Raw genomic sequence first — 122,476 nt, forward strand, 5'->3', positions numbered from 1 at the left:
CTCATCCGGATGATAAACATGATTGTGAAAGGTGCGATGAAAATTTTAATTAAAACAAGTGTAAATTTATAATTGGATAGGAAAAATTAATTGAGAATATCATTACAAAAATCTAAAATAAATCTTCCTAGTGAATCTGATCCGACTTGTAGACACCAATGTCATGAGCATTACAAATTATCTCTATTGTCAGTGTTAGTAGTAGGATGGATTGTAAATTATACGACTAATTATATAAATTTACCATTTTTAAAGATTTTTGGACTTTTTAAAAAGAAACGACATAGATAACTAGTGGAATACAAATATTGGAGGGAAAGGCACACCAAAGCTTAGTGGTGTTCGAGTAATGGAATTACTTAAGTTGTTTAAGTGAAATTACAAAATAATTTCATTGGAAAATTTATTAAAATAGAAATGGCATTGAAAATAGTTGTATTACTTCTTCTTTTTTCTGACCCATCATCGTTAGTAAAATATATTTTTTTAAAGGAACATGTAAGTATATCCATATCAGTATAGTGGTGTACCACATAAATGAATAGGAGTTCGTGTCTATTTAGGGTTAAGGGGGTAAAAAAGAAAAAAATAATAAAGTTAAAGAGGTATTATTGAAAAATACAAATAAGAGAAAAGACATCAAAGTTAGAGAGGTATTATAAATAAAGTGAGAAGAGGAAATGAAATATATAAATTAGGAGGGGTATTCTTGAAAATATGGTAAAAGAAAAACGATAACAAAATTAAAAGGGTATTCTTAGAAAGAAGAAAAGATGAAAAAGATAATAACGTTAATAGTTGTTCTCGATATTTGTAGCAAAATTAAATCCCAACTCTTTTTTATGGGGAATAAAGGGAATAGAGTCCACCATTGTGTTTTATTATAATGCAATGAATTTTTAACGTCTCCTCTGACACACGCCCCATCACAATACCATAGATCATTTGTGTCGGGGTATATATATATATAATCATAAATATTTTTCTTGTGTATCCCAAGGCAAATGATCTACAATTATGTTATAGGGCCGTAGGAGGGCATGTGTCAAAGGGGGGCGTCATATTATCATGACTTTTATCATATGGATTAGAGGTGTAGCAACTTAGGTGGATGGGTGACTAATTCGAGCCCAACCTGAATTTCAAAAGTAGTTAACTTATGCCCCAGCCCAATCGGTGTTCTTGTATCAATCCAAACTTGACTTAGATTAGTGGGGTTAAGTAGGGTCTTTTGACATTTCAATAATTATATATAAAACTTTGATTTTTTAATCATTATTTTTATATCATAGAAATGTTTTAAGGTTATTTTAGTTATAAAATAAAATAAAAAATAAAAGCATCGTTAAATGAAAAAATTCATAACTTTAAATTCACGTAAATTTTGTCGAACGCTGGAAGCGAGAAGCTGGTCCATGCAGCTTCTCGTTTCTGTTCATTTCAGCTTAGTTTTTATAGTAAACACTTCTTAGACTTATTACTGAATAGTATTTTGAAACCAATAAAGAGTTTTGGACCATCAAAAGCACTTCTCAAAAGGGTTCTCGAACACAACCTTAGCATTTTTTATAGTAGGTAATTAACATAAATTATTGTTTCGATAAAATTGTATTCCTCATTTCATTTATTCTCCTTTATCCCCCCTCCACCCCTCAACTTCGTCAAAACGGGGCATGCTCCATCAAGCATTAATTCCTATTTCTCTTAGGAAACAATGACTCTCATCCCTCCATCATATGCTGTTGATCATAAATAGATAAAGACTTAAACTTTTCATACGATTGACTCTTAAGAATATCTGGTGTATTATTTAGGTTCCTATCAAGTGGTATTAGAACGAGTACAACGCCTCAAGTTCAAACCTCAAAATGGGACAACAATGGTATCATGGTAAAAACCATCACAGAACGAGCCACTGAAGACACCAAATGTAGAGTTTGATGGTGTATTACAACCCAAAGAGACACCTAGGTGCTCTTGGTTTATTGGTTAGATTTCTCTCACAATATTGCTATCTTTTTGTAAATTGAAACTTAAATTCTTAAAAAATAAAAAATAAAAATTGAGAAATTTCCCAAAACGTGATCAACTTTTGACGAAATTTTGATCTGACTCACTATTCGTTATAATTTTTGGAACGTGAATAACGATATCTTAGAATTTTCTAACTGATAATTTTACAGGTTTCAAGTGACTATCCTGTAGGTTCACTTCTTTTAGGGAGATCATCACTATACAAACGCAACGAAATTGTCACTTTAAACATGTGAGGTCTTCACTTGAAAACCCTACATCTCCTTGTTCACATCTTGGGAATTATCATAATTTTGTCATATTCACCTCATGAAATGGTAACCCCCACTCCCCAATAAAAAATAAAAAATAAAAAACAAAAAATAAAAAAATGTGTTCTTTGATTTTTATTACATTAATTCATTTTTATAAATCATAAAGGGAAAAAAAGTCAAAGATACTTTTGATGCAACAAGAAGCTTATAGTTGCACTTAGAGAGATTTGTTGTTCTCTAAACGGTTTACACATCTACTAAAGAAACCTGTGTAGTGTTCTTCTCATTCTAAACGGTACTAGAATCAAGGAACAATGCCTGCGAAGGACCCCTTATTGGGAATATTTACCAAAAAGTCCCCTAGAAGAATATGGACCACACAAGTTCCACTCAATAAAATATTAATCTATTAAAAACATTTTGAAGATTATTTTTAAAAAAAACTTGAAATACCCTTATAACAACTTTACAAAGTGATTTGATCTAAAAATATACGAGTCAAGTTAAAACCTTGACCAATTTATTTGATTATAAATACTTCAATGAAAACTTAAAAAAAAAATAAAAAAAAATTATAAAAACATATTCATTTAATTCAATATAATTTTATTTGACTGTTTGAGTTGAATCAATTCGATAAAAATTCAAATCGAATTTTAAATTTATGCTTTAATAATTTAAAATTATTTGTATATTTTAATGAATCTAAAATATATTGACCGAATCAATTTGATGATGATCATACTCATCTCCATCATCATCATTATTTATTTGAGTTAAATATAACTGGTTTTGAAAAGAGAAAATAAAGATTTTTTTCATTGATCTATAAGAGATGACTATAGTCAAGGGGCAAGTCATTAATTTTAAAACATAGGAGTACCTCAGATATCTTAAAATAAACACGTTTATTTAAATCTCAAAAGTCATTGAAAGGGTAATTTCGGCATTTTTGCTTCAAAATTCTCTTTTAGACCAATATTTAATAAAATGAGTATTATAAAGTCCATATTTTTTTTAGAAGGGACTTTTTGACATTTTCAAAAGATAGGTCTTTGCGGCTAGAATCAACCCATCACATTGTGACGACATAACGCAATAACGTGCATAGGTGGAGCCAAACTCGATTGGTTTCTCCCCCATTACCGAACTATACATATTGAATGGAAATGTGAATCTTGCCTCACATTTGTTTACTAGTTTTGGGTAAAAAAACAAAGAGAGTTGTCCACTAATTAGGGGTGGATTTCCTTTTAATGGTGGTCTCCCACCATTAACGAACTATAAAGATTGAATGGAAATGTGAATTATGCCTCACATATCTTTTATTAGTTTTGAAAAAAAGAGAGGTTGTTCACTAAATTGGGGTTGGCTTTCCTTTTAAATCTAAGAATGATCATTTTCCCTTCTAAACAAAGGTTAATATGGCAATAAAAAAGGCTAAACCTATAGAAACCAATTACAAAACTCCCCTTTATGAGAGGTTAGGTTTCTTTGGTTGCACGATAAACCGATGGCCTCAACACGAGCCCAACCCAATTTTTAGTTGGTCGTAGGCATCTCAACCCAGGCCCAATTAAGCTTCAAATATATTAGCCTAAGCTTAAAAAATATTAGTTCATGAGGGGTGGTTCAGCAGTAAAACTAGCGACAGATGTTTGTTCCCTTTGATTGTGTGTTCGAAGTTGCTGAGAGACCTTCTAACTTATTATGTTGCATGTTGGGAAACTTTCGTATGGTCTCAGCACGCAACCGTAGAAACTAGTCCCATCCCAATAAAAGGTTGTGGGAAAACCCTATGTACACACAATCATTAATGAAGTGTTTAGTCAAAACTAAGATGATGTTCAAAACTTTCCATTGAACTGCCATTTTTGTGAATGGGTTTAAAAATACAATATTTTGAAGTGTTTCTCTTTCAAGAAAATAATGTCTATTATTTAAATGTCATATAATAAACTAAACTTTAGTAATTAATACCTATTTAATATTAAAATTTTAAAAATAAAATGGATTTAGAAAGACATTTACATTATTTGTTTTACTAAATGAATCAAGCTCATAGTCTAACCAATTTTGTTGACATTTTTCAAATTTGTTATGAGATGATCGTCCAATTTATAAAAAAAAAATTATATTTATGATAATTTAATAAAACCCCCTGAGAAATTGGCAAGATTAAGTTTACCCCCAAGCAAAATGCAAGATTAGGTTTAGCACTCTTACCAAAAGTAAACATCCCTTAATTATGAGTTAATAGTGAAAATTTAATTTGTCTTTTTCAAAATACCCTTCAAAACTTAAATTATTAAATCAAAATTTGAATTAAACCAAGTTTCAATCATTAATTCATATATAAAAAATGGACGTTGATTTTTGAAATTACCATTTCGTGAGTTGAATATGACAAAATACCGATTTCAGCTCATTGTTCATTTTAATTCCCGAAAAATGAAGTGCGAGATCGTAGGTTTTTCAAAGTGACGATCTCATTGATATAATGTAGTGAGATATTGATATTTATTTTTTCCAAAGTGACAATCTCGATGGTTTATATAGTGACGATCTTGTTGCTTTATATCTGCAAGATTGTCACTTTGAAAAACTTACACTCTTGTACTTCATGTATTGGGAATTAAAAGGAAAAATTAGTTGGAATAGGAATTTCGTAAAAAGTTGATAATGTTTAGGGAAATTGCTCTATTTTTGTATCCACATCAATGAAAAGAACAATGCATGGGGTGACCAATGATGTAAAGAGCCTTAAGTGTAACAAGAGTATTAATTAAGGGAAGATAGATAAAGAGAGAGGGGGGAGGGAGGATCATGTGTATGCACGCGTGCATCACTCCGTCAAATGCTTTTATAGTTGTTCGAGTATCGAGACATGTCTGGCATGGTGGGGCATCGTCCCTGAGGACATTGCCTAGCTATGACAAAACATCGCACATAACGACGATCAATGTATTTAGAATGTATAGAACCACCTTAGACATGAGGGACCCAAAGAGGTTAAGCAAGCAACTGGCATTATTCTTTCCCTACCAAAAAAGCAAAGACAAAAGGAAAAGAAGATGGGAACCCTCCACCACCCTTAAGAAACATAAAATAAGAAAGAAAGGAAAAGAGGAGGAGACAAAGTGGAAGAATGTTGATCCATCACTCAAGAAAAGAAAAGAAAGTGTGAACCTCCTCCCTTTACCCTTTACCACCATCCCTAGTCATTGTCCCACGACATATATGGATCAGATATGAACCCGATCCATTCTTATCTAATTACCCCATCAGAATAAGAATCCAATTTGATAACTTATCGGATTGATTTTGACTCAACTATGTCCTGGTTTGATAATGCGTATGAAAATATATAAAGAACGGATACATAATCTATATTACATTATAGATGTAGCCACAAAAAAATAAAAATAAAATAAAATTACGTATTGATGTTTTTGGATCGGAATGGATAAGACCCAAAACAACACAATATATCAAATTGAGTCCAAAGCATATAATCATAGACCGGATCGGGTTTGGATTGGATCCTTGTCTTGTAAAATTTTATTGGATTAGTAACAATCGGATCCGGGTTTGAACCAAGGGACCATGACCTAAAGAAAAATGCTCCCATTGACTTGGTTAAAGTTCATTATGAACCATTAATTGAATCAGTAAAAAGTAGATAGTGAAGAGAATCCTAGAAGATCATGTCCGAGGTGGTTGTACATAATGATACCGACAACACCATCTGTATGTTTGGAAAGTCAATTACATCTCCTTTATTTTTCAAGATTTTTTGGTCTGTTTTTATTTGATTGAGATGTTGAATTGGAGTAGATCCAAAGTAAGTTGAAAGTAGATTGATGAAATTTTCAATTTTTTTTTTTTCCTTTTTTGAAATTCAGGTTAAATTCTAGTAGGGACGGATCGTATTGTCTTTTATATATTTTAGCCAAATTTTGACTTGACAAAATAAAAATTGGACACGTTTTATGGTTGGTCGACATGTTTACATGTATTCAGGTAGTATATAACGTGTCTCACACTTCATTTCCGAGGTCACGTCTTTCACATTTAGCAATATTTGATAAAAGAAAATGAATTTAAATTTTCACGGAATTTAGCGATTATGATTTAAAAGTTGAAAAGACATTTTTGTATCGTTCGTAAACGATATCGAGATGTTAATTCAGGTGAGATAACAGTGTTTTTACATACTTCTGAACCAAAAAGAAGAAGGGATAACTAGATCTTTCCATCTTGTGTTGTTCTTAAATGATATCAAGATAACTCAAGTGAGACATTGGGATCTCAAATGGACTTATTAAAATAAGAATAATGATTTTCTAATTCCCCCGACAAACTCTTTTGACGTGGCATGTGCATAAACCATAGATTTTCCTTGGAATACACAACTACAAATATTTATGGGGATATGCAATGATGTATCCCGATGAAAGAAAAATCTATGATTCATAAATATGTCACGTCAGGAAAGATTAGGGAGAGTTTGTCAGAGGGGGGAATCAGAAAATCACGACTCTTAAACCAATTAATGATAATTATATTCAACATTTATTTAAATGTTAATTTTTAATTTTGATTGGATAAGTTGGACTTTAATAATTTTTTTCTTACCTCCATGTTTAATCATGCTTGATGGATCCACTCAACCACCTCCTTAAAAAAGAATATTTATCTTAATAATTTGACTTTAACTCTTAATGGAAGAGTTTAGATCCTGTACACTTGGTGCTAGGTAGTTACTTTACTCATACTCTTTTTATAGGGCACATTTGACACCATTTTGGACCCACTAACCCATGAATGTAGGCTAATGATTTTCTAACTCGTTTTTTTTTTTTTCTCATTCGGTTTGTACTCGGATGATGTGGCAAGGGCACAAAAGCGTTGATATTTGTTCTTGTGTATCCTGAAGAAAATGATCTATGATTTCGTGCCTTTGCCATGTCAACCGAGTATAGATCGAGTGAAAAAAATTGAGTACAAAAATCACGCCTCATGGATGTATGGCCCCCTAAGTGGACTATTAAAATATATCAACTTAATCCATTATTTTTTTTAGCTTTCAAATTAATTTGAGTATTTTTCATTGTGGGTTATGTGAGCAAATCTATGATGGATCATAAACCGATGAAAAAGAAATGATGTTAGGCAGAAGATTCATGGGTATACAAAATGATAGGTAGTGAAGTAGCCCTCTAGATCGTGATTTTAAAACTCATCCACCGCGTTAAATCTTCTGAGAGATCCGTATTGACTTGTACAATATGTTGTATTGCTCTTAGGCAATTTTATCGAATAATATGTGCACATTTTTTCTTTTTTTACACAAATCCTTAAAGAATACAACTTCATTGGAAAAAAAAATCACCTCGAAATCGCCTAGGACTTCAATCGAACTTCAATAAAAAAGTCTCAAATCAATAGAGATTGTTTGAGAGAGAGATGGTTGATGAGCTTTGAAAGTTCAGAGAAAAGAGAGGGTCTAGGAGACAAGAAAGAAAGAAGAGGAACAAAGCACACAAAAAGGGTTTTTGTTCTTTTTAATAAAAAAAATTGAGGGTATTTTATTGTATGAACCTCATTTTTTGACCTACGGATAAAAGCTCACGATATTTATTGTTGAGTTTGACAATTGTTAAAAATTGTCGAGTTCAACAATAAAAAATGTCAAACTTGACAATAAAAAGTGGTGATCTCAACCATAAATAAAAAGCGATAGTTCGATAATAAATAATAAGTAGTGAGTTATACAATAAAAATATTGACCTTCACAATAATAATGGACTCTTAAGAAATAGGAAATTTACTGGATAGACTATTTAGTCTGAATCATATGCACCCAGGGTGGAGGATTGAAACCCTCTTCCCACACCTCTACGCTGCCACTTATGACAAAATCCAAGGAATTAATGCCTAAAATTATCTTTTTCAAAATTTCCTTGGATTGTGGCTTATGTGGCATGTGTTGAGGTGTGGGAAGAGGTAGGGCTATCAATAGATACTTATCAGTTCGGATTCAGCTATATTCAAATTTGAATCCGAAAATTTTATCTGATATCCAAATTCGACAGATATCCTTAAAACACTATTTAAATTTGATTTTCTTATCAGATATCCGAAAACATCCAATTTGAATTCGAATAACCTGTGAAAAGAAATAATATCGATTTTTTTCTAAACCCATCTGATTTTTCATAATAATAATATAAAAAATCCTCATCTTCATTTGTATCAAAATCAAAAGAAAAAAAATCCCTTTATATTCAATATTATATATAATATATGAATCCGTATACGATAAGGATTTAAGTAGATTAAAATATTCGAATCCGAATCCGATATTTGAAATTTTCAAATAATATCTAATTTTTTCGAATTCGAATCAAATTCAAATTTTCAACTATCCATTGACACCCTAGGAGGAGGGTTTCAATCAAGTCCGACTTTGAAGTGGTCATCCCCTTCAAATTTCGAAGCAACCCTTTTCATTATAAGACACGTGGCAATACGTCTTTTGAAATGCCACGTGGAATTCAATAGAGAGGGTTTCTTCAAAATTTTGAAGCTTTTTTCGTTTAAATCCTCCTACTGACTGCATATCATCTGTACTCATGGACTATTAAGCTACCGCCCAAAATTTAAGGACTATTTTAAAAATAATTCCATCCATCAGGGTCTTCCAAGTAATTTTTCCTTTTCAAAGCGTATAACGTATAGGGATGTGTACGTAAACTCCGCCAATATAACTAAGTTATATACTTCTCTTTCATTGTAGTTTAGTCGAGAGCAGAGCTGGACGAGCTTCTCAGTTTGTCTTCCTCAAAACCCCATAACTCCTTCGTGTTTTCTCTCTCAAATGGTTGATTCTCTCTTCATAGTTGTCTAGGGTTTCGGTTTCTCTACATTTACCTTCTCTCTTCATCTCCAGATCTTCTATAGTTCTCTAGTACGGGAGGAAAGAAGCTTTATTCGTCCAGAGATCCATCGATTGGAGGGAAAAACTACACTTTTTTTTTTTCGATCGATTTTATTTTATTTTAAATGAAATTTGAATCCATTTCAATTGTTGAGTTATGTTAGTTTCAAAACGATTCTATCTGGAGTTTCTTCTGTGAAATCGAAGCTCAAAACGTGAAGATTTGAGACTGGAATCAAAGCTTGTTTTCTGCTAATTGGAGGTCGAATTGTTTGAATTTGAGCTGAATTTGGGGGAAAAACAGAATCTTTTGTTTATGCAGCTCGTTTGAGCCAATTTTCTCTAATTAATTGCTCTGCAATTTTCGTTCTATAGTTTGTTTTGGTGTTTTTTGCGAGTGATAAAGGATTATTCGAGGATTTTATGTAGATCGGAAGGTGAAATTGATCTAGTTTGACGAAGGATCTTGCGTTTAAGAAGCTTGTTTGAGCATTTCTTCTTGCATTCTACTCTCCGAATGTGGAGATTTAAGTCGAGAACAAGATCGATGAGTGAGTTTCATCTTTAGATTGAAATCTCAGATATTGGTAGAAACTTTTTCTGCTTAAACGCAGTATTAAACGAATTTGGGAGATCTGCTTATGTGTTCTAGAAGTTCAAGATGAGAATGAGATGGTTTTAGTTCGACAGGATTATAAAATATTTTTGGAGAAAAAAGCTGAAATTTTGGCATTTAAAAGAGCTCTTCCAAGCAGTTATTTTCTGCAACTTCATCAAACAAGGACAAATGAGAAATGTTTCTCCCTGTATGTCAAAAAGCTTGTTTGAGCTTTTTGGCTGAAACTTGGAAGTTTTTTTTTCAAGTTGGGACCTTTTAAAGGGTATTTTGTCTGAGTCTCTCAGCCTTCACAATGACGGAACTTCTGAGCGAAAATTAGGGCAAAACAGCCGTCTGAGTCTCTTTAATCTCTATTCTCCAGAGCAAATTTGGGATTCGTGGGGGCAGAAATGGCTATGGCCGTTGCTCCACATAGGGAGAGCGGTAGCGGCAACGCTAATAAGCTCCTCGACACTGGGAAGTATGTCAGGTACACTGTCGAGCAGGTTGAGACTCTCGAACGAATCTATGCAGAATGTCCGAAGCCTGGTTCGGTGCGTCGACAGCAACTCATCCGCGAATACCCGATCCTCTCCAACATCGAACCCAGGCAGATAAAAGTCTGGTTTCAGAATCGCAGGCAAGTTTACATTTTGTAGAAAAGGATTAATCTCTTTTACCGCCCAAGTTTTGTTTTTTAATTTAGTCATGAGTAATGTATGTGTATGAAGTCAGAGCTTTCTTATCTGAAGAGCTCTGAATTTCTCTCCACTTTTAGGGAGAATTGGAAATGACGTTGGTGTTCCTGGATTTAGTTTCTTCTTCTTCCATCAAAGCTAAAGTAGGAGGCAAAAATACTTTGAAGGAGATTCGTTTATTATTGTTTTTTTCTCTCCTTATTTTGAATTTTCTTGCAGGTGCCGTGAGAAGCAGAGGAAAGAGGCTTCTCGACTTCAGACCGTGAACAAGAAGTTGTCTGCAATGAACAAGCTGTTGATGGAGGAGAACGATCGCCTTCAGAAACAGGTGTCTCAGCTGGTATATGATAATGGGTACATGCGTCAACAACTGCAAAATGTTTGTTCTCTCCCTTACTAGCCTTACGGGTCTTTATTTCTGTCCTATTTTGGTGGATCTTCCTTATATTCTCCTAAAAAATATGGGAATTTATGGGTTGATCCCAGTGGGATTTGTTGTATCACCCCCCTATAGAAGACTGGGTTCTTCTCGATCCAAAACTTTAATGTTCGCCTCCTATTATGGAAAGGTCATCGGTCTTAGATAGGATGTCTATCTTATACTTAATAGTCTTATACATGTAGAGAAATCGATCCAAGAACGATAAATAAAGAAAAATAAATCAGATTCTATCACACAAAAACTCAGATTTTACGTGGTTCCCTCAAGATTGAGGAACGTCCACGGATCACATTGATTCCACTATGAAGAGATAATTCGCAGTTACAGATTACACCCTTCCAATGCGTGCGCGCGCGCGCACACACACACACACATATAACCCCAGGAAAACCTAGCTAGGATTTTACATAATACCAGTGAAATTATGAAAAAATCCTGGCAAGACGTGTGACTTAATTAACAGTACTCTTTCTGACCAATACCGTCAGGCTCCACAAATCATAACAAAACACTTCTTCATGCTTACCATATTTGTAGTCAAATATATATTGTACCTGAAAATATTTCCCCATTGGTATTCACAACCCATGAAGCTTTTCCATTTTGGGTAAATTAAATGTTCATTTCTACCTACAATGTAGAATAAGAAACTGGTTTGCCAAAAAGTGGAAACCTTTTGGTTTTTTCATCATGCTGGATTTTCTAATCTCTAGTTAATTGTGCTGCAGGCATCTGTGACCACTACGGATGCGAGTTGTGAGTCTGTTGTTACCACTCCTCAGCATTCTCTAAGGGATGCTAATAACCCTGCAGGGTAATTTTAAATACTATTGTCCCATAAATCCTAAAAATCTCTCCCAATTTTCTAGATTTTATATCATACCACATTTCCTATTGCTGCTTTCGATATATCTCGATTTCAATTATGTTTTTTTTAACAGACTCCTCTCAATTGCGGAGGAGACCTTGGCAGAGTTCCTTTCAAAGGCCACAGGAACTGCTGTCAATTGGCTCCAGATGCCTGGGATGAAGGTTTGTGATTATCACTCACTTCTATATCAATGATAATTTTACTTTTTCTGTCCTCACAGATCAATTTACATGGCCATGCTTTCTATTGAATTTTGATTTTTCTGACCAACTATGTAAATTTTCTTTGCTTTCTAATTTAATGTTCTCATCGTTCATTTTTTCCAGCCTGGTCCGGATTCGGTTGGGATTGTTGCTATTTCACAAAGTTGTAGTGGAGTGGCAGCAAGAGCGTGTGGTCTAGTAAGTTTGGAATCTACGAAGGTAAGCCCTGACATTTGTAAAGCTGTTGTACCTTTTATTTCTGTTGGAATTGAAAATGATCATTTTTATTTATTTTTGATAACTGCAATGCATCTTCAAAGGGATTACTTCCAATTTGCTAGAGTTAGTGTAAATTTTTGAAAGATTGGCTGCAAGCAACTTTAAAAAATTTGTCAATTTTAAAATGTCAAGGTGATCTCCATCATTCATTGTAGTTTGTTTCGTTTCCCCCTGCAGCTGTTAAGGAGTTACTCAACAACTAATATTTCTATTCCCATACCCTTGACAGATTGCAGAAATCCTCAAAGATCGCCCATCTTGGTTCCGTGATTGCCGGAGCCTTGAAGTCTATACCACATTTCCTGCTAGAAATGGGGGTATGATTGAACTGATATACATGCAGGTGAGCAACAATAGTTGAAATCTTATCTCTTGTTTGTGAATTTTGGGACTACCTACCTTTTGGAATCTCCAGTTATTTTTCTGTTCACATGTATCACTTAACCCACAGTTGCTTTCAGATGTATGCTCCAACTACACTGGCTCCTGCACGAGACTTTTGGACTTTGAGATATACAATAACTTTAGAAGATGGCAGTCTTGTGGTATGTAATTATGCTTATTCCTATTTCATTGTCTTATACATTGCCTTCTTCCTCATCATTCATTTTTGAGTCCGACTAGCCTTACTTAGTAAGATTTCAACTCTTACTAAGGGTCATTGACCCCATCTTATGGTATCCAAAAACATGATCCGATCCCAGAGTATGAACTTAAAAAAAAATTAAAAAAAAAAAAAATTCACTGATATTTTAATTTTAAATTTGGGTGTTCCGTGGAAGTTCGGTAGCAGTCCATTTTCAAAACCTTAGATGGCTCAATTTTTTTTAATCTGAGTTTTCCCATGAAATCTAGAGGGCTGTGGTTGGATTGCCAATGTGGTATTCCATTTGAGCAAAATAACCCTTAGGGCTGTGGTGTTACTGATTCACAGACTTTACCAACTTACCAATTTGGCAACTTGAAGGGGCCTTGTTAATTATTAACCGAGGGTTTCATTAAATTTATTTGGAGGGGACCATTTTGTAGCATTTAAACTATGCATGTATAGTTGTTGTTTGCTAGCTAATGCAAACCAGAAATCTTGAATAATCAAAGAGAAAACCGATGTCATATAGTGGACGGGGGCACACATGCATGGGGAGTGTAACAAATTATTTGGTGGCCTTCCTTGGATGTCCTGTATACCCAAATCAATCCAATCAGTCTCTATCTTTTTTAATTGTGTGGACTGCTAGCCATATTGGTTCTGCCGTCCAAGGAAGTGTTATAGACAGGGTAGTTATGATCATCTGAACTGTTTGCATTTAGCATAGTAGATCTTTTTAAACGCCCTTCTCAGGATTGGTCCCATCCTAAGCTACTGAATTTACAACTCCTATGTCGAACCACAGACCAGTATGAAGTGAACCAGTTCACTGAGCGATTAAATTCCATGTTCTGGTCTCAACTGCGAGATGTACACGGAAATCCGGCTCGAGATACCACCAGTTGTAAATAATTCCAATAAAGCCTTGGGTGATGTTGTTGAAAGCAGTTTGCTGGTTACCTCCCCTTTTGAATGACTGCATTGATTCAGGTGGTCATGAGGCTGATGATAATCTTGATTTTGTCAACATTCTTGTTGTTGATACACCACGGATATATGAAAGAACCATCAAAGCCACTAAAAGGCATGTCAAGTAGTGGTTACATTCTTGGAATTTTGATACGAAAAATATCTCTTTGCTCAATTTTGTTTTTCACAAAGTGCATGGCAAGCATACAACACTGAGTATGTCTTCCAAGAATTGTATGCTATGCTATGAGAAAGTTTTCCCTTATGAGAATGTTTTTCCACCTTCTCCGAGTTGGCTACCTTCTCCAGCGGGTGCATTCATGTCATGGACTCCTATCCAACCACGAGTCACATAAGCCCCCACAGTATTTCTTTCAGAAGAAGATAATGGTATTAATAATCTTAATACTGATGCCTAAAGGCTTGAGCCTTGACAAAGATCTTCTGATTTACCAAAGAGATCGGACTACTAATCCTGGCATACAACTTAGTGCTTTGATGGATGTGGGTCATTCTAGACATGGAAAAGGTCCATCTCAAGGACAAGAAGGGAGGGAGGGAGAGAGAGAGAGCATGAATCCAAATTTGATCCAAGAACTAGGTAACTTAGGTCCCATCCTCTTGTGTGTTGCATGTGTGCTTCATGGACCAGTGTGCATTGGCGTATTGTCCATGCTGTCTAATTGTTACCTTATTTCCTCATAATTGGAAGTTTGGTTTTTTTTGGATTTCTGGCTGGTTTTGTAATGGAGATTGGTTTAACTCATCATGAACCTGATCATTGGTTTAACTCCTTATTAGGGCTTCCAAAAAGTTAATTATCAAGGAATAACTAGGGCAATTCCTAATCTGATATGCTTTTGTTGTCTGTTTTGTTTTAATACCCCAAGGTTTGTGAGAGATCGCTGTCTGGTACTGTTGCTGGCCCAAACACATCAGCTGATTCCCATTTTGTAAGAGCTGAGATGCTGTCCAGTGGTTATTTAATTCGTCCATGTGAGGGGGGAGGGTCTATCATCCACATTGTAGATCACTTGGATCTTGAGGTTTGATTTCTATTTGTTAGCTTTTCTGTATCTGTTTTCCTTGACAACAACTTATTTTCTCCCATTGCTTATTTAGGCATGGAGTGTTCCTGAGGTTTTGCGACCACTTTATGAGTCATCCAAAGTTGTAGCTCAAAAGATGACGATTGCGGTGAGCAACAAAATGATTGTTTTTTTTTTTTTTTTTCTTTCTAACCTGGATAATGTAATAGATTATGCTTTTGAAATTTGGCTGCTTATCTTAAGCCTAGCATGTATGATGGATGTGAGGCCCATTGTCATTAAACCAAATTGTACCCTACTCGTGGCCACTAGCTAATCATACATACTGATCAATATGTGGGCGACTTCTTGTGTGTGTGGGCATTACTCTAAACAATGCCAACTAGGGGTGAACTTCGACAGCTTAAGTTACGATCTACGTTCTTAATGATGATGGACCTCAGGTCCAAACTGGTTTTGTTGATCCAGAAAATCTCTCTCTATAACTTTTATTTAGATATTTCTTCAAATTTGTTTTTGTTATGTTATTTGTTACTTTAAAATCTTGAGGGAAGAATGAGGTTGTTCTTTTTACGCAAACATAAAAACAAAAAGGAATTAATTAACCTTTTCTGTGAAGGCACTGCGCCACATCAGGCAAATAGCGCAAGAGACAAGTGGAGAAGTGGTATATGGTTTGGGTAGGCAGCCTGCTGTTCTGCGAAATTTTAGTCAAAGATTGAGCAGGTGATTTCCATGATTCTTTTTCGTCTTCGTGCTCACCCATTCACACTTAAATACACATTCTTATACATGCGGACACATGAATGTGCACGCACACACACACATGTATGTATGTATGTATGCATATTTGTATGCTTGTACTATGGGCTTGGACCAATAGGCCATAACTAAGGAGGTTGACATTTTGCAATGCAACTTTGAGATCATGGGTTTAAGTCCAACTTACACACACCCCAAGAAAAAATATATGTTTATCCAGTGCAATTTATCTTCTTATATTTTCTATTATTTTTTTTATAGGGGATTCAATGATGCCGTAAATGGATTCAATGATGATGGTTGGTCATTAATGAACTGTGATGGTAATGAAGATGTAATGATTGCCATTAACTGTAGCAAGAACATGGGCACTGTTGCCAATACTGCCAATTCCCTCCCATTGCCCGGTGGTGTCCTCTGTGTGAAGGCATCCATGCTACTTCAAGTGAGTTTACCCATCGTTATTTTGGTTGAAATGTTCAAAGGGATTACAAAATCGTATTGTCTTTCTGAGAACAACTTGAGACTGAAAGAGGAAATATAATGACATATTAAGAATGAAGAAAAAACATTTTTTTAAGTAATTTTACTATGGTTTTGGAACCCAGCTGAGTAACTGAAGTTGGATTCTGAGTAATCAGTTTAATCTCAGATTCCATTAAAAAATAAACTGACATGTAACTTGACACGTTGATTATTAAAGTTCGTATCTCGTTGATGCATTCATGGTGAACTCAACATGAGATCAGAATGTTGATTCTCTTCCAGGGTTGTGTTTTCAGACAATGGTAGAACATCTGTTCTTCCCTATGTAACAAGCACGCTGCACTTTTAGGATTTTTACCGTGTCAAGCATGTTTTTCCACATGGATACTCCCGACACACATCCTAGCATGTAAGGTAGTGAATTACCATTTTTAATGATTTACTATAAAAAAAACTTCTGAAAGAGGACGTAATCCATCCTTGATATACCAATTTATTAAGTATTTAAAAACAATCATGTTGAATTATTTTTCTTTTTGTGATAAGTAACCATGGGTTGATATAGTACAAATATATTTTTATTACGTTATGACCTATAGATTTTTTTTCCCCTTCTGCAAATATTTTATCCTTTAAGTGCTCATATATTTAAAAAATTGATTTATTTTTATATTATGAGTAATGTGTACGGATGTGTTAGAATCTTGGGCTTCTCAAAGTCGCTGCATCCGACACCTCATACGCATTATCTGTCTTTATCACACAGCTTCCAATAAATCAAAAGAAAAGGAGAGGAAAAGATAATAAACATAATCTCTTCTTATTTGTTACTCTCCCAACTAGGGGTTTGGACAATGTTATGGAGACAAGGATAGTGATTTTGTCATAAATTTTAAACTTGCCAACCTCCATGAAACTCAGACCAGGTCTACTTAATTTGGCTTGGTTCATGTTATCAACTTCAAATTCCAATCTTTTTTAGAAAGCTGGTGAAGTTTTGTTGATTTGTCCGAGTTAAACTTAAAAAAGTACAGTAAGCCATTCATCCAGAGTTTTGGATGTTATTAATTACAAAATTTTCTTATTAAATTGATGTCTGGGAGACAATTACGGCTCCTCACAGATCTGCCCTTTTTAGATGCAATATTAACAATTGTCCTGATCAATGTAGTATGGCACAATATTTCATTCGTTAAGGACATTAATTTTTTTTCAAGATTCCCCATTTTTTGATGTAGCATCATTTCCTAACTTTATAAAGCACAATCTTTTGGCTTAAAAACTGATGAGATATTTTCTATTCCTGTGGTTAGAATGTTCACCCTGCATTACTGATTCGGTTCCTGAGGGAGCACCGATCCGAGTGGGCTGATTACAACGTTGATGCCTATTCTGCTGCATCATTGAAGGCCGGTTCTTACAACTTTGGGGGATTTAGGTCCACCAGGTTCTCTGGAGCCCAAATCATCATGCCACTTGGTCATACCGTGGAACGTGAAGAGGTCTGCTAAATCTCCATTTCGTTCTACAAATTCTCTCTAGAAATTTTTATGCACTAACTCTTATATATTGGTGAGAATATTTCAGTTGCTTGAAATAATTCGACTTGAAGGCCATGCCCTTACTCAAGAAGAAGCTATTCTGTCCAGGGATATTCATCTCTTACAGGTTTCTCTTCAATATCTTGAGATATTCTCTGCTACCTTGTAGTTTAGTTTCAATATTTATTCATTTTGCTTATGTGAAAGCACAAAAAAGGGATTTAATTTGTTCACAGCTTTGATATTGATTTGTTATGCTTTCGATTTTCTCTGAGTTGCAGACTTGTAGTGGAGTGGATGAGAATGCAGTGGGAGCCTGCTCTGAGCTTGTTTTCGCACCAATTGATGAAATGTTTCCTGATGACGCTCCATTGCTACCCTCAGGATTTCGGATCATACCACTGGATTCAAAATCAGTGAGTTCAAACCTATTCAACCTCCTTTTTTCCTTTTTATGACTTATTTTATAAGTACAATATGATTCTTTAGTAACTCATAAGCTGTTGGTTTAGCAAAAAAATTCATGGTCTTGGGTTTAACTTGGGCAGGCCTGCGATTTCTCTACTCATTGAAACTTGTGGCTTAGTTGATCTCTGATCAGTTACGGTGCTGATAATTCATAGAAGGGCCGTTCTATTTGCACCCACTATTTATGCTCAGTGCACCCACTCACCTCTATAGACTCCACACAAAAATATGTTTAAGTGGGTGCAAATGGCCTGGCCCTTCATAAAATGGCATGATCAGTTACTTTTTGACATTTTCCTTTGTTTACTGGTATTATCATTCTGTATGTTGTAACAATTTACAAACTTATTACAGAAACCTGCCTGTTTAACTAACAATAATTGTATTTTATATTTGCTCATCTTACTTGTCAAAACCTGTAAAAAATCTTATCTGTGAGTGCATAGCCCTAGATCTGGCAATGTATGTGATGAACACTCAAGAAACACAAGATTTAAATTTGTTTGGCTAAGCCTACTCCACAGATGAGAGAGAATTTCACTATTTGAGAATGATTACAACCTTGACTCATGAAAATGTGTGTACATTGAGTTGAGTTTTAAAAATAGGGTTAAAGGCGTCACATGTTAAATTACAACTTGGTTTAAGGAATATTTCTTATCTTGGTTTCTGAGCTCAAACTCCGACATTGTAAAATTGAAAAGCTTCCTACTGTTCCCACTTAGTTGAAGATGCAAACTGAATGACTTGATTCCAAGTCCTAGTCCATATCTTCGAACACTTCAGATAATGAAAAATTATCTCTTGCTAATCTGTTATTTCTTCTCAGAAATTCCAGAACTTTGTGAAATAGATAATGCTAATTTCTTGCCTCCAAAACTGATCTTTACTACTATACATTGTGAACACAGGCTACATTGAATGCACATCGGACATTGGATCTAGCATCTAGCCTTGAAGTAGGTCCAGACACAAACCGGGCCATTGGAGATGCACCTTCAAATGGTTATAATATGCGCTCGGTGTTGACCATTGCCTTCCAATTCCCTTTCGAGACCCATCTCCAGGAAAGTGTTGCAACCATGGCTCAACAATATATTCGCAGTGTGATTTCCTCTGTGCAGAGGGTTGCCATGGCCATAGCTCCATCTGGACTAGGTTCTCACGTTGGGCCAAAGCTATCTCCAGGTTCTCCAGAAGCTCTTACGCTCGCTCACTGGATCTGTCAGAGCTATAGGCAAGTTCTGCTAAACTTGAACTACCTGAATTCATGTTTAAAAGCTCTGACACTAAATGGAAACCAGTCTTTAGTTCCGTGTTTGATTTGTCCAAACTTAAGCTGTCTTGTCATTTAGACAAAGACAGGGTCATTCTGAACTTTTCAAAAAATTTGTTGCCACTGTTTGCTTTACTTTGTCCTACTTTATAAAAAGTTTGGATATCGATAGAATTTGGGATGGGAGAAATTCTATTATAATTCGGGTTCATCATTTGAAATTCATAAAGAAAATTGGTAAATTAAAAACATTGATAATTGTAATGTTACCAGAAAAAAAAAGAATTCTTTTTTTCTTTTCAATAATAATTGAATTATTCACTCAGATTAAAATATCTCTAAATTGTTTTTGAATCTTTGAATTGGATGGTTGTATTATATGTTTTCTTAAAATTGAAAAAAATAACAAATTCATCAACAAAGATTCCTACTAACTTACTTGCATTTCTTTTTTTATTATTCTCAGCTACCATTTAGGGATGGAACTGTTGAGGTCTAATAGTGAGGGAGGAGACTCAGTGTTGAAACTACTTTGGCAACATCCAGATGCAATATTATGCTGCTCCTTGAAGGTATTATTACAAGCGCATTGGTGAAAGGGAAAATTCCTTCCACATTAGGGATATATTTCGAAAGGAAATTGCAGAACTGACTTCCTTTGACACTGCGCCGAGAGGACCATATGTTTTTTTTCCTTGTATCTTGAGAAAATAAATCAATGGTTCTCTGCACGCTGTCACGTCAGCGATGTGTCGAGGGAAGAGTCAGTTAAGAACAACTCATTTCAAAATTTTCCCATGTCAGTGGCACAGTTGACATTTGGCTTGTGCTACCATATCAGATGTACGTCGTCGATCTGCAAACTTAACAAGGTGCTTTTGGTTTAATTGCAGTCGCTACCAGTCTTCACTTTTGCCAACCAGGCGGGATTTGACATGCTGGAGACCACGTTGTTAGCTCTGCAGGACATCACGTTGGATAGGATATTCGATGAGTCCGGTCGGAAGGCATTGTTCTCTGATTTCGCTAAGATAATGCAACAGGTAATGTACAAGAAAATATCGATCGTACCTTTTTCTTAGATTAGCTTCTATTGGCACCCCGACATTTACTTATCACACCTCAATTTCTTAAATTATTTATCACATCCAATTACAAATTAAAACACACACTTCAAACATTACAAATGTTTGGCTCAAATGGTAAAATCTCAACATTACAAAACTTCATAACACTCTTTTAGTAGTTGTTACAATTATATGATTAGGCTCGTATAAAATTCTAAACCCAAAAATAGAAATCTAACAAAAAAGAGGGAATTTTTTTTTGTTTTGAAAAGAGCTTCTATTGGCATCCCAACTTTTACTAATTCTCGACACTTTCTTTATTCTTTTAATTGGGGTGTAATAAGTAAAAGTTGGGGTGCCAATAGCAGCTCTCTTTTCTTATCATAGTAGGTATAAAAGGTCCTTCAGTTTTCTCTGGCTCGTTAGTGTTCATATGTTTTCTCCTTTGCAGGGTTTTGCTTATCTGCCAGCTGGACTATGCGTGTCAACCATGGGACGCCATGTGTCATATGAACAAGCCATCGCCTGGAAAGTCCTCGGCAAAGAGAACGCCGTCCACTGCATTGCCTTTGCATTCATCAACTGGTCTTTTGTGTAAACTCTACACTAAAAAAGAGAAGAAAAGAAATGAAAGTGAAGTTTGGTATTAAAATGTCAAATGATTGCATTTATTTATTTAATTTAAAAAAAAAAATTTATTGGAACGATCTCAATGCTTAGAAGGTGGAAAAAACTTTGAAGCGGCCAGCCCGAAGTAGAAATAGGAACCCTATTTAATTTCTTGGGGGGAGAGTTTAGAAGACTGCACTGGTTTTCTTCTCGGCCATCTTTCGTTGAAAATCTGGGAGTAACATTAAAATTGACATCGATTCTCACATTGCTGATGTGGATGTATGTAAAGAACCATAGATGCTTATCATTGAGATACAGGTGAAAAGCATCTATGGCTATCTTTGCACTTCCACATCAATGGTTATGTATTTACAAGATTATTTTCAAAAGAGGTCATTGAGGGTACTACTAATATAATTAATGATTAAAGTTAATTATTTGTATAAAAAAAATGTATAAAATCAAAATGACTCGATTGAGTCATAACCGATTTTAGCAAAATACAAGGGTTGAAGGTTTTTTATTACAACTCTTGGATTGAATTTTTAGATAAACCAAACATGAGAATTTATTTGAGAACTTATAACTAATTCCACCGATGCCAACTCCAACTCCGATTAACTCCCACTTCCAAACACATGGAGGGGTGTATTTTGAAGATAACTTTCTTGGACAAACATGTACCAAGAAAAATCACGATTAGAATTAAGGGGTGCGCCCGTGCGCCCCTTGTTTCCAACGAGTTTACTAAAGGGAAGATTTATGCTAAAAAAGATGAGATTTGCAAGTAAGCCCAAGCAGAAGAATAGGTCTAGCAAAACGGGGTTTTTTGCACACACTCACGTGTGAAGCCAAATGATTGAGATTTGCACCTCTTGCGTGTGGCATCGTATGCTTGCACACACCTAAAGGTTTTTGGATCACGACTTCCAATTCCTTCTTGAGCCAATGGGCCCTTGTGCACGCGTGGATTTATCGATGTCTCTCACTCATATCCACTTAAGTGATAAGAGATGTTCTATATAAGAATTAGATTTCTTTCTTCTATTTTTTTAATGTGAGACTAAACATAATTCACCACATTATATACAAATTTTCATACACGGGTGGTGATATTCTAGAGCCGATTTTTCATTCACTTATCAATGGTTTAAGGTAATCAAATATACATCATTATTCTTCTCAATGAGAAAAATAGATTCCCAAAACCATAGAGGTTGAAGAACTTGAAGATGACAGATTTAAAGATAAAAAAAACATTTTTTTTTTACTGGAGATTGAAGATGAAGGCATTTAGAATTAATCTATATATATATATTAAAAAGAGTTTATATTGGCACCCCAATTTTTACTTATTACATTTCAATTAAAAATAAAGAAAAATATGTGCATGGTTGAGAATAAGTAAAAGTTGGGTGCCAATAGAAGCTCTCTTGATTTTTCTCCCCCAAGATTTCTAATCATAATTTTAAATCACTACAAAAATTGTTTCGAATGATCGTTATAATGTTTTGCAAGGTTGCCATTATAATTTGAGCCAAACCATTGTACTGTTTGTAGGGTGTGTTTTAATTTTATTTAGGGTGGGATAAATAATTTAAGAAATTGGGGTGTAATAAGTAAAAGTTGAGGTGCCAATAACAGCTCTTTTAAAAAAAAATGGGAAGGCAAGGTGTAGCTCATTAGTTTGAAATCATAAGGGTTATTTCAAATATTCATCAAAACATGGAGGGGCGTCTAAATCTTTACAAAATATTTCTCCATTTAAGCCCATGAAACAAAAGTTCAAAACTTCAAATTCTACCGTAAGGACTACCGGTTTAAGGTCAAAAACGTCATTTTAACTACCTTCAAAGAAACATGTTGCCTATATAACTAACCATCTTTGAGTGTCAAATGAACTTGTAGAGTAACAATTTTCATTGTTGGGTTTTTGTTTCGTTTGAGAGAGAAAAAGAGAAGAATTAGTAGGAGAAGAACAGAATGGCAACATTGGTTTTTCCAATCTTTATTCGGTTGTTGATGGGTTCGATTATTATCTACGCCATTTTAATTGGTCTCCACACCATTGAATCTCGGAAAGACAAAGCTTTGAAGAGGTTCTACTTGAATTTCATTAATTTCTTAATGATCCAGAGTTGTTTTTTTTGTTCTCTTTTGGGCTGTAATTTTCTTGTTTGGTTCTTTATCTCTATTGGGTTGAAAGAACAGGATTCAATTAAGAAAACCCATAATTTTATTTCTTTTATTTTCATGGTGATTGTATTAGATCAGTCAGAAGTGATGAAACCCGCATTTGTTCACTTTCTTTTGTTTGTTGGATGTTAAATTTGGAAATGAAGATGGTTTTTTAGGAAACAATTTTATTGTTGTTCTTGCATTTAAGATTGAAAAGAGTGTATTTGATGAGAAACCCACATTATAATGATCTAGAGTTGTTTTTTTTTTCTTCTTTTGGGCTGTAATTTTCTTGTTTGGTTCTTTATCTTTATTGGGTTGAAAGAACAGATTCAGTTAAGAAAGCCCAAATTTTGTTTCTTTTTAGTTTTGGTCTCATTTTCATGATTATTGTATTAGATCAGTCAGAGGTGATGGAACCCATGAAACCCACATTTGCTCACTTTCTTTTGTTTCTTGAATTCTGTTTGTTGGGTATTATTGTTTGTTTTGTTGTTGTTCTTGCATTTAAGATTATAATGGTCATTGAAACAGTAATTCAGACCAGAATTCAAAAGCTGGCCTTGTATTTTTGTTCTGAGTCATGAAATTGAAATTGAAGTCTCTTTGCTATATTCTGATATCCATTTGAAAGATTCTTCTGTTCTAGAATCCATTAAACTAACATCAGAAATCAATAACTGGATACCCACTAAAAAGCTGATTTGATGGGCACAAGTTGTCCTGTTTCAGTTTCTCCTACAAAATTTATCTTTGATTTCTTTTTAGATATGTAAATGTTTTCTAAAACATTATTTCCATAATTAAGAATAATATGATTATGGGTATAATTCAAAATATTTCTCCATCTTGCAGATTCCAATTCGAATATTTGGGGATAGATCAAGATGTCAATGCCTTGGAGAGGGCTACAATCTGTTTGAAGAAGCTGATAGAGGTATAAGCTACTTCCAGTTAACTTTTTATCTGCTAATGTTTGCAACAAGGATCATCCGTCACTTACATGAATTCTCATATTTTTCTTTTAAATCACAATCTTAACAGAGTGTTATATGATTGTCTCCTGCATGGAACCCATCAAACATTTGTTCTTCCATACATGCCATAAGACATGTTTTTGAGATTTTAGGACTTGATTTGCTGGCATTTGACATACATGCCAACAGACATGTAATTTGCACACACAACACAAACACACATTGAGATAATTGAGCATATTTCTCCTGGCAGGTCAAAGATGATTTTACGAAGAAAGTGGACGAAATTGGTATTCTCAACGGGAAGTTGGGCACGTTACGAAAGGTGACTACTTTCTTCTTTTTCTCTTTGTTTTAGGAAACACTAAATTGGGTACATTTTAACTACGGACTTGGACGAGAATCACTTACATTTCAACAGAAACCTATTTATCCAAAGAGTCTGACTAGCCTTACTTAGTAAGATTTCAACTCTTACTAAGGGTCGTTGAGCTCACCCAAAAACATGATATGATGCCACAAGATTTGTAGAGGACAAAATTCCATGAACTTTGAAAAACAAAATTTCATAAAGTTTTATTTTTCAACGTTGAATTTTAAATTTAAATTTGAGAATTCGGAAGCTGTACATTTTCAATCTCTTTTTTTGTTGCCACGTATTATCAGGAAAATGCTGACTTGAATGATCTGGCGAAATCCTTGAAGCAAGAACTTCAAACTTTGAAGTCTAAGTACAAATTGCCCTCCGATTATTGGTTCGAACTATGAAGTACAAAGTGCCCTTAGATTATTTTCTGCTTGATTGATTGGTTCCAAAAACATTATTTTCTACTTGATTGATCAAATACTTTCTTGTCATTTATTTTCTTTTACGATACTATGAATGGACCGACCGAGAATATGACAATGAACATGGAAATGTGTCAAAAGTACATCATGGTCAAATAAAAGCTTGATTAATATTTGCATTGGTTCCTTGTGATTCATAGTTCTGGGTTGGCCCAATACCTTGTTGGTTAGGTGGGCTTCGGCTGTATTATAAGCTAGGATGTTTAGGCTGAGCTGGGTTCAAACTTATTTTTAATAACCTTCAAATAAATGGGCTTGATTTGGCATTAGCATTTAACAGTGATAAGCTTAAGCTTTTTAAACTGATGGCATACTTCCCTTTATTGATTTCAGTCTTTCATGAGAGACAAACAAAAAATGATAAAATGCCCTTGTCTTCAACCTTTAGCCAAAACCCAGTAAGGTAAAAATTCAGACCTCAAGAACAAGAGAAGGCTTTTGAACAGTTGAAGAATCAAGGGTTCAAAAACTCAAAAATAGAATTAGACGTGGAGATTTCCACATAACTGTATATGCTTTTTAAAAAAATGTTGAATTAGACAATAAAAATAGTGAACTCAAAAATAGAATTTGTCAAACTCGATGTTGTAAAACCAACATTTTCATTTTTTCGAGTTTTCCCGACTAAAATTTATGGAATGATCGACTTAAAACTTGAAATCTCTCTTCAAAATGCTTGAAAATGACTTCTTCTTTCTCAAATCCTTTCCATCGGAGTGGAGTCTCTAAAACTCAATCGAGATGCCGGAATTCAATATTTTTGGATGAAAATAGTGAGTTTGAATGGTTAGGACAGTTTTGACATTTCAATCGTGAGAAATGTCCAGAATTAGGTTCAGGGATTGATTAGAAAATAGGGATTTACTAAATGAACTATTTAGCTAACTCCTAAAAGTCAATGACTAATTAGAAAGAAAACCTTCCAATAGGGACCATTAAGTAATTTTCCCTAAGAATAAAACACAATGTTAGATCCCACTCCAATTACCCCATTTTATTATCTTTCTTCTTCACTCCCTTCCCTTCCTTTTCAATAAAATCCCTTCAATTTTCCTAGAGAGTTGCTTTTGGCACCCCCACTTTTACTTATTACATCCTAATTAACAATAAAGAAAATAACTCCCTTCAACATTATTGCTCCCCCTCCCTTTTTAATGCCATCCCTTCAATTTTACTAGAGAGTTTCTATTGGCACCCCAACATTTACTTATTACACCCTAATTAAAAATGAAGAAAATAAGTGAATGGTTAAGGATAAGTACAAGTTGGAGTGTCAATAGAAACTCCCTCGTGTTTTTTGCTAGATTTCTATATTTTGAGAATAGGATTTCATATGAGCCTAATTGTAATCGTAAACACCTACTAAAATTGTTTGAACGAGTATTATAATGTTTTGTAATATTGAGATTGTAATTTGAGCCAAACCTTTGAAAGTTTGAAGAATGTGTTTTAATCTATTGGGATTTGATAAATAATTTGAGAAATTTGGATCTAAAAAGTAAAAGTTGGGGTGCCAATAGCAGCACTCTTTTACCTCATTTTCAATGATAACCCTTCAACTTTACCATCTTTCCTATTTCACCCCCTTAAACCACAAAAAAGATGCATTTGCCGTAATTGAGAGTTATTAAATTTAGTAGAAAACGTGTTCAATAGGACTGTATTGCACCTAGGACATAACAACACAAAATTAGTTTGTTTGGGTAAAGCCTAATTGGGTTTAGGACATAACAATGTCGAACCGTCTACACAATAATTAAATGGGTAGAGTCTGGGTTAGGGAAGTCAAACTGTTTTTGCACGTTTAGTTATTCTATCATTACTATGTCATTTTAAATTATGAAACATAGGAGGTATTTCAAATATCAACAATTTTTTAAGAGTTTTTTTAAATTACCCAAATTTTTGTTTGAATTTCGTAGAGCATTTTCAAATATTTTAAAATATTTTTCAAATAGTTAATGGTTAATCTTTTAATTTGGGATTGAAAGACACTTTCCTTACTAAATTATCTATTTTTTATTTATATTTTTTAATATGAATTTTTCATTGAAATCTAGACACTGGTGTTTGATTGCGAATATGGTGATCCACATAGTCTAGTATGACTCATATGCTGATTCTTTATTTAAATAAACAAATTTATAGAATATTAAATTGAGTTTTAAATCTCTTTCCAAAGGAGATATATAGTGTGTAGAAATAAGCCAAACTTAAAATCAGTAATTCTAGATGAATAAATTTAAAGATGAACCTAAGGTTGAAAGGTATTTTGAGACATGTATTTAATAAATTCATGTATAACTCTCACATCTCTCAATTTTCACTATAATTTTTATGAGAATTTTCCTTTTTTCTTCATCTTTCTTTTGGGCATCCTAAAGAGGTAAAGTATAAGTTCCTATCGAGTAATGCAAACTTATGGAAGAATGGGATCGAATCAAATTCCTTTTATTTATTTTTTACAAAAAAATTAAGTTATGTACTCGATTTCCAAAATCATATGATAATAAAAAAATACTTTTCTTACTAAGTTATTAAGAAAATAATACTTTTATTATTATTATTATTATTACTTTGTTATAAGTGGATATATATAGTTTTTGCACTAGAGAGAAGAGTCAATGGAAGATTTTGCAAGGTTTTTCAGATGTTTTTGAGATGCAAAACATTACCACAATTTGAGGTTCCTTTACTGTCTTTTACCAACATTTTGATGTGAGATCCACTAAAAAAAATTGAAACCAAACAGGGCTTAAGTTATTTTTCATAAATCCTACAAATGAAACACCATTACAACAAGAATTCCTTCATTTAGTAAGAAAAATATTGTGTGATTTAGACATACACCCTTCCACGTTTTGGACAATATTTTAGATGCCCCTCAAGCTCAAGTTTTCTCCAATATTCTAATAGAGAATGACATGAATGCTCACACCCTTAATCTCATCTTCAACTTCTTGTGTAACACTTTTTACCCAGATTTCAACCCTAAGATTCTATCTACTTCAACCTTAAAACCTAAAGGTAAGATAAGATTTTAGGTGAAATTAAAAATAAAAGAAAGTTTATATTTGACATGATAATAAGAGAATGCAGAGTGGAAGTGGTTGGACAAAAAAATTTAAGTGGTCATAAATGCCTCACTTTTTTTTTATATTTAAACCTAATATAATTAGGGTCATTTTGGTCAAAAATTAAGAAAATTGCTACCCACCATCTTAAATCACGGTGGTTACCTTTCAAATTTACAAAATATCCATTTTACTATAAAATATTTTTTTTTTAAAAAACTCTTAAATCAGTATTTTTAAATTATAGATAAACCCTTTTGATGTATGTATGTTTGTACATGCCACCTTCTAATTTTAGATTAAAAAAAGTCTAGGAATTTTCTTCAAAGGAATTTTTATTTTTTGGATGTTGGTTTGGATTTTTCTTCAAAGGGTCAATATATTATTTTTTTTGATAACCGGGTATTCTTGTAGATAGCGGATCGGACTCGTGGTTCATGTCTGAGTTTTGCAAAACCCATATACCATTGTCTCGTCCAAGGATTAGTTCTTCAACATGGGTGGCCCCTATGGAATTAATGCTCATATTGGGTATCAAACTCATGACCTATAGGCATTAATCGCCTATCGTCAAAGGGTTAATATTGTAATATTGGAAATAATGAATTAAAGATACAGTTAAATAGATTAAAAAGAAAATTACCATGGAGTTTGAAGAACTTGAAGATGATAGAGTTTAGTATTACTCTATAAAAGAAGATCGAGGTCAAGGGGTATGTCTTCAGTTTGAAAACAAGGGTGTATTTCAAATATTAATCGAAACATGGATGGGTTATTGTTTAAATCAACCTGTTTTTCATTGAGCCCACAAGAGGCAAGACTGCGCCACGTGGCATATTGTGGTCCAACCTCATGACAGTATTACCCTCCATGAAATCATCTCTCTCCGTAATTTTTTTTTCATTTCTTGCAACCATAAGGATTACCGGTTCAGGGTCAAAGACGTCATTTTAACTACCTTGAAAGAAAATCTAGCCTATATAAGTATCCTTTGAGTTTTAACTGAACTTGTATAGTTACAGTTTTCATTGTTGAGAGAGAAAAAGAGAAGAATTAGTAGGAGAAGAACAGAATGGCAGTATTGAGTTTTGGATTTTGGGTTCCGTTCTTTGTGTGTTTGATTTTAATGCTCGCCATCTTACATCTCCAGAACGATTCTCCTTTATCTTCAGAAGACAGAGCTTTGAAGAGGTTCTACTTTAATTTCTTAATGATCTAGAGTTGTTTTTCTCTTTTTCTTTTGGGCTGTAATTTCATATTTGATTCTTTATCTTTATTGGGTTGAAATAACAGGATTCAATTAAGAAAACCCATAAAAAAAAATTTATTTTATTTTCATGGTGATTATTAGATCAGTCAGAGACTCTGTTGTTGTTCTTTATCATTTAAGAAAACAATAATTTTATTTCTTTTATTTTTTTTGTCACATTTTCATGGTTATTGTATTAGATAAGTCAGAGGTGATGGTCTGATGGAACCCATGAAACCCACATTTGTTCACTTTCTTTTGTTTCTTGAATATTTTTGTTATTAATTTAGAAATAAAGATGATTAATTAGGAAAACATTCTATTGTTGTTCTTGCATTTTAGATTGTAAAGAGTGTATTTAATGAGAAACCCACATTATAATTCTCACTAGAACAGTATTTCAGACCAGAATTCAAAACCTGGCATTTCTTGATCATTGGATATCTTCTTGTATTTTCTTTTCTGAATTGTGAAATTGCGTTATTGGTTTACGAATCTTGAAGTTTCTTAGTTACATTCTCTTTGATTTCTTTCTCTTTCGGCTATGTTTTTGTTGGATTTAATATCAATCTAGGATGTCAACTTGCTCGAGTGGCTTCATTATGCGCTTTTTATGAAATCTTTTCAACTATAATATGAACAAAAAGCTGATTGAGGGTTCATGAGGCCATCATGTGTTGAGGACAAGTTGTCCTGTTTCAGTTTCTCCTTCAAAATTTATCTTTTATTTTTTTAAGATATGTTAATGTTTATTTCCCCATCTTGCAGAAGCCAATTTGAATCTTTGGGGATGGATGAAGATGGCGACGCTGAGGTGAGGACTACAAACTGTTTGAAGGAGTTGTCTAAGGTATGGGCTTCTTATAGTTCACTTTTCCAACTAATATTCTTGATAATTAAGAATCATCTATCATTTATATGTGTTGTACTTCAGAAGTCTTTAAAGCCTCAAACTTTCTCATGTTAATCTTGATAATTGTTCCCATATTTTTCTATTAAGTCAAAATTTAAGTGGTAAATCACTATGTATGATATGTTTAATATGATTGTTGATTACAACTTTTTTTTTTGCTTGGATCGTCTCCAACATTAGAACCCATCAAACAATTGTTCTTCCAATTTACGTACATGCCAACAGACATGTTTTTGAGAATTTAGGACTTTATTTGTTGTTATATATGTATCAATTTGCACACACAACACAAACACACATTGAGATAATTGAGATTATTTCTCCTGGCAGGTCAAAGATGATTTTACGAAGAAAGTGAACGAAATTGGTATTCTCAACGGGAAGTTGGGCGCGTTACAAAAGGTGACTACTTTCTTCTTTTTCTCTTTGTTTTAGGAAACACTAAATTGGGTACATTTTAACTTCAGACTTGGACGAAAATCACTTACATTTCAACACAAGCCTTACTTAGTAAGATTTTTAGCCGTTCATTTTGAGCTCAAATCTTACTGACTTAGTAAAGTGTTAAAGTGTTTTTATGTTATTGACTTACTCTTTTTTATTGCCATGTATTATCAGGAAAATACTGACTTGAATAATGAGGCGAAATCGTTGAAGCAAGAGCTTCGAACTTTGAAGTCTACATACAAATTCTCCTCAGGTTATAGGTTTGAACTTTGAAGTCTACATACTAGTTAGCGGTTTTTAAGTCAATCTACGAGAATTTTGAAGGAATGATATTGATGTTGTTGTACTACTGCTCAGTCTTATCTGCAGCTACTTCATACTCAAAGAGTACATCAAACACTTGTCGTTTATTTTCTTTTACGATACTATGAATGAACCTATTTGATTTTCGAGGTTACTTAATGGATTGCTCTTATATTGCTTGTGAATGATTATCGTTTGTTATGGGTTTCTCGGAATGTTTAATTATACAACGTCTACGGATTGACCATGAAAATGTGTCCATTTTTAAACACATTTTTTTTAAAATAAAAAGAAAACATAACCCATTTAAAAAAAAAATTTGTTTTAATGTTTTAAACACGACTTTTATGATTTAAACACATTTTTTAAAATAAAAAAGAAAAAATAATGCTTGATGCTATAAAAAAAATTTCCCTAGTGTGTTATTTTGCTCAAAAGATACATTGATATATGGTTAGACTTATTTTTATCATTATAAAATGTATAATTATGTGTGGGAATATGTTATCATACATATATATTAAATAATAATTTTTTCACTCCAAAATATATTGTAAACTTAGAATAAATACCTATTGTATTATACTTTGCATTAAGGATGCATCTTTATACTTAGAATAAAAGTTAAAGAATCGTGAACCGTTTGTTTTTTCTACATCATGGAAATCATCCTCACCAAAAATCAGTCCATTCTGAAACTTTTAACCTATATATTGAAAAAATGTTTGGCTCTCTCAAGGGCCTCTGAACACCACCCTATATATATAAATATCTAATGTATTTTTTTCTCAACTTTTTCTTGGTTTTTTTTCCCCCTATTTTCTCCATTTTCTCCGAAGTTTTCCCTCGTCATTTTAAACCCGTACTCCGACTTGGTGGCTATCGGTGCAAGTGTGTCTCAAAAAATATTGACATAGCTCTATTGAGAGTATTTATTCATTTGTGATAGACTAATAAAATGATCAAAATACCTTCATCTTCAATCTCTTGCTAGGGCAAAAGTTAATCGGCTTCAACCCTTTAGTCAATATTTTAAATTACAAATAAACCCCTTTCATACATGTACCTTTGCACATGCCACTTTCTAGTGTAATTAACTACATTTGACTCATAGCGTCAAAGTTTTGAAAGAGATGGTGATACTAATCCCTATAAACTCAAATGTGACCTAGCGTCGTTGATGTTAGAAAAGTTTTGCACTTCTTGTCTTTCGCAAGCGTTTGTGATTGCAGTGCTTAGTAGACTCGTTTTTCTATCATCGTAAAACTTTGTAGTTGTTTGGTTGGGCATTGAACAAAAAATATTGTAAAGAAAAACTTTACATTTTTTGGTATAACCTAGAAAATTATACTAATTTTCTTAAAATTTCAAATTTCATATCTCCTAATCCATTAGTCGCAGCAGGAGGGGCTCTTCACCATGGCAACGACATGATCTTTTTCCCTTTTTTTGTTTTTATTTCTAGGGAGGAAAAATGGTAGAAAAATAGTTGGATTTACATTGATCAATCCATTTAATTTCAAATTTATACCTTAATCAACAATTAAAAACACACTAAATTATCGCATATTGATGCCCCTTAAGCTCAAGTCTTCCCCAATATTCTAATAGAAAATGACATGAATGCCCACATCCTTAATCTCATCTTCAACCTCTTTTGTAACACTTTCTAACCTAATGGTAAGAAGATTTTAGGCGAAAGTACAACAACAACAACAACAAAAAAAATTGATATTTATGATGATAATGAGAGAACGCCAAGTAGAAGTGATTCGACACAAAAATTTAAGTGGTCATAAATGGTCCAATTTTTTTTATATAAACTAAATATAATCAGGGTCATTTTAGTCAAAAACTAAGAAATTTGTAGCCCATCATTTTATAATCACGGTGGTTAGTTTTCAAAGTTATAAAATATACATTTTACTATGAAATATTAAAAAACACTTAAATCAATATTTTAAATTATAATTGATACATTGCGTTTGCACATGTCACCTTCTAATTTTAGAATTTTTTTTTTTAATGGGGTTCCGATTTTTCTTCAAAGGGATAATATTATAAAGTCTTGATAATCTGACTACCCCACATGACATACTCAATTGACTACTTGAGGTGACAAGTTCGGGAATCGTAGATCTGCACTTCTCATGATACGCAGTTCCCTCAAGATACATTCTTTATGGGGAAGTACAACCGTGTATCCCGTGTATAGATATGTGATTTTCGAATTCGAAGATCATCTCTATAGAGATTTAGAGTCACCACCATTCTTTTTATAAAAAGATGTGAATGATCACTTGAAAGGTAACTTTTTGAAAAAATGATTATTTTGAAAAAAAAAATGATTAGGACACCGATCCACCAAAGATCCAGGTAAGGGCTCTGTTAGAGATAGGGGAAGGTATTAGGAATCCCTCTCTTTCCACCAAAGGATAGTAACCTTAGAAAAGGTGGTCATTTTTTTATATTAAAAAAAATCGATTAAACGACGATTTTGTGCCCTCGAATGCGAGAGGTTTTAATTTTAACTTATCTCATGGGGATTATTTCATTGAGGGAGGTGATCAGAACCATGTCATGCCTTAGATCACCTAATTAAAAAAAAAAGTGTTGGCTTTGTGGTCATGGACTCATTCTCATTGAATGAGGAGGGGCCCAATCAACTTTAGCCTCAAAACGAGTTTTTATGATGTGTGTTAATTGTGTTTCAAGATTTATTATGATTTTCCTTTGAAAATGTTTATAACCCCTACACTTTCAACTGAAACGAAGTCCAATCTAACGGAGGTGGAGGAGGGTGAAATATGTGTCTCTAGTAGAGTTACATGAATTTCCTTAAAGAGAAGAAGAAGTTAACAAAAGAGAAAAAATAGTTGAGAAAGTGAGATTGATTTGAGTTTTTTAGGACTTGAGAGCATAAGTCATTTTTTAGAAGGATGAGGGGTTTATAGATTTCTTTGATTGCTTTTAAGGCTAGAAATGTCAAAGGTGAAGGATTAAAGGATAATGGTATAAGGTGTAAGCATTGGAAATTTGTTATTTTTATGTTGGGGAGGGGTATATGTGGAAGGTAGTGTAAATGGATCATTCTTGACCAGGGGCGGTTTTAGAGTGGGGGCAATGGGGGGCACTTGCCCCCACAAGAATTTTCAAACCTTCTTTGGAGTTATGAACTGTTGCAATAGAAAATAATGGCGTGAATAAAGAAATCTGCCGTTATTGCTCTCCCAATTTGTTTTACACTCTTAGTTGCCCCCACAAAACAATTTCCATTGTTATGTTGCCCCCACAAAAAAAATTACAATCTTTGTTGCCCTCACAAAAAAACTTCCACTCTTACATTGCTCCCACATGAGTTAAATCTTGGTTCCACCCATGTTCTTGACCTAATTGGGTTGGATCTTTCAATCCATATGGGTTGAATGTTAGGTGTGGTTAAGGGGTGTGGGTATTAGTTGAAAGAATGATTGTGTAAAGAGAGTAATTGTGGATATTTTGGGAGGGTGGAGGAGATAGTGACAAGTGTCCAAAGGGGGATATAGGGGTGTGTGTTAGGTGAGTTAATTAAGGGGAATGGGTATGGGTTAGTTAGAAGAATTTGGAAGGTGAGTGGTGGTGATAACAAATGTTCCTTTTGATAATCAAGAGTTGCATAGACCTTAATTGGGTATGGTATGAATAGGGATATGGATTTGGGTTTGGGTTTGATTAGATTTAATTTGAATGGGCTTTTGACTTGGTGAGGGCGTAGGTTTTAGGGTTGACTTGAGTTTAGGGTTGGGGTTAAAATTGGGTTGCATTGACTTGGGTTAGGTTACGTTAAGATATTGGTTAGGATTAGGCTTGTTTTAGGATAAGGTTAACATGGGATTTAGGGGGTTGAAGATTGGTGGGCTTAGAATGTATCTAAGTAAGGGGTTAGAAGGGTGAAAGGTTGAGAAGGTGGTGGGCCTAGAAGACTTTATTGTGGTTCTATGAGACCTTTAGGGGTCTCAGGACCTTTTGATTTGATCAAAATACCGAATGTTAGAAATTTGGACTTGTAGGCCCATTGACAGATTTTACTAAAAAAAAATGATATTTTTGGATCCTTTCGAGTGGAGGATGTTCAAATTGGGGTGTCTACATCAAGAAGCACAGATCTACAATTCTCGAACTTGTCACGTCAAAGTAGTCGATTGAGTTTGCCACATGAATTAAAGATAAAGTTAAATAGATTAAAAGACTTGAAGAAGATGGATTTTAGGATAAAAATAAATGGATCTTTGCCAAAGGTGAAGATAAGTGCATTTAGCATTAGTCTATAAAAGAAGACTGAGGTCAAGGGGTATGTCTTTAGTTTGAAAATAAGGGAATTTTTCAAATATTCATCAAAACATGGACAGGCATTGTCTAAATCACCCAAAAACATGTCCTGTTAAGCAAATGACAGTATTACCCTCAATGAAATCCTTCTCTCTCCTATTTGTTTTCCTTTCTTGTAACTATAAGGATTACCGGTTTAGGGTCAAAGATGTCATTTTAACTACCATGAAAGAAACTCTAGTCTATAAGTATCTTGAGCGTTAATGAACTTGTAGAGTTATAGTTTTCGTTTGAGAGAGAAAAAGAGAAGAATTAGTTGGAGAAGAAGAGAATGGCAATAGTGGGTTTTGGATTCTTAGTTCCGTTCTTGGCGGGTTTCATTTTAATGCTCGCCATCTTACATCTCCAGAACATTGATGACAGAGCTTTGAAGAGGTTCTACTTGAATTTTTTGGGCTGTAATTTCTTGTTTGATTCTTTATCTTTATTGGGTTGAAAGAACAGGATTCAATTAAGAAAACCCATAATTTTTTTCTTTTATTTTCATGGTGATTATTAGCTTAGTCAGAGACTCTGAGGTGATGAAACCCACATTTGAAAAAGAAATGAAGATGATTAATTTGAAAAAGAATTCTGTTGTTGTTCTTTATCTTTATTTCTTTTATTTTTGGTCACATTTTCATGATTTCTTGAATTTTTTTGTTCTAGCTTTTTTTTTAATTTAGAAATGAAGATGCTTAATTAGGAAAGAATTCTATTGTTGTTCTTGCATTTAAGATTGAAAAGAGTGTATTTAATGAGAAACCCACATTATAATTCTCACTAGAACAGTATTTCAAACCAGAATTCAAAACCTGGCATTTCTTGATCATTGGATATCTTCTTTTATTTCTTTTCTGAATCGTGAAATTGCGTTATTGGTTTACGAATCTGGTAGTTTCTTAGCTACATTCTCTTTGAATTCTTTCTCTTTCGGCTATGTTTTTGTTGGATTTAATATCAATCTATGAAACATATCTAGACAGGTTTACAACTTGCTCGAGTGGCTTCATTATGCACTTTTTATAAAATCTTTTCAACTATAATATGAACAAAAAAATTAGTTGGAAAGGATTTTTGACACAAATCCAATTTTTTCCTAGAATCCACTAAAAAGCTGATTGAGGGTTCATGAGCCCATCATGTGTTGAGGACAAGTTGTCCTGTTTCAGTTTCTCCTTCAAAATTTATCTTTTATTTTTTTTAGATATGTTAATGTTTATTTCCCCATCTTGCAGAAGCCAATTTGAATCTTTGGGGATGGATGAAGATGGCGACACCACCGAGGTGAGGGCTACAAAGTGTTTGAAGGAGTTGTCTAAGGTATGGACTTCTTATAGTTAACTTTTTCAACTAATATTCTTGATAATTAAGAATCATCTATCATTTATATGTGTTGTATTTCAGAAGTCTTTCAAGCCTTGAACTTCCTCTTGTGTAGATCTTGATAATTGTTCCCATATTTTAGTGTTCCGATGGTTAGGATCATCGTAAATCACTATGTATTTCCTATTTCTTGGTACCTAATGGTTTAATAACCTTTCTTTGCTTGGATAGTCTCCTACAATTGGAACCCAACCCAACAAACAATTAATTCAGATTATGTTCCTCGACAACTGTATGGATGTTTCAGCATTAAAGGATTAGGATTCATGCCAAGGGACATGTTTTGAGATAATTTGCACACACAACGTTGATCAAGTTTATTTGTCATGGCAGGTCAAATATGATTTTGAGATGAAGGAGAAAGAAATCGCTCGTATCAACGCCAAGTTGGTTGCGGAACAAAAGGTGATCACTGCTTTATAATTGGGTACATTTTAATTTAGATAATTATTTACATTGCTTACTCATTCTTCTTGCCATGTATTATCAGGAAAGTGTGAACTTGACTCGTCATGTCGAATCCTTGAAGCAAGAAATTCGAACTTATAAGAATAAGTACAGAGGGGCTCCAAGTTATTTGCTGCTTAATTGATTGGTTAAGGACCATATGTGCAAGATATATACTACATCTCTCAACTTTTCATGTCTTGGCCATTTTTTCTTTTTTTGGCAAGTCGGTAAATTTCTTTTTTCGGTGAGTTAGTTAGCGGTTCTTAAGTCGATCTATCAGAGTTTTGTACTCAAAAGTACATGAAACTTGTAATACTTTCTTGTCGTTTTACAATTCATTTTCTGTAATAAGTGACAGATATACATGCTTATTAATGAAACTCTTTGATTTTTTAGGCTATTAAAGGGATCACACTTATATATATATATATTGCTATTTAGATAATCTAAACAAGTGAATGATTATGGGTGTTAAAAGGCTGGCCCAATATCAGGTTACCTTATTGGGCTTGGGCTGTATTATTAGCTAGTAGGTTTGGGCTGGGCTATGTTCAACGATAAATGGGCCTTATTTAGAGTTTTGCAACGATAAGTTTAACCTGATTAAAAAATTAGGCCCAAAGGCCTTGATTTCGGTTTTACTTTTAGGTAAAACTAGAGATAGCCCTCCGAGTTTTAGTATAATTTTTAACGTACCCCTCCGAATTTTAGTGAAAATTAGAGAAACCCCTAAGCTTTTCAAACTTATGGCATAGCCATTTATTGACTTAAATCTTTCATGGCAGACAAACAAAAAATGATGAAATATCCTTGTATACCAAAAATTATTCGATCTTCAAATCGGATCGTTTGAGTTTCTACAGAAACTTCAATTTCTCTTTCATCCGAGATGAAACCCTCACCGCAGGTTATCAACTTGCCCTAATCATAATTTCTTTGAAGAGAACTCAAGATGAGGGCATTTGGATCATTTATATAGGAGCCATAGATACTTTTCATCGAGATATGAGTGAAAAAGCATCTATGGATCCTACACTTTTTCATATCAAGAAAGTGAGATGTGAGGTACAATCTTGAGGTCACTCTAGCACGACTCTAAAAGATAAAGAGTCCTAATAATGTGACTTGTCATGTGGCATACTCAATTTGACTCTCTGACATAGACAACTTTGGGATTCGTAGATTTGCACACCTCGAGATATAAGATTCCCTCTGGGTACACTTTTTATGAGGAAGTGTAATCATGTATCCTAAGGCATACAGATCTATAGTTCTCAAAATTGTCCACGTCGGAGAGTAGATTGAGTATGCCACCTCACAAGTCATATTATCACGACTCTAAGAGATAGTAACCAATCTACTAGAAGAGATGGATCACTTGTAGGAATCTCGAGACAAATCTTATGGTTAATATTAAATTGATCATATTTTGAAAAGGTTACATGAATTATAGATGATAGTATCACCAAACTTTAAGAAGATGACTAGTAGGGAGGACGGTACACACTTCAAGGGAGGGGCTAACACGAATATATCAATCATTAATAAATAATACATAATTATATATATAGACTATAGTTGGGAGTTAATATCTTCAATCTTGAGTGTTGGTTGTGGGATCATGATGTGTAGTAGGAGTAGGGTCCTCCGCATCCAGATCATGTAGAAGTCTCGTTATGGTGTCTACGAACACTTGGTCGATGACAGGCTGACTACTCGGTGCAGCAGCGGCAGTAGTACTTGTGTTCCCTCCTCTCGAGCTCTATCAGAAATAAAAATAGCAAATTTAGGGATGCGTAATGCTTTATAGGGATTCACAATAGTGCGTCAAACCACATTTGAGACTATTATTTTCCAATGACGTTGGAAACTTGGAATGCATGCATGCATGTGCACCCTAGGTGGAGGATTGAAACTCTCGTCCCACACCTTACATGTAAGCCACAATTCAAGGAATTAATATCTAAAATATCTTATTTTAAAAAAAAATTCTAAATTATGGCTTACTTGGTATGTATTGAGGTTTGGAATTGGAGGAGGGTTTCATCTTTCAATCCTCCACCTGGGTGTGTATGATCTGGACTCAAATTCTCCTAATAACACTCAGTTGCGTTCTAAAATTCATGTTTTCGACTAGATTCATAAAATATATATATATAAATTAAAAACATTTGTGTAAAGCTAAAGAATGCCAAGAAGAATTATGAGCATGATATGAATTTGTCTATGTGCTCATTAATTAAAAGAAAAAAACTTACAGTATTGGATACCCGTCGTCGCTTTGGAGGTCTAGTTCTTGCATCCACCATATTGATCAGCTCATCGAACCGGAAAACAAATGACCCACAAGCCTAATCAGATTTTATGTAATTGATAAAAATATATATAAATAAATTGATGGATGTATATGTACACCCTTGTAGCATTATAGACAAGCTACACACTAGCTACATAAGACCATTTCTCCTTTGGGTTTTGGTGACATGCTCTTTACTTCTTCTCCTCATAATTTCATTAAGAATCGCGATCCAGAAGGGTGTCCCATTCCTATAGTCACATATACGATATCAACATCGCACATATTTATTAGAGATTAAAGCATCGGGCTACATGTCACATAGAAAACAACTTGGTTATATTAGGAACCCAATACATTTTGAACTCTAACCAAAACGGTGCCACGTAGACTCACCGTTTCTATTATATAGTAAGGGGACACCTTACCTGATCCTTAGTCTTTCATCAATTATAATAACTTGTTTTTTATATTGTTATGTCTTCTAAATCAATCAAAAGAAAACAAATCAAGATTTGAAGATGATGAGTTTGGGAAAAAAAACTTTGAAATATATATATATATATATAATTTATGTTTATAGGCATAAATTTACCTGTTTTACGATTGCTTGGTATTTTCTAAAACACTGATATTGCCTTGAATCATCTTCTTCTCTAGACATTATAATTAAGAAGATATATTTATATATGATCGATCTTCTCTTAGTTCTGTACTTCAATATATCTAAATTAATCTTGAAGAAGAGGATAGATGAAGTGAAGAGCGTGAGAGAAAAGAGAAGGTTTGCTTGCTTTTATAGAAGAAATGGCGCGAACAAAGCGTGTCACACTTAACTTGAATTTAATATGACCGTTACCTACGACCTTACACAAACCAAGAAGAAGAAAAAACGGTTATTTTTCAACCATTTTTTCTTCCTTACGCGTTCAAATGAAACTCTCGTGATTAGAAACCGTAGGAGTGTTTGAATGTCAAACCTAGAGAGAAAGAGAGAGAGAGAGAGAGAGGTAGTAATAACGGTAACTTGATGCAGAGATTGGTAGGTAAATAATAACGGTAACTTGTTGCACAAAGATACGAGAGAGAGAGAGAGAGAGAGAGAGAGAGAGACGTAGTAATAACGGTTTACGAATCTCAAGAAAATGTGAAGGGAACCAATGAGAAAAAGTCTTTGTTCTTTTTTAGAAGTAACGGTTTACCAATCTCACTATCGTTGGTTGGACACAAACCTTAAAAAATTCTTTATTTATTTATTTATTTTGTATTTTTTTTAAGCTACTGCTTGCGCACCAATACCTAATCTTATAGCGTTTAAGTTTTATTTTAATTTGTAGTTTTGTATTATGTGCTTATATTCTACTTTGATCGTGTTTTGTAATTGATTTTATTTGTGTAGTCTTTGGCTCTAATTTAAATAAGGAACTGATTTTTTAATCCTTTTTTTTTTTTAATTTAATTTGAACCAGTGTATTTCAAGAGAATGTACACTACGTGAAAACTGGAAAATTTGACAGGCTAAGGCCAATGAATTTAGAAACAAAGATTCGAGGGCTTAGGACCGTTGTAACCTGTGATGTTCCCTAGATTCGATGGCTTAGATCTGTCAAATTTTTTCCATCCTCAATTAATTTGATTCTTTTGACCAGTCAAAAGAAAAAAGTCAACAATGAGAAATTTGACACCATGGTTCGTCAAATTTTACGAAATTCAACGGTCTTGGGCCATCGAATATGAGCTTTTTTTCACATTGTGGTAACTTTGTAAACTTAGTTTTGAAATGGGAAAAAAAAATTTGCTAAACTAACAATAGTTTTTTTGGGCATAGTTGAGAAAGAAGAAAATAAATAAATAAAGGATTGCAACATTTTTTTAATTATTTTTTAATTGTAATCTTCCAAATCGAGAGCGAAGGGGTGTTTTTTTATTTAGTTATTTAAGTGATGAAGTGCAATTGGTAATGGGTGGTGTGCAACTAGTTGATCCCTTTTTGAAATTATAACAAATTTTAATATTCATTATAAAGCAAATATTCTTCTTCTAGTTTCAATAATCACCGATATATTATTCGATCCCTTTTTGAAATTGTAACAAATTTTAATATTCATTATTACACAAAGTTTAATATTCAATAATCACTGGTATTTTATTCCAATCATTGTTTTGATAACCAAAGGATTAAAATCTGTTTAAGAATGGACATGTAGTGTGATTAAAATTTTGGGAGCTGGGATTGGAGAAGGATAAGCTCCCATAGCAATAGATGAAGGTTCAATACGAGCACGCGGAAGAGTTTTGATCATTAAGCACGTAAGGCTCACCATGCATTGTGAAAATCAATTTAATTCACGTTTTAATCCGTTCATTCACGACTATGTCCTACTCCACTTCCTATCCATCATTCCCTGTTTTCAAAGAATCAGTTTAAATCTAATAATCGAAATCCATACCTCAAAGAATCAATTTCTTTTTGGGTCTACGGATTGATGTTTTAATGCGTTCGTTCACGACTATGTCCTACTCCACTTCATATCCATCATTCCCTGTTTTCGAAGAATCAGTTTAAATCTAATAATCGAAATCCATACCTCAAAGAATCAATTTCTTTTTGGGTCTACGGATTGAATTATTATGTCGAGACCAACAGTTGTTAAAATCAACACAGGAGTATAATTTAATTTTGCAATAACCATTACTTCTGAAACCATACTAGAGATAAAACAAACAGCTTCCGCGAACACAAACATTCAAAGAATTGTAAATAAGAAGCTCCTTTCAATTCAATTGAAAAACTCGATGAATTTTGAAAATTCGGCCGAGCCCATCAGCTTGGATTGGGTTTAGCATGTTTTGTGCATGTAGAATCTGTTAATCCAGTTTATAATAAAAATGCAATTGCTCTATATATATATAATTTTCAATTAATGCCAAATAGCTTTGGGTAGTGTAGCTATAGGTTTGCTTTTGACCAGCTTTGGATCGTCTTTCATTGAGTTACACACCCACAATTGTTCAATAATATTTACGAAAATTTCGGGCCCCAATCACATAATATACAGTCAGGCCATGAGTATAACTACTTTTCGTGGTTGTAAAAGAGGAAAGCAGACATGAGAAACCACATAATAAGTTTGGAATGGTTGTGGTTTCTACACATATAGTATTTCAGTGGGATACCAATGACCAAAAGTTCAAGAGAAAAGACGGTGAGACAGCAAACCAACTGATGAAAGCCATGGCTGTAGCAGTCTCAAACCTCGTACAATGGTTCTGGCCACAATAGCCAAGATCATTGCCAATGAGGACTGTAATGCCCGCAGATGCGCAAGCCGCAGAGAATGTAAGCGTGGATGTGATCTGCAGTTAAAAAATCACCACTATAATAAGCAACAGAGAGAGAGAGAGAGAAGAAATTATCAGCGTTGGGACAGATTATCCTGCACAAATACATCCACATGTCCAAACATATTTTATGTCTAGGATCATAAATCCAAAACAACGAAACGATGCATGTATCTCACTATCTAGAGTCCGAATTTGCTGTTGACAGAAAAGCTTGCTAAGCTGATAAACCAATGGTGTACTATGCGACATGTACAAGGGAAAAGGTAAAATTTAAAACCTTAACCGCATAACCATCTTCTCCCGCAATTTTCTCTCAAACTAACCAATCGGGTGATGCAATTCAATGCACATGGCATCATGCCATTGGTTTAGCAGCTTAGTACAAATTTTCGTAAACAGCAAATCTCATTGCCATGCATACATATACATGACCTTGGATGGGGTTCAAGAACTCAATGAACATGTAAGAGTCCATGAAACCATCCAATTTGATCAAATATTCTTGCCCAGGTAATGGACTAATGGTTTAACTTGGTTACACAAAAATCATAAAAAATGGAAAACTGTTTTGAAGTGCTTAGAATTATCAAACGAAACTAGAAATCTTGTGAGGTTGTCGACTAGCTGTGATTTAACTTGGGTTTTGGCACACATCAAAGACAAATCAAGCTTGCACATTTTTAAACCAAATCATATATGAATAGCTAGACCATCACTATTGCTGTGAGAAAGGAAAATAGAGCTTCTTTCTACAAGTACTATACTAATATTCTTACCCCATCACCAATGGTGAACAAACTGACAACCCGGTAATTCCGTAAGCTGCGCCTAACTAGAAGGGCATATATATCAACTATGGCTAAGGATAGGCTCCACAAGCTCTGCAAGCAAACGGCTGCGACAAGGTAGCTGACAAAGCAAATATCAGAACAGCTTTTGCATTATGAAATGGCAAAGAAACAGAAATACCGGTTGATTCCAAGCTCACCAACTATAGAACATATAACACTCAAGTATGGAAAAGAAATAATTCAGAAGCAGGAACCATAAGCGACAAAAAGAAAGATTAGCTATGAATAGAACAAATCACAGAGCTTACACCCAAACTTCTATTTTAAATTAAAATAAGACCAAATTGTTTACACTGAAAGTTCTTTCTCTTTGCTTTCCTGCTCTCTAATAAATTTGTTTCTCAATCAATAAAATAAAATTTTCAATCCTCAAGGTTTGTATAATAATGTAGTTGTGAGTCCCAAAAGATTGAGGGATGGTTGCAAGAAATCCTTTTTGTTTAAGACACTAATATTTAATACTAACTCAACTGTTCAACTAGTTCACTTAATTGCACACTATCCCTCCTTTATTACATAAACTGAAGTCAACATATTAAAACCAATAGATAAAAGGAAGGGATGCGAGATCAAATACCCACGAGTTTTACTCACCACTCTTTGCTTTGAGTAATTCAGCTTCTGTGTGAGCCTCAACATGAAAGAGTGGTGTATCATTCTAAAATTAAATGCACAGGACAGATTGTAAGCAAAAAATGGTGCATAAATACGTATCACACTCAACATGGTTGGCAACTTAGATCCCATTTTTGACTTTGTATTCCATGAAGAAAGAAAATATAAGGACGTGTTGTGATAAATGTCCTCTTTGAGAAATTTTCTTATCCAAGGCTTCTCTAACCAATTTGACCATGTTTTGTGCCTCTGCACAAAGGGCAGCTCAACCTCTAAACGGAGTAGAATTTTGTCGAGCCACCTCTCAAGTCATTACAGGCTACAGAATCGTGGGTCCTCTCATGACAGGCCACGTACCAACCCCATTTCATTGTGGGAAACAATGTGTCGACGAGAAGGCCCAATAAGGCACCCTGAGTATTCTAAAAGACTTATTAACAAGCCTCTTAGAAAAGACATTTTGAGAAAACCTACTAGGAGGCTACTTAAAGAAGTTTCTTCCAGAACCTTTTTTTTTTTATGGATACACTGAACTTGAACCCACAATAACTGATGGATGAGTCAATCTCTAACTTCAAAATGAATGTTTACATCCAAAATATAATTAGCTTAGCCATGTTATAACATAGTTGGACCATGTCCAAGCGGTACCCATATATCAATGCCCATCAAACTTGAAGTCGTGGTTGTTGTCTGTTCTTTGTAAATTGTAGTCTTGTGCTGGTAAACGGATTGGTTCGTACTTTTAGGGATATTGTATCATCAATTGTGGTCATTCACTCCTATCCAATGCCTCACCTCAGTAATGAATATCGTACTTATACTTCAAATGCCCCAATATATGACAACTGAATAATTTCAATGCATGACATCTGTATATCTGTTCAATGGGAAATAACTTCAAAAGTCATAATAGTAAATAGTTTCAAACCTGAATTAGATGGCTTTTTCAAGTCACTCCATGGTGTTTTAAGCAATGAAATTGTACATACATATATCTTCATCCTGCCACGGTTATTCAATACATACATCTTTTTTTTAGGGGTAACCGAGGTGTCTTGGATATTCAATACATATATCCTCGCCAATACCATTGAACTTCTTCATCCAACAGCAGTTCATCTCTTTCATCCAACTATAACATCTTTTTTACTTCATTATCATTGGCAATTCACTCCATAACCAACAATTCTTCCTTATCTTCATGTAACCTTACTCCATTAGAACATGGTTCTTTCTCAACAGTTACATATATCTTTCATCAGTGACCATACTCCCTTTACCACTCTTATATTCACAAAACCATGCCGGTGCAGCTTGTGGTATGTTGGTCATATAAGGAACCATAAGGGTTTAAACCATCACGTGTAGTAAATACTTTTAGGAAAATGACCACAAAAATAGTATTTTTGAAAATATGGACCAAATGGTCTCCTGGCAGAAAATATGCGCCTTTCAAGGTTCACTTTTTAGAATATTGTCCTTACAAGGATATTTTGAAAAATTATTTAATTAAACACCTAAAATATCCTTTAAATTATCATTCAAAGTTTTGATGATGTTGAACATTATTATTGTCATCATTATCAAAGGATCATGTGTCATAGAAAAAAAATTGTTTTTTTTTCAAATATTTGAATGATCCTTTAAAGGGTATTTTACATATCTAACGAAATAATGCTCCAAAATATTCCTAGAAGGACAATGTTCTAAAAAGCGGGCCTTAAAAGGTCCATATTTTTTTTTTTTTTGCTAGAGACCTTTTGGTCCATATTTCCAAAAATGTAGTTTGTGGTCATTTTCCCAACACTTTTAAACAACTCCAAACCCATGTTGGGAAACCCTACTCACCTTTCCCTCTATGTGAAAACCAATGGAATTTCACCCACATAGAATATAAAATGCAGAATAAAAGTAAATTGGAGCCAAAAATAACATAGGCAAACCACCCACGAGATACTAGTCCAATAAAATCTTCCACTAACTTAATAATGAGGTTAAAAGATTCTCTCTGAAAAAAATTGGAGGATTCAATAAAGCAAATAACACTATTTGATTATAATAAGTATGTCTTTTTTTTATTATCAATATAATAAGTATGTCTTCAGCAAAATAAGGATTCCAAGCAACAAAATAAAAAAATCTCCTACCCAGAAATATATTGCAAATGCCTCCAAAAATACCTTTTTGGGATGCCAATGGATACCTTGAACTTGTGGACAAGCCTTCACAAGATCGGTAACACCTTCAAAGTCGCAATCGAATCAACAAAGAATTAAGCTTGAAATACCTCAAAAAAAGGGGACTGATTTTCCTGCTTTTCTTGAGTATATGTTATTGTTGTGTATGTGGAAAAAGACCAAAAAGAAAATCCCTCTTCTTGTTTGATACGTTAGAGAGATAAAAAGTGAAGTCATAGTAGAATAAGTACTTCCACTTAACCCCACTAACATTGCTAGAGACATTGTAAAGAGAATGGCTCTTTGCCTTCTCAATAAATGTGGGACCCACGTCACAATGAGGAGAGATACCTAACAAACTCCCCATCCCAACTTATGAGGAGGGCTCACCCAAACCCGCTAATGATGATACCCTCATCTGTCACAACTGCAATACATTCATCGTCTTCTTGCTTCTCACCTCTTTTTTCTTTTGTTCTTTCTTGAGTTTTGTGCACTCTCTTTTCATATGCTCATTCTTACGACAGTTATCACAGGTATTGTCCTTCATGGACCTTGACTTACTTCTTGACTTGAAACGGACTCCTTTATCCATTGACTTGGACTTTCCATTATTTTCTATGACAAGTGCTTCTGAGTGTGAAGAGCCTGAAGACTTTCTTACTATTTCTTCACTAAACAAACTACTTGTTACTCGACTCATGGTAACAACCCCACCTAGCATAGAGTTACTAAGAGACACTACCAAAGCCTCCAACTTTCTAGCAAGAAACTAAGATGTAACAAAGCCTGCAACTCATCATTAAGTACCATCTTCACAGATAGAGGCTTTCGTGAAGGGGGGTATATTTTGGATGGGATCTTGGTAGCTAACGAGTATATTGATTCGAGATTGAGAGCGGGGAGCCCGAGTTTGGTGTGTAAAATCAATCTTCACAAAGCCTACGACCTTGTAAGTTGGGACTTGAGGTATTTGTTGAAACGAATGGGATTTGGCAATCGCTGGATAGGGGAGATCATAAGGTGTGTGTTTTCGATTTCCTTTTTTATTCTGGTCAATGGGAGTCTTGCAGACCACTTTAGGAGTTCCAAGGGGTTAAGACAAGGAAACCCTTTATCCCCACTCTTATTCGTGTTAGTAGCAGAAGCTCTTGGAAGATTGGTCAAGAGAGCGTCGAGTTTAGGGGAGTTGGAGGGGTTTAGTGTCAAGCTAACGAGTCCTCAAGTTACTCATCTTCAGTTTGCCGATTACACACTTGTCTTCTTGAATGCTTCGATTGATTAGGTTCGTTTTTTGAGAGGTCTCATCTGCTGCTTTGACGTGATCTCGGGTCTTAGGTAAACCTAAGGAAAAGTAAGTTTTATAGAGTAGGTTTGGTGCCAGACATTTCTAGATGAGCCACAATGTTTGTTTGCCAAGTGGAGTATTCCCCTTCTAGTTATCTTGTGTTACCTCTTGGGGCGGCGTATAGAAGTAAATCAATCTGGGACCCATGATTAAAAAGTAGGCTAAGAGATGAGTTCCTGGAAAGCAAAGTATTTGCCCAAAAAAGGAAAGTTGACTCTAATTAGAGGCACTTTGGAAAGTATCCCGGTCTATCACTTGTCCTTGTTTTCAATTTCAAGGAGTGTCAAGCAAAAATGAAAAAGTTGATCAGGGATTTCTTCTGGAATGATAAAGATGGGAACCAAAAATACCATTTGGTAAAGTGGAAGGTGGTATGTTCTCCAAAGCAAAAAGGTGGTTTGGGGATCAAAGGGTTTAAGTTGATTAACATTGCATTGCTCGATAGGTGGTTATGGCATTTTGGAATGGAAAAGACAAGTCTGTGGAGGAAAATTATAAAGGCCAAGTTTGGAGAGAAGAGGTTTGGTTGGGAAAGTGGGGAGGTGAGAATTCTTTTGGTTGTGGTGTCTGGAAAGGTATTGTCAAGGTTTCTCAAGAGTTCAAAAAGTGGATTGTGTACAAAGTGGTGAATGGCGAAAGGATGCGTTTTTGGGAAGATAAGTGGGATGGTGAGACTTCTTTATCTTCACTATTTCCTCATTCTACGAGCTTTCCTCTAAAAAGGACATGTCAATCTCTGCCTTCTTGAATCAAAATGGTACAGAAGCTTCTTGGGATTTGGGTTTTAGAAGGGCGTTCAATGATTGAGAAAGTCAGAAGCTTGTCTTTGTATTTCAAATTCACCAACTTTATGATCTCTAATGTCTTATTTCATATAGTTTTCCTCTTATATAACCCTTCTAATTTCTTCTATAGAGAGTGCACTGAGGATTCATTAGAAACAGAATGAAAAAATACAATCATCAATCCATTGTTGAATAAACCCAATAATTTTTCAATCAAGTCCACCATTCATCTTCTTCAAGGGGCAGATTTATAGTGGGAACACTTGCCCCCACAAAAAATTTCAAAGTCTTTAGATTAATGAGCTATTGCGACAAATATTAGCGACAGATAAAAAAATCCGTTACTGTTGCCCCCGCTAATTATTTTTCCACTTTTAATTGTCCCCACAAAATATCTTTTTCACTATGAGTTGCACCCACAAATTTTTTTCTATTCTTAGTTGCCCCCACATGGGCAAAATCTTGGCTCCACCCCATATTTTTCGATATGGATCCATCTCCTTCTAAGAGTGTGACAAATCCTTGCAACATAGCCTATTCTATTTTGGCATTCCAAATCATCCAATTGATTCCATTCAAGCTAATGATATGATTTATACTAACCTCCATGTCCAGCACACGAATAATTGAACCCAATCCTTTATACCACTTATTGGAAAACCCTACTCAACGCCCTTTATGTAAAAATCAATGGAATTTAACCCACGTAGAATATAAAATGTAGAATGAAAGTAAATTGATGTCGAAAATAACATAAGCACATTACATAAAACACACTAAATGTATTGAGAAAGCAAAAAAAACCCTTCTCTTTCCAACGTCTTTAACACTGTTAGTGGAGTTAGGTGAAAGTAGTAACTCTACTTTTTATCCATTATTTCTTTCTCCATCGTACTAAGCAAGAAAAGGGATCTTCTTTTCGATCTTCTTTCACATAGAGAATAACAACGTATACTCAAGTAGAAAAAAAAGTGTCATTTTTTTATTAGGTTTAACTAATTTTGTGAGAACTTATCTACGAGTTCAAGGCATCCATTTGCATCTCAAAAATTTATTTTGGGAGGCATTTACTGAAGATTTTACTGGGCTAATGTCTCGAGGTATTTCCTTCTAATTAGAGGATTTCCCACACTAAAAATCATTGATTTGCAAATAAAGAGAAAGGCGAGCATGGTTTCCCAACAAATGAACTAACAACAGCTATGGGACATGTAAAGACATGTCCAAATTAAGCCAAACCACTAATTATATATCAAACGTAACGCTGTGCTTCCAAAATGCCAATCCATACGAGTAAGGTCACTATATCCAAAATAATTCAACAAAAAAACATTTAAGAAAAACTGATAAAAGTGGAAGAATTACCAAAAGAATGTATTACCAGAAAGCTGTGACAGAAATGAAATCGTTGGTCGAGGCCATGATGCCAAGCGCCACAACTGCACAAGAAAATTGACAGAGACGTAAGCCAAGGCCACCGATCGTACCAGGCATGCCTTGTATGTCCTTCATCATCACTCCCGGTGCATTGTTGGCTCCATCAGTGAGAGGAGGAGCTTCAATTGGGTGCACCGAAGGATGACTCGCGTTCATCGCTTCAGCAAAACTTCATTTTACAGCCCGAACCTTGATTCTCTGAAGATCCAACTCTCGATCTCTATCAAAAATAAGAGATCAGAGTCTCAAGAACACAGGTTTGATGCCAAATTCCACAACAAACGTGGAAGAACGACTTAAATTAAATTGACTTACGCTCTTAATGAATCAAAATCTCAGATAACAACCCTAATTCCACAGACTGTAAAGAGTAAAGAAATATTACCAGTTCAAAGCCCTAAATTCATCAATTTAAGGAAAAAAATAAAAGGAAATCCCGATCATACCGTGAAAAATCTCTGTAAAAAAAAACCTAACTTTCTACCGATTAGAGTAAAATCTAGTAAATCTCCAACTCAATCCCTGGTTTGATCGATGTAGGGGCAACAAGCAGCAAAAATCACTGACTTGGAGCCAAAATTCACAGAAATTACTAAGAAAGGAAATAAGATCGAAGATCGTCTCGTATATCGAGGAAGTAGTTAGGACTAGAGAGAGAGGACTTTGCGAATGACGAAATATATTGACCTTCTACTGTACTTCTACCTGTCTCTTATGTTTGGTTTTTCCTCCTTTTCTACTTAATTTATTATAGCATGAAATCATCCATTTAGAATACATTTTAATCTAAGGGTATGTTTGATTGCACATGGAAAATAGGGTGAAAAATCAATTTTTATGAAAAATAATATTTTTTAAGTGTTTAATTGCACATGAAAATAGAAATTCATTTTCCACCCCATTCAAAAAGTCCACTAAATCATGGATTTCACTTTCGCACCATTATGGGTGGAAAAATGAAATCCACCCATATTTTTCATCCTCAATTCTTCCCTACCACCACCACCACCACCACTACCACCACCACCACCACCACCATTACACTAACCTCGTCCTCGTCGTCGTCGTCATCGACTCCGTTTCCGACCACCTTCTCTCTCTTTCTTCTTCTTTTTCTTCTTTTCCTTCTTCTCCATCCCTCACCTCCTCCCTACCACCACCATCACGTTCTCCCCCCATCTTCCTCACTTATCTCCGTTGCTGCCATCGTTGCTATCGCCATCGTCGCCGTCACCGCCCCCATCATCGCCACCACCTTCGTTGCCCCCGTCGCCACATCCTCCCCCCTTCCTCTTCCTCGTCATCTTCTTCTTCCTCTCCCCCTCCTCTCATCTTTTTCTTTTTTTTCATATTTTTTCCATGATTTTATCCAAGTCAAATCAAACAATGGAATTTGAGTTTCCAACCCTACTTATTTTCCACAACTAATTTTTCATGGATTTCAAATTCCATAGAAAGTGACTTTCCATGCAATCAAACATACCCTAAAAGTTGTTTTCTCTCCCCCAAAAACTTATAGACCATATAGTTCGACTCAGAGTCTGAGTTAAGTAAAAAATTAATGAGTCAACTTGGATGAGTCAAATAAAATATTAATGACTAAAAATGCCCTCTTATTCAATCTCTAACCAACGAATTTTTGAAATCGATGCAAAAACAGATGATGAAAAATGTGTAGTAGAAAAATCAAGTCAGTCATTTGATCGCTTTTAGAAAATACACAAGAAAGAGAGAAAGAGAGAGAGAGAGAGATCAGAGCAATGAGATGGCGGAAGCGGAGTACAAGTTGGGTAGTCCCAAAGAGGAAGAGGAGAAAAAAATAAAAGAGGAGAGTAGTGATGGTGACAATGGTGGATGGGGGATGATGAAGAAAAATAAGGAGAAGGAAATAGAGATATATAAAAAGAAGGTGGATGATCGACAATGGCGACGGTGGTGATCAGCGGTAATGGTGTTGGTGAATAAGAAAAAGAAAATAGAGTAGGGTTTTGATTTGGGGTTAGGATTTCAGATGTCGTTTTAATTTTTCCACGTGTATAAGTGAAAAAGTGAAATCTACACTTTGTTAGATTTTTGAAGATGATGGAAAATTGTTTTCCACTCCAAAAACCAATCAAACACATGTGAAATGTGATTTTTCATGAAAAATGACTTTCCCACCAATTTTTCATGTGCAATTAAACACACCCTTTTTTCCCCCCCAAAATAAGTTGTCTTCAATTGTAAAGATCTATCTCCTTCAACCTTTACACCTCACGGACAAAGTATTTTTTTGAAAAGTAGAAGATGATGGAATTTTAGGTATAAAAGGGATTTTCTTCAAAAATATAAATTGATTGATTAAAGACAATACCAGATATGTTTAAGAGCTTAACCATGATTAATTTTTAATATGATTAAAGAATTTTATTCAAGAGATTGAAACTTGTGGATTGAAGATGAAGTCGATCAAGTTTAGGAGCTTGAAGATAATAAATTTTGTCTTCAAGATGTTGAAGAAAAATCAATGCTATTTCAATGAAAAATCAAGGAGTTCAAACTAAAGTTTTTGGCTTAACTATGTCTTTGGTTTAATTCACCCGAGTTTTCAAGTTGACTTGAGTTTCCTAGTGGACGTGACATGTCGATACGAATAAGTTTTGCATCTAAGTTATGATGAAATCCAATCAAGTCGAGTCAAATCATGTCAAGTTTCGAGTTGACTCGACAAAATAGAGGTATCCCCATGTTTTCCAAATTGTTGACATGCCTCTTGACCCAATAATTCTCTTAAGAACAAAGACAAATGACCCCAAAAAATCCTTCTTTTTTCCCTTAAAACTAGCCAACTTCAACCACCTTGGGATAAAGCCTTTTAACCCTCTCTTCAACCTTAAATTTCTACCTCCTTCGATTATTAAACCTAAAAAATTATATAAGATTGTTGGAGATGTAGAATGATGGATTTTTTGATAGAAAAACTAAATGTTCTACGAGACATTGAACATGTTAAAAATAGTTTATTGTAAAAGTTAACAACTAGAAGATGACAGATTAAAAGTTTTTAACACTCGTTTCAACGTTAAAATTCTATCTCCTTTAAACCTCAAGAACAATATAGGATTTTAGAGTAGTACTTGAATCATGGTTTTTTGGACAAATAAACCAAGAACTCTAGATATATCGAAGATGATGGATTGAAAATGAAATCAAAGGGTAATGCCCTTGAAAAGTATTTATTATTAATTTTTATTAGAAAAAGTAAGGGTATTTAGGTTTATGTGCAATAATATTTTTTTAAAATAATTTTTGAGTTTTTTTTTCCTTGATATTCACACAAAAGTGTTACTTCAAAATAACAAAACCCACTTTGTTCAAATAAAAAATATAAATGTCTTCCAAAGATAGTTTTGAAAAATCCAATATCGTAGATGTTATGTATGGTAAAACTTGAATTAATTAAATAAAAGAAGAAAAAAAAATCCAATTTATCGAATCTCTATATTTATTATTTAAAAATGTTGAATAAACAAAGCGTGTGATATGAATTACAGTGTTAAAAAGTAAAAGTTAGCATTTCATTTTTTTTTTTTTTTTATAACACATCAATAAATAAATTAAAGAGTCAAGATCCCATATGGTGTCCCGTTTCTATAGATAGGATAAGTGTCCATGTGACGCAGTTTGATTAGGAAATAAACACATTAGACTGCGTGAATGGCTTGATTAGGAGCTTGAGGTGTTTTAAACATTAATTAAAACGTGCCACGTAGACATCTATCCTATTATGTATGAACGGAACATTGTATTGGATCCTAAGTCTAAATTAAATTGGTGTCTGGTGGGCGGCGAGGGGGCATGCATCTATCTCGACAAAATTTATCTATATGGCTGACATAAAGAAATAGGAAAATAAAATGAAAGTGACGATGACAGTATAAAGGAGAAAGTAGAGAGAGGGGGGGGGGGGGGCTTTATAAAATGAGTGTTGATTTTGTAACTCAATCTAACAGGGTAACTAAATAACTCACTAACATGGCAGATGCATGAATCATAGATTTTTTCCCTTGGGATACACATATGGGGATGTGCAGCTGTGTATCCCGAGGGAAAAAATCTAGAGTTATTATAGGGTAAAGTCAATTGAGTTTTTGAGTCACCCTGTCAGGTTGAGTTATAGAATCATTACACTAATGGGGGGCGGGATAACAACCTATATAAAAAAGTGATAGAGATAGAGGGAGGGATTTCTCTACGTATGATTAAAATATAAATAAAAATGGGGAGAGAGCATGGAAAAACAGAGAAAGAGGAAAAAACATAATAAAAGAAAGAAGAATGCCTATATGGAAAGTGGGGGAAGAAAGGAGATTAATATATTACTATATGTCCATATTTGATGTGTTGTAACAAAGTTATTAACTAACATGTTATAATAATAAAAGTTGATGTAACAATATAAATTAAGATAATAGAAAGATGATGGAGAGTTGGATCCTAGCTTTTAGATTCATTTGTTTACAAATTCCTTTTTTTCTTTATTTTGGAATAATAAACAAAAAAACACATGCTATGATAGCAATAAAATACTTTTGTTTGACATCATCTCTATCATCATTTTCACGATCTGCATGAAAATGTTACAAGTCATGGTCAAACTTGTTCGATTTAAGGATGCGTTTGGAAAACAGAGAATCGTTCCCCACATCAACTCCCAAGATTGATGGAAATGCATTCCACTCAATTCCCAAGTCCACACGTATTTTCTGATATTGATATTTAATATCTTTCTGAAACCAAGTCAAACTCTTCCTAACTAATTTAAAAATATAATTTTATATTTTTACTGTTATAAAAAGAGAAGACGAAGTATCGTATTTAAAAATCTTTTAATTAATATTTTAAATTATAGATAAACCCTTTTAATCTTTTAATCAATAAATAAATCTTATTTTAACAAAGTAAATTATATATATATATATGATGCACAATCATAAAACCTTAATTTGTACACATTATAAGCATTTTAATTATAGAAGATTGATTATATATATGAAAAAAATAGGGTTATTTTTATCAAAATTTTAAAAATCAGCCAAAAGGACTTGGATCTTTGGTGAACCATTGAGATTGGTGCACCTTTGGTACTAAGCGGACCCACTCGAGGTTCGATCGTGCACTCGAGGTTCGATCGTGCTTTGGCCATCAATGTCAAACGTGCCCATACTAGGCTAGGCTTTCCTTACTACTAATTGATACGACATTATGTGTTTACATAGTTGCATGAGATGACCCCCACTCATGAGACATTTGTGTGACGTGGACTCTGAGTTTTGATGAATATTTCATATACCCCTTGCTTTTTTCAAACTTATGAAATACCCCTTGACTGTGGTCTTTTACAAGAGGCAGATAAAAAAATCACCAAAATATCTTCATTTCAACCTCTTGCTTGAATCTTTTGACTTTTTTTTCATCTAAAAGACATTATCTTCAACCATTGAAATAAAAATCATTTTTTTCTACCATTTCTTGAATTTTTTATTCTAGAAAATACTATTTCTATTTATTCTCTCTCTCTCCCTCCCCCCTCCAATAAAAAACAAATTGGTGTTCACTTGGAAACATCATTAAGGATCATGGTTTTTAAACTCGTCCGAGACCGAGACGTATTGCCCGAGTTAACTCAGTATCGAAACCCAACAAGACCAACTCACAAAGTGTTATGAGACGATCGCGTATCGTGAGATAAGCGAGTCGTCTCGGATGATATTTTCAATTATCTCGGGGCGATACAAATGAAACGACGCGGTAATGATTTAACTCGCAAGTTAAACGAGACGTATAGGATGAGATTTACAAAATCTCATTCGAGTTAATTGATACAAACAAGTTAAAACCTCAATCCTTAATTCTTTCACTCCCAAATCAAAATTTTTTATTTTATTTTATATTTTTTTGGATTCATTTTTTTATATGAATTATTTATGAATTTTTTCAGATTTTTTAAATGGTTAAAAACCATTGTCTCAATGTCGAACGAGACGAGACGTATCATCCGAGACAACTCGATATTGGAGTTGAATGAGACGAGACGAAATACCGAGTTTAAAAATCATGTTAAGGATAAATTTTTTTTTATATACTCATATTTATTATTAGAATGAGAGAATGATGAGTTGAAAAGTTAAAAAATAGTATTAAACCAAAATTTGGATTCCAAAATTGTACTCATACTAACATTTAGGGTATGTTTGATTGCATGGAAAGTCACTTTCCATGGAATTTGAAATCCATAGAAAATTAGTTGTGGAAAATAGGTAGGGTTGGAAAATCAAATTCCATTGTTTGATTTCACTTGGATAAAATCATGGAAAAATATGAGAAAAAAGAAGAAGATGAGAAGCAGGAAGAAGATAAGAGGAGGGGGAGAGGAAGAAGAAGATGACGAGGAAGAGGGAGGGGGGAGGATGTGACGACGAAGGTGGCGGCGGCGACGGTGACGACAACAGAGGTAAGTGAGGAAGATGGGGGGATAACGTGGTGGTGGTGGTGGCGGTGGCGGAGGAGGTGAGGGATGGAGAAGAAGAAAAAGAAGAAGAGAGAGAAAATGTGGTCGAAGACCGAGCCGACGGTGACGACGGCGATGTTAGTGTAATGGTGGTGGTAGGAAAGAATTGAGGATGGAAAATATGAGTGGATTTCATTTTCCCACCCATATGGGTGGAAAAGTGAAATCTATGATTTAGTGGACTTTTTGAATGGGGTGGAAAATGAATTTCCATTTCCATGTGCAATCAACCACTTGAAAAATATCATTTTCCATGGAAATTGATTTTCCACCCTATTTTCCATGTGCAATCAAACATACCCCTAAAATTAATATAATCAAGGTCAATTTGGTTAAAATTAAGAATATTTTTTTAATATCCAGAGCAACGTTTTATTTCTATAGAATACAAAAGGTGTCTATGTGACAAGATTTTGATTAGTGTTTAAATATGACTCTTAAAAAAGTAGTGCACGTAGTCTCGTGTGTTTTAACTCCAAACAAAAAGTGCCCTGTAGACACATTTTGTTGCTATAGGAACAAAACACTATTCTCAATTGCGACTCTTATAAAAATATCATTTTCTATTATGAAGGTGCATTAGAAGTGGTTGGACCCCAAATTTACATCTGAATTTAATATAATTGAGAATCATGTTGTTAATTTTCAAAATTACAAAAATGTCATTTTTCCTATGTAATATTAAAAAACCCTTTAATCATTGTTTTAAATTATAAATAACCATTTTGATACATGTGCCTTTGTACTTGCTACCTTCTAGTTAATATATAAGAAGAAAGGATTTTGTTAACATGTGCCATAAGGGCACACGTTTAGGTGCATTAAATACACTTTGAAAATTGGATTTCCTACAAAAAATGCTCTCAAAAGATATTTTATTATAAAAATACCCTAAAATGCTTATTTTCAGAACCCAACAAGAAATAATAAAGTCAATTGAATAAGAGACTAAATGCTTGTACATCATAATTTATCAGTTGCACCTAACTTAAATATCTCTTTTTTTTTTCCTTCGTTAAATTCACATCTTAACCCTACTAAACACATATCACATGTTAAGTTCTATGATCTCTTTCAACCCATTCCATCATTATTTGTCATATTCTGTTGACGTAGTCATGAATCATAGTTATATACTTTCTTTTAATGTCACAACTATATGTACGAAGTGTAATTGATTGGACAAGAAAAAGACGACGATGACAAAGAAAATTAAGAAGATAATGATGAAAGAGTGCAATTTTTTAATTTTTTGTTTTGTTTTGTTCAAAAAATGATAAAGAGTAAAAAGGAAACAAGGTGGTGCCGTAATCAATCATAATTTTGATTAATCAAAGACAAATAAATCGACGATTAAGCCAACAATAGAGTGCAAGGGGGAGTTTTAGAGATGGAGTGCAAGGGGCATATTGTTAGTCTCTCACAGAAGAACATGGTCAAGGGGAATCTAATCAGTTTGAAAACGAAGGGTATCCCAAGTATTCACAAAATTCCAAAGGGGCCCAACAATTAATGGCAGGCGCATGCATTCGCGCTCTCTTGTTGCAAAAATCACAGCTGCGCATCGTTGACTAAGGCGTATTTTAGAGGAAACCACTTCACAAAAAATCTCAAAAAAAAGTAGTGGTGAGGCTTGAGACTCGAGTGCTTGTTAAAACCATTTTTGTCAACTAACAGTGGCGTATGTTAACCAGGGTCACATCCTCCGCGTACAATAGCAAAACCCTAAGACTTCCCCCTCTCATCCCCACTTGTTTTTGTGAAATCCGACCTATTTTGTACCTTTTCGACCTTAAATCAACATAGCGCACGTCGCAACAGCAGCGATTTTGGAGCTTTCGATCTTTAAAGGGTCGGCCTGCTTTTAATCTCTGAGAGAGAGAGAGAGAGAGAGAGAGAATTAGGGTTTGTTTTGGTTTGAAAGACTGGGAACATTTTTGCTGCATCTGGTACTGTTGAGGGATTCTTTAATCTCCAAAGCAGTTTTTGTTTCCAGTTCTACTTGATTTGGTTGTTTGGATTTCTAGGGTTTACAGATCTTCAAAATTTCTGCTAAAATACGCCTTTGAAGATGTTCTGGCACATGTCTGCTCTCTCTGCTACTTCACCCGTAAGTGCAAACCCTAGCTACTCTCCGTTTTTTTGAATGAACATGTCTTGTTTACTCGTGTGTTTATTTTTTGGTTTATAGATTCTGGAAAATTCTTGTTTTTAATGCATAGACCAGAGTATATGTGGGATTGATTTGGTAGTCGAATTTTCCGATCTGGAATCTCGAAGCTGTAAAGGTGTAGTAAATGCGGAGAATTTATGATTAAGTTTAATTTGAAGGGGATTCAGAATTTTTTTTTTTTTTGGGGGATTGGGGTGGGGGGGTTTCTTTATGACTTTTTCTTTGGTTATAGCAGATGAAGTCTGGAATTTTCCTGGTCTGAACTTTTGAAGTTAACTTTCATTTTTTATTTTTATTTTTATGATTATGTTATAGGGAAAAAGATTGGAATTTTCCAAGTCTGAACTTTTTGAAGTTAATTTTCATTTTTATGATTATGGGTATTGTTTGTTGTCCTATATGGGTTTAAATTTATCAGTTAGATCTTCTTTGTTTTTTGTATCTATTTTGCTACTTGGTTTTGTGTTTTTTTCTTGTATTTTGGGGTTGTCTTTAGCTGGAGCACATTTGTTTGATTGGGGCATCTTACATTTTTTTTTACATATCATTATTATTACAGGTGGAGTCAATTTTGGACAAAGAGAATTTCACTTTAGAAGAGCTCCTGGATGAGGAAGAAACAATCCAAGAATGCAAAGCTCTAAATAGTCGCCTCATAAATTTGTAAAATCCTATTTTTTCTAACTTGTGGATTCTCTCTATTTTCTTCTATGGAAACAATTGTTCATTTTCTCCCATTGTATGAATTATTTTTGGTTGGTCTTTGTTTGTAACTATATACGTCATAGAATGTGTGCTAATCTGCCAAGAAAGAATGTACTCATATAACGAGTGTTGCAAATATGAAGATGTGGTGATGTATTAGTGGAAAGATTTGGTGGGCATGTAAGAATGGCCTCAATAGGGGGAAGAAGGGAAAGTTGATTGATATATTTGGGTATGTTCAACAAATATCATTGACTGTAGTAATGTGAATGAGTGCTTTGGTGCAAGTTGAAGGTTTGAGGATCTACATTTGTGCTTTTCATTGCATGGCTCTGCATGAAAATTGATGAGGCTCAAACCTGCACCCTGTTATGGGTATGATGATTCTGACGTCGATGACTGACACTGAAACTCTTGCTCATCTTCGAGCATCATGTTGACGATGTTGCTTATTGTAGTTATGCTTCCTCTCATTCTTCAACTTTAACTGATGTGGATCGTATTTGCTCGAGGTTCTGTTTTCAATGTGTGGACTTCACTTGGATTTAGTTTGATGGGCATCATACTTTTCCCTTCTGGTCCCTCTGTAGGAGAGGACCATGGACGTATGATTAGTAAGAAGAATATTCATATGGTATTTAGTCATTTGCAACCGGTTTTCCATGTGAAGCTGATGTTAAAGGTTCCAAAAAGTATGTCAAATACTTTGGTTCTCAAGTTGAGATAGTTCTTGTTGAGGGAAAGGTAGAGACTGGGTCATTTGTAGAATGAGATTGACCCTTTATACAAAGTGCTATCAACTATGTCTACAATAGTATTCTTGAAGGAATTGTGCTTGCAGTTTTGAATGCTGACAGGAACAGAGGCATTCAGGACTTGTCTCACCAATGATGTAATCTAGACCTCAAGATGACTGATGTGGAGACCGCATTCCCTCATGTGGTGATCTATGCAGCTTCTCGTATTTTAAAATAGGAATTGATTGTCAGCATTTTGAGAGACCTCAGAGATGCCTTATTCGACCTCTATATTTGCTGATCAAACACCTGTAGGATTTCTTTGAACTTTTGAAAGGGTTTCTGCTAGAATCCTTTCTTGGAGATTTAGAAAGGGGTTTCATAGAGTTGAAGTCTGAGAATATAGAGTTAAAAGTGGATGCTTTTGAATCATCAGACTCCCATTCAATGTTTCTACTTGCTGAGATTTGAGAGAAAGGGCTGTATTCGTGATCACTGATAATCCAAAGGAAGATATAATTCCTAGATAGAGAGGAATAGCAGAACATGATTCATGTAGCCGACACCAAATTTTGGGGACATGGATATTTTGTTTGTTAGTTTTATCTGTAACAATTTGTGCATCCTTGATGTATCGGTTTTTTATTGCAATATTGGGACATGGATGTGTTGTTTGATTGTTTTATTTGTTACAATTTGTGTATCCTTGATGATATCAGTTTTTTTATTACAATATTTTTGGTTTAGAAGCTACTTGATGCATCGTAACCCAAGTTACATATACAACCATTTGTATTCTATTAAAATGTAGCACTTGGAGTAAAATAGAAATCCTATTGTCATTGGGGAAGGGAAGAATGGGTGAAAAGTTAATAAATTTTAAAGTTCATTTTTGTAGTTATGTATAAAATTTGGTTATGCATTAACTCATAAAAAAGATTTTGTAATCTATGGAAATTGACATCTCATCAATTAGACTTCTTGAGAAGTACTTTGAAAGTCGATCCCTAAAGGCACTTATTATGTTTGTATTCTATTTCAGTCTACGAGATAGAGCTCAAGTAGAGCAATTGCTGCATTATATTGTGGAAGAGGCTCCGGAGGATGCTGAAAGCAAAAGAACCTTCAAGTAAATTACTGTCCTTTGATTGAAAATCAGTTTTGTTTTGATTATATATTGGTCTTAGTTTTATTATTTGATATTGTACATGTTCAAAAATAGAATTTGGGCCTTCTATGCATTTTTTCTTTCTTTCTATAATGGCCTCCTTTATTTCATGATTTAGGTTTCCATTCATTGCCTGTGAGATATTTACTTGTGAAATTGATGTCATCTTAAAAACATTGGTAGAAGAAGAGGAGGTGAGTGATTTCGTCATCTCCATGATTCATGCACCCTTTTTGGTCGTGGAAGTTGTTTTGTTAGGGTTCACTTCTCTAATTGCATATTCTTATCTTGCAATTGCAGCTTATGAACTTACTGTTCTCCTTCTTGCAACCAAACCATCCTCGTAGCACTTCGCTGGCTGGGTACTTCAGCAAGGTATAATATGCTTTATTACTTTTTGTTCTCCTGAAAATGTGATGTTTCATAGCTTGCTCTTTTCTAGTAACAAAATTAATATATTTTCTCTGTTGTACTAGGTTGTAATATGTCTTATGTTACGGAAAACGGTGCCACTTATGAATTATGTTCAAGTAAGTAAATGCTACAACCTAACTTTTTCTTTGGTGATATTGGTTATTATTATATTTTCCCCTTTTACCCTTTTCTAATGACAATTTTTAAACTAGTGTGGACTGTAGAAAGAAGTTTCCAGCAATGGGCATACATTAGTACATAATTTTCTGAGTTGTCTCACTCTTTTCAGGGTGTAAAGTACTCTTATCTATCGTGTCATTGACAATTTCAATGGGCAATACTCATATGACTTGACCATACTCTTGTGAGTTGGTCAAGTTAAAAATTTCCTTCGTTTAGTAATGAACTCCCCTTTTTGGTACTTGCAATATATATGATAATCTCTGATTGTCACCGTCATCATCATCTACACCTTGTCCCAATATTGGGGTTGGCAGCATGAATCTATTTTGGAATTTAATCATGAATTATATCATCCCAACATTCAGCTCTATTAAGAATGTATGGCTGCCTTACTACTGTCTTGTAAAAGGATTTCCTTAGTTTGATTGTTAAATATATTTTCCTTGCCCATTTCTCCATCTTTATGTATAATTGGGCCTAGATAACTGAGGTGGTCTCTTTTGGGTATTATTCATCCGTCAATCTTAACTACTAGTTCATCTCTAAATGTGTCCTAACCTATGGTGCTTGGTTCGTTGGTTCAAATTCGGATTTGGTTCTCAGTTTGCCACTCTAGAATGAACCTGGTTGGTAGGGGTAGGAATGGTTGGGTCGCAATTTGGTTAGTACAGAATGGTTGGGTTGCAAATTGGTACAGCTCAACCGAATTCCATTCAGCCCTCAAACTGGTTCACTTCGTATCAGTTCACAGTTCGGTCTAGTAGGAATGAATCCAGTAACTTAGGTCCTGACTAAAAAGTTACATTACATTTGTTCTGTTTTGGTCTTTCTTACCTTAAAATGTTGGTTTCTAATTTATCCCTGCATATTCCTAGTTGTGACCAATACTTGTAGGGACATCTCCTTGAATACGCGTAGTTAATTCATCCATAATTAGTGCAAGAGGTTAAGGATGGGAGGGTTTAATGCAGATCACCCGGTGAAAACCCGTTATAGATAGAGCTTCGCTTGTATCACTGCCAGCTGTTCAAAATACAAACACAAGTATATATTAGTATGATATGTGTTAAGTTTCAAGAGTTTATCATGAACAAGATCATTGTTATATCATCTTAGAATCATGAGTCCTAACCGCTTCCCAATCAGAATCATGGAAGCATAGTTTTATAGCTGGAGTGCAATCTTGGATGGGAGTTTATTAACAAAATTGAGATGGATAAATAGAAAGACTAGGGAAAAAAATCTGAATGTGCATCTCAAGGAATCTGGGAGTATGAGAGTATCCCCAACCCAATGAAGGATAAATTAAATGAAAGTCGATTGAGATGGTTGTGACATGTACAAGATTACTAGGAAGACTGTTGAAGCGAATAGATTCACTTTGGTGCAACCCTTGAGGACTTCAAAAGTGTGAGAGGAAGGTCACAAAAGATGTGGATGGGGTTATAATAGGTCTGAAGATGCAAGCTCTAACAAAAGATATGTTTTTAGATATAATTCAATGGAGGATCATTATGTCATCTACTCAAGTCATTGGAATAAAGCAATATAAATGACAAGGATGGTGATATGATGGTATAGTTTTGTTTCACTTCATACCAAACTATGATAAGTGATTACTTGACACTTCAATATGCTTGATGTACTTGTATGGCAAGATTTTCTCATTTTTTATTAGTTTCTTAAATCTCCCAACAATTTTCTTGTTTTTCTTGTCAACAAATGTGTATGTTATATAATAGCAAGTGGTGCTACAAAATATTTGCAAACTTAGAGCTTTCATTGTGTATGTGTATGTTATATAATAGCAAGTGGTGCTACAAAATATTTGCAAACTTAGAGCTTTCATTACATATATCGTGATCTAAAAGCAAAGGGAAATTTTTTTTTGAAATTTAGCTAAAAAATCTAAAAAGATAAAGCAAAATATCAAGAATATAAGATGGGATACTTGTGCCTGTATTTTATATCTTAGTATTTTCCTTTATATTTATATAAGAATCTATATCTGGGTATCTTAGATACCAAATCCTTGTGTCTCATTTTGAAACTACTCTATTGAAGAGGCAACTTAGCTAATGTATGGGGTGATGTTCCCAGGTCCTTGGTTCCAACCCCCTTGGACCTGCCTTCATCTTGCTAATCATTAACCCTTCATCTTGCTAGTCATTAACCCTTTAGCTTTGAAAAACCTACTCTACCATTGAAGGTACACCCCGTAGGAGCACATCTCCTCCAATGAATCTCTATTGCATAATCTTCAATAGTTTGATCACAACTACTCCCTATTTCTCCGTTTTAGTGATGGGCCCTATAAAGTTAACAATGCACTACACTTAATCTGGTAGAATTGAAAAATTGTTTCATTGAACTACATATGAGTTGCCTGTCACTTTTTTTGTGTGTGGATAAGTAGCTGTCATTGTTGTTGTTCCTCAAGACTATTAATTTACTCGGGTTGATTCCTCTCAGGCTCATCAGGATGTTTTCTGCCAGCTGGTTGATTTGATAGGAATCACATCCATCATGGAGGTCGGTGATTAACACTCATTGTTCAACTAATGTCTCATACTTGACTCCTTGGAAATCAATATTAAGCGTTGAATTTTAACTTTTTGGTGAAGATTACTATATCCTCACAAGATTTTCATGTGCAGGTTTTGATTCGACTTGTCACCGCTGATGATCATATGTATTCCAATTTTATGGATGTGATGCAGTGGTTAGCCAATAGCAATTTGCTAGAAATGATTGTGGATAAATTGGATCCAAGTGTAAGTGGCACAATTGCATGTTTCATTCCAAACTATATGCATATCACTCAATGAACTGGTACAGTACTTTTTAGTGTTTGGTACACCCTTGCATTTTTCTTAGACTTTGAAATGCACAGTATTCTTTACTATCTCCAGAGGTTATTGAGTTTCTGAAATACCCTTCTTTGGCATCTTTGTGCATACGTATTTGGCCAGTTGTGAAAGGAGATGACCTTTTGGCATGCCTGCATTTTATCTGTCAGTTGTCCCTTATCCAGAAATTAGATCATGCTGTTTTAACCACTAGAAGGTGGCATGTGCAAATGCATGTGATTGTGATTTAAAATATTGATTAAAGGGTTTTTGAAGATTATATAGTTAAAATGATACTTTTGTAATTTGAAAACTAAGGTCGCTATTTCTTTAACTTTTTTAACCAAAATTACCCTGATTATATTAAATTTAAATATAGAAGTGGTGGCATTTACGGCCACTCCAATTTTGGTGTCAAACCACTTCTACCCTGCCTTCTCTCATTATAATAGTCAAGATATTGCACTGTGCATTCATATTGTCCTAACTAGTTGCTCGTATTGTAACCCATGCCTGGTTTAGTTTTAAACTTTATAATTGGTGTACTTGGTGAAATTGTTGAATGAATGTCTGGTTTTTAAGTTCTTCAGTTCGGGTTCATTTAGTGAATGACTTGAGTCCCTGATGGACTTGTCTTAAATATAACAGAGTCCTCCTGAGGTTCATGCTAATGCAGCTGAAACACTCTGTGCTATCACTCGAAATGCTCCATCAGCTCTATATACTAAACTCTCTAGCACAAGGTTTGCATTTTTGTGTTGTTTATTTCCCCCCTAGAGCCCCCATTAAGAGAAGCATTATATATTGACTGGATGGTTTTTTCCACTTCATTCATTTGCAGCTTCGTTACGAGGATATTTGGTCACGCACTGGAAGATTCAGAATCAAAATCTGGCCTTGTGCACTCACTATCAGTGTGCATCTCTTTGTTGGATCCCAAAAGATCAGTTTATTCTCCTGTATTTCATTCTTTGCGAAGTCAACATATGTATGAGTCACCTAACCTTGAGACTGTTAGTGCCATGCTGCCAAAACTTGGTAAGTTCTTGGATGTTTGTTATTGGGAAAAAAGAAAAATTCCTGGGTATTTGTCGCAATGTGTTGGTCCAATTTATTTCAAAGTGATTATAATACTTTTTTCAGTGGATTATTCTTCCTTGTGTCACAAATTAGATGTATGCTCATGGAAATGGCTTGTTATGCATTTCTTTGATGCCTTTTTTGGTTGTGACAAGTAATGTAAATTTTAATGCTATATAAACTTTCTGTTGATTCTGTGTTTTTCCAGTTATGTAGGTTACATTGGGTACTTTCTATCTGTTATTGCTTGCAATATACTCCTTTATACCCAATTGCTTGGAGCTCAGTTATTTGTATGCAATCCTGTAACGTTCACATATAAACTTTTTTTTGGGGGGGTTAAACTTGTTGATGTATAATTCAGCTGCAATAGTATTTTAAGTCTTTGTTTTTCTTTCAGTTCTGTAATTATTGTACCAAATGGAAGAAACGGGAACTTCTATGCTTTCTGAAAATGTTGGGAGTAAGTTGCATTTACCTTTGGTGGCGTACCAATATGAGCTGAAAAGGATATATTTTAGTACATTGCTTCCTGCTCGATATTCTCCTTGAGTCCTTGTATAGTTCCTGGCAACCTATTATTTGTTTGTTATTTTAAAGAAAACTTCAATTTCTTGTTCTTCAAAACTTAATGTTGGTCTCTCTTGATATACTTGTTGATGTGCCAGCTTAACCTGCTAAAACAATTGTGAACATGCTGAGCCAGAGGTTGGATATCTTTTTTCAGTTTTAAATCAGTGGTAGAATTATGGACTTGAAAAATTAATGGTCGGGTATGATAAAATATTTGGTTTAACTTATGACTATCTTTCTATAGGTTTTAGGACTCTTAGGGTTGGATATGCATATACTAGTTATACATTCATTCAACCGTCAAGATATGAAATCATTTTGGATATTCTATTGTTTTATTGTATTTATCTAGAAAATAGTTATCTGATTCTTGTGAAAATAACAAGATTCCTTTTTTTTTTGTGTGTGTGTGTGGATACTTATTGATATATGAGTTTATGACTGTAATGTGACGTATCATGGTGAACAGATGTTATAGTCAGTCACTTATCATGGTGGAACAAGGGACCTCTAGGATACTCTATTCTTATTTGACAAGCAGTTTGGACACTAGTTTCTCATTTTCAAAGCTTCTCTCACAACATGGACAACTTACCAATGCCCATCTTATGGTGCAGGAGACTTGCTTATGCTTTTGAATGTATGCTCTGATGAAAAGGTTTTGCCCACCACATATGGCGAGCTAAGGCCTCCTCTTGGGAAGCACCGATTAAAGGTTGGTCTTTGTTACAATTTTGCTATCTATTATGTGCTTTATTGGTGCACTGGCTTGCTGAAGTAATTATTTGCCTGCAAAAATAAACATTAAACTGGGAGTGTTAAAATCCTTACATTCCACTAGAAATGTTTAAAAATCATTTCTCAATAAGTGTTTTCTTTGGGCTAAAAGGTTTTAAGGAGTTCACGCGTGTCTTCTTTGAAGACACTTTGTTTAGGTGGGAGGTTGTGTGTAGGAGTGGTGAGTAGTTTTTGTGCTTTGGCTTTTTTTCTTGCTGGTAGTTCTCTCAATCTCCTTCCTTTGTAGGTCTTCTATGTTAATCAATTATACTTGTAAAAAATTTAATTGGTTGAATTCCTCATGACTTACTAGCTTGCTCAGATTCTGCTAGGAAAGGTCTTCCATTCAATCATTTCCTTTTAGATCTTTTAAGAAGATCCTGAGGCCAATATATTCCACAGTAGTTCCAACTGTTGATCTCATGGGAGCCAATGATAGTGTACTTGGTTTATTGATTTTGGTAAAATTTAGAGTTACGTTTCTAAAAAACTACTTACGTCGAACTTTTTAGCATCATGTTGTTGGGACTAGGCTCTGATGTGTTAAATTAAGTTGGCATCCTTTTATACAACATTTACCAAATCTTTCAATGTATCGTGTTGTTGACCACAAATATTTGGGATAAGGCATTGAAGATGATAACGATGATGTTTAATGTTGTCAAAAACCGCGCCTAGGCCCTGCTTTGGCCATCTAGACCATCCAAGTGCTTAGCTCCGACCTGCTTAAAGTGGGGTTTTAAAAAAGAGTGGTTAAAATGATAATTTTATGTAAAAACAGTGGTCTAAGAGGTATTTAATCAATTTTAGAATGTAAGGAGTGTCAAATATTTTCACCTAAATTTTGAGGAGCAGGCTAAGATTAAAAGACATTGGAGGGGGACATAAAGTACATGAATATTGGTCGTTACGTTGTTTTAGTTTTCATTTAACATGTTAGTTGTGTTGACTTACTAGTTTGTTTAATGGTTAGGATTATAGTTGTAATATTGTATTTTTATTATTTTCTTACTTTTTTCACATTACTTTTATTACATCTAAAAAATTGAAACTATTATTATTTGCCACTTAAGCCCCGCCTCCTCCCCTGCCCCGCCCGCCCGCTCACATGTAGGCCCTGAGAGAGAGAATACACAAGAAGCAAGCACAGTTGGGTCTTACATAGATCTCCAATTTTTTTTTTTTTTTCTAAATTTATTTTGTGATTGGATTTCAGATAGTAGAATACATTGCAGTATTATTGAGGACTGGCAATGAAATTGCTGAGAAGGAATTGATTAGCTCAGGTGCTATCCAGAGAATCCTGGATCTCTTTTTTGAGTAAGCTGTTGGTTCATTTTATGTTTTCACCGTAATATATAATAAATACAAGTGGTAGTTTTATATGCCTTGTTACAACGTATGCAGGTACCCATTCAACAGCGCTTTCCATCATCATGTAGAGAGTATCATAATATCATGTTTGGACAGCAGGAATAGTACCATTGTTGATCATCTTTTTAGAGATTGTAATTTAATTGGAAAGTTCCTCCATGCAGATAAACATCCCATTATTTCTGATGATTCGAATCAGGTATTCACATGTTCATACAATGGTGATCTTTTCCAACTCATTTACAAATGTCTTTGGGTTCGGTTTAACATTTACAAATGTCAATCATAACTATACTGAAAAAAGCTGTTTTTTGATATCTTCTATCTTTTAGTTTTGAAAATCTATTTAGGGTGGTTTATAAATAAAAAAAATCTATCAAGGGTTAAAAAGTGAGAAACAAGAAAGTATGAGCTCGAGATTTTTTATAGGAATAAAAAAGTTATGGAAGGACAACTAGTCGGGAAAGAACTATATGTTTTCCCTTTGAGATTTTGTGAGCATATCCATTTTGAAATATGTCTCTCAAGCATGGTTTCAAATCTCGTCCGAGACGGAGATGACTCGGGCAAGTCATCACAATATTGTCCATCAACGAAACAGACAGACAAGGCGTCTCATGCCTGCGGAATCTTGCGAGATAAACAAGAGGACTCGAATGGAATTTTGAAAATGTTGTTCGAGTCGGTAAAACTTGGCCGACTCAACTGGGATTTTGTATATTTTTATTAAATAATTCATTTTTTAGAATTTAAATACATATTATCTAAATAAAATCTGATTTCATGATTGAACATCTTCCAATCAACCTTATTTTATAACAAAATATAAATATTTTTATATAAATATATATGAATAATTATCTCGTCCGAGACAACTTGGCCTCATCCATGAACGAGAGAAGATGTTAAAGAGAGATTTAAAAACCATGCTCTCAAGATATGGGATGAAAGGAAATGAAAGTCTGACATAGATCTTTGATTTCTTAATGTGGCTTCTAACCTCAGTGACCTTCATTGGGCCCCCTTATGCATTAACGTCCAACTGATGAGAAAGAAATATATTCTTTGACTATGCAGCCTACATCTTCTGCTGCTGGAAGAAAGGCACCGCGGGCTGGTAACCTTGGACACATCTCACGAATCTCTAACAAACTTGTTCAACTGGGAAATAGCAACAACCACATTCAGGCATACCTACAGGTTCGTAGCCAGATTGGATATATGTACCTTGTTGCATAGTCGATGTTCAGTTACTGTAAATTTTTTTTTTGAAGAGAACTTATGATTCTGCTCCAACTGATTCTCTTTTGCAAAGAGCATATAAAATTCCTTTGTAAACTTTCCTACTCATTTGTAGTAATTCCTCTAAATTCGGCCATCCCATATATCCCAAGGAGCATTCATCAAAGCTGAACTTTTGGATTTCCTTGCTGCCCTCTTTCTTTTTACCTCAATTCTAGATGGCCACATTTCCTGAAATGAAAATTCACCATTTTTTTTCGAGTGTTTCAAAAATAGAAGCCTATCTGAACATCTTGAATCTATCCTCTCTTTTAACCTCTATAACACATTTTAAATTATCTGCATATATGTGACTATTTCTTTGTTAGCCACGGTTGATTTTAATAAGTTTTCTGCTTACAAAAAAATGACATGATCATGCGTGTTGGTATTTGTTGTGGATGTGAAGTGTTTAACACAATGTCTTCATACGCCTTATAGCTATCTTATAATCTAATGAATATTTGTAGATTTATAATAATAAATATCTGTTGTTGAGTTTAAGAACTTAATTAATTAGTGAATGGTAGTGGAAACACCAACCCTTTTTTTAGAAGTCGTTTTTAGAGAAAGTCATTAAAATAAAGGCGGGATCTTCTTATGGGTCAAGATATGTGTCGGGATGTATTAACATTGATATGCATGTGTCCATGTGTGATTGACACGGCATAAAACCCAGGTCTCTATTACATAGGTTAAATGCTGGTGAGTTAAACAAAAGATATATTCGGAAGAAATCCATTTAATGTGAAATTTTTATGTCTAGTATTTTTTTGGTTGGTGGAACATTGGCTGAGTTGGGGTTATTTGTTCTATGTAGGAAAATGCTGAATGGGTTGATTGGCAATCAACCGTTCTACAAGAGCGTAATATCACGGAAAATGTAAATCGATGGGCTTGCGGGTATGCTTTCTACCCGACTGTTTTATTGTGTATTGTAGATGTTACAAAGTATTATAAAAAGGTTCTCGCATGGAGTGTATGGTGTATGTATCCATTTTAGGTTTATGAAATGAAAGCTGAGGTTGAGAACATTGCTGACATGGAAAGTGCTTTGTTGTTCTGCTGTCCATACAGCCGCCCGACCACATTGCAAGACAGGACGAGGGATAGTGATGACGATGATTTCCATGATAGAGATTATGATGTTGCAGCACTCGCAAACAACCTAAGCCATGCTTTTAGATACAGCTTATATGAAAATGATGCCGAGCAGGTATTGCGTGCTGTATCTACTTAAACCAGCTGTTTTATTGAACACGTCTTTCATTGATTTTATGGATTTGTGACCTATTATTATCTTGTGGTGGTTGCAGGTTCATGAATCTCTTGATCGGGATGATGAGGTAACATTTCCAATTATTCTAAGGCATGCAAGATTATGCCTGTCTACATAATTCATTTCTAAAAATACCATTATGTATGTCTACCATGGTTTTAAATCTCGTCCGAGACTGTGATGACTCTTCTGAGTCATCTCGGTCGTGTTTACGAACAAGTGAGATATATTTATCGGACAAGATCACAGAGATATCATTTTTTATATAAAAAATTGCTAAGAACGCGAATGCCACTTTAAATCTCTCAAGTTTGTCATCCATCTCTTCTCCATCCCATTCAATTTTCCTTTTGAAGGGCATTAGTTCAGTCGTCCTCAGGAGCCCTAATTTCAAATCTCTCTCTATCCAGTAGCTTCTCCTTGCTTCACTATTAAAAGTTCCCTGGTTTGTGCACGAGAGTTCTTTAAGCTTCCTTTTCAACTGGACAAACATGGGTTCACATTAAATTATTACCGGAATTTCCTCACTTAGAAGCAGTTAGATCTTGAAAGAGTAGATTTCTTCACCAACTAGTCCATAAAGGATTTATCCTTTAATTTCCTCCACCACATTTGGATCAAATGGAAATCAGTTAGCTACTTGTATATGTACATGAAGAAAAGCTGGGGAGCTAAATAGGATTTTTATATAATTTTTAAGGTTCTTTTTTCCCTAAAAAATTTGGGATTAATCTTGTTTGTCTCATCCTAAACCAAGATGACTCGGTCTCGTCCATGAATGATACGAGACGTCCAACTGAGATTTGAAACCATGATGTCTACATGATGCATTACTATGAATGCACAATAAATTTATAGGTACTAATCATACTGTCACGGCCCTATTCTTTCGAAGCGAGGTCGTGCGGCGCAAGGGGGTCAAATCCACTTGCAAGCTTGTAAAATGATCGTACACCACACACACGTAGCTAGCAAACAAGTAAATGAGGCAACACGAGGCAAAGCCCGGAGGCAACTTTGTTGATATAATATTGATTACACGGGGTAACACGTTACCAAAGCAATAGATGCGTTACAAAGCAATAGATGATCCTATGACACGCGGGACTTCCACGGAGCTGGGCTTCAAGGGCTTGAACAACGTGGGTGTAGGCCGGGGATTGGGATAACACTGACACCCTTCCTACAAAGTGTATGCTAAGTCTTTACTAGGTTTCCAGAAGGAAACATCAAAAGTAGAGGCCGGTCATACTCCCTATTACGAAAATGCCACTAAGCTAACAAGTGTGCCTTGGCACGGGGCTGATACGTACCCTAAGCTAACAGATATGCCCTGGTACGGGGGTTGACATGGCTTCATAACGAGCCTTACATACTGTTACATGGGTGCTCTCGGGTAGTTCCGGGGCGAGCTTACACCTAACTCTAGGTGACAGATGATATGGCCGTTACATACAGGCACACACACTAGGTGCACATCATGCAAGCAGGGAAGAAGGGTAAATGGGGGCATCATGTTTAGTATAAACACCAATGTCATTGATTTTGTTAATGATTTGTGAGGTCGAAAAAGATAGTTGGGATTAGGGAAGCATCTTTGAACTGTTTTTTTTTTTTCTTTTCTAACCATATAATTTGTTTATGAAAATTTGTATTTTGATCAATTAAAACACTGCAGGATGTTTACTTTGATGATGACTCTGCTGAAGTAGTGATATCGTCACTTAGGCTTGGTGATGACAGGGAGAGGTAGGGTTTCCAAATCATTGCTATACTGCATGCTTACCAAGAGTTCCAAGTGAAACTCTAATTATATAAAACTACCAAGTGTTCAAGAGCTTTTCACTGATTAGATCTCATAAACTTGAGGCTGGAATTCTGATCCAGGCTTTTGATTCTAAATAATATAAGAAATTGATCATCTCAATTCTCATAGCTAATGATTGAAAGAAAATCTTTTCCTGTTGCAGCAGTATGTTCACGAATTCAAACTGGTTTGCTTTCCAAGATGACAGAATTCATAATGAACCTCTTAGCACATCTCCATCAGATAAACTGGATGAGATCAATTTGAATGGAACAACAAATGGTGGAAACAGTAGTAGTGATGATGAGGTGGTGGTTGGAGAGGATGAGGAGTTCGTAGACACTGCAACTTCTGGTGACGGGGCATCCGGATCCACCACAAGTCTCGCAAATGGATTTACCACTACGAACCCACTTGACAACAAGGCAATCTCTCCTGGCGATCAACCATCACCCGACTGGGTGGGATGGCGGGAGCTGTCGGATTCACAGGTTGATGGGTCTGATGGGAACCCATCTGATGACAACAGTAAACCTGATTCCCATCTTTCGGGTTCTACAGAAGCGGCGGATCCCACTGTTAACTTTGTATCAAATGGAGAGGTCGAAACGCAGAATGGTACCACAAGTCCAACAAATTCCAACGAGGACTCAGTGGGGACTGATGTGAGCCAAAGAGCTACTGTGCCATCCTTGTTTGAAGAGGATGTGGAGTTCGTGGGTGTGGAATTAGAGGGCACAGAGAGGGCAATGGATCAAGCCCTTAAAGAGGGGATAGTTGGGGAAGCGGGGGCTTTGAAGAAGAACCTCTCACCCAAAGTGTCAGAAAAGGAGAAGCCCGATGAAGATGGCGCAGAGATGTTAGCATTCAATGATGCGAACTACTGGAGGGTTGATCATGAAGTAACTGTTATTCATGATTGAAGTGTCAGGGAGCTTTGGTAGTTCTTCTACCTTTTGTTATGTACAGTATTTTCCTAAGTGGGAATTGGATGTTAGGTCATATTATGGCTAGTGGTAAATGTTACTGTTATTAATTGTTGTTATTCATGTTTTTAGTTTTCTGTTCTATTTTGAGGTTCTAGTTATACTTCTATTGGGACTGATTTTCATGACCAGTCCCCCTGACACATTGTGTTCTGTTCTGTTCTCTTGGATTACCATACCACTTAAGAATGTTATACAGCATTCTATTTCCTAAAAAACCATTTTTTAGTGCAGATTAATAATAGCAAGGCCTAGAAATGAGTTTTGGATGTGTATTTGCCATCAGATGTGGTAATTTTCAAGGTTTAAAATCTCGTCTCAAGGCAATATCTCATAGAACAGTTGGGATGGGAGCATCCGTAATGTTTCTCAAAGATCAAATCTGGAACATTTATAGCGTGTTTTGGGTTGATGTTTTGCCAGTTTTATTGATGATCGTTTGATAATATTTGTTCTTGTTTCAAATGCAAATCGTGCCATATTTGACTATTTGTTGGTTATGAATTGTAAGTCTTAAAGAAATTCAGACACGCACACAAGCAGCACAAAAAGGCTCAGTGAGTTGGATAAATAACTTCCATGGCACTAGTTCCAATAGGTTTCGTTACAAGGGAACGTGTGATAAGGCAGGTTTGCTTGCTCGTCTCATATGCACTTGGTTTGGTAAGCGAAGTCTTAGGCGCTTGACTGGTGCTCGGATTGTATCTTACCTCATATGCACTTGGATAGTGTAATGGCCTAAAATACAAGCAATTCAAAGTACAAAATGATTCTTACTTTGTTTGATAAGGTCTTGAAATTCGTGTCATTCTCCTCGAACAGGGGGTATTTATAGCCCCCCTCACTAGTTGTCGTCACAATATTCCCTTTGCGCTTAGTATCGTCCACCAACAAGATGGATAGACAAGTCAAACATATCGGATAAGCATTGTTGAACGAGACGTCAGAAAACTTGTCTGAGATGACTCGGTCTCGTTCATGGATGAGAGGAGATGTCAAAACGAGTTTTAAAAACATGATTACTATTGCTAAGAATGGTAATCTTCTTTAAAGGATATAACAATATTTATTTGGAGAGCAGAGCTGCTATTGGCACCCCAACTTTTAGTCAGTACATCCCAATTTTTTAAAATTATTTATTACACCTCAATTAAAGATTAAAACACATTCTTCAAACATTACAAAGGTTCAGCTCAAATTATAATCTCAACATTATAACACTCTTTCAAACAATTTCAGTAGTTGTTTACAATTACGATTGGGTTCATATAAAAATATAGAAATCTACCAGAAAAAAGAGATAGAGCTTCTATTGTCACCTCAACTTTTACTTGTTCTCAATCATTCACTTATTTTCTTGGGATTTTCTTTAAAACATACACAACTTATATCCAAATTCCGATTTCGGTACACTATTCATTTTAATTCCCAAAACATGCATTTCGAGTGAATTTGTCACACTTTTATAATTAATGAATTCGCTTGTATATCTACGAATTCGTAGATATTAAAAATGATGACCTCACGAGTTCGTAGGTTAATAAATGACGGATGCATGTTTCAGGAATTATAAAATGAACAGTGTACTGAACTCAAAATTTCGTCATATTCAACATACAAAATGAAGATTCACCCTATTTTCTTTAGAGTCCGACTAGCCTTACTATAATAGTGAGTATAAAAAACCTTACTAAGCCTCATCCACTGTAAAAAAAGACCTCTAAATGCCCAAAACAAGTTCTTGAGATTCATAACAAATCTCGAGGTCTTTTCGATGGTGGATGAAGCTTAGTAAGCCTTTTTCTTCTATGGGGTGCCAATAGAAGCTTTCTTTATTTACTTCGGCTGAACGCAACGGGTAGTGTTTTGGTTTCGGGTTTAGACCACCCACCCATGGTTTAGAATAGAACCCGGACTAGTAGTCTCGGGACCCGTTTACACTCCTCATCACAGTAGGAAGGGTGTTTTCGATATTTCAATCATAGTCAAGGCCATTAACAAATCCTTCTCCTTCTAAGTAAACTATAAAACTCTCTGATAGTCTGATCTGTCTCTTTTACTCATACTTCTGCAACTGCTAAGGTTCTCTCTTCTTCTTTTCTCTTTTCTTTTAAATTTCCAATATTTTTTACTGCTTAAATTCAATTTTAGTTCAATATAATTGTTAGGGTTCCAAACACAGTGTAATTAGTCTAATATTTATTCTAATTTAGTTTTGAATTTTTCTTAGAAAGCCCTAGAATTCTTTTGATATTAAAGTTAGTTCATGTTTATCTTCTCTGTATTCGATCCAATTTTTTCAAATAAGCTCTAAATCGTTGTTTTAGTGTTCACTTCTAATTTAATTCAGTTGCTTTAGTTATTTAATTTACGTTTAATTTCTGTGATTATCTTCAAATCTTTGTTATATATGAAAAAAAAATTAAACTTTGAGTTTCTCTTAAAATTCTCTAGAATTTTTTTGATATAAAAGTTAATATTAAATTCTCTGTATTTGATCAAGTTTTTTCAAATAAACTCTGAATCGTTTTTTAGTGTTTTGCTTTTGTAATTTTCTTCAAATCTTTATTATAGATGAAAAATTCAATTAAGTGAATTAATTTAGAGAGCTGCTATTGGCATCCCAACCTTTAATTATTACACCCCAATTAAAAATAAAGAAAATAAGTGAATGGTTGAGAATAAGTAAAAGATGGGTGCTAATAGAAGCTCTCCTGTTTTTTTCTGGCTAGATTTCTATATATATATTTGGGTTTATGATTTTATATGAGCCTAATCATAATGGTAACCAACTATTGAAATTGCTTGAACGAGTGTTATAATGTTGAGACTATAATTTGAGCCAATCTTTGTAATGTTTGAAGAATGCGTTTTAATCTTTAATTCGGGTGTGATAAATAATTTAAGAAATTGGGGTATAATAAGTAGTTGGGGGTGCCAATAACAGCTCTCAATATTTATTATAGATGAAAAATTCAATTACATAGATATCTCATCTATTAATTCATCAGAGTGGCTAAATTGTTCTTACAAATATTTCTTTTTTAATTATTTTATAACAGGTGCTTAACTTATTTGTATGTATATACAATGCCTCGGCGGTCTGCAAGCAATTCGTCGACATCTAAACCATCGGAAAATATCGAACCAATTGAATTAGATAGAGTTAATAAGAAGCTATATAACAATGGAAGTATAGAAAGTCCAAAGAGATCGGCATTTTTATGGTTGGCATTGTTTGTTGTGATCGTCAATGGATTTTGGGCTGTTCATTATTATCAGTTTGAGACAATGCCTATACCTCTTAGTGGTCAAGAGGCTGGAAAACGGGGTTTCTCAGAAGAAGCGGCAATGGAGCATCTCAAGGCCTTAACTGAATTGGGTCCTCATCCTGTTGGTTCTAATGCTCTTGATCTTGCGTTGAAGGTTTGGATATTAGGATTTTCATGAATTTTTCTCTCTTGCATTTTGTTTTTAATTCATATTATATTATATGCTTGGGCATGTCAGTCAAGAAATGTTAATTTTTGTATTTCGGTTCATACCTCTAGTGTTATTTGAGAGAAAAAAACAAACTGTAGAATGCTTTTCTTGATTTGATTATGGGTTGTTTTAATTGGAATGTGCCTTATTTCATGGTACACCTAATGTCCCTGCTTTTAAGACTTTGTTGATATTCCACTAGTTCTGAATGGTTGCTCTATGTGTACTATTCAGTCTTCTTGATGTTGTTGATATTCCACTTGGGGTTCCTCTATGACTCTTGTCAAGGCTTACTTTTCAAAAAGAAGAGGTTGTACTCCTCTGAATAAGGCACCTTGATGCATTTATCAAGTGTTACACACCCTCCTGGTTGTGTTGAAGCCAGCTGAAGAGATTTAATATTTCATGGAAACAATGATACCTACCCAATTTATTTTACAATACCTTCATATATTACTTTCTTAATCTTCAAAGTATATATGGGAAGTTGGTGGTTTCTTCATCTTTTGTTTTGTTTTGTTATGTAAACATGAGAACTTATAATAAATTAAAATGGAGTTTAATGATGGGAAATACCCAAGATGATAGATATGGTAAGAAGTCTCAATCTCATGTTTTTTCACATAATTGATTTGATATAAATGATTCCTATCTTTGTAGACAAGTAACAATAATTATCTCCCTTTTGGTCAGTAGTCAGGACTATTTGTATTGTAAAGAAAATAATCTCCAAGGAATTGGAGGTTCTGGTACCTAATTGCACTCAATTACTCTATGTATGAAAGTAAGTTCCTCTATATAAGTTTGGCAATATTCAAAAGTGCTTATTTCTCATCCATTCCCCTCCCCCCCCCACACACAATTTCCTTAAGGAAAGAATGATTGAGAAAACAAATTGCTGTATATTCCATTTTAATTCATGCATGATTACTTGTGCATTCTTTTCAGTAATTCATTCTAATTTTAATTCGATGTTTATCTGATAGAATATTATAGATATGTAATTTTCCTTTGAAATCATCTCACAGAGTTCTGCTTTTAACATGATTTTTGTCATAGTATGTTTTGGCAGCATCCGAGAAGATTAAGGAAATGGCTCACTGGGAGGTTGATGTTGAAGTTGATTTCTTTCATGCAAAACCTGGTGCAAATCGTCTCATTGGTGGCCTATTTATGGGAAGAACACTTGTGTATTCAGATCTGAAACACGTGGTCTTGAGAATCTTACCAAAATATCCATCTGAAGCGGATGAAAATGCGATTCTCATCTCTTCTCACATAGATACTGTTTTCTCAACGTATGCTTCCTTTATCTTTGTCTTAGTTTTGGTTAGTTCTTACCCGTTATTTGAAGGGCCATGATCTGGTGAATCAACCCTAAGGGGTTGGCCTAGTGGCAAGTCGAGCCTTGATAAGCTCCTCAGGAAGGGTAGGCCAAGTGTTCGAAACCCCACGAAGCAATGAATTCCTTGGGGCCACCCTCTAGGGTCCGGTTGACCCTCGACTCGACTAGTTGCGCATAGGACTCTCCAAAGGGGGCGGTGTGTGTGACCATGGGATTTGTCTCACCCGAATGGTGGGGATACCCACGATAAGCAAAAAAGAAAAGGAAAAAAGGATCCGATGACTCATGGAAAGAACACATGATCCCATCATTTAAACACAAAATCCAATGGTTAAGATTTAACGTCGAGATAAGTATCTCCAAGATGTGTGTTTTCGAGATACATATAAATCTCAACCATTGGGTTTCGTGTTTACACGGTCCGGATCATGTGTTCTCTCATGAGTTACTGGAACCTGACCCTTATTTGAATTATTTTATTTTTTTTAGTAAAATACTTCTAAAGAAAAAGAAAGAAACAGTGAAACATCAATAAAGAAAAAAAGAGTTACAACAGCTTCACATAGATGGATGAATGTTCTAAGAGTGATAATAGAACTGTATTTCTCTGTGTAATATGCTGACTTTTTCTTCTTCTTTTGAAGTTCTTTGTAATAATGGTGACATTGCTTTGAAGCACAAGGTTATACTATAAATATGAATCCAGTTGTGATTGGTGTAATTTGCATGTCGTTCTTGTAATAATGCTTATGGAACTTCTGTATCATTTATGATCCCCCCAATCCCCATACATTAATAGGCATTACTTTGCTATTTATTGAACTGCAACAATGGCTCCTGTGAGTGTCAGGTATATTGCATCCGTAAAGGTTCGATTCATGCATTGCATATTGTTTTTTGTATGGCCCATCTATTAGATGGTGTAGCGTTGCTTCTTGTGATCTGTCACAAGGTTTTAGCTCTTGTTGGTAAATCGGTTAGAGCGTAGAAGAAGTCAAATACTTATCTGGCAAGAGCTTCTACAGTGTCTTTTGGTATTTAAAATTTTTTAATTTTCTCCAAGCCATGTGTTTGATGATTTATGGTGTGGTTAGGCATATAATCTATTTTTTAATTTTGTGAACATCTATATAATAAAACACAATGGTGGATCCCACTCCTTTGTCTCAATTTTTACGCCCCATAAAGAAAGTATCTCGAGGATGGTTTTCCCTCCTCATCTTCTTTCTTCTTCCCCTTCCCAAGAATACCCCTAACTTTATTGTTTTTTCACTTATACCCCTTTTCAAAAACACCCCTACAACTTTCTATATTACTTTTCCCCCTTTTCCCTTTTTCAATAATACCCTTTGAATTTTCTTATTTTTCCTCTTTCACCCCCTAAACCCCAAAGAGGATGCAGCACGGGCAAACTCTAGTGATGTCATATTTTTTAATTCATAAAAAAAATAATTATGAATCTTAATATCTGACTATTTGAAACCCCCATTCAATTTGAATCTTACTCTTTACTATTTTATGATTTGATTCTATTCTCTCAGGCATTGACTGTAGTGTAGTGATTCCAAATGATTATAAATAATTTTTTACTTGTAATAATTTTCTAGTTTGAGTAAGTAGAAACTAACTGCATATTTTGTAGGGAAGGAGCTGGTGATTGCAGTTCATGTGTGGCTGTTATGTTGGAGCTTGCTCGAGGGATTTCTCATTGGGGTCATGGATTTAAGAATGCTGTTATTTTTCTATTCAATACTGGGGAGGAGGAGGGTCTTAATGGAGCTCACAGCTTTATAACACAGGTTTGGAGCATTTAACACTGAACCATCTAATGCTGATTCATCTCTTTATATCATTCTTTTTCTTAGTTAGTGACTTCTACCAAACAAGTTTATCCTTTACAGTGAAAGGTTAGTCAATAGTTCAAAACATCGAGATGGAAGATGATGTTGTATTATTGTTTGGGGAAGGATCAATGATGGATTTTTCTGAAACAGATCCTTTTTACTTCTTGAAATAACAATTTTTCAAAGCATGTATCCAATTTCTCATATGGTGAACTCTGAAGAAAAGGATTACCGTCTAGAGTTTTAATAGAAATGTAGTGATAAGATGAGGTTTCTACCATTCAACATTTTACAATAGTTTCTATTTGTTTTTATGTTATAAATTGCTCAAAACTTCTGCTTATCCTGGGATCACATGGAACTCACTGTAAGCCCTACTCAAGATGAAAATAAAAGAAAGGGATTGTCTTTAGAATATCGAGCACCATTCAAGAAAAGCAGGATATGTTGAATGTAAAAGGAATTACCTGTGAATTTGTTGATGCAGCATCCATGGAGCAGTACCATTCGTTTGGCTATTGATGTGGAAGCAATGGGTATCGGGGGCAAGTCCAGCATATTTCAGGTCAGATTATTTCTGTTAATTGAAGAATTAGGTGGAAATCTTATATGCAATCAAGCAAAATCTAAATGAGTGAACTGCCTCTTGGATGGTAGAGAATAATAATATGTAAAGAGGCGGTTCATCAATTAGATGATCATGATAAACTAGCACATGTCTGATGGATGACAAATATTCGACTCTACCGTCTACTTAATGTTTAATATACTCCCACTGGGATTCATCCATTTCTAATATGATTTCCTTGCTATTTATTTTGTTACGCAATACGATTAGTAGTCATTTTTTCCCTTTTATTTCTTCAATTGATTGATTAATAGCATTTCACCTTTCTTTCATGTTGAGAAATCTGAGATTAAACCACTTTATTTGAAATAGGGTGGTCCTGATCCATGGGCTGTTGAAAATTTCGCCAAGGTAGCAAAGTATCCATCTGGCCAAATCATTGCACAGGTTAGTTATTGTTTTATGTTATTTCTTGACTTTCTTTCAACCACAAAAACCCAAAAAACATAATAACAATTCCCAGAAAATGCCAATGGAAAGGGGGAATCCATTTGGGTTTAACTTGCTATTAAGAAAAATCTTTTTATTTCTATTTTGCCAATTTGTCTTATTCGTCCATGGGAAAGAGCATCCATTTTTGCCTTGTCTAATTGCCGATGACTGTTATAAATATTGTAGTCCAAATGTAGATAAGTCCTATAATTGCTTAGATCTCCATCTCGATTTTAGCTTCGAAATTATCTATCAAATTTTTTTTAGCTTCGGAAGTTTCCAAGAAAATATAAAATTATTCAAGTAAAATGTTTCTGAAGGCCCATTGAATCCTCAAGCTCACTAATAATGGGAATCAGATAAGATCCTGACATGTGCTCAAACTAATTTCTCTAACCCCATCAATCCTTGTAAGTGGTAAGAAATAATTTTTTTTCCAAACATACATAGTCACCAAGTCAGAATACGGGCTTAAAACGGCAAGGGAAAACTTCAGAAAAAACGGAAAAGATGGAAAGAAACGAGAATAAAATGGAAAAAAAGTGCCACTTAGCTAAGTGGTAAGACTTGTGGAGGTTGTCCTAGGTCCTAGGTTCAAACCCCTTGAACCCATGCATCTTATGCTAACTATTAACAATTAACAATATTCCTGTACTAACCAAGCATTTACCTATAAAAAAAAAAATGGAAAAAATGATAAATATAAAAAATATTATATATAATATATTAGACAATTATTCTAAGTTTCCAATATATTTTTGACTAAAAATAATGTTATTGAATATCTATGCATGATAACATTCTTACACATATAAGTATACATTTTATGATGTTAAAAAAGTTTAACTATCAACTTATCTTTTGAGCAAAAAAGACGCTTGAAATTTTTTTAAAATCATAACATCAAGACATTATCAACAAATTCCACATTAAACAACATTTATAGACCAAATTACAAACAACCATAAGGCTACAAAAATTAACCATATGCTTATAAACAAATTGGTTTTTATTTTGTTTTTAAACATAAAAACACGTTTAAAACATGAAAAAAAATATGTTTTAAATGTAAAAAACACGTTTTATTTTATTTTATTGTTTTAATCGTTAGAGTTACAAAGCGCGTTTTAAACTAGACTTTTTAACATAGATTTTGTTACTATGCATACATTTATGAATGCACATAAATTTAATGGTATAGGAGAATTTCTTCACAATTTTCTTATTTCTATACATGCTCCTATATGTTTATTTCCTTTTTCTTTTATTTCATTCAGGGAGTCGGACTATAAAATTAATTTATTAACTTTAGTGCTGTAGGATCTCTTTCTTGGTGGGGTCATAAAATCTGCAACAGACTTCCAAGTGTACAAAGAAGTAGCTGGTCTTTCTGGGCTTGATTTTGCATATTCAGATATTAGTGCTGTATATCACACGAAGGTTTGTCTTTGCATTTTTCATTTGGCTCTTGACCAATCCTTTCAAGGAAGTCCCTTCCAATACGTTTCCCATATGATATAGGTTTTAGATAATGCAACATAATTGGTAACAAATGTGGAGTTTTGACTACTTTTCATGGTTTGAATGGTTATTATTATATTATATTGTTTTTCCACATTTTATATTACTATTTTAGTATCATATTTTTATTCATGATGTACTACATACTTTATGTTTGGAAAATTTAGGGGTGTCATGCAGAATTAATTATTCATTACAGTGTATCTAAAAAACAGTATTGACAATCATTATAATATGTGCATTCATAAATATTGAATGTCATGCATTATTGGTGTTTTAGCCGCCTTCACTAAAACCATCATACTTGGATCTTGGATATACTGAATTGACTTGACTGAGTCCCGGGTTTATTGGTTATTGTTGAATTAATGAACCTTGGTTTTGTGATTACAATTCTTTCTTGGTGGGTAAAGCCTTTTAGTGTTTCCAAACTAATGCTTTAGATTGTTTAACAGATACAAATGTACATTTGATGTATTATTTCTATTCTATTGTTAACATTAGTGTAATTCACCTAAAAATAGAAACTTCCCCTGTTGCTGTTGTTCTAGTATGACTATTAATCGAAGGTTACATTTTAAGTGCTTCCACAATGCAGAATGACAAATTGAAGCTTTTGAAGCATGGATCCCTTCAACACCTTGGAGAAAATATGCTTGCCTTTCTGCTCGAGACTGCTACTTCACCTCATCTTCCGAAAGGGAAGGCTGTTGAAACTGTTGAAGAAATAGGCCAAGAAGACCAGGCCATATTTTTTGACATTCTGGTATTATAAATCCTAAGTTTCTTTTCTTGGTGGAATATTATGTTACCTTATCAATAAGTTACCTCCCATCTTCTGATGCAATTTGTGCCTTATTGGAACCTCACAGGGGACATACATGGTTGTGTATCGTCGACGTCTTGCAAATATGCTTCACAATTCGGTAATATTGCAAGCACTTCTAATCTGGACAGCATCTCTAATTATGGGTGGTTTTCCAGCTGTAGTATCACTTGGATTATCATGTTTAAGTGTTGTTCTGATGTGGATATTTTCACTTGGCTTCACTCTTCTCGTTGCCTTTATTCTACCTCTCATTTGTTCCTCTCCGGTGCCCTTTATTGCTAACCCATGGTTAGTTGTTGGCTTATTTGTTGCACCTGCTCTTCTTGGGGCAGTAACGGGTCAACATGTGGGTTATCTCATCCTACTAAACTATTTGGGGCGTGTTTCTTCCAAGAGAGAGCACAAGGAATCATCTGTTATTCGCGCTGATGTAATCAAGTTGGAGGCTGAAAGGTGGCTTTTTAAAGCTGGTTTTGTTCAGTGGCTTGCTATCTTGATAGTAGGAAATTTTTATAAGGTTGGATCTTCGTATATAGCTCTTGCATGGTTAGTCTCACCCGCTTTTGCTTGTAAGCTCACTTCCCCAATTATCTTAGCCATTTTCAAGTTTCGATTAATATCTTTATATCTTATGATTTCCCCTAATTCTGTTACTTGGAATACCTAGATGGTTTGATTGAAGCAACATTATCTCCAGTGCGATCACCAAAGCCGCTCAAAATTGTAACCTTGCTATTGGGTTTGACTATTCCGACTATAATTTCTGCTGGTATATTTATTCGATTGGCGGGCACGTTAACTGGGATTATAGTTCGCCTTGATAGGTAAGTTTTTTGACATTCCTATAATTGGAAATGAAAGACGACTTCTAGAAATCCCACTGTCCTTGGTTTACTGTTATAATCTCATTTAGTTTTTTTTAGGGAAAATTAATTAAAGGACCCTGGCAGAGGAGGGACTTTTTTCTAAATAGTCCCTAAGTTTTGGGTGGTCTCTCAATAGTCCATTTAGTAAACTTTTCTTTTCTTAATAGTCTCTGGACCTCATCTCACCTGTATAATGTGTTTGAAATACCCAAACTACCCTTTTATCATCTTCTTCAAATAGTTAGTTTTTCCCACGGTGATTGTGATCATTTCCGATGAATGGAGAATGATATTCTCACTTTTGAACATTTAGACACATTTTTTGGATTTATTTCGATGTTTCATTAAGAAAAATGAAGATTGAGATTCGAATTTTTTTGATGATTAAACTGTAATTTTTTATTCACAACTATGATTTATGTTTTTTGGGTGTTTCGAGGAGATTTACCCACTATCGAACTCAAAAGAAATGAAAAAAAATGAAAAATCTGATTCACATTTACTACGTCGAATTCGCCACTTAATGTCTAGTTCTCCATTTAATTACTGTCGAGTTCAACGGTTTTTTTCTTATGAAAATATTGTCGAACTCACAGTAATTAAATGTTGAATTACACCATAAAAAGTGGTGAACTCGACACTAAGTGGTGAGTTCAATAATAAAAAGTGGTGAAACCCGACGCTGTAATGTGAATGCTTCTAAATGTTCAGAAGTAGGAGAATATCATTCCCCACTCGTCATTCATTATCAAAGATCGCCGGAAATGATCGCAATCTCCGTTGGAAAACCTAACTATGTGAAGAAGATGAGAAAATGGTAGTTTCGGTATTTCAAATACATTATACACTTGAGATGAGGTCCAGGGACTGTTAAGAAAAGTTTACTAAATGGACTATTAAGAGACCGCCCAAAACTAAGGGACCATTTAGAAATAAGTCCCTCCTCCAAGGTCCTTTTAAGTAATTTTCCCAAAAAATTAATTATGACTTCAGATATTTATAGGATAGTTTGAAAAGAATATCTGCAGTGAGACTTGATAGGCTTGTTCACAAAACTGTCAAATAGTGCATTTTCTTAGAGTTGCAACAATTACAACATAGTCAAGAAGTCGGTGAAGGTGCCAACTTAGCTAAGTTGATAAGGCGTATGGAGTGTTGATCCCACGACCGAGGCTCAAAACCTGTTGAACCCACTTTCACGCTTACCACTAACCCCATTGCTTGCCTAGCAAAAAGGAAAAAAAACAAGTCAAGAAGTCAAGTTCTGGTCTGTGCTCTGGCATTAGCATGGGTTTTGAGTAAACTGACTTGATTGATGTACGGAATGAAAGATACCAAAATTAAAAGGATCTTTGAGTGTCTTATCCTTTTTTGATTATGATCTGTATTATAAATTTATAATTCTTTCAGTTGTGGGGACTACCTATATATATCTGTTTATCACAGCAGTGATTATAGAATTGGGGAGTATCTAACACCTCATTGCAACACTGTAGGGCCAATGGCTTTTGTTGGCATGATTATTAGTTAATATTTGTATTATATACATAATAACATAGAAGATAGGCATATATTATTTTAAACAACATGTCTTAATATGAATGTCTTTTTATATATGATGTTATATGTGGACAGAAGGTGTCAAACTGTGCATCCCTATAAGAGTCGACACATTATATACAATTTGGTGATGATAACTGAACATATTTTATATAATAAATAGTCCCTAAAAATATAAGATGCAGAAAAATGTATCAAATATAAAAAGACAGTAACTCTCAACTATATGACTAATGTAATCATCTTTCAAATGCGTTATGCCAACTATTTGGAGTTGAGGAATCCTATTTTGCAGTTATGTTCTATCTAGAGCTGTTGTCTTTGGCTTTTATTTTTTCCCTACTCAAGCAATATTATTGATCAGTATTTAGTAGGTAAGGCAAGTTTTGAACCCAGGTCGTGGTATCAACACTCACAGACTTTATCCAAATAGGCAAGTTGGCATCTTTGAGCTATTATCATTGTTAAGACATGTTTCTTTCGATAGTTTCTTACTGACTCAATCCATGTCTTTTCTTTTAGAGCCTTCAATCTGTATCCAAAAGCTCCTCATTGGTCTCCGTTATATGTACCTGAATCATTTTAATTTACTTTCGTTTGGTTTATTTCTTACTGTTAAACTCATTATGCTCCATAAAGCGTAGTGTCTACTATCCTGACTAAAAGCATATAAAGAATTAAAAATTAATTGCAATTTTTGGTATTTTTCCTTTCTAATATGTAAAGGTGTGAAGGCACTGCATTTTTTCAATTATGGAGTGTCTATGTACTTGTATTATAAATGATTTCCCTATGCTACATTATATTACACTAAAGGGAGTGCACATACTATGAACTTGGTACTTGAGTAATAACAGTGCTTAGTAATTTTTTTTTGGCCAATGGTTTTATTAAGAATTTTTAAATAACTGTAATAGAAAATTTATAAGAAGGGTAAATGGTAGGTTGAATCATATGGTTCAAAGTTTTGTGCCATTTCGGAATGCTCTGGCCGTGGCCAGAACAAACAATTGGATGTTTAGGGAATCTTTTGGATTGTCTTAGAATGTATCGGTCTCCTGATTGAGACTTGTTTTGAGTCAAAGACTTTGAACCTTTGGTAGAATAATTATATTATTTTTCTATACATCATTGTTGACTGTAGAAAATGAAGTTTCGAAGAGTATTAAAACAAAATTATTACAAGAACTAACTGTTAAATAAAAATATTTAATGTGTATTGTTGTGAAGGTCTTGACTAGTGCTTTCTAACTGTACTATTTTGTAATTCCGAATAAGAGGGTCATTTTTGGAAAAAAGCAGGAAAAATGTTAAACATCAAAAAGTTACCCGTTTTCGTTATGTATAGTAGAGATTTAGTAGTATCCTTCCAATTTCTTGCTTTGTTTTGGATAGTTAGGAAAAGATATGGTTAAATAGTCTGGAGAAAAATACATGAATGATGATTAGGGTCATCAAAATGGTGTCCTTGCCTGGTAAATCTCCTTTATTTACCCCACTCTTACACGTGCACCATATGCATGCCTCTCTTCCATCGCTAGACTGTTGTATTTAAGATCTTCCTGACTGGACATGCTCTTCATTCTCCCTATAATTGATGACGTGTTTTCTTGTTGCTTCTTCCTATTCATTTGCATCATTAAAAGTTTCAATTGTTATCTAGATCACAAACAGTTAAAATAGAAGTCATGATTATCACTATGCATGTATATATTCCAGATGCATTTTTGCTTAGATGTTAAACCATTGTTTCAAAACTAAACAACTGCATATGACTTATGATGACTCGTGAAGATATAGCATTCTGTTCTGAAAATTGAACATTTTCTTTTCCTACAAGATATTCCGAGAATGAGTACTAATGCCAACTTGGGTTATACAGGAATCCCGGTCGCACACCTGAGTGGCTAGGCAATGTAATGGTTTCTGTATATGTTGCTGCTATCATTTGTCTTACGCTGGTGTATCTTCTTTCATATGTTCACATTTCAGGTCCTCATTTTGTCTCAATTGAATTTTTTTGTTATATTTGCCTGTTAAATTCCTTTATATTTCAATGCACACTGCTATATGTCTAGCTGCTTACTGTTAGAGGAAGGATCAAATGAAGCTCTAAGACCATTTCATTAATGATATAGTCTTCTATCAATCTTTCTGTAGGTACACATGACACCAATTGAGTTTCTCCATTAGTTGACCATCTTCTATCAATCTATCAATCTTTTCTGGTCTCTTGTCCTTGAAATCTTAAAACCTCGTTCATTTTTTCCTAAGCATCTTCAATGCATGATTGTTTAGATAGCAATTTGATTCAGATTAGATATTGATTGGTACTGTTAGTTGCAACTCAATCTGCTTGTTCAATTGGTGTATAGGTGCAAAGAAATCGATTATATTTGCCACTTGTTCTGTGTTTGGCCTCACACTCTCTGCAATATTGATGGGTATCGCCCCACCATTTACTGAAGATATTTCTCGAGCTGTGAATGTAAGTTTTTTTTGGCATTTCAGATTACTTCTTTACCCATTCATGATTCTATGGAAGCTTGAATTCTGTCCACAATGGAGACAATCATGTCGTTGACACGATACTCTATACGTAGCTAACCAATGCTAACTACAAACATCTAATGGTTCACAGGTTGTGCATGTTGTGGATACAACGGGAAGATATGGTGGAAACCAAAACCCTGTTTCATATATTTCCATATTTTCTAATACTCCTGGAAACCTAATGAAGGAAGCCGAATATGTTAAAGAAGAAGGATTTGTTTGTGGAAAAGATAAGGTGCTTGATTTTGTTACTTTTACTGTCAACTATGGTTGCTGGAGCTCTGATGATACTGGAAATGGTTGGAGTGAGTCAGACATTCCCACTCTTCACGTTGAAGGCGATATGAAGGGAGATGACAGGATTACACGAGTTTCAATCGATACAAAAGTGTCTACACGCTGGTCACTTGCAATCAATACTGAGGAAATTGCAGACTTCAAGTTTGAAGGTAATAAATATTCTAGTCAAGCTGCTTTTTCCCTTTTATCAGAGACATGGCATTTCCAAGATTGGGACCCTGACAAACTTTCATTAAGGTTAAGTGATAATTCTGAAAAGAGAATAGAGCATACTACCTAAGAGAATCTATATAATAAAACACAACGGTGGGTCCCACTCCAGCTACAGTGGAGTGGGGTCCATTCTATTGTCTTTCTGCCCCCCCCCCCCCCTCTTTCAATAATATCCCTCCAATTTTACTTTCATCTTTCATCTTTTACCCTCTTTTTCGATAATATTCCTTTAACTTTATCATGTTTCATATTTTACCCCCTTTAACTCCGAAGACACGGGCAAACTCTAGTCTATATGATAAAACACAATGGTGAGTCCTACTCTAGTTATAGTGGAGTATATTATTGTCTTTCCTCTTCACCCCACCTTCAATTTTATTGTCTTTACCCTCCTCCCCTTCCCCCCCTTTCACTATTATCCCTTCAATTTTACTATCTTTCCACTTTTACCCCCTTTTCAATAATACCCCTCTAACTTTGCTATCTTTCCTCTTTTACCCCTTTTAACCTCAAAGATGATGCCCCGTGCTGTAGGCACAAACAAACTCTAGTTGGTTACTACGACTGCATGGTGTGCCAGTTGGTGGACTATCTCTTGGTTGGCGTTTATCCCAAAATCCAGTTTGCCCGAAGGCATTTTAATGCCTGTTACCTGGACCTTATTCCTGTCAGTTAGCCTAATTTTTTCACCCAATCCAATTATAACTCCAAATATAGAAAATAAACTATATTAAAACTATTTGAATAATACGTACATAAATAAATAAATGGATGCATTGATACTTTATGTGAGTAACTCTTCCATCACATTCAATATAGCTTCTCATGAACTTAGATCTCCAAGTTGGTCGCACTTACTCCCGGACCGAGTCACCCAATTGTGTTGCCACATTTGATGTTATGTTGAGTAACCCAAGTGACTTAAGACTCCAGATTAGCATCTTTGAAAAACTGCTTAAATTGCAAAGAGAATAATTGTTAGCTTTCATTCACAAGGATTTGATTGATTTGTGTAAATTACATTAGTCAAATCAGTAGGCTCAGTTTTGAAGCCAAAAGAATTGCCCTTCGTGACTTGGGTCTGTTCCTTGTTTCATCCAGAAGCATTCTATTGGTAAAGCTTGGACTCGTACCAAATTTGCTAAGTCATAGCTTGGACACCAGCCCGTGGGTTGGTCGCTGATGAATCCATAATAAATTACCCGAAGATTTGAACATAAAGAAGGGTGTTGATGAGGGACAAAAATGTATTAGTGAAAGACATTTGTTTTTTCTTATTCGTTGTACTAGTGAAAGTCCTGATGTCCTATTTTTGTTTAATCTTTTCTAATGTCTACTTGTTTACAGCAAACTCGGACGAGTTAGTTTCAGTGGGCAACAAGAGTGGCGTTGATGGATGGCACATTATTCAGTTTTCTGGAGGAAAGAATGCGCCAACAAAGTTCGACTTAACTCTCTTCTGGATGAAAAATTCTGCCCAGTTGACTCCCAAGCTGGACGGACAAAGAGATGACCAGAAACCCCTCTTAAAATTAAGAACAGACGTCAATAGATTGACACCAAAAGCTGAAAGAGTTCTTCTGAAGCTTCCTTCTTGGTGTTCTCCCTTTGGAAAATCTACTTCTCCCCTCACCTTAGCTTTCTTAAATAGTCTTCCTGTCGATTTCTAATTGCAAAACTAAGTAATGAAATATTCTGAGTTGATAGAACATTAAATTACAAATAGATTTTTGTAATATCTCTCCCAGTTTTTCTTTTAACCTCTGTGTTGGCGTCTATTTATTTTGTAAAATACTATATAAGGATGATTGGTTCTTTTAATTTAATACAAAAAAGGGATGTCATACATGTAATGGTGCATCCAATAGGTGGACCAACACACCAGGCACAAACTATTATAGATTATAATCATAATTAAAAAAAAAAAAATTGTTATTCTTGTTTCTGTGGGGATTAATATTGGGCGATCAAGAAGAATCACGTTAATAAATTGAGTAACAGAGATGATAATGTTGAGATGGATGAGTGGAAAGGGTAGAAAAGAAAAATTTGTAACTAAAGAAAGAACGTCTCCAATGGGTGATGAAACTAAGAGAATGTTGGCTGACATGGTTTGGGCATGTTCAATGAAGGGTAATTAGGAGAAATATTCAAGTCGATCATCTTAAAATTGAGAGAAAGATAACAAAGGCATGTATGTGAATGTACCTTGGTAGCAAAAGACGACTTTGGACATGGTAGAATGGGGGAACAAGATTCATTTAGCCACTCATTGGGGTGAACATCAAGGATAAATTGCATCATTTGATTACAGAAACAAAGGTCTCATAGATACACATTAAGAAAAAAAACTGATTTTGAAAATCTCTTATTTCAGTTACATTAGAAAATCTTGTAATGGAGGATTAGATCAATTTAAGTCCACCAGTTAACAGGATGAATGAGCGAGAGAGAAGGACGTGGATTGAAGTAATGAGAGAAAATATAAGTATAATTAGATTAACAAAAGAAGTGGCTTTAAACATAATTGAATAGAATAAGAAGGATGTGGATCATGGTTTTAAAACTCGGTTTGCGTCTCGTCTTGTCCATGCCAGATACTAAGTTGTCTCAAACGAGTTTTCCGATATGTGGGAGACGTCTCATTCAAAAATGAGAAAAATGAACACGGGATTTTAAATCTCGTCCAAAAAATTGACATGTCCTTGTCCATCCGTCTCGTCCAAAAAATTGACTTGTCTGTCTATCTCGTCCATGCATGATACCGAGATGACTTGGGTGATACGATGACTTGGGCGATACGTCTCAGTCTCGTAAGAGTTTTGAAATCATGATGTGGATTGAGGTAATGGGAGCAAATATAAATATAATCATAATTATATTAATGGGAGAATAAGTTATTATGTATAATTAATAGGTGGTAGTAGTACAAATGTTTCTAAAGAGCCAAAAATTTTAAATTGACTAAAAATTATTTGCCCTTGAATTGAATGCAGTTTCACAATAAGGATATTAAATGTCCATTTTGATAAAATAAATAATTATAAAATAAGGTATATAATTAATTTCACAAATGTTATAAATAAATAAAAAAAACTATGATTGATTCAATAATTTTAACAAAATAGACGACAATTTTTTTTTCCTGAAATGCCCTTCTTAACACTATAATCTGCATTATCCTAAACGATGAATAATTTTTTGACTAAAATTTTTTCACTCGGTTTGTACTCATTTGACGTGACAAGGGTACAAAATCGTTGATCGTTTTTCTTGTGTATCTCAAAGAAAAAGATCTATGATCATGTGCCCTTGCCATGTCAGCTACGTACAAATCGAGTGAAAAATTTTGACTTAGAAATTTATACCATCAAATCAATGGATCCAAACCTATAACAACTTCATGATCAAAAATCAATCCGATCAAATGATTTGATCATCTCATCTAAAAAAAATTAAAGGATGGATGGTTTGTATCATATTTTAGTGTTGAATTTTGGAAACCTTCCCAATAATTTTTATTAATTAAAATTAAGATTAGTAGATAAATATTTTTGATTTAAAATGTCCATTTTGCCCTAGTACTTATATCGTGGGATATAGTCGAGATTTTAATTTCTCACGATATTCAAGTGAGGGAGAAACTCTGCTTAACTTAACCAGGGTTAAGTCCCTATGTTTGTAAAAGAAAGTAACTCTTTGTCGTCCTATTTTGACCAATGGTTCATCCGACAAATACAGATTTTGAAAACAATTACGAAATCACAGCCGTTGATTATTGACTTTTGCCATGTGTCACCACATGGTTCCACCTGAATGTCGCCAAGTAATGATTTGGACGCACGTGCGGGTCGGCAAGTCACTTCACCGAATCTGTGTCGTTAACATTGCAGTTTTCTACTCTGGACTTTTCCTTATGGCTTTTCTCAATTTGGATAAAATGTGTTACTAAGAAAATAATTTTCTAGAAACCAATTTATTAGAAAATAAATTTCCAAAAAATGTTTGCTTGTTGTACATAGGAAACCATCAAAAGAGAGTTGATTTTAGTTTTTGGCGTTTAGGGTAATTGTGATTTTTTTAATTTTGGGAGTAGAATATTTGTAAGGAAAAATAAATTTCAAAATTTGTTAAAACTATGAGAAAATCATTTGCACACGTGGTGTTGGTTCAATAGGTATTTTAGTTCCCTATTGGACAGATCCCAAACTCGACCACCATTACATTTTTCTTCCAAGTTGTGCTGGAGTGACCTAAAAATTGTACCTCATATCGCACATCCTGACATGAAAGTATGTAGGAATCATAGATGCTTTTTGACTCGTATATCGATGAAAGCATCTATGGTTCCTGCGTACTTTTCACATCAGGATGTGTGATATGAGGTACAATCTTGAGGTCACTTCAGCATTATTCTTTTATTTTTATAGAAAGCTCTGTCAAAGTCTTAATTTTTTGACTCTTTTAATATAATTTCTCTCAATGGAGGACTAACAGTATCATTTATTTTTAAACTATAAAAATGCCCTCATTTGCAACATTTAAATGAAAGAGTGGATTCTATCTATTTGATTAGTGTAAATAATTGAAATATTTTCATTTGCAATTAATTGAAATACAAGATCTCTATAATTGATTGATGTATTAAAAATGTTTAAAAAAGATCATGGTAATGCAACATTACCACACCATAAAATAGGAATAAAATCTCATAAGTTATTTATTATAAAAGCATACCATACGTGAATTAATGGTAATGTCATAATATCCCATTTACTTCTGGTGTGATTTTATGACAAAATGACTTATGAGATTTATTCATGAGTTGTGATAATCTGATGCTCTTTTTTCACATGCCTCCAATCACAAAATTGTAGATCCTTTGCTTCAGGATATACAAGGAAAAGATTCATGATTATGGAACTACCAGGTCAAGGAGCGTATCGGAGTGTCTTAAAAAAGAGCGTCAGATTATCATTAGTCTTTATTTGTACTTTTTTTTTTATTATAACCAAGTATCTCAGTAGATATCATACTGGGTCTGTATATGGGCTTTACCCATTACATAGACCATGGTCTTGTCCAAGGACTAGTACTAGGGCACGTACAATGCCCACACATCACATGTACCAGATAAAAAATCCTATTAAAAAAATACGAGGTTTTTGATTTATTAATACTTTTATAGTGTGGAAATATCATTATTCAAGAAAAATCCTAGATCAAATCAAGAAATTAAAAAAGAGAAGAAGAAGATAAAAGTGGTCTAGTAATCCTAAAACTTGAAACCCTAATTTTCCTAATCTAATTTCACTCTCTGTAACCCTAAAACAAGTTACATTAAATACTCTACTTTCCTTGTTATTGGTCCTTGTTCTTTGTTCTAAGTTGGGGTTAATAAGCAATTTAAAAATGATACATTAAAGATCAAGTAGGAATTACCCTATTTTAAAAACTGAAGTTTGAGTTTTGACTTTGGTTTGCTTCTCATTTAAGTAAAAGTTTGATGAGCATTCTTGGATCTTGGTACATGTGTAATGTGTTAGTGCACAGCTCAAAGCCTCAAATTCAACGCCATTCAAGGAGACAATCTTCTTGGCTCCAATTTATTTTAATAAAAACTCACCCTTTATGAGTGTGGACTTTAAGGTAAGAAGCCCTTTGAGTATCTTAAAAGCTGTCCTTAGTTCAAGGGAGAGTGGCCGTTGAGCATCTTAATTAGACTTTGATTCATGCATAGTTGAAAAAAAAATATCTATATGATCAAGAATTTTCTTGTGAAGCAATTTTATTTATTTATTTAAATTCATTATTTCATGTGTGATTTATGAGGGCTATGGGGATAAATTTGTTTTAACTTTTAATCATATAAGGGCCACATCGAATTGAGTAATATTTGATAGAACTCCAAAATAACTAGATTGAGATGATTGGATCCACCTAAACTTAATCCAACCCGTAGACCCTATTTGAAAAAGGCATAATGAGGTTCAGCCTCATTGGCCAACCCCCTATAGGTTTCACTATAGGTACGCCTCTCTTGGTCGTACCCCTCTCTATGTGCATTTAAGTATTCTAATATCTAATTATTTTAAGAGGTTTGGCCTTCTCGACCAACCCCTTTTTATGTAGACTGCAATGTGATTTGACATTGTAGCCAATCTATATGAACATTACCATTAAAAGGTTTGGCCCTTTAAGTCAAATCTTCTCTATCATAACCAATTATGGTAGACAAATTTACTCGGTAATAAAAAAAAAATGATATTGTACAAAGTTACCGAAGCAGTAAAGAAAAAATGAATACGATGCCCAAAAGAGTTGCAGTTGCATAACTCGACGGAGTCAACTCGAGAATTAAGTAATCACCAAGTTAGAGCAGTTACATATTTAAGGCCACTTCTTATGTAAGTTACAAGAACCATGAGGAGTGTGTTTTCATTATCGTTAAAGTATCATGAGATTTTATTACTATAAATACTAGACAACATGGGGGAGTAATTATAACTGAGTTAACAAACATTATTAAACAGTACACTCTAGAAGAGATCAGCCTTGAAAACATGCACAAATGGGAGCAACTTGAATTGGAGCTTGTAGACCGTAGTACCCTTGTCGGGAGGAGCAGCTCGCCATATAGTTAAGTTAATTCCTTATTCCGGGGAGGCCTACCATAGAGGTTACGTTGATGTTAGAAACCTGGGGTTGGCCACCCCTTTTCGCACCTGCAAGTAAAAGGAAGGGGGGCAGATATGGAAATCCTAACAAAACAAAACCACGACTTTAAACACAAGCTCCAGGAAAAAAGGATACTACGGGCAGGGAAATCTCTACTTATAGTAAATGAATGGGCTATTCCTCCCGGGCAAGCCAACTCACTTATCGTTATCGAGCTACCAGTCACCTTAAGGGATGCCACACAAAAATTCTTTGTTCTAATCCTTTTCTTTTTGCTCTGCAATTTTTATTTAATTCTAACTTGATTTATCGAAGACTCTTTGACTAACACCAAACTTGTATCTTTTCAGGTGAAAATTGACAGAGAAGACGATTAGAAAAGAAAGCTCATCGGAAAAGACAACTAGAGAATTCATTTTTTTTACAATACAAAGTTCGAGGATCAAGAAATCAAATACTACATAGATCTTGAGGAGTGGGAGATCCAAAAAATCTCCTACAGATGGGAAACTCAATAAATTAGAATAACTTTATAATATTCGAATCGTTTCCTTGATAAATTTTACTAAATATTTATCTAGCTTAAACATTGGAATATTATTGACAAATACACCATAAAATAAGAGTGCGAGGTGGAGAAGAAAACTGAAATTCTAGTACTTCGTGACTTGAATGGCTTGGAATTTTTTTATTATTTTCTTTAAGCTAGTTTCTCACAAATTGTAGAACTCAAATTAAAATGAGTAGAGTTTTATTGTGGATGATGGCAATATCTTACAATGGAAACGACCATACAAAAATAAGGCCTTTATGAAATTCTAACCACCCCTTTTACTCATCGGTGTTATTAATGAGAAGAATGATTCTGAGTTCTTCAAAGGGTCACGATCCAAAGCAATGTCCTGTTCTTATAACAACATACGATGTCTATGTGACATGTTTTGATTGGAGATTAAACATATTGGGCTAAGTTTAACGTACAAAATGGCTTGATTAGTTGTCTGACAAATTTTAATCTCCTACCATAAGGTGCCACGTAGACATCTTTCCTATTTTATAGGCAAATATTCAAATTGTAATTCAACTTTGGTAAGGTTTGATTGATGACATCCTCATCATATATTCAATCTAATCGAAATGTATCTCATAGAATGTTGAGGATCCAAAGGACACAAAGGGAGAGTTTTAAAAAATGTGGAGATGGTAAAGAAAAATGGAAAAATCAACTTCTCACAAGGAGATTTTTTGTCGAAATGCGCTTAAAAATGAGTAATGATTTTCAAACTAGAAAGTCTTCACTCGGTCAATACTCGGCTGACATGGCATAGAAAGGAATTATGGATATGTTTCCTCGGGATACACAATTGCACTTATAAGAGGATTTACAGTTATGTATCCGGAGGAAAGAGAAGATGTTAATGAATGATATTTTAAGGTTTCCAACAGTTTTAATTTCTCCGAAAAAGAGAAGATAGTTGTTGCACGTGTGAAGGGCGAGGACAAAGAGACGACATCTTCTCGTGTGAAAACACGGCGTGTTTTGGTGGTGCGGTAAAAGTGGATATAGTAAGGGCCCAGCCAACTATATGACGTGTTCGCACGTGACTATTGATTGCTTCTTTATGGGACCCACTCTCACGTGTGGGATGTGTTCTAACTTCCATGGCTTCAGGTTCTCTTTGCTGTCTCAAAATTTACCATAAAGACGTCTCTATAAACAAATATGGGCTTTGTTAACGTGTGCCTTAAAGTCCAATAAATACACTTTGGGAATAAGCATATGAGGGCATTTTGGTAAAAAAGATATATTTATATTTTTTTAAAGGCACTTTTAATGCAAAACATAATTTCCCAAGTGTATTTATAAAAATGTGTGTCCCCAATATTTTTAATATATATTTTTGAGTCGTGCTGGGGTGACACAAATGGAGACACAAAAATGACAAAATGACGTGGTGTCGTGCACATTACGTAGATGCTTTTTTGTGAGATACGAGTAAAAGACATCTACGGTCATGTGCATGCCACCACATCATTTTTGTCATCTTTGTGTCTTCGTTTGTGTCATTCCAGTATTTTTCTATATTTTTATTTTAAGAATTAAGTTTTTAACTTAATTTTATAATCCTGATAATTAATAATCCCCCACGCGTAAGGCACAAGAAAGGGTCTTAGAAAATTGGTATAAAAAATTTGCTGGTCTTACCTGTCACCTTCCTCCTAAACACTTCTACACCCTAAAATTCTACATTTTATTTCGTTAATTATTTAATTTTATTTTTAAATAAAATTATTGTACAGGTGGCATCCATATGATGTGGTGAGATCCCATGACTCATCCTCCATTATATTGAATTGACTCCACATATTCTATAGTTAGTGAATCACAAGATCTTTAACAATATTTGTTAGAAAATGGTAAAATCATCTTCTTAGTAATGATTAATACAAGATAAATCAGATCTGAATCGTTCCATATGTAAAGACCTAAATTTGATTTGAAAGAAGAAATCAGAATTTGATTTGGAATGAAGATCTGAACCGTTGAATGCTTTTACTGATTCTGTGAAGAAAATTTTGAGGTTAGGGTATCAGAAGAGGAGTGAGAAAGAAGAAATGATCTCGTTTAGCGGTGTTTATTTGTCGGGGAGGTAATACTAAATGCCAAATAGTTTTAAGTAATCAAATAACCCACATAATGTTTCAAATAACCCACATAATGCCATTGAATTTCTATTTAATTGGACAACTAATGTCATTTGTACGGATGTGAGTGGGTATATTTGTCTATGGATCCTGATCCATATATATATGGGTTCTAGCTAGCTTAGTTGTTAAAGACTTTGGGTGATGATACTAGGGCCTGGGTTAAAATATTGCAAGCACTGAGTTATTGAACTCATTAAAAATAGGCTTATCGATCAAAGAAAAAATATTGTCAAAATTTTTTTTGTGTGTGTGTGTGTGTTTGGACTTTCATCTCATCTCGTTCATATTTAAAAAAAATATATATATGTATTAATATATAATTTCTCCGAATTTTATGAAATAAGGAGATGGTTGATCGAGAATTAATCCGATAGGTTATCAGATCAATTTGTTCTGATTAGACCCAAAATCCTATCCATTGACAACCTAAATAAATATCCAAGAAATGTTATCTAACCACACCAAATTGTTTGTTTGCATCACCAAAAGCAACTAATTTGAAGTTACATGTCCTTATCACTTAACTAAATGCTACATGTCCTACCCTAACATCTTTTGTCGTCGCATCCAGAAGTCACAATATTTGTTGTCTTTTTGTACATTACAACACTCAACCGTTTCGAAGGTGAAATCATTCATCTCTCCTTGATAACGATTTTTTTTCTTCTTCCTTTTTTTTTTTTTTTGAGAATATCTTCTCTATGCACTCCCATCTCTCTCCTTTAAATTCCTTATAAATGTCTAAAGTTAATTTATATTTTTTAATTTGATTTCCAATCACGTCACCAAGTAGGGTTTGGGAATAAATTAACAAAGGGAAAATTTGACAAATATAAAAAATCGAGATAGGGTTAACTTTGTGTAATTATTCCTACTAATGGTATCCTCACATTATTTATATCATCAAATCTCTTATCAATTACAATAATAAATCATCAAACCAACACATCTATAACAAATAACCTATCACGCCCCCAAATCTATAACAAATCCCTAGGATTCATATGTTAGATCTCAAGACATGATTAAGTATCCCATCCCATTTTAACATATAATAATAAATGACAGACCACATTTCACAATTATAATGCAGCGAAAATATATAAATATCAATAATCTACCAAAGTGCGGAAGCTATTAACAACCATAACAGTAATCCAAAATCTTCAAGCCTTATGTCTTACTAATTGAAACAAAAGACATAATTAAATAATAGTACTGAGTATAAATCGTCACGCAATGCCCTGCCATAAATGTCTCAAATTGAATCATTAAAACAACTACTAAACTCTACGACCATTCAAGCTGATGGAGATAACTGCTCATCCACATACTCAGACTCTGGCACCTCTTCGTAAATCTTTTCCTCAAAGACTGATTCCTCAATAGTCGTATGATCTTAAATGTGAATAGTAGGATGAGTAACTAACATGAAGTCTAACTTCTAACAATTAGTCATAATATGCAATGTAAAAACATACTGAAATTTAAATTATGTAGATTTTAATATAGCATAACTTTTGAGTACAACTTAAATGAAAATAAAGATAATAAAACAGATATAATAAGCATCAGTCTATCAATTTTAATATGTAAAAACGTAATCATTATATCATGTTTTCAAAGTAAAAAAATATATATCTATTGACATACAATAAAGAGATACATAATACAAACACGATAATGTAATTGATAAAAGTGTTGAGAAATACATCGATATAACCGCATCGACACTAAAAAATTGGTATTTCAATACTTAACCTCCGATGTGGAATTCCACTGTTCTTATATGATTTTGTGACAATCTTGCATATCATAGTTGGATGATATGATTTTGTGACAATCTTTCATATCACAGTTGGATGATCATTTATCCAGTTTAGATTGATTATTGACCAAGAACCTAATATTGAATTTAATTAACGGTAAAGTCAATTGTTTGATGATTACAAATTCTTAGTGATCACTAACTAGCTCAAGATAGACTCTTCACGTTTAAGTCTATCAGATAATGTAATGTGGACCTCGACCATCTCTACACTATACAAAGACTGTCTTTATAAATAAATGTCCCCAAAAAAAAAAGAAGAAGATATTTTTAGAACTTATGGGCTATATTACTTCCTAAAGTATTGCATATTGTCGAAGAGAATAAAACATCAAGTGTTATCTTATATTGACTCACCGTAATAAATACATTTTGAAAATTGAATTTTGTACTAAAATACAGTTATATTTTTTTTATTTTCTTTCAAAATACCCTTAAACGCTTATTCTCAAAGTGTATTTATTACACTTTAACGTGTGCCCTAAGGGTGCACATTAACAAAACCCTTGTAAATAATCTTGATCATTAGTTAAACTTCGCAAAACCCACATGTAAAACCATTGTGGGTGCCTACAGTTTTCATTCTTTAAATAAGACAAAGCATATTAGGTGACTGGTCTGACCAAAAATGATTTATTGGTCCTTCTTGGTTCTAAGTTTCATTTAAGAAGCAATTTTTAAAAAATGATTAGTGAAAGATGAAGTTGCAACTATTATATTTGAAATGCTGAATTCAAGTTTTTGACTTTGGTTTGCTTCTTATTTTAGTACAAAGTTTGTTTGGCATTTTTGTATCTTAGTATCATGTGTGGGTTCACACACGTCACAGCTCAAATTCAACGCCATGTTAGGTCACATCTTGTCCCTCCCAATGTCCCCTATTATTTCAATAAATTCAACCCTTGTGAATGTAGACTTTTGGGTGAAAAACCCTCCTTGGAAATATCTCCTAAGAAGATGTCCTTAGTTCAAGGGACTAGTCATTAAGGTCCTTAGGTTAGACTTTAATGCATCAATGGTTTCAAGAAACTAAAAGCTTAACTTTTTCAACCCCAAAAAAAAGAAGAAGAAAAAAATCAAACTTTTCAAAAATACAAATTTCTTAATGAGTAGGATTGGCGTAACTATTAATGAGATGACATGCCCCCTTGATCTTGGTCTTCTCAAATAAACTTTTCAAAAATATGAACTTCACGTTTTGGTGAATATTTAAGATACTTGTATGTTTTCAAATTGATGATATGCCCCCTGGATCTGGATAAAATAGAATTTTTAGAGAAGTAGAAGGTGACGTGATTTTGAGTAGAAAAAAAAAAAGCTTTGGGCTGAGGGTTGAGACTTGATTCGAAAATAGAAATAATGGATTGAGAACTAGATTAAAATAATTTACTGTAAAGGTTGGAGATGAAGTTAACATAATTTTTTTGGTTAGGGCTTGTTCCTATAGATTAAAAATTAGGGCATTTGGGTCATTTAATATTATCTGCAAGAGAAGACCAAGGTCAAAGGGCATGACATTAGTTTGAAAATACAAGGCATTTCAAATATTCATCAAAATATGGAGGGGGTATGTCTAAATTACCAATTTTACGTGAGAAAGTCAAAAAGAGAGAATCTATGATGACGTTGGGTAGCTTATGCGTGACACAATACACCACTCCAAGTGACTTTAAATCTCTCTAACAAAAGTCATTAAATAATTGGTTAAAGTGCAATAAAGACACTTTGAGAATAAGCATTGGAGGGTATTTTGGTAAAAAAAAAAGTTTTTTTAAGGATATTTTTGGTATACAAAATACAATTTCCCAACTGTATTTATTAAAAGGGCACACGTTAAGAAAGACCCTTAAGTAATATAACAAAGACCCTTAAATATTACTTAATTAAAAATAAATTTATTAAAATAATATCTTAAAATTGGTGGGGAGAAACCTGTCAGTTTGTTTCACTTTGATTTATTTTATTTTTTTGGAACCTGGAAGAAAGAGAATGACAAGTAAAGGTTTTAATGATTTTGACCATTTTACTCTTCGATTACGAAAATGTTTTCTTTCTTCAATTTTTAGATTTCTTGATCATAATCTTAAAATTTGTAGACTTAGCTCGAAATTTGATTAAGTGTCTTTGAATCAATTGGATTTTAAGGTAACTTGGCCCCAAAACTCGATGGAACCAACTTTTTGTATCAATTCATCAAATTGGATTATTAATTTGATCCATTATCGGGCTTAACTTTGCCTGACCTATTTGAATAGACAGGTTTAGGATCTTGATCTTTTTTTCTATTTTTTTTTTATACAATGGTATTCCGTAGACAGTGGGCCCTAATATCATATTTGGGCTTGTGCCCAGTCCATAGACCATTGGGCCTTATCCGACAAACTAGTCCACTAGGCATTGGTCTGACCCACACGGCTCTTTTGCCAGGTAAGTCAGGAGGCTTTGGAGGTTCGAACACATGATTGCATTCAAAAAAATTTAGCCGACTTAATCTAGGTTAAGTTATGACCTAAAAGTGCCCTACTCAGCTTGTTACCATAGTATTATATATGTATGATTTGTGACATAAGTAAATAAAAAAATATCATAAAATAATAAGTTTACTCTCATATCTAACCGTTTATCAAATAGGATGGAGGTCCTACTTCTACTTTGTATGAATTTAATATTTTATAAAGTCCGAAATCAACGTAAACTAGACCAAAGTTTTGTTTGTGTTGAGTTAGCTGACTTAGGTCCAACTTGAACCCGCCCATTAACAACTCAATCATTAATGGGCGGGTTTGGATGACCCTTAACCGATCCCTAAAGAGGTGGGTTGTATCTTAAATCAGCATTAACTCCCCATCAAGCCTAAGTCGAGTAAGCTTAAGTTCGGTTGTGATGGGCTTAAGTTGGGTTTCACTTGATTTTCAGGTTTTTCTAACATGTTAATTTTAGCAACTTTTGGCCATTTGGAGTAATTTGATACTAGTTTTCATCAAAATATGGGCCAATCTCTATCCCAATTGAGAAATTGGTAGATATGAAAGTGAAATTGGTATTTATGATGTACTTTAAATATATTTTATTACAAAATCATAAATCTAACTAGGGTCATGTTCAAGGGCCAACGTGTTTTGTCTTACATGGTTTAGAAGTTTCGGAATGGGCTGATCTTTTTGTAAGGATGATCTTTGTGCTGTGGAGATCATCTTCACCAAAAATCAATCCAATCTAAAACTTCTAACACCATCAAAAGTAGTTTATAAAAAATGGACGGTCTACGATTCATCAACTTGTAAACATGTGATTAAAAGTTTTAGAATGGACTAAATTTCGACGAAGATAATTTCCCCACCACAGAGATCATCCTCACAAAAAATCAGTCTATTATGAAACTTCTAACCAATATATGACAAAACATGTTAACCCTTGAACATGATCCATCAAATTATATAAAACATTTATATATTCAATATAGTAAGAGACAAATAAACTCAAAATTAATGGTCACGTTATTTGCATTTCCACGTTGGCCCTAACCCAACCACCAAATTTTATGGGTTGAGAATTTTTTTTAGTCAAACTTGAAATCGAGGCACTAACCCTTTTATTTATTTATTGTTATTTCAATCGATAAGCTTATTTTCAATGAGTTCATAACTCGGTGTTGACGGGATTTGAACCCAAAGACTTCACCAACTAAGCAAGCAACTGAAAACCCTAACCTCGTTTTTTCAGGGGATGGGACGGATTAGTCGGCCAACAGTCCCAATTTACAGCCCTATGGAGAACACATCATACAAGAGTCAACCAGCAAAAGAAACACAACTAGGCCACAAGAGTACAGGATGGTAGACCGTATCTTGTATTAGTCAACCACAAGATTATTAATGTCATGGTAATCAATGGTGGATAGAGTTTTCGACAAATGGAGCTTGGTTTAGCTGCGATGTACCATAACTCAGTGTGGGTGACAGCGAGATACTTGGATCTCTTTATGTCCGCAAGTCACGTGATCCGTCAACATCGTCACACGTGTTCTAGAGTTCGTTAGAGTTGCGTAATGGGCACTAAGCGTGCCTAAGGATCTCTGCCTCTATTAATAAGACGAGATTTTAGTGAGTCAATGATAATTTTCAATATCTCCTCAAACGAGAAGAAAATTGCACGTGCGTGTCGGTAGGAGGAGACCGACACGTTCTCGGGTGAAAAGATGGCATGTTTTTAGTTGTGTGGTGAAAGTGGTGTGCGTAGTCAACCACGACAAGGGCCCACCCATCAAAAAGGCTCACCCATTATTTAACTTAACCACTCTCTCACGTGTGGAATGTGTTCCCATTAGAGTTGTCTATGGTACTTATTTAACTTAACCAAAACGGCAACTTAACCAAAACGGATTGGACAATTCTAAGTCCCTTTTTATTAGAATGGATTCTGGGTCTGAGTATTTAATTTGAAATCGAGTCGATTGAGAATCAAAATAGAATGAATAGAAATCAATAACCAAAATTGTTTGAAGAAAAAAAAATTAATCGTTCCAATTCTGATACGATTGATTTGAGAATTAGAATCGAAAATAAGTAAAAATAAAAATTAACAAGTCTAATTGTGTTTTCTATAAGAATTGAATAAACCTATTGACACCCCTACTTCCCAAGCTTCATTTGTTGTTGAAAAAACTCCAATAAAAATGTCTCATCTAGGAATTTAATATTTTATTTATAAGTTTTTATTCTCACACCAATTTTTATTTATGAAACACAAATTGATGAAATATGCAATTGCCAATGGATGGGGTTGACCTTTGTTTCTTTTTTTTTTTCTTCCATCACTCTTCTCTTCTTTCAAACAATCAGGTCTTGGAAATCTTGAAATGGAGGAGGAACCAATGGTTTCCATCCTTATTTTATCTTTCACCACCAAGAAGTGAAGATGTCAAGTTTTGGCATTTTTATTTTCACCATTTGATCGAGTTATTCTATTAGTAGAAATCAGACATGAAGAGGGGGGGGGGGGGGGATATTTTATATCGGAATAAATAAATGAAATTTCAATGAGGGAGCTAAGAAAATGATTTGTCCTCTAATGGGCATTGCATGTTGTAGAAAATAATTTTTCCTTCCCAATTGCTTCCCTCGCTACCAAACAAAACTTTTGCCAATAAATATTTTTCAACAATATTTTCTTTGCAATAAAACATGCTCTTCAAGTTTCTTCCTTTCTTTATTTTGTAAATAATTTTTCCTAGAATCAGGCATTACATTCTCTAGATTTTTTTTTTCTTTCTCAAATGCTTTGCTTGCCACTAAAAATAAATTTCCCTAGAAAATCATTTGTAAGGATAATTTCTTAACAATCAAACATGTTTGAGTTTCTTTTTGAAAAAAAATAAAATTAAGAAGAAAATCTTATGAGATGAGATAGTTGATGCTTAAGTCTCTGATTTTGGAGATGGGGTAAAATTTATTTTTTTGGAATCAAGGTATCCAAACCTCTTAGAACACCCAACTAATCCTCGAGGTAGTACAATCTGCTCCTCTTACACACACCAAATAATTTTTGGGATAAATCACTAAGGATAACTCCCAAAGTGGGATTTGAACTCAAGACCTCAACTTCTTAAGGTTGCGTTCAACACTTTGCTCACGTGGTGGTGTGCACACATCATAGATGTTTTTCACTCATATCTCGAGGAAAGCATATATGATTTCGTGCATACCACCTTGTTAACATAGTGTTGAATGCAATATTATAGGAAGTCAATTTAACATTTTTCTACAATTGAGATTTGTTATTAACGAAAAAATATATTTGTAAAGGGAAATAATTGTGTATTAGTCTAAGCCGTACACATGTCCAAAACAGTTGGGTGGTACCAGGCACGGACCAACATACGAGTTGCTGCCCTACAAGCAGGGTGGGCCAGAGCAAAGACCTCCCTATGCTGACTGGCAAGACAGCACAGCAATAAGCAAGGCCAGGTCTATCAAGCAGGGCAGGCCAGGTCATGTAAGATTGATATGTGCACATCAATCCTAAAGATCCCGGAAGAGATATCGATTAGGTAAATAACTCCGTAGAGACAGTAAATATTCCATGATTATAGCCTACAGAGGGAGATAATCCTATAGACAAGTAAGGAGGATAAATAACATAGGAAACATTATTGAGAGGGATCTTTTTGGGGAGATTGAAGTTTAATCAGTACTAAGGGATATTCCTTTGTTTCTCTTACTTTAGCGTCGAAATGATTTTGATAAGTACTACGTTACCGCAGGAAGAGAGGTGTTATGAATAATTTCAAATCAGTGAATTCAGATCGTACAATATTAAATTGATATACTACTGACAGGATGCCATATGTATTGAACAACATCACATGATTGGTTATGCAAGAGAGAATGCATCATTTATAAAAGAAGTTAACTATCTTTATTTAAGACCTGACTTCTTATCAAATACCCTTCTCAAGGTCCTGGGTCAACTATTCTTTTTTCACTTTTTAAATTAAATAAAAACTGCTTTACACGTGGCATTCTTTAACGGTGTTAGTCAGATCCCATAAAGATGTCCTTACATCATGATCTCTAACGGTATCCTTTCTTATCTCTTTGTGTTTGTTTTTCTTTATTGGTACGACAAAGAATCCTTACAAATCGAATCTCATAAACAAAACATGTTCTATGTTTTCTGGGTCCAACTCCGACATATACTCAAATCATGTCTTTGACCAGACTGAGTCCACTCAACCGAGTTTACTTTATATCAATGAGTCACTATATCTATAACTCTTTGTTGCATTAAAGATATTGTTCAAGATCTTTAACTATCTTTATTTATTTATTTTTCACTGTTATTATTATTTTTTTTTATAAACATTTTCTGTAATAAACTAGTTTCAATCCCATTTAGAAGAAACATACAAGTCAAAGATTCTCAAGGAGGGAAAAAGTTGAATGTGAATTAGTATAGTTAGAATGGCTAAGAACATGTTTAGTCCCACATGGGACACTCATTGCCTTGTCTCTCTCCTTATAAGCTTCAGAGTCTCTTCCCTCATTGTCAATTGATTCATATCTCCACGTGCTTTGGCTTAGTCTAGAATACATGTGCAGGGGCATATTAAGTTTAGTCCCACATCAGACACTCGTTACTCTGTCTCTATCACTCTCTCCTTATAAACTCTTGGGCCCCTCCACTCACTACGAATTGGTTTTGAGTTGGATCCCTAAATTTATCAGAAGACAATTAGAAACATTGTATGAATTGAAGCTTAATATAACAATATAATTTAAGCATAAGTGGCCATATTAACAATTCCTGTAGCATAGAAGGATTATAATTTTGTGCCCAACTTCTTATAATCTTAAATAAAACAAAGGAGCCTAAGAAATTCTTCAAAATATATAAAACAGTGTAAGATCTTTCAGTCGAAACCCAATTTTTTTTTAATATTAAGCAAGTATGTTTAGTGGGTCAGTCTCATTAGGAGAGTTTAGTTTGATTTCGTCATTCTACAACAGTATGATACATATTGCATAGAAGATTTTTGACTTGTAGTTCTAGAAATTCTCTGAAATAAAATGGAAAAAAGATGAACAAAGATTCAAATTCGAATCCACATTTCTTAAGGAAGGGGCAAATAATAGTTGCTTTAGGAGATAACGTCAGAGATAATTGAAAAAATGGATTAATGGGGATTTCTCCCACAATTCCCAAATAGAAGAAAGATCAACATTGAAACAAATAACTTGTTTTTCCAACTATACATTTAGCAATTGAGTTCTCTCTCTCTCTCTTTCTCTCTACCTTCCCATGTTGTTGCTGCCCGAATCCATTAGAATTGTCAGCCTTTTTGCTGTTTGCATGAACTTGCTGCAATAACACAAGGAAATTAACATTAAGCGTAAGGTTTGGAAAGACTGAACCCTTCTTTAAAATACAGATTTCAATATATTTAGAGGGGAAAAAAAATACCCGAATGGTTCATCTTCGATGTGTTTAACTGCACAAGTCGAATCCTGGTAGAGAATGTGGTTCAGCATCTCTGATTTATCTATGCCGAACATGTCAACCAGCTTTCTGTATAACTCTTCGTATGATCCAAGAACTGAGAGATCGAGTGTCCTACCGACATCCTCGGACTCTATGAACACTTTGCAGTGACCGGTCTTCTCCAAACCAAGCTTCTCCATTTGGTGATCCTTATACCATTGAAACCCTTCGTATGAAGAATTCTCGGGTGGCCCGTGTTGCTGATAGAGTGCGGATCCAGAACCGGATCCATCAGAGAAATTCACTGTCCTCTCCAAATTTCCATCTGATGAACTGTTTCCAGTAAGAACGTTCGAGATCGTATCACCAGAGCAACTAAGAGAGATTTGCTTCTCAGTCAGTATGGTTTGACCAAAGAGCTTAAATGAGGGTTTCTTAACATTATCGGATTCCATTAAATTCTGGATGTTTCCCAAGGTTAGCAGGCAAGATACGTTCTCATCGCTCTTGCACTTGCCCATGATGATGATGTCATTGGAGATTCTGTTGAGATGGAGATTTGATGAAGATATACCAAAATTTGCATGCCTGGCTCCCTGAATGCTTAGAGGAGCAGTGTCCGAACGAAAGGGGCTGCGTGGCCCGAGGTGGTTGGTCAAAAGAGACAACATTGGAAGTTGACCATCGAGGGGGAAATCGGGGTGTTGTGTGAGCCTTGACTTCTTTCTTGGTGGTGAGAAGGGTGAGAGATGGATAGAGGGTATGTTAGATACCAATTCGACCAGCCACGGGCTGACACACTTCACGTTTTGTAGTAAATCTGGTTCGTCCCATGTCACCTGTGATATGGGTTTTAGCGAAGAGATGGTGAGAGTTGAGAAGAGAGACCAAATAAGATTGTAAGGTAAAGTGGGATTAGATGCATGGTTTAAAATATCGGAATGTATTGGTTGATACGTATTGGTATTGGCCAAGACCGATTCGACAGATATGAGACATTAACCCTGAAACATTGAATGTTTCAGAGAGATGTATTGGTTTGTAAAGTGACAATCTCTTTAAAAAGTAGTTAACCTGTGACATCGTCAATTTTATAACTAGTGAGATTGTCACTTTTCAAATATATATCAGCGAGATCGTCACCTCGAAATACCTGCGATCTTGCTCTTCATGTATTGAGAATTAAAATTAACAGTGAGCCGGAATGAGAATTTCATCAAAAGTAGATCACATTTTTGGAAATTTCTCAAGAAAATATTCAACCCCATGTTTCAATAGAAAACACAAATTAGAAGAAACAGCAATCCTAGATAAAAATGGAGTAGGGGCACTGTCCCATCATCAACAATGTGCATGAGATTAAATTTTTTAGAAACATATACGAAGTAGAGAAGAGACGAGATGGTTACCTGAAGAACCCTCCATGGCGAACCAGGCCAGCGGATAGGGTCAGCAAACTGAACAGATGATATGGTTCCCATGAACCAACTTATCCTCGATAAATCCTCGGTCTCAAAGGGCATCTTGAACCTCATCCCTGAACACCACTGGATATGCATTGCCTCCCTCACAGTGGAGGCCTTAACACAGAACTCTGGAGTGCTCGCTTGAGGATAGTAAACAACCTCAAAGGGTTGCCCATTAACGGCAAGAGTTGCAGCCTCAATAACAGACTCAGGTCTCACTCTCACTCTTCCTCGTTCCCACGAACCCCCAACAGAGTTTGAATCTTCTTCCCTCAAGTAGGCAGAAAGCCCCCCATATGAGGAGACGAATTTTCCTGAGGTTGGGTTCCACCACGAGGACGGTATTTCTCCACCACCACCACCACCAAAACCAAATTCTTTCTTTGCCCGTCGGATTCCAATGCAAAGATCTCCATTTTCCGTCCTTAAAAAAACTATGGAATCCCCCGCAATGAGCTTTTTCTGATTCACAAAAGAACTCCAACCTGTCGTCAAGAGATGACGACGTGGGGTTCCTCTATAAATATGCCGAAATTTCCAAACCTTTCCATGAACATCCTTTGCAAGCACGGTTTGGACAGGTGGGTCCGCTGAATAATCCAAGGGAGGAAAGATTGTCTCCGCACAGAAGCGAGGCACAGAGAAACCTCCACCATTGTTGGCATCAGATTGTGTTAATGTTTTTGCGAAAGATGTGGGTTTCTCCGATACCTCGGATCCATTGTTTCCATGAACAACCCCATCATCATCGTAGTCAGCCTCGTTTTTCAGAGGAACCAATCTTATTTTGACGTAAACCTCATCTGTCTCGGGATCTGCCATGAATTTCAAAGCGGAAATACTGCAGAGGATGAGCGGTGGAATTCTTGGGGAATTTCTGAAATCTACGTTCCCAGTAGCGTGCTCTGCATGGCCTTGTGGGAAGTAGAATACCCTTGAATTCAATGGTGGCATCTGCACCATCCCTCCAGCACAAGCGTGCCAAAGTTGAGAATCCAAGATATTTTCTACCTCTCTCATCTGATGGTTCGTGGAATCCGTAAATGTTATCATTGCAATCAAGATGGTACCTGTAATAGAAAACAGATTCAAATCATATAAACTCTTCCTTGATGCTGATGCTTATATTTAAGTAAATTAAAATTCTATTGAGAACACAAAGGCTACACAAGATTCATCCATAAAAACTTAAGAAATAAAATTCAGAAGGCTCAAATTATATCTAGTCTAGAAAAAAAAAACGAGAATTAAAAGAGGGGTAGAGGACTAGAAATTTCTAACCTTTATCATATACCCTTTGCTGAAAACCCTAAAAATTGCAGGAAATCTCTGCAAAAAAAAGGGAGAAACACAACAAATCTATGCTTCAATCTTGTTCAGGAGAGCCGAAATCAAAACCCAAACTCAAGAAAATGAACAACAGTGCACATTGATTAAAGCTTCCTTCAACCTCACTTCAAGAAAAAACCCTAATTATAGTCTCGTAAACATCCATTCCCATCCCTTTAGAAGAATCTCTAAAATTTTACAGGCAACCGTTATTTTCACAAAAAGATCGTCTTTTGAGCTTCTTCTCCAATCTTTAATAGGACGAGTCGTACATTTACTCTCTTTAACGAATGTAACATAAACCCTAATTTCTTCTTCTTTGTTCAACTGAAATCCACACAGATTTCCACAGAGAACTCACAAAGAATTGGGGATTTTCAGTGTTTTAGCAGAATTACTCTGCTCCAAAGCTTATATCTTTCTCTTCCTCTAGTCACTGGGATTTGAAGTAGAAGCTTCCTTACAACTTAAACACACATAAGATCTACAAGAAACCAGAAAAAAAAAATCCAATTTTCTTCAATTTCAACAATCTCACTGACTACAAAGATGAATCCTCGTTGAAATCAAAATACCTCTAATTCAACCCCCAACCAAAGCCAGATCAACAGAAATCAGTAAAAATCACTGAAAATTTCAAGTTCAAGAACAAAAAACCACAATTTGTTCACACTCCCTTGGATTTCACACAAGCAACTAACAAGAACACTCATCCACCACCAAATTTATCAGAAATTACTGAAAAACTTCCACACACAAAACAAAAAAAAATCCAAATCGTTCAATTATTCGAACGAAATCTCACTTCTTTCCTACTTAGTTTCAAAATTTCAAATTTTCAAAACTTCAATCTGAAAATGTCTATCCTTTGCACGTCTCATGGCTGAAACTTCAATTACCGACCAGATTACAGCAGAGAACCAGAGATTCACAGAGAACGAACAAAGATTCCCTCTTTTTCGAAGCTTTTCGATCTCAAATCCAAACTAAAATCTCTCTCTCTCTCTCGTAGAAAAAAATATCAGAAAAAACATGATTTTTATTTTGAAAGAAAATCATTTATAGAGAGAAAACTAATAATAACAGTTACCGCGATATTTTCAAAATATCGTGATGACGAAAAATACAACCTTAAGACGATTTATCGAACTAGGTTAGATAACCCTAAGACGAGATTAGATTAATCAAAGTCAAACTTGTTTGTTGGGTTTTTGCTGTTTAATTTTCCGATTTTTTGGTCGGGCGACGAGTTTTGGGCGCAGTGACGTTTTGGGTTTTTGGGACTCGGGAAAAGTCCTCAAAAATAAGACCAAAAAGTGGAAAAGATTGGTAGATGTTAAAACTTGCCTTTTTGGCATTTTTCAGAGTGGATAATTACGATTATAACCTTAACAATACTTAAGGCTTTCTTTTGACAAATTTTGATGTTGCAAGCCCTAATGGCCCCAACTATGATGGGCTGGGCTGGGCCGGGCCTAGCCGAATTTTGGAACCCAAATCAATCTAAGTGGCCTGGTCAGCTTCGCCATTGACAGTGCTCGATAAGGGCATTCTAACCTTGACAATATGCGTAGGTAGGGCTTAATATGGTACGGATTATATCCGAAATCCGAATCCAAATTTAGCGGGTTTGATTTTACCAAGTATATTCAAATTAAAATATAGTTCAGATATGGATTGATGTCCCTTGACACGAGTCGGATTCGAGTTGGATATGATTCCATCCCTATATCTGCTAAGATTCGAATGATATATTATTTTGCAAGATGTATTATTATATTTTTTTTATAAAAAAAAAAAACAATGGTTGGTTGTAGAGGTCAAGACCACTCTCTAAAATGAAGAGGTGTCTTGAGTTCAAGTCACCATTTAATCATATTTTAGCAATTTTCGGTTAGATAAAAAATTCGGATATAGATATAGAAACACTCATATTCAGGTCCATGTCCAACCCCCATTTCAAGCCCTATGCATAGGTTTGTTATCTTTAATATCTTTAGTATTGTACTCAAAGGGGCTTATTTGTACTTTAAACATTGGTTAATTAAAGGGTTTTTGTAGATTAGATAGTAAAAATGGATGTTTATTATCTTTAGTATTGTATGTGTAGGTTAGTTATCTTTAGTGTTATAGTTATCTTTAGTATTGTACTCAAGGGGCTTATTTGTACTTTAAACATTGATTAATTAAAGGATTTTTGTAAATTAGATAGTCAAAAATGAATGTTTTTTTTTTCTTTTCTTTTTTGTAATTTTGAAAAATAAGCAACTTAACGTCATGGTTACAAGTTTATGGGTTTTTGACTAAAATGTCCTTGATTGTATTAAATTTAAATATAAAAATGGGGGTATTTATGATCACTTGGTGTCGAAGTCAAACCACTTCTACTTGGCCTTCTCTCAAATAATAGTAGAGATGAGAGAAGGTAAAGTAGAAGTGGTTTGACATCAAAACTTAAGTGGTCATAAATGCTCCCACTTTTATATTTATATTTAATATAATCGATGTCATTCTAGTCAAAAACCCAAAAATTGCAACCCACAACCCAAGACTCACATTGTTAAGTTTTCAAAATAACAAAAATATCATTTTTTTTTACTATGTAATATTTCAAAATCCTTTAATCAATATTTTTAATTATAAATAAGCAAATTGCTTATGCGGAGAATAAGAAAACTCCCTAACATGTAAGAAGACGACCAGAAAAAATGATTAGTGTTTATATGTTTCTAACATTTTAAACAAACAAATAGTACGCCGAATCATTGTCGAACAAATCAAATGGCTCCCAAGTTTTTAAACCTATGCCCTAGCTTGTTCTTAGCAAAGCCTATTTATACTTTAGTGCATCCATTGTGGATACAAAAATCCCCAATCTAGATCTTAGATCTTGATTTGGATTAATATCCCACAAATAAATAAAATAAAAATAATATATAAATGGAGAAGAGAAACACGATATTTTATGTGGTTTGACAAAAATGCCTACATCCACGAGTCTAAGGAATCATTCTATTTTAATCAATCTCCTGTTACATAATTTTTCTCAGCTCTCTCTTCTTTGTCCCCCTTTTACAATAATTTTATCCCTTTTAAATAGAAAAATGAATCATAATTCCAAAAAGTAATCATAATCTTCCTTATCTGGATATAACAATTATCTATGAGGAAAGAATCTTTTCCTATTTGGATTTTTCTCGATGAGGTAGAATCAAGTCTTGATAATTAAAACCACGTGGCATCATTATCTCTCGTGATGTGCGTTGAGTGATACAATATGAACGACTCATATGTGTTAGGTAAGTCTCTAATAAAGTGATTTCACTTGTCTTAAGAAGAAAATTTTATTTAGATGGCAAGAGTTAGAAGTAAGATTCAACTCATTATTTCATTCCCCAATTGTTTGGGTCTTCCTCTCATTCTTTTAGAACTTTCAACTTGTACATTTTGGGCTATGATCAACATATGTTATATAGGACCAAATCATCTTAGTAAACTTACTCTTTTCTTAACTTTCAGTGAATTTAGTCATTTAAAATTCTATATTTCAGTCCACCCAAACAACAAATTGGCTAGATTATGCCACTTGACAAAGTCCCACTCAAATTTCCATGATCCAAACAAACCCTAATAGGGAAAAAACTTCAAACATGATAGTTGAGTGAGATGCATCATTGATCAAATACAAAAATTATCAATTCATATGAACATGGATTATTATAGTAAATTAAAATACTAAATGTACTTTTAGTTTATTGTCGTTCATTATTATTTGCCAAAGATGACAAAGAATGGAACGACAACCACAATTACTTTCACAATCTTGAATGCTTGAACCTCAGTGCACAGAGCTCTTATCAGTGCTTACTCAATAACTAGAAGAACTAAATAATAGGAGATTGTGAACGAGTTGTTATATTTTTTCCAAGGAAGGAAGTCTCATATTTATACTCGCATGGGATAGAGACCTAATTGTTTTTCTATTATTAGAAGATTGTAAAAAAGATTTTCTTAATTTTTTTGTTGGAAAATATTAAAGTGACTGTGCAAGACACTATTTTAGACACTGAGCTGACATGGAGATGTGCACAGAACCATATATATTATTTTTCTCGAGATAGGAGTGAAAAGCATATATGATTCTATGGACACCTCCACGCCATCCCAATGTCTAACGTAGTGTCCCACACAGTCATTCTAGGATGACTCCTTTTTGTTAGACAAAAGACCCTTACAGGCATGCATATAGAAAAAGTCATGCTGGGGTGACACAAGGGTGAGACCACTTGTACATTACCGTAGATGCTTTCCTTGAGATACGAGTAAAAAGCATCTACGGTTCTGTGCGTGCCACCACATCATTTGTGTCACCCTTTGTGTCTCCATTTGTGTCATTCCAACATTTTCCATATAGAAAATGCGGTTTCACATTAATGGGATCGGTTCTTTAATTCACTTCGTTTAATGAGGTAATCATGTCACATGCATATGATTAATGTGATTCAACATTAAGGGTGATTTAGACATGTCCCCCTATTATTTGGTGAATATTAGAGATACACACCCCCCCTCCCCCCCTCCTATGTTTTGAAATTGATTACATGCATCACTTGACCTCAGTCTTCTTAATAGACTAATGGAAAAGCACCCATATGCCCTCATCTTCTACCTCTAGCAAAAAATCCTTAATTTTTCTTCTCAAAATATCCATAATCTTTTTTAACCCTGATCATTTTTAACTTCAAGATTTTATCTACTTCAACCTTCAAATCTAAAGGCAATATAAGATTTTTGTTGAATTGTAAAAGAATCCGGTTAGAAATATCCAAGGTTTTTTATGATGGGTTGAGGTAAGGTAGAAAATGGTGGACTACATATGAGGTTGAATAGAGAATTAGTCATCTTAAAGAGGTTGAAGAGTTTGGAGATGCCTGGTCTGGGGAAGGAAATAAAATAGGTTTTTGGGGAAGAAAACAATGAGATTTTTGGTATAACACTCTAGGATCTTTTGCAAAGAGTTAATATTAGGTTGAAAACGTTAAATTGAAGGTAAGATTGAAAAGATTATGAAAATATGCTATAGAGATAAAACTACTTGAAAATAACTGATTTTGGGAAGCAAAATCAAAGGCTTTTTCGCTTTTGGTTAAAAGTTGGCGAAGAGGGCATTTAGGTCTTTTTCTTCTATCGGTCTATTAAGAATACTGAGGTCAAGGGAGGCATGTCATGAATTTCGAAACATAAGGGGGTATCTCTAACATTCACCAAAAAATATGTGTGTGGAGTGGGTGGGAGTCTGAAGCACCCAACATTAATATATAAAATCCCTGAAGTTTCCTTATTTGATGAGTAGAGACACATGTAGGCCTATAAATGATAGTCGAAAATCTGCATCCAATTCAAATTGGTATTTGAAATTTTGGATATCGGATTTGAATTCCAATTTTTTTTAATATTTTAGATATTGATTTTGATGTTGATATATCTAATGATTCGATTCATATTATAAATATAATAATATATTTATTATATACATGTATATTAAGTTGATTTTTTTAAATATTTAAATCTTCGTGAGCATCTTCCATCTCCACTCTCAACTTAGGGTTTGTGAGCAACACCTTCTTTGGTGAGTAATCTTCCCCGATGAAACCAAAACCCAGATAAGTCCTCTCTCTCTCTCTCTCTCTCATCTAGGACTGGCAATGGGTCAGATAATATCCACTTACCCGACTCATCTTATCTGAGATATTCAGGTAAGAGTGCAAAATTTTTATCTGATTAAGAATTCGGATAAATTTATCCACAATTTTTTTTTATTCAAACATTTTTAGGGTCGAATATAGATATACATCCTATCCAACCGAATATCAGTTTATCCGAATTTAGTACTATAAATTCACAAATATATATATATATATATATATATATATATATATATATATATATATATATATATATAACCTAAAATTAAGGTTTTTTCCATTATCTTCACAATGAGGTATATATATCCGACTTGGATATCCACTTGAACTTTGGGTAAAAGTCGGGTATTGGATATCCTTTTAAAAAGTAGATAAATAATCAGATGTGGATATCCTTAGAATAAGTGGGTAAAAATGGATAACCGGATATAGAGTAGGAGAAGGATATGGAAATAGCTTCATTCGACCTACACCCAATTTTTCTCCCAAAGAAGCCAGCATCTTTGATCATCTTCTCTACGGAACCCATGCATATCTCTCTCATATTCAACCTAAAGCCAAAAAGACTATTTTTTTCCTCGAGCTAATAAACCCTCGATTTTCTCCTAAAAACCCTTTTTATTTTTTATCACCAAAGTCCATCATCTTTAAGATCTTTAAGGGTTTGGAGTTTGATTGTGATCAATACATATTTTTCTACAAATTTAGATATCAATACATTTTTTTTTTCTAGGGCTTTTTTGGTAAAGACTTCCTTAGAGGTCAATTTTGGAGTTGAATACCATTTACTTAATGAATTGGGTACTATCAGATATCCGATAAGTTAATTGGATTCGAATTTGGATATTGATTAATGACTTTCATTGGATTTTACATTCAAATTTGAATACAAAAAAATATATTCGGATATTTCTAAACTCGATTCAATTAATGTCTATTGACAGTCCTGAAGCGGTGCACATTATATAAAGATATGATTATCAATTTGGCTCAATAACTTGGCCCATGGCAAAAAATAAAGTTTAGGACCTTGATCTTGAGCATCTTGTTAGTCAATGTTCTGAGAGCTCTCGGACTTAGTCCAGACGAATTGGGGTGTTTACAATTAGTATCTCGATAACACATATCTAATAGATACTTATCCCGAGGATAAATCCTAACCATTGAAATTTTTATTTAAATAATTGTGATCGTATATTTTTTCCATGAGTCACCAAAACTTGATTCATAATTAAAATTATGAAGAGAATATAAATTTGTTGGATATATGTGGACACAACAAAAGCCAAAAAAGATTTAAATAAAATTACTATAGATATGGTGTGTGAAAGAGGCACCCATTTGTTTAGATTAGCTAGAGAACTACAATTAGAAAACACAAACTGGTTTCCAAACGAACATTAATTTGAATGCCAATGGAATAGGTTCGTGGATCGAATTAAATGTAAATATTTAATTCTAACTTTTTCAAAATAATAATAATAATAATGGCTAAATCCCACACGTGGGACTTTGCCCATGCCCAACCCTGCTGGGGAGGAAGCGAGCACGTGAGTGTGGCTTGATGGGCATTTCCTAGAAGAAATCTTTACCAAAGACGGTTACTTACTTCATGTCTTGTATTTCATCAATATGGGACTAAAAGATCTACACAAAGGTTATAAGAAACCAAAATAGAAATATAGCAAGTAGGGGAGTTTTGGAATGATGTTTTCATTCATCCTTAAAGATGTGAGGACAAATAAAAATATGATAATTGTAGGAGTCCTTTTCTCCATATCATGATCCTAGAGATTGAAGGGACAAAGATCATCAAGATCTGCATGCATAAAGCAAGAGAGCATGATCAAACTCAATGCACCCAAGAGTAGCCAAACTTACTACACTTTTGTGTGGGAAGTTAGGCTATATATCTATATAATAAAACACAACTGAATTGTTACATTTTTGTATTTTTTGAGTTAGAGATAAATGTCACATCATCTACAATTTTATGATTGGACAAATGTCTCATCAACTTACACTACACTGTTACTCTTTTTTTTTAATAATCTCTCTCCAATTTTATTTTTTCCCGCTCTTACCCCCTTAACCCCCAAAGAGGATTCACGTGCATATGGCACAGGGAACTCTAGTAATTATATATGGCCAATATCATCTCTCCCCTTGTCTCTTGAGTTGAGTTTAATCAATCACACTCTCTTTTGAGCATAACTTAAGCAATTATACTCCTCCATTGAGTGTCACTTGACCAATCAAATCAAAGCCTCTATCATTCGTCGAGAGTTTGACTTTCTTCAATAAAGATGCCAACCATTTGGTAATAGGCAAGACTGAACCGATCCGACCAAATTGCAAGGACAAAAATTGACCGAGTCAACTTGGAAAAACACGATACCAAGTTCAACCATTACCTATATAAAAACACATTTCAAGTAGTAGTGACAAGTAAAGGTTAGTGATCATTAGTACAATTAAGAGATCATCTGTTACAATCTTACATGGATTTGTGGGTGAACAATTACCAATTAGGCTATAATGATCTCGTTCATAATTACCACCCAAGTCTATAAAAGAAGGCACACCATGCCATCCAAAGGAGGAGGTCTTGAGCCCAAGCCCATTGTTGACAGCCTTTGTGCCAAATCTCTTTGTGGAAATTTGATTTGTAAAGGACTAGAAATTAACTTCTATTGCACGCGCTCGATGGGCATTTTAGATTTTACCTATAGAGGGGAAAAGAATCATATTGTTTGAGGGGGATTTGATTAGTATGAACCATAGTAACAAAAATCAGCAATTTTTTGAAAAAGTCATTTTTAAAACAGTAAAAAAATGCCACTTTTTCCCATTTTTTTTCACAGGGACAAAATTTTAAACATTTTCTCTCTTTTTAAATGTGGGATTTGATGCGTAATAGAATTTGATATTTCATAAATGTAAAAATATGGGATTTGATGATAATAACTTGATTTTATGAATTTTCATTAGATATATATTTTTTCATAATTTTTAATATATTTTTTTATCTTTTATTTTCATCATTTTTTCCCGTTTTTCTGAAGTTTTCCCTTGCCAATTTAAATCCGTAATCCGACTTTGTGACTATGGTATGAACTGAACTGATTTTTTTGGCTAACCGAGTGCCTGGGCCAGCTTGCGTGCATCACAACTAATCTCGGGGAAGACTACCATAGCAACCCACCGCCATGGTCCCCTAGTTAAATCATGAGAAAAACTCAAGAAGGGAATCGCCCTTACCACTTAGGCAACCCATGGGTGGGTCTGAACTGATTTTCAGTATGGGCTTTGATGATCCAGGTTCAATGGTAACTCTAATCCCAAACCCTTGAGACTTGTCAGCCCATTGACACCCTTAATGAGAGAATCGTGATAATACGACCCTACCCTCTGACAAACACCTCCCTACACCCCCATCACAGAACCGTAGATCAAATGCCTTGGGATGCACAAGAAAAAGATTTATGGTTCTGCATATCCCAAGGCAAATGATCTACGGCTCTATGATGGGGGAGTAGGGGGCATTTGTTACATGGAAACTCATGATTCCTTTTCCATGATACTTATGTTCATTGTTTGTCCAACGTGCCCAGCTGAGATATCTAGCAAAAAAGAATAATACAAACAAATGATCATGTCGTTTTGGTTAGGTCCATTGAATGGGTTGGTTTGGACTATGGACCATTGGAGTGACTCGCGACTATTATTCTTTGGATGGAAAATTTTGCCCATTTATAACGCCGGGTCCATATTCTTATTGGTCTAATGGACCACGCTTGAGCCTATCATGACATGGTCCTGGTCAGGTCCACCGATGAGAGTAGATGAGAAGACAAATAGGGTGGGAAAAGTGGCACCAAAAAAAAAAAAAAAAATTCAACTTAGGAAACCGAAAAATGGGATCCGAAAACTCAGTGGCGCCCTTTCCCTTGCCATCCAATCCATGTGATTGTGGGTGCGCATGCGTGCGTGTGGTCAAAAAAATCATGTCTTGTTGCAGTCCCAAGAAATATGAGCTTAACTTCCTGCATCATTATCGCCTAAATGCTTTTGATGTATTAGTTAGATTCTTCACATGTTTTCCTCCAAACACGGCGAATTATTAGAAACGAACAAAATTCAGCATGTTAGCTTGTCATTATCGCGTCATTAGGTCCAACCCATTGACGGAGGAGTGGGAGGTAAAATCAACCATAGCCCATAGCAATCTCATTGACATGAAATGTAAGTCTACTCTGGAATCAGCCCAAGTAAGACACAACACATATAAATGTCCGTGAGATCTAATTAAGAATTGTGAAAAAAAAAAAGATAAAAAAGAAATAGCAAAGATAACACTATCGCAACAAAACACAATATGCCTACGTTCACGGATCATAACTAGAACAATCACTAGTTTCTCATAAGTTTTATAGCCCTAGTGATTTCTATTTATATAACTGAGAGTTATCAAGACATGTAAAACTCTCCAAAACAAGAACTCCCAGATATTAGGAAACTCTTAAGAAAACATTACATGATTGCCTTTTTTTATCCCTTGCACTCCCGCAGCTTAAATTGTCTAAAAGCTCATACTTGAATAGAAGCTTTATTATGGGTTTGCAAACATGGTAAAAAAATTCTCCAAATTTTTCCAAAAAATTGTAAAATTCTCCGAATAGGGGAGTAGCTGATTAATTTCGTGAATTAATGAATTAATTGAAAACTTATCAATTGATCATGAAATATGGCTACAGTTTTACTCTCTTCACCCTCGAAATTTTATTTTCTTCAACACTCAATTCTTATAAGCAAGATAGGCTTTTTGTTTTTGGGAGGATTGAAGATGATGGATTTTGGTAAGAAACCCAAAAACATCATTTTGTACGTTTCCGAAATTTAACTGATTTTTTAAAAGAAACTTTCCTGAAATTAACCAAATTGAAATCCTGTCAAATAATTACCGAATCCGAACTTTGTTACTATGATTGTGAGTTCTTGGGCTCTTAGCTTTAGAGGGCCTTTTAGAATCTAAGTAGGCGTTTGGATAGGACTCCTTGGCTACTTCTGACTCTTGCGGGGAGTTAGAAGTCGTTTGGA

The 122,476-nt window shown here is 34.5% G+C and overlaps 6 protein-coding genes and 2 long non-coding RNA genes across 14 annotated transcripts; 5 read left to right on the forward strand and 3 right to left on the reverse strand.

Annotated features, from left to right (window-relative positions):
- Window positions 1-9,081: 9,081 nt before the first annotated feature.
- On the forward strand, window positions 9,082-21,233 carry LOC147384756 (homeobox-leucine zipper protein REVOLUTA-like). The gene is made up of 18 exons (XM_086425134.1): window positions 9,082-10,469; window positions 10,747-10,906; window positions 11,698-11,783; window positions 11,911-12,001; window positions 12,167-12,262; window positions 12,552-12,665; window positions 12,784-12,867; window positions 14,771-14,926; window positions 15,003-15,077; window positions 15,549-15,655; window positions 15,953-16,136; window positions 17,491-17,679; window positions 17,765-17,845; window positions 18,000-18,134; window positions 19,098-19,423; window positions 19,929-20,034; window positions 20,356-20,505; window positions 20,981-21,233. Exons 1-18 carry the CDS (start codon window positions 10,240-10,242, stop codon window positions 21,125-21,127), a joined length of 2,517 nt encoding a protein of 838 aa, XP_086281260.1. The 5' UTR covers window positions 9,082-10,239; the 3' UTR covers window positions 21,128-21,233.
- Window positions 21,234-24,136: 2,903 nt separating this feature from the next.
- On the forward strand, window positions 24,137-25,232 carry LOC147384757 (uncharacterized). The gene is made up of 3 exons (XR_015172631.1): window positions 24,137-24,256; window positions 24,550-24,621; window positions 24,963-25,232. It is a non-coding gene; the product is annotated as an uncharacterized LOC147384757 (long non-coding RNA).
- Window positions 25,233-29,256: 4,024 nt separating this feature from the next.
- LOC147384758 (uncharacterized) lies at window positions 29,257-37,702 on the forward strand. Of its 2 annotated transcripts, XM_086426559.1 has the most exons (7): window positions 29,257-29,410; window positions 30,237-30,318; window positions 30,712-30,783; window positions 31,000-31,081; window positions 36,717-36,801; window positions 37,198-37,269; window positions 37,355-37,702. In XM_086426559.1, the coding sequence occupies exons 1-5, from the start codon at window positions 29,292-29,294 to the stop codon at window positions 36,767-36,769; spliced, it is 408 nt and encodes a 135-aa protein (XP_086282685.1). In that variant the 5' UTR covers window positions 29,257-29,291; the 3' UTR covers window positions 36,770-36,801; window positions 37,198-37,269; window positions 37,355-37,702. The 2 variants fall into 2 exon arrangements, with proteins under 2 accessions (XP_086282685.1, XP_086282686.1); XM_086426560.1 differs by lacking the exons at window positions 29,257-29,410; window positions 30,237-30,318; window positions 30,712-30,783; window positions 31,000-31,081 and adding an exon at window positions 35,641-35,874.
- A 1,006-nt stretch (window positions 37,703-38,708) lies between these two features.
- LOC147384759 (uncharacterized) lies at window positions 38,709-40,634 on the reverse strand. Its single transcript, XR_015172980.1, has 3 exons — window positions 40,206-40,634; window positions 39,573-39,861; window positions 38,709-39,076 (listed from the first exon to the last, which is right to left on the reverse strand). It is a non-coding gene; the product is annotated as an uncharacterized LOC147384759 (long non-coding RNA).
- Window positions 40,635-42,487: 1,853 nt separating this feature from the next.
- Window positions 42,488-50,863, reverse strand: LOC147384760 (CASP-like protein 5A1). Of its 4 annotated transcripts, none has more exons than XM_086425662.1 (4): window positions 50,618-50,863; window positions 50,116-50,391; window positions 43,732-43,864; window positions 42,488-42,967 (listed from the first exon to the last, which is right to left on the reverse strand). In XM_086425662.1, the coding sequence occupies exons 2-4, from the start codon at window positions 50,325-50,327 to the stop codon at window positions 42,776-42,778; spliced, it is 537 nt and encodes a 178-aa protein (XP_086281788.1). In that variant the 5' UTR covers window positions 50,328-50,391; window positions 50,618-50,863; the 3' UTR covers window positions 42,488-42,775. The 4 variants fall into 4 exon arrangements, with proteins under 4 accessions (XP_086281788.1, XP_086281787.1, XP_086281786.1 ...); XM_086425661.1 differs by having other exon boundaries at window positions 50,557-50,863; XM_086425660.1 differs by having other exon boundaries at window positions 50,487-50,863.
- Window positions 50,864-58,344: 7,481 nt separating this feature from the next.
- LOC147384761 (uncharacterized) lies at window positions 58,345-74,191 on the forward strand. 2 transcript variants are annotated; one of them, XM_086426875.1, is made up of 19 exons: window positions 58,345-58,831; window positions 59,454-59,557; window positions 61,379-61,465; window positions 61,623-61,698; window positions 61,805-61,879; window positions 61,981-62,034; window positions 64,574-64,633; window positions 64,759-64,875; window positions 65,599-65,693; window positions 65,792-65,988; window positions 67,221-67,318; window positions 68,597-68,700; window positions 68,788-68,953; window positions 69,832-69,954; window positions 70,856-70,938; window positions 71,113-71,251; window positions 71,352-71,381; window positions 72,993-73,063; window positions 73,288-74,191. In XM_086426875.1, the coding sequence occupies exons 1-19, from the start codon at window positions 58,793-58,795 to the stop codon at window positions 74,042-74,044; spliced, it is 2,475 nt and encodes an 824-aa protein (XP_086283001.1). In that variant the 5' UTR covers window positions 58,345-58,792; the 3' UTR covers window positions 74,045-74,191. The 2 variants fall into 2 exon arrangements, with proteins under 2 accessions (XP_086283001.1, XP_086283000.1); XM_086426874.1 differs by having other exon boundaries at window positions 58,346-58,831; window positions 73,285-74,191.
- Window positions 74,192-76,053: 1,862 nt separating this feature from the next.
- Window positions 76,054-91,534, forward strand: LOC147384762 (Zn-dependent exopeptidases superfamily protein). 2 transcript variants are annotated; one of them, XM_086425360.1, is made up of 14 exons: window positions 76,054-76,189; window positions 77,170-77,533; window positions 78,650-78,888; window positions 80,578-80,734; window positions 81,267-81,344; window positions 81,720-81,794; window positions 83,160-83,279; window positions 83,959-84,126; window positions 84,233-84,758; window positions 84,857-85,013; window positions 88,498-88,607; window positions 88,991-89,103; window positions 89,257-89,617; window positions 91,029-91,534. In XM_086425360.1, the coding sequence occupies exons 2-14, from the start codon at window positions 77,198-77,200 to the stop codon at window positions 91,349-91,351; spliced, it is 2,763 nt and encodes a 920-aa protein (XP_086281486.1). In that variant the 5' UTR covers window positions 76,054-76,189; window positions 77,170-77,197; the 3' UTR covers window positions 91,352-91,534. The 2 variants fall into 2 exon arrangements, with proteins under 2 accessions (XP_086281486.1, XP_086281488.1); XM_086425362.1 differs by lacking the exon at window positions 76,054-76,189 and having other exon boundaries at window positions 77,391-77,533; window positions 78,663-78,888.
- A 17,000-nt stretch (window positions 91,535-108,534) lies between these two features.
- Window positions 108,535-112,698, reverse strand: LOC147384763 (auxin response factor 18-like). The gene is made up of 4 exons (XM_086426025.1): window positions 111,624-112,698; window positions 110,286-111,412; window positions 108,859-109,715; window positions 108,535-108,756 (listed from the first exon to the last, which is right to left on the reverse strand). Exons 2-4 carry the CDS (start codon window positions 111,393-111,395, stop codon window positions 108,687-108,689), a joined length of 2,037 nt encoding a protein of 678 aa, XP_086282151.1. The 5' UTR covers window positions 111,396-111,412; window positions 111,624-112,698; the 3' UTR covers window positions 108,535-108,686.
- Window positions 112,699-122,476: the final 9,778 nt, after the last annotated feature.

Source organism: Akebia trifoliata, chromosome 15, assembly GCF_017979445.1.
Source record: "Akebia trifoliata isolate Shusen 1 chromosome 15, ASM1797944v1, whole genome shotgun sequence".
NCBI lineage: Eukaryota > Viridiplantae > Streptophyta > Magnoliopsida > Ranunculales > Lardizabalaceae > Akebia > Akebia trifoliata.

Excerpts from the sequence above, each read along its gene's own strand:
- LOC147384763 (XM_086426025.1), bottom strand. The coding sequence starts at position 111,395 with ATGATAACATTTACGGATTCCACGAACCATCAGATGAGAGAGGTAGAA. Across the intron at positions 109,716-110,285 it reads CGCCATGGAGGGTTCTTCAG|GTGACATGGGACGAACCAGA; the intron begins GTAACCATCTCG and ends CCCATATCACAG. Across the intron at positions 108,757-108,858 it reads ATCGAAGATGAACCATTCGG|CAAGTTCATGCAAACAGCAA; the intron begins GTATTTTTTTTC and ends GTGTTATTGCAG.
- LOC147384761 (XM_086426874.1), top strand. The coding sequence starts at position 58,793 with ATGTTCTGGCACATGTCTGCTCTCTCTGCTACTTCACCC. Across the intron at positions 58,832-59,453 it reads CTCTCTCTGCTACTTCACCC|GTGGAGTCAATTTTGGACAA; the intron begins GTAAGTGCAAAC and ends TTATTATTACAG. Across the intron at positions 62,035-64,573 it reads CACTTATGAATTATGTTCAA|GCTCATCAGGATGTTTTCTG; the intron begins GTAAGTAAATGC and ends GATTCCTCTCAG.
- LOC147384756 (XM_086425134.1), top strand. The coding sequence starts at position 10,240 with ATGGCTATGGCCGTTGCTCCACATAGGGAGAGCGGTAGCGGCAACGCT. Across the intron at positions 16,137-17,490 it reads AGGCATCCATGCTACTTCAA|AATGTTCACCCTGCATTACT; the intron begins GTGAGTTTACCC and ends TCCTGTGGTTAG. Across the intron at positions 20,506-20,980 it reads TCGCTAAGATAATGCAACAG|GGTTTTGCTTATCTGCCAGC; the intron begins GTAATGTACAAG and ends TCTCCTTTGCAG.
- LOC147384758 (XM_086426559.1), top strand. The coding sequence starts at position 29,292 with ATGGCAGTATTGAGTTTTGGATTTTGGGTTCCGTTCTTTGTGTGTTTG. Across the intron at positions 30,319-30,711 it reads GTTTGAAGGAGTTGTCTAAG|GTCAAAGATGATTTTACGAA; the intron begins GTATGGGCTTCT and ends TTCTCCTGGCAG. Across the intron at positions 30,784-30,999 it reads AGTTGGGCGCGTTACAAAAG|GAAAATACTGACTTGAATAA; the intron begins GTGACTACTTTC and ends ATGTATTATCAG.
- LOC147384760 (XM_086425662.1), bottom strand. The coding sequence starts at position 50,327 with ATGAACGCGAGTCATCCTTCGGTGCACCCAATTGAAGCTCCTCCTCTC. Across the intron at positions 43,865-50,115 it reads ATTTCTGTCACAGCTTTCTG|CTACCTTGTCGCAGCCGTTT; the intron begins GTAATACATTCT and ends TTGCTTTGTCAG. Across the intron at positions 42,968-43,731 it reads TGTTCACCATTGGTGATGGG|ATCACATCCACGCTTACATT; the intron begins GTAAGAATATTA and ends TTTTAACTGCAG.
- LOC147384762 (XM_086425360.1), top strand. The coding sequence starts at position 77,198 with ATGCCTCGGCGGTCTGCAAGCAATTCGTCGACATCTAAACCATCGGAA. Across the intron at positions 77,534-78,649 it reads CTCTTGATCTTGCGTTGAAG|TATGTTTTGGCAGCATCCGA; the intron begins GTTTGGATATTA and ends TTTTTGTCATAG. Across the intron at positions 83,280-83,958 it reads GTGCTGTATATCACACGAAG|AATGACAAATTGAAGCTTTT; the intron begins GTTTGTCTTTGC and ends TCCACAATGCAG.